A 121,896-nucleotide genomic window follows, 5' to 3' on the forward strand; every position below is an offset into this window, starting at 1 on the left:
GACGATTAATCTGGATTCAAAAACTGGCTCTGTCGCTTATTGGCTATAGACCTGGGTTCACTGTGCCTCGGTTTCTCCACCTGCAAAATGGGGATAATAAAAGTGCTTACATCATGGAGTTGTTTCTAAACATTAAATGCTAAGTATGAAATGGGTTAAAATATAACTTTGCTCGGAACGAGCTCTCAGTCGCTGCCGGCTGCTAACGTGTTGATTTTTATTAGGATCTTGGCTGAGTGACTAAGTGGGTGGTCTGTGGTTGTCTGCTGCTGATGCGGGTGAAATATGACACATCTTAACGAATCAAGTTGTACTAGCGGAGTGAGTTCAGTCGCTGTGTTGTGTTCTCTGAGCAGTAAGCCGTGTACACAACCCTCCAGGATGTGGCACCCATGATAAACACAGACGTACAAGTGTGGAAGAGTGAATCCACAGCAAAGCAAAGTGGTACCGATTCACTGGATCGCACAGCCCGGGGCCAGACGAAGGTTATGACAACACGTTTCTCTAAGAGTTTGGAGAAGGAAGCGATGCCGTGCAGGTTGGAGACCTCTGGGAAGTCTTGGAGAGCTGAGGAGGAATTTGACCTGGCGATGTCAGTTTGGGTGGGAATTAGGTATCTGGAGAAGGGGGGTCCGGTGCTTCTGTCCTGTTTCAGGGTGTTGACCCAAGCTGGTCGTGCTTCTCACTCTGCATTCTTTCATATATGCATCGTTTGGTATTTTAAGGTGTTTTCTAAATGTTCTCAAGCTCCACTGTGTGTGTGTCTATGCTTCTCAGGCCTTCATTATCTTTAGGACCTTCCCAATGTAGGGCTCTGTATAATCGGGCTTTCAAGAAGGGATGCTTCGGGCTTCCCTGGTGGTGCAGTGGTTGACAGTCCGCCTGCCGATGCAGGGGACGCGGGTTCACGCCCCGGTCTGGGAGGATCCCACATGCCGCGGAGCGGCTGGGCCCGTGAGCCATGGCCGCTGAGCCTGTGCGTCCGGAGCCTGTGCTCCGCAACGGGAGAGGCCACAACAGTGAGAGGCCCGCGTACCGCAAAAAAAAAAAAAAAAAAAAAAAAAAAGAAGGGATGCTTCTCCGGTTCTACAAATTATAAATATGGCCATCATATTTCTCTCTTAGAGATCTATTAATCTGCACGTACAAATCTTTGCACGTTTTCTAGTTTTGAGAAACATTTTTTCCTTTGACCAAATCCTCTTTTTGTTGTTGTTAATTGGTCAGCGGGCCACTTATGGCATAGAGCAAATCTCCATTCTCTCCACAGCTGTTTTTAAAAAATGCCTGAAGAGCTTTGCAAAAGAAGCTCCATTGACTTGGCCAAAAGAGGGGAGAGGAGCAGAGGAAAAGAGACCAGGAGGGAGGGCTGTTTGTTCAGTTTTCTCAGTAGTAAAAGCACCAAGAAGCCAAACAGAAGAGAAATGGAGCTCGGAGATATGTGAAAAGGGGGACTGTCAAGAAGATGTTCGATTCAGTCTTTGCTGTTTCTTGCTCGTGATTATTCTTTCTTGCATTCACCCTAATTTCCTTTGAAGGAGATAAACACCATGGAGGGAGGGGCCATGGGCGATGTGAGATGGGTGGCCTGAAGTGTGAGTCAACATTTGCTGGGCGCCCAGGCTGGCGGTGAAGGACAGAGGATTATCTGGAGAGTGGCAGATGGTGACGGGAAACACACGCAGAAGATTCCATGACAAGCGTTCTAGGAGAGGATCTTCACTCAGCAGTGACCAAAGGGCCCAGGGCAGAGAAAAAGGATAAGAGAGGTGGGAGGAATAGGAGTTAGTGGCTCAGGAACCAGGGAAATGAGGGGGAGGGTCTCTCTAGTGTGTGATGGTTAATCTTATGTATCAACTTGGCTGGGCTATGGTGCCAAGATATTTCATCAAACCTTATTCTGCGTGTTCCTGCGAGGCTGTTGCTGGGGGTGAGATTTACATTTAAACTGGTGGACTGTGAATACAGCAGATTGCTCTGCATGGTGTGGGTGGGCCTCATCTAATCAGCTGAAGACCTTATGAGAACAAAAGGCTGACATCCCTGGAGAAGACGGATTTCTGCCAGCACACCGCCTTTGGACTTGAACTGTACCTCTTTCCTGAGTCTCTAGCCGGCTGCCCTCCCCCATCAGATTTCAGACTTGCCAAGCCTCCATAAGTGCATCCAATTGCTTCAAATAAATCAGTCTGTCTGTCTGTCTGTCTGTCTGTCTCTCTCTCTCTCTGGAGAACACTGACTAATACAGCGGTGTAATAGGTATTCTGTGCATATCTCATTTTGTTCTTCGGAGCACAATTCCAGGTCTCATAGAGGCTCAGTGGCAGAGACAGTATCCAAGTCTAAGTCTGACTTCCAATCTCCTACTCTGCTCACATTCGCTTCTTAGGGTCCAGGGAAGGGCTTTTGAAAAACTTAAACTGGAATCCCTGGCTTCCTGTCTGTGAAGAGTCTAATAGCGGACCTACTGGAGACCCAAGTAACTGGGCTGGCTGCCTCACTGTGTGGTGCTGTCTGAGAGCAGCTGGTCTTCAAGGCTGAGAAATCATGGCCCGGGGCCCTTCCCTCTGAGCCCTTCCGTTTCAGTGGAAGGGGAGGTGCCGTTTCCATCCCAGGTGCCTGGAAGTGTAGCTGAAGGGTCCATTATCCCATCAACAACCCGCCAAAGGGATGCTCTGCCGTTCTGCTCCTTCTCGACATTTCCTGGCAGCTGCTGCCCCCTTTATTCCGGCCTCTCTCAGTCTAAACGTGGGGCTTGGAAAGCACAGGGAGGAAGGACGTGAATTCAGGGTTCAAGAGATAGGAGAGGAACTCCGACCCAGGTATGACCCACGTCTCCCGTATTCATCTTCCCTGTTTAGAACCGAGAAGCAGAAGGCCTGTGATAAGGAGGGAATTTTCTCATGCTTCCTTTCTGATCTTTGGAAGCTCCAGTTGCAGGATTGCAAAACCAGAGCAGGTGTTTCCAATTGCTTTGGGCAGCAGACTGAGCCCTCAGTGTCACAGGCCTGAGCTCTCCACTTCATATATATATATATATATATTTTTTTTTTTTTTTTAAGTTTATTTTTAGTTGTGTTGGGTCTTGTTGCTGCGTGTGGGCTTTCTCTAGTTGCGGCGAGGGGGGGCTACTCTTCACTGTGGTGAGCGGGCTTCTCACTGCGGTGGCTTCTCTCGCTGCGGAGCACAGGCTCTAGGCACGTGGGCTTCAGTAGTTGTGGCACATGGGCTTCAGTAGTTGTGGCACTCGGGCTCAGTAGTTGTGCCTCGCGGGCTCTAGAGTGCAGGCTCAGTAGTTGCGGCGCACGGGCTTAGTTGCTCTGCAGCATGTGGGATCTTCCCGGACCAGGGCTCAAACCTGTGTCCCCTGCATCGGCAGGCAGATTCTCAACCACTGCGCCACCAGGGAAGCCCCTCCACTTCTTGAAATGAGGGCCAGCTGTTGGACAGCTGGCAGCTGTGGAAGGAGGGGGCTGGGAAGTATAGAACTCCACCAGCCTAACTGGCTTTATGCTCCTTTGACCACTGCAAAGAGAATGCAGAAAGGGAAGCATGCCTTGTTTCCTTCAAAGGTTTTCTCTCAAGGAAATCTTTGTGACTGTGAATAAAATGAGGATGATCTTTTAAGTAGTGAGTATATCAAAAGTTATACATCCCAAGGAGGATTAAACATATGAAGCGCTATCAATGTAGTCATCTGGACCACATGCTTTTCTAAGTCTTTGCTGGAGTGTCTCTTCTGTAGTTGCATCTCTGCCCTCAGAAGGCATGTGTAAAAGCCCAGACGTTCATCACAGAGGAAGCAAATTAAGATTAGTATGTCAGTAACTAAGTGGGCTATAAGCATCATCATTTCCACAATATGACGGGATTACGAAGCAAAGCCCAGCTATAAGCTGAGAAAAGAGACACACTTAAAACACAGTGACTCACAGAGGTTGAACTTAAAGAATGGGAAAGGTCATGGCAGGCAAATGCAAGTTAAAACAAAGTCTGACTCTTCCTCTTGATCAGACAACGTTAAAGTCGTGGCGAAGAGCATGAAATGAAACAAAGAAGGTGCTTTACTATCTTAAAGAGAACCACATTTAAAATAACAAGGGCTTCCCTGGTGGCGCAGTGGTTGAGAGCCCGCCTGCCGATGCAGGGGACGCAGGTTCGTGCCCCGGTCCGGGAAGATCCCACGTGCCGCGGAGCGGCTGGGCCCGTGAGCCATGGCCGCTGAGCCTGCGCGTCCAGAGCCTGTGCTCCGCAACGGGAGAGGCCGCAACAGTGAGAGGCCCACGTACCGCAAAAAAAAAAAAAAAAAAGGCCAGTTGTCCATCCACATATCCTTGTGTTACTGTGCTTTACTCTCCGAGGGGAGAGCTGAGCTTCTCTGGGAGGGACTGATGGCCCGGGACAGCTTGGCCAGTCACCCAGCAGCCCTTCTCCAGGGACATTGCACAGACATCCTGGGAATCACCGTCTATGAAATTCAAGGGCAGATTCTCAGCTATTCCAGGGATGCAGTGAGAGGGCTTTGCTTTCACCGGCTCTGGCTGTCCATGGAATATGCCTGGTGTTCTTCCCGCAGTGAAGAGAGAGTAAGATGTTTTCTTTTGGCTGTTTTCCCTTAACAGAGAAAACCCTGCGACTCCATTTTTTAGGGTGTGTAGTGCCTTAGCACATCACCTGGAGACACACAGCTATTTATACAAACAGCAGCAAACCCTGGGCAGAGCTAGTGCCAGGATTCCCAGGTTCATTGCTCATCACCCTGACTCACCCTCCTAACACCAGTACAGTCAGACAGTTAATTGAAACATGGCTCCAGGGCAGAAGAGATCCTGGTTCCATTTCTTAACCGTGTTCTATACCCAAATGCCCTTAAAGAGAAGTAAAAAGGTCTGAAAATGAAATCAAGCCAATAGGACGTTTTGAAGACAGCGAAGGGTACAGGATCAAAGAATCACAACTAACTGATAAAGATTTTTTTAAAGAAACCTCCATAATCGTTTATCATTGATTGAGTTTTGGCTGGGTTCTAGGCATTGTACTAAGCACCGCACATGGATTTTCTCATCACATCCTCTGGAAAACTCTGAGAGGGTGCAATGATCACCCCCAATTAAAACTGTGACAATGCCAAGGTTTTAGTGGGGTTTAGCAGGTTACACAAGGGCATATAGTAAGTTCTTGGACTCTTTTCATTTCTTAAAAAAAGACACACACACACACAAAACAAAAAACAACAACAAAAACTATATCTGGGTAAAGTCAAGTTTTAGCAACCTTGAAGAGAAGGAAAACACCCCCATAATCTCTACATTTCTTGGATTGCCTTTGTAGTAGAAGGGTGTTACGGGCTGGCTGAAAGAGTATGATCAGACTGATGATTCACTTTGTTACACAGCAGAAACTAACACACCATTGCGAGGCAATCATGCTCCAATAAAGATGTTTTAAAAAACAAACCAAAAAACCCTCCTTCCTTCCTTCCTTCCTTCCTTCCTTCCTTCTGTCCTTCCTCCCCTCCTTCCTGACAAGATGTTGAAGTTAGAAACATTGTCCCTCTGTCCATCCATTTGCCACAAATTATCAACTTTCTTTGGTCACAAACACCTGACACGGTGCCTGGTATGAGTTTGGGTGATGATATATAACTGCAGCTTCAAAATACTTGTTAAAACAGGAATGTACCCTCTTGCAAGGCTTGACTTAAATATGTAAAGGAACAGCATTGCCAGCCACCAATGCAATACTGAGGGAATTAATCTGGTTAATGTAGGTGTCACACTCAGGCAGTTATCCTGAATGTCTCTAGACGTAGAAGTTACTAGTCCTGTAAGTGATATGGCTTTTTTTTTTCTTTCCGTGGGGGTGTGTGTGAGTTTGGGGGATTGGTTTGTTCTTAAAAGAATATATCTGATCCACAGAAAAGGGCTGATTCTATCAGGTTCCCTTGCCCTTCTAAAATTAGCACTTGTAATTGTTTAAAGAAGAACTAAGATGGTTATCCTGATACCAATGTCTGCAAGAGCCACAAAGTGAAGACAAATCTTGTCGTTGGTCCCAAAGCTCAGGAAGAAGATAGAGAGAATGGCCTGGCATGGGGTGATCACAGTAGCCCAGCATTTTAATTCCTTCTGAGTCAGTATATTTTTCTGAGATGATCCAGGACACTTCTACAGAGTTGGAAAACTAACATTACATTCAACAACAAATGGCGGCACATAGGGTCATTGCTATAAGGTCTTTGTTCCCCCAAAGACTTCAGACTAAGTATGTGCTTTTTCTTAGCTCCTCTGACTATGAAAGGCTACCAGGGGTGGTGTAGGAACTTCAGTTATGGGGCAAAGCTACCCACTCTTCTGGACAAATAAAAGGGACGAGAAGTATGTTCATAGAAGAAAGTGGAAGCTTTTATCATTGTAGAAAAAAGAATTACCGCCTCAGGGTTATGGCTTTGTTTTGAAGAGAGAGGAAGCACTGAGTGGTGTTTTAGGACTACCCTGGTAATCAAACTTTCAAGGGACTGAAGGACACACTTCCAAAGGGCTGGAAATGGGAGGTCCCCACTGATGCCAACGGTGGGACAGCAGGAGGGAGCTCAGGGTGGCCTTGAGTGGAGATGTCTGGTGCTTTGGAAGGGATGGGATGGGGCCCGTCAGAAGGAGTAGAGAGTGGCATTGATCTACTTTCTGCTCCATAATCTCAAGCTTGGAGAACTGCCATGGTACTTGGCTTTGGTCAACCATCAGGACGCTGTGGGATGCCACAAAAATCTCACTGTCTCTAAGAAGACTAATTCTGTGAACTCTGGAATTCCCCAGCATAGCAAAGTAGACTATGAGTGGAGGTCATTGCCTACACACCCAACCCTAGGCTACAAAGAGATTATAATTTTATACAGCATTTCCAAAAGGGTATTTCAAGGAATATGATCGCAATGATGTCAACAGAGGGGTACTGTGGGGAAAAATCATCTATGTTTAAGGAAGTTTGGAAAATATGTGGTTAAATGAGTTAAACCATTTCTTTTCTACATGATTTCTCAGGGCTTTTCATCTGCTATCCTGAATTGTGTATCTCTAAGAGGGAGACTGTGTGTATATTTCAAAAGTCAGGTTTCAACGTAAAAGCTAGGTGACACTTCTCCTTACTTTTGGGTGATACCAGTGACAGAATTTCATTGGCACATGACTTAAAGCTGCGGAAACAGGCATGGATTTGTGTACTTGTGTGAATGTGTATACTCTAGAAAAGAACCAAACCAATGCCTTATATACAAGGATAGGATTATTGGCGGGGTATGGGGATGAGGCTGGGGTCGGGGGGAGAAACAGGTTCTTTGTGGCAGAGATCTAGAAAAGTCAGCACCCCTGATTGAAGGTCAAGGGTCCATGATGCTAATTCTGAGTCCCTGGATGACCTTTGCAGAGTCACTCGGCCCATCTGGTCGTTTCCCCATACACAAAGCAGAAATTTGAAAAATAAGGGCTTTAACAGACTTACGAAAAATCGCAAGGATTAAACAAGCCCACGCTGTTAAAATGTTTTGAGCCCTGTGGTCAAGTACACGGGCTGATAACAGGGTGTGGTCCTCGCCGCCAGCAGGATTAACTGAGGGGTTTGCCCAGCAGGCACGGAGTCTGTTCCACCGGAATTGCGGGCAGCTGACGCCCTGGGGTCAGGGTGAGTGAGTCCCACCCTGTGTGCTGGGGCTGTAGTGGCTTACCTCCCCCCAGAGACAGCCCTGAAAACTGGAAAAGAAAGAAAACCTAGAACAATATGCAGGCGGCCTGTCTCCCGTTGCAGCCAGAAACGAGGCAAAATGGCCCAGCCAACCTTCAACCAATATGGCACCGTCCTTTTCTATTAGCCTAGGGCTTTTATGGGAGTGCCCAAGTGGTTATCTGCTTGGAGACCCCTAAATCCTATACCAAAGACATGGGACTCCCAGGACAGGGTACATCCAAAAGTAATTTTTTGTGTTGGTGGTGATAGCAAGCTTGTGTACGTTGGGCGTGTAGCAGTATCCGGTGTCCAACCTGTGTGCTTCCTCTCTCCCAGGGCTGAGTCACTGGGCTGTCGGGCGGTCTGACTTGAAAAGCCCGTGAGGCCTGGCCTGCCACAGGGAAGCGTGGCTCTTTTGAGTAGAACAAGAGCTCCACCCTGAGTGGTACGTGAGTACTGCAGCCCCTACTGGAAAGCAGTTCGGAGATGGAGCCCGGGAGGCTGATTACCCGAGGCCCTTGGAAGTCTCAGCAACCATGGGAAATCTTAAATTCGAAATTGCCATTTTGATTTCCATCAACAGTTCGGGGCTCCTGGTTAATGACGTCCGCTCTCGCGACTTGGATTTACCCTAATACAAAAACTGATCAGATCCCCGAGCCAGTTCTCGACAGCAAAGAACAGGCTGGATCAAGCCAGACCCACATCTGAAGTGCTCTTTCGTGGGGCTTCTAGCAAGCTGGCCTGTCCCGGTGGCTTGTCCCTGTCTGGCCTCTTGCCTTCTCTCCAGCCTCTGACTCTGCTCACGTTACCATGAGGCAAACAAATGTTTGCCTGTTTACATTCTCTACCGAATATACCCTAATACGAGCCAGGTCATCCCGGGCGAGAAATCAGTAAGTTGTGATGTTCTCAGCAAAGATAGTCAGTGGATGGGTGATGGTGGTACCCAGGAATATTAGCTACTGGATATTCATTTTTAGCCTAAGCTTGCGTCAGAGGGGCTGTGTAGCTCTCCTCTGGTGGAAGGGACCGTAGTGCCTTCGTAAGAACTCAGAAGGCCCGGATTGAATCTCAGCTCTACTAGTTGATTCATTCAGTATTAAGTGAGCACCTGCCTCGTGGCAGGTTCTGTTCTTTGTGTTGAGGACTTACCAGCTAATAGAAAAGAAAAAAATCCCTGCCCTCATGGAACTTATGTTATAGCAGGAGGAGGCCAACAGTGAGAGCATTATAAGTAAGAAAATTATTGTATGACAAGGTGATGAGGTCTGTGGGGAAAATAGCACAGGTCAGGGGGGGAGATGAGGCTGCAATGCTCAATAGGGTGGACAGGGCAGGACTCTTTAAGAAGACGGCATTTGGGCAAAGACCTGAGGAGGTGAGACGACAAACCATGAGACATTCGGGGGAAGAGTTTTCCAGGCGCAGAGAACAGTGTGTGCAAAGGCCCTGAGGTAAGACAGTGTCTGATGTGACATCAGGGAGGCTGGAGCGGAGGAACTGAGTGATTAGGGGTGGGGAGAAATTTGTAGGGTTTAAGGCCAAGGAGGTATTAGGCGCTGACTGTATAGGGTCTATAGACCGTTGTAAGGGGAACTTTGCCTTTTACCCTGAGGGAGATGGGGAGCCGTCGAAGGGGAAGCCACCTGTGTCTCTGAAACACTGAATATGGGGGATGAGAGACAAAGCAGAGCTGAGTACGAGGATCTTGAGACAAAGATCCTGAAGGATGGAGCTTCCTTTAGTGGAAATGGACAAGAGTGTGTTTGGAGCAAGTTTGAGGGAGCAAACTCAGAAGTTTAACTTTTTACCTGTGGGTCTGAGAAGGCAGTTCGCTATGTACATCTGGAGTTTGGGAGAAAAGGCCTGATTTGGAGATAAAAATTGGGGAGATGTCAGTATATCGATGACATTTAAAACCATGAGCTTAGAAAAAATTACCAAGGGAATGAGTATAAGGAGAGGCAACATAAGGAAAAGAAGATTCTAGAACAGAGGTTCTCGGGTAAGGGGTCTCACTAGTCGCTAGTGAGTCAGGAGTTCACGGGAGAACTCAAGGATGGCCTGTCAGCGTCAATGGTACTGTTCGTGCCTGTAACCACAAGGGACCTTACGTAGGTGCCTTAATTGTCGGTGATGCTTTTTTGTCTGACTGCGGCCTACTTCCCTGAGACTCAGTGGTCTTATCTATAAAATGGGTATAATAACTCATAGGTTATTGTAGTCATTGAATAAGAAGGTATAAGTAGGGTCTTCAGCACAGTTCCCAGCACGAAATATGTGCTGAGAAATGTCAGCTCAATAAAAGAGTTTATAGGATCATTTGAGTCAAGATGCTGCTGCCCATAGTGGGAGAAACCAAGAAAATGGTTCTCTTAGTAGATTCTGTCTTAGCCTGGCTTATTCTGTTTGAACTTCTGTAGGTTATAGAAAAACAGATACAACATTTGCTATGAGAGATAGGACAAAAACGTAAAATATTTAAAGAAAACCCCACACTATATAAGACATATATTTTCAGCAAATATACTAAAAGATCTAAAGAAATTTTGAGCAAGAAGTGATGATGATACAGATGGCGAAACTTTTTTTTGATGATGATGAAACTTTTGATAACAGTTAACTTTAGAGAGCATTTACTATGTGTCAGATACTGTTTTAAGTATCATATTAACTTAATTCTCACATCAACTCTTTGAGGAAGGTATTAATATTATTCTTATGTTATAGTTGAGGACAATGAAACACAGAGGGGTTAAGTGACTTGTCCAAGGTCACCCAGCTAGGAAGCGGCAGAGCTGGGTGAATGGAGTCTGACTCCAGGATCCTGGGAATCACAAGGGTGGTGGACCCTTGGCATTTGAAGTCATTCTTTTTTTTTAAAGAATTTTATTGAAGCATAGTTGATTTACAATGCTGTGTTACTTTCTGCTGGACAACAAAGTGATTCAGTTATACATATATATACATTCTTTTTCATATTTTTTTCCATTATGGTTTATCACAGGATGTTGAATCTAGTTCCCTGTGCTACACAGTAGGACCTTGTTGTTTATCCATTCTATATATAATAGTTTGCATCTACTAACCCCCAAACTCCCAATCCATCCCTCCCCACTCCCTTCTGCTTGGCAACCACGAGTCTGTTCTCTGTGTCTGTGAGTCTGTTTCTGTTTTGTAAGTAGGTTCATTTGTGTCATATTTTAGACTCCACGTGTAAGTGCTGTCATATGGTGTTTGTCTTTCTCTTTCTGACTTACTTTGCTTTGTATGATCATCTCTAGTTGCATCCATGTTGCTGCAAATGGCATTATTTCGTTCTTTTTTACGGCTGAGTAATATTCCATTGTATATATGTACCACCTCTTCTTTATCCATTCATCTGTCGATGGGCATTTAGGTTGTTTCCATGTCTTGGCTACTGTAAATAGTGCTGCTGTGAACACTGGGAAGAGGGAAAAGAAGAGGCTACTTCTGTCAGTGTAGGGCATTTGCTCAAAGCTGGAAAGGGCATAACCACATGCTTAGGGAATGAGAATTATTCCCATTTGCCTTAGTGGGGGGTTTGCAAAGCAATGCCAGGAACGAAGGTTATGCCAGGTTGTAGAGGGCTTCGTGGTTTGAGGTCAAGTGGTTTGGCCTTAATCTGATGGCTTGCGGGAAGCATGGACTTATGCTGTAGTAAGATTAATTTGAAAGGGGTTATATCAATGGCTTGAAGGAGAGTAGAGGTAAAAAGACTTGTTGTAGAGCTATTTTTATCAACTGCAAATTATATGACCTAATTTAGAAGCAGGACTGCAAAAACACAGCTGCCGCTGTTCGCATTGGGCCTCACACGTGGCTCTATGTAGTGACCTGTTTGGGAGGTGAAGTGAAACTGAGAAAAGCGGGACTTGGAGTCACACGGCATTGTCCTTCGCAGCTGACGGGCCAGGAGGCCCTGGGCAAGTTCCTTAAATGCATAAGTTGGTTTCCTTACAAGCTTGAGGATTGAATGAAATGGTAGAAACAAGAATGCCCACCGGCTATATTAACCTCAATGTCAAAGGAGAAAAGAATGAGCAGTTCCTTTAAAAAAGATGTTCTTTGCTTGTAAATCATCACCTATTAAACTCTGAGATTCATTTGCCCCATTTCCCCTTTGCCTAAAATGTTTTCAACATTTCACACATGTTAATTAGGTAAAGTAGCTACATCTAAGGAGGGCAGAAACTAGGAAAACCTCAGGGCTCTGTATTGACCACAAACGTCTGCTGGAAAGGAGAAACCATCGGTGATACACTTGAGTATTGCTAGAATTGGTTTCTTTAGCTTCCCTGGGCTAGAGTTGAGGGTGGCACATTAAGAAAAGATGGAGACGGTGTGAGAGCAGGGGTGTGGTGAGAAAAGAAAGTAACCTGTAGGAAGCAGCAGGGGGATTTTCATAGTGAGAGTTGGGAATTCAAATTCTCATAAGGCCAAGCGACTACCACAATCTCCATTTCAGGTAAAGAAGTGTGCTGGCCCATTCCTGGATGAGAATTCTCTCACCCTCTGTGAGATGCCTGCCTCATACCTGAAACCAGCAAAGGGTTAGATTTCAAGTCCGAAGGAGAAGACCTTCCTGAGAAGGAACTCTGGTGGTCCCCGTACTTAGAGCCTGGTAGCTGAGACGGACCCTTTTGGAGCTCTTGGAGAGTAGACATTTTAGGGGGAATAAAGTGGAAAATTTACTTGGGGGAACGTTGTTCCAGAGCACCTATTTTTCAGAGCCTGGGTGGTTTTTTTCAGAATCCTAAAGAGAAAAGCAAACAGTACTTCTAAGCACTCCAAACACCCTGGGTCTAAGTCCTCTGAGACTTTTCTTTTCACTGTAGTCATAGCTAGATGAAGAAATAGGCCAGCAAAGTTGTCATCGGTTCAATGAGCGTACCTACCCTGTAAAATATTTGGAGTTGCCCAAGTTCCTGGACACAGGTGGGGATGCGATCAGACTGGCAGCAACATCTTTGGGAAAGTCTAAAAGTACCTTTCCCAAAGGTACAACATGACAAGGCTTACTGAGTTGGAGGTGGCAATGGGTCTTCTTTGTAGGGAGTCCAAGATAAGGTCATTGAATTTCAACTTGGCCTTTTCACTTCCACCCCTCAAATTTCTGACTTTGTCACGCTGCAGGCTAGTAGCAATTTATGACCAGAAATCACCTGCCCTTTTGGTCAGCATGGACAGAAGCAACCATGGACATCTCCTCGATTGCAGATAGATTTTCCCATAGCAGAGTGGAAACGGATTGGCAAGACCAGGTCCAGCATGCTTGCGGAAAACCTGAAGTGAAATTTCTCTCTGACTTGTATTGAAATGGGCACTTGCATCTGGTAGACGACACTTTAATAGTTATTTATTTATTTATTTCTTATTTGGTTGCCCGGGGTCTTAGTTACCACACGCGAACCCTTAGTTGCAGCATGTGGGATCTAGTTCCCTGACCAGGGATCGAACCCAGGCCCCCTGCTTTGGGAGCGTGGAGTCTTACCCACTGGACCACCAGGGAAGTCCCTAGACGACACTTTAGATTGAGCTGCTCAGGAGAGAGGGGATGGTATCTCCGCTCCCAACAGCATATGACAAGTAAGTCTCCGCAAGGGTCTGTGATGACTTTTAGTGGAATTATAAGTGCTTAAAAAACCCAGAAGGAGGAGAGTAGGTTTCTGGGGCATGGTGCTTAATCCCCCCCCCCCATTTTTTTTTTTTTTTGCTTAAAGTAGCAAAATAAAGGGAACCAAATCCTTGCAAAAGAATTCTCTGTGGAAGATGAAGGTCAAGTGGAAAGGGAAATGTAGCTAGTTTATAATTTACTACTCTTGAGGGCAAAGCAAATTGCATTTCTCCAAGATCTGCTTAACCCATCTGCAAATCCCCAGACGATGATTACGGCACGTAATTCTCCCTCTCGCTCTCTTCCAAACCGGGAAACGCAATATCCCACAACAGTGACCGAGAAATATTTAAAGTAGTTACGTTTAGTGTGGAAAACATACAAAGGAGTTCTTTTCAAATTTAAAGGTCTAGGAAGGCATCAAACAGGAGAACATGATGAATTTCTTTTTTACTGTTTGTGCTACGAATTTTTAAGGCTGAAAGAGCCTTTAAAAGCCACCCCAGCCCATGCATTCTCACTGTACAGAGAGGAAATAAAGATCCAATTCTGGGGGGAAGAGTGATCGATACGGCAAGAATTCTACCAGGTTTAGTGGAGACAGAATATTACAATACTCAGGTTAGAATCCAGCTCTTCCGATACCAGTGGGTTGATTCACTTCCTAAACGGTTTACAGGGAAGCTGATTTTGTCATTGTCATAACTACGATTGTGCTCTCATTTCCTGGAACTCATACTGATTATGGGCAAAGCTTAGTAGGATGGTAAAGATGGGTCCTCAGCAGCTCAAGGACCTACTGATTCAGTCTCCCCTCTCTGCTCTCAAGTCATGGAGTTGTTTACGTTGTCACAGAGCAACCATGCGTTGGGTCCGGGTTAAGGCCCATTGCTCCTGCTTCTGGGAAATTATCATCGACAGCAACAAAACCCTCACATACCTACTTCTTTATGAGCAATGCTTTCTGTGTTGTGTTCTTTAGAATGCTAGTTCCTGAGGGTTCCTTGTTAGATGGTTCTCTACGTAAATATTCTTTGGCCCACGAAGTTTGAAACTTTTGATATGAAGCAAACTGAATCTGCTGAAATCTTTATTTACTTCCAAATGTCTCAGCTCCTTCATAAGCTCGTATGCATTTTACCTCTCCTAGAAGGCAAATACAAAACAGAGTATTTCCCCAACTTGTTGGAGTACAGACACCTTTTTTGCCAGGCGTCTTGAAGTACGGGTGTCCCAAGGAACATACTTTGGGAAAGGCTGTATTACTTCAGGCTGTACCTTAAGACCAAGTTCTCCTGGTAGCTATCTATTCCTGAAAAAAACAGCTCAAAATGAGGTGTTCATATAAAATTTTGTTAAACAGCAAATAGACAAAGTTCAAGGATTTACCTTGTGACAAATCAGGTACATATTTAAGCTTATGTATGAATGTGTCTTGATGTCATGCTCCTTTTAAAAACATCTATTTTTTTGTTTCCTTTAAATCTTGTATTTTATTTATTTAATTAATTTATTTATTTTGCGGTACGCGGGCCTCTCACTGCTGTGGCCTCTCCCGTTGCGGAGCACAGGCTCCGGACGCACAGGCTCAGCAGCCATGGCTCACGGGCCCAGCCGCTCCGCGGCCTGTGGGATCTACCTGGACCGGGGCACGAACCCGTGTCCCCTGCATCGGCAGGCAGACTCTCAACCACTGCGCCACCAGGGAAGCCCTTGTATTTTATTTTTTTAAAAAATTTAAAAATATATTTATTTTATTGAAGTATAGCTGATTTACAATGTTGTGCTCATTTATACTGTACAGCAAAGTGATTCAGTTATACACATACACATTCTTTTTCATTTTCTTTTCCATTATGGTTTATCACAGGATATTGAATATAGTTCTCTATGCTACACAGTAGGACCTTGTTGTTTATCCATCCTGTATATAATAGCTTGCATCTGCTAACCCCAAGCTCCCACTCCTTCCCTCCCCCATCCCCCCTCCCCCTTGGCAGCCATAAGTCTGTTCTCTATGTCTGTGAGTCTGTTTGTGTTTTGTAAATAAGTTCATTTGTGTCATATTTTAGATTCCACATATAAGTGATAATCATATATTCGTCTTTCTCTTTCTGACTTACTTCACTTAGTATGATAACCTCTAGGTCCATCCATGTTGCTGTAAATGGTATTATTTCATTCTTTTTTATGGCTGAGTAATATTCCATTGTATATATGTACCACACATTCTTTATCCATTCATTGGTCAATGGACATTTAGGTTGCTTCTATGTCTTGGCTATTGTAAATAGTGCTGCAATAAATATTAGGGTGCATGTATCTTTTCCAATTATAGTTATCTCCAGATATATGCCCAGGAGTGGGATTGCAGGATCATATGGCAACTCTATTTTTAGTTTAAAAACTAAATTGATGTGTTTCATCTAGAATAACTAATTCATACTGCTATTTTCCTGTTGTTATTTGAAATATTGATGTTTTTTCTCAAAAAATCCTAGTCATGTTTGGAAACGTGTCTTTTTTTTATATATATAATTTTTTTTTTTGGCTGTGTTGGGTCTTCGCTGCTGCGTACAGGTTTTCTCTAGCTGTGGCGAGCAGGGGCTACTCTTTGTTGCAGTGCACGGACTTCTCATTGCGGTGACTTCTCATTGCGGTGGCTTCCCTTGTTGTGGAGCACAGGCTCAGTAGTTGCAGTGCACGGGCTTAGTTGCTCCGTGGTGTGTGGGATCTTTCCGGACAAGGGATCGAACCCGTGTCCCCTGCATTGGTAGGTGGATTCTTAACCACTGTGCCACCAGGGAAGTCCCTGGAAGCGTGTCTTTCATATCAGCTTTCTGTGTCTAGAATGGAAACCACCAGATGGGATGTTTCAGCTACCTGAAAGACATCACGTTTCAGCAGCAGCTGTAAGTGTACATGACAAGTCCAACCTATTTCAGATTCCCAAAGTGCTGGTGAATATTGTTCTGGTAAAGGCTGCTGGTCCCTTAAGAATGAAGAATATTCAGGGGTCCTGTTCTCCTTTACTCTTTTATCCAGAGGGATGCTGAACAGGAGTTTTCAGGGCATCCCAGCACCCAGAGCTACACTGAGGCTGCTGCTGAAGGACTGGAGCCCTTCAAACGGCGTCTTAGGACTCAAGAGTCTCAGGCTCAGCTCCTGAAGATTTTGGTCTCCCACGAAGCTTGAGTACCTGGCGGATGTGGGCCTGTCTCCCTCCTGTGTACACCGGCCTTCTTCTGGCCTTCTTCCTGCTCTGTTCCACTCTGGGAAGGCTGGAATGGATGGTTTCATCTAGATTCTTTTGAGCTCCAGGAAGAAAGTTTGTTATTTTGGTGACTTTTGAATCTGGGTTGATTTTTTCTTGCCTCTTTTCACCCAGATTTTGGCTTAGATTAAGATGTGAGGGCTTCCCTGGTGGCACAGTGGCTAAGAATCCGCCTGCCAATGCAGGGGACACGGGTTCGAGCCCTGGTCCGGGAAGATCCCACATGCCGCGGAGCAACTAAGCCCGTGCGTCACAACGTAGCAACTAAGCCCGTGCGCCACAACTACTGAGCCCATGTGCTCTAGAGCCCATGAGCCACAACTACTGAGCCTGCACACCTAAAGCCTGTGCTCTGCAACAAGAGAAGCCACCGCAATGAGAAGCCCACGCACTGCAATGAAGAGTAGCCCCCGCTCGCCGCAACTAGAGAAAGCCCGAGTGTAGCAACGAAGACCCAGCGCAACCAAAACTAAATAAATAAAATAAATAAATTTATTAAAACAAAAGATGTGAGTCAGGGAGATCGTTCCATGTTCTGTCTTTTGGGCTCAGGGCAGAGGCACAAATGGAGTCCTGGGGGCTTATATGTAGAAAGTGGTCCACACAGGCGCTTGGACCCAAAGCCTGTGTTGATAAACAATGAGGTTTCTCTCCAGTGACTCCTTCACATGTAGCCTCGGTGAACCTTCGGTCATAATAAACAGATGGGGGATTTGAAATCCTGGTTCCATCTCTCCCTCTTTCCCTCAATCTCTGTTCATCAGAGTCACAGAAGTAGTTTTAAGTGTGTTCAGACAAGTAAAAACCAAGTGGCTTATACATCTGATAATGCTGGCAACTAAGAGCATTTTAGAAAGGCCCTGATTCGAGCCCCCTTTCCCGAGGGTAAACCTACAGGACAGCATAATGAGTAATTGCTCTTCAGTGGAAAGAGGTGCTTCCAAAGAAATAAACATTGATCTTTTCAAACTGTCCCATGGTTTGATGTGAATGTAGTTCAAGCTGCCCCCTCCCAAGAGGCCCTGTTTAAATTCTGGGGAGATGGACCTTTCCTATCCTGCTACCCTGATGGCACGGACTCGGTGCCACACTAAAAGCAAGTAAGGCATCTGCCAAGTTGGTGTCCACATTTGACCAGATGATGGCACAATCCGAAAGCTTATTTCCTCATTTCAGTGGAAGCAACGCGTTTCTGTTGTTCACATTGAGGTCAAAGATACAAAGCAGAACTGGAAGAAGACCAAATATCGTAAAAGGCCATAATTCATATCCTGAACATTCTTGCTGTCCTTGGATGTTTCTTTGGGAGGGCCTGGGGGAAAAAGCAGACAAAAGAAATCTCATATGTACATTCTGGGAATTTTTTTTTTGCGGTACGCGGGCCTCTCACTGCTGTGGCCTCTCCCGTTGCGGAGCACAGGCTCCGGACGCGCAGGCCCAGCGGCCATAGCTCACGGGCCCAGCCGCTCCGCGCCACGTGGGACCTTCCCGGACCAGGGCACGAACCCGTGTCCCCTGCATCGGCAGGCGGACGCTCAACCACTGCGCCACCAGGGAAGCCCATTCTGGGAATTTTAAAGACAACTTCCCATGTTCTTTTAGAGAAAGGTACAGAAACAAAGCATTTTTATGTTGTAAAGAACAAGTTGGGGTACAGATGGGAAGAAGAAACTTTTCATTCCTCTTTTAGAAAGAGCTTCAGGATTCTAGTTCCATGACCTTTCTTGCTGCCCCCAAGGAATAGAAACTTCCTGGCTTCTACAATCAGACCATTTGACAATTCTTATTCTCACGGAATTTAAGAATTGGAAAGGAGTTTTGAGAACATTTTGTCCAAGCTTTACCCAGCACAGCAATCGCTCTCTTTAGTAGACAGTAGAAACTCCGTCTATATGCAGACCTCACGAAGGTGCCTAGTACACTCACTCATGTTTCCGGTTCACCCTTGGACCCACTGGTGAGGTTGTTGTCTCAGTTGGGCTGTTGCCATGACTACTCCTCCTAGGACTGCTTATTGAGTACTTTTCTCATTCACAGTCCACTGATGAAATGAATGTTCATTTATTTAATTGGTATTTATCCATGGCTTCATGTGCCAGGCACTGAATGAAACAGGTGGTATATACGGCTTACCTTAGTGAACCGTACAGCTAGCACCTGAGACAGATGCCGTTAGCATCTCCCATTGCGGGGAAGGGAGCTGACACCCAGAAAGATTAAATACCTTGTCCAAGGAAACGAAGCTAGTAAGTGGAGATGTTCATGGCAGGGGACTCACTCACAACTGAGTCTGCCTAAACGAGTTCATACCCTGAACTACCATGCTCTTGCATCTCTCAAAGTGCACGTAGCGACCCCTCAGGGCTCCTGTCTTCTCGCTCTGCCATCTGAGCGTCTTCTTTGAACGTCTACAGACACATGTGCCTTCCAGGGCGCCTGGGTCCATCCTGTGCTCTCCATCTCCTCACTCTTCCACATGAGAACTCTTCAAATGTTTGAGTGTTAAGAGCATGTCCTGGGGCTTCCCTGGTGGCGCAGTGGTTGAGAGTCCGCCTGCCGACGCAGGGGACGCGGGTTCGTGCCCCGGTCCGGGAGGATCCCACGTGCCGCGGAGCGGCTGGGTCCGTGAGCCATGGCCGCTGAGCCTGCGCATCCGGAGCCTCTGCTCCGCAACGGGAGAGGCCACAACAGTGAGAGGCCCGCGTACCGCAAAAAAAAAAAAAAAAAAAAAGAGCATGTCCTGGCATCTCTTAAGGCTAAACAGACCCAGTGTTCTAACTGTTCCCTAAAAGACATAGCTTGCGACCTCTGTCCTGTTGAGTCTCTCTTAAGGTCATCTTTTGTCAAAGTTCCTCTTTAAAGAAGGTGCCCACAGTGGTGCGGCCAGGCTAGAGAACAGTGGGTGTGATTGCTTTCCTTGATCGGCCTAGGGTTCTGTCCAGGGTAAGAGGATATGGGTTCTGCGTTACATTCCCACAACCAAACCAGCTATCATTTGACCCATTAAACCGTTTAATCCCTTTGGGATTCGGTTTCCCGATTTGTAGGCCTCTTTTGTACCCGTTGTAACCGTTCGGAGGCGTGTTATTCTTCATTTGCTGGACGTCTGCCGTCCGCATTAGGCAGTGCTCTGTGGGGACAGAGGCCAGGGCTGCTCTGTTCACCACTGAACCCCTAGGGCTTGCTCAGGTCCCAGCACAGGGTAGCTGTTTAATTGGTAAAATAATGAATCAACCACATGGGAATAATTATACCTCCTTGTCCTCCTTTACTGGATGGTTGAGCAAACAAATGAAAAAATGCATGTAACATTTCTCTGTCCCGCTAAAAATGTTGCTGCTACCGTTACCAAGAAGCTCCAACATGGCTGCTTTTTAAAGAAGTCCTATTGCTGACTTGTGTGGGATGCAAGCCACCCCTGCAGTGTATCCCTTAATGTATACAGTTGGTGGTTGAACCAATTTACCTTCCCCCCAGCAGCGTAGGAGGTTCCCTTTTCTCCACACCCTCTCCAGCATTTGTTATTTATAGACTTTTCAATGATGGCTGTTCCACCTGTCCTGAGGTGGTACCTCGTAGTCTTGATTTGCATTTCTCTAATAATTAATGATGTTGAGCAGTTTTTCATGTGCCTGTTGGCCATCTGTATGTCTTCTTTGGAGAAATGTCTATTTAGCTCTTCTGCCCATGTTTTGGTTGGGTTGTTGGCTTTTTGATGTCGAGCTGTTTGTATGTTTTGGAAGTTATTCCCTTGTCGGTGGCATCATTTGCAAATATTGTCTCCCATCATACAGGCTGTCTGTGCATTTTGCTTATGGTCTCTTTGCTGTGCGTACATTGGTTTCCAATCTTGACTTCTTCATTCTTAGACATATGCTGTTTGCAAAATTCTTCAGCAAAAATGAAAGAGGCTAAAAATGTCTCTTTCCTTCTTGTAATCTGTGTCTGAGAGGCAGATATTAAATGAGCCCTCAGGATTCTCTATTACAACAATAATCATAAAGGTCAATATAAGCCTTGCCCACTCTCTGAAGATCTCTAGTGCCTTAGATATCTAAAGCACATTCATGGAGTTCTCGCCCAGCCATGGAGGCTCTATCCTTTAAGTTTGGCCAACTTAGTCAAGGAAGCTACCTCTTTGGGGGAAGCCACCTGAGCTGAGGGAAGTGTTCCTTCCACCCCAGAAACTCTGCTTTGGTCCCTCTGCAGAAGGTGGGGCTGTGACCACCCAAGCTCCAAGCCCCGGGGATCCCACACTCCCCAACACTCATGACATTTTTAACTCACGCACCTGGCCCAGAGTCATGCCAAAGGAAAAGTGGAGTTTCCGTTCCAGTCTGCATCACCTTTGCTACGGCAAACTCTGTTGTTTTACTCTGCGTCTCCCTTGAGGGATCCCACCAGGCAGGATCTTGTAGTCCTGTGATCTGTCTTACAGGAATAAGAGGCAGCTGGAGCAGTGCACTTTGGGAGACTTAGTCTATTTAGGGCAGATCTCTGTTTCCCAGGTCTTCACCCCTGCCTACCGTGTCCTAGTCCCGAGACCACAGACTCAGTCCCTGACCCTTCCAGGACCAGAGGCCAGTTCTGCCCACCTGCTGATATGAAAGGTTTATTTTTTGAGCATTCACACGGTGCTGGCCCCAGGTCTCCCTGCTCCTGAACCACGGTCGGGGGCTCTGTGCCAGGAACCCCACTGAGTTCCTGAGTCTAATCTCAAACTTAACACTCCACTTAATAGAGAGGAGCTTCCAGGTGCCCCCCCTCAAAATTGGGCAGCCTGGTCCCTGAGTCTTTCCTAAACAGCCTCAGTTACTTGACCACGATCTTTCACCCTAGAAGACAGTGGCATGCAGTTGGACCCACGTAGCACACTCAGGACTTTGAGATGGTAAAACATGGAGGTTATTACATGGACCCTGGGACCAGACTGCTTCACTTCCGGTCCCACCTCTGACGCTCTATAGTCAGTGACCTCTGGTAAGTCACCTAGGCTTCCCAAGCTTGGATGTCCTCATTATGAACACAAAACAGCAAACTCATACAATCGGGTGGTCTATAGGGTAGGGTCATTTTGAAGATTAAGTTCAATATTACACTTCAGCACAGTACCTAACGCAAAACAGTTCTCAATAAATAAAAAGAGAGGATGCATCAAAGAAAGAGATAGTGGCACCCTGAATTCTAATGCCTGGGGTCTGAGCTCCCTGCAAACAGGTTTCCTGTCAAGAACATTAAGTGTCATCCTATCATTAGACCAGCGCTCCTCCACAGTGGACGTATTGCTGTTTTGACTTGGCTAATTCTTTGGTGTCGTGGCTATTCTGTTTAGGGGTGTCACTGGCCTCTAGATACTAGATGCCAGCAGTATCGCCCTTCCCCAAGTGGTGATAAGAAAAAATATTTCCGGACATTTCCAAATGTTCCCCAGGGGACAAAAATCCCTCTCAGTTGGGAACCACTTCATTAGAGCAGGAACAGATTGCTAAAACCCAAACAACTCGAAGGCACGATGGTACATCGATCATTTGCTTCTGAGCAACACTGTGGTTTGTCATCGTGTTTTGTTTGTCCTTTAACTGCCACGATGCTAAAAAACACTCGATCGCATATCAGCATAAGAACCTGTGTTACTAAGGAAATGAAATGTTTAATAATAACAATAAAAGTAAATATTGAGTGAGAATTAAAAAAATATGTGCTAGTGTGAATGGATCCTAGAATTACAAAATAGAGGTAAGGACTTCCCTGGCGGTCCAGTGGTTAAGACTCTGCGCTTCCACTGCAGGGGGCGTGGGTTTGATCCCTGGCCAGGGAACTAGGATCCTGCATGCCACGTGGCCAAAAAATGTAAAACTAAATAAATAAAAAATTAAAAACATACCTAAACACAATATTGTTTGTAAAAAAATAAAATAAAATAGAAGTAGTCATTTATGGAATGCTCTATTTTTAAGAAATTTTGTTATTTACATTGAAATCTTTAATGTAACTGATTTTGGTATAAGATATGGGGCGTGAATTAGCCTTATTGTTATTTTTTGCCGGCTGGCTAAACTTTGCCCCAACACTAATTATTGAATAATCTGTATTTTCCTTACTGACCTGAAATGGCATCATATCCTGTAAAAGATTCTCCTCTTTCCCTGGTCTGGTTCTGGACTTTCTAGTGCTTTCTGCTGCTGTCTATTTATGCGCCATTTCAGTTGGTGCCCCCTGGTCTGGAGATGTATTGATCACTACTGTTCTATGTGTTTTAAAAAATTTTTTTGCAATTAAAAGAATTAAGGTATAATTCATGTAACACCACAGTCACCATTTTTAAGTGCACATTTCAGTGGGTTTTAGTAAATTCAAAATGTACCATTATCACTGTGTAATTCCAGAACATTTCCATCACCCCCGAAGGAAACCCTGTACCCGTTAGCCATCACTTTTAAGTCTACCTTCGTCTCTTCGCCCACCTTTCCTCGGCAACCACTGGTCTACTTTCTGCCTGTAGGGTCTTGCCTATTCTGAACACGTCTTAGAAATGGAATCATACAATTTGTAGCCTTCGTATTTGGATTCTTTCACTTAGCATAATGTGTTCAAGAATCATCCATGTTATAGCATGTATCAATACTTCATTCCTTTTTATGGCTACAAAAGATTCCATTTTATAGATATGCCACATTTTGTTTATCCAGTTGATGGACGTTTGCTTTTTCACACATTTTGGCTGTTATAAATAATGCTGTTATGCACATTTGTGTTCGAGGTTTTGTTTGAACATACATTTTCAAATCTCTACTCCTGGGAGTGGAATTACTGGGTCCTATGGTAGCTCTATGTGTAACATTTCTGAGGAAATAACAAACTCCCTCGATGCTAAACCATTTTGCTTTCTGACCAGGAATGTATGAGGGTTCCAGTATCTCCACATCATCACCAACACTTGTTATTTTGTGTTTTTCTTTCCTCTCTTTTTTTTCCTTTTTAATTGCAGACGTCCTAGTGGGTATAAAGTGGTATCTCGTGGTTTTAATTTGCATTTCCCTAATACCTAATAATGTTGAGCATCTTTTTATGTGCTTGTAAGCCATCTGTTTATCTTGTTTAGAGAAATGTCTATTCAAATCTTTTCCTATTTTTAAATTGAGTTATTTATCTTTTTAGTTTGAGTGCAAGATTTTTAAAATATATGTTTTGTGTACTGATCCTGGCCATGTTTGATTTGCAAAAATTTTCTCCTACTCTGTGGGTTATCGTTTTCCTTTCTTGATAGTGTCTTTTGACACACAAATATTTTTAATTTTGAAGTCCAATTTATCCATTTTTCCTTGTTTGCTTGTGTTTTGGTGTAATATCTAAGAAACTGTTGCCTAATTCAAGGTCACTAAGAAGTGCGTCTATGTTCCTTTTAAAGAGTTTTATAGTTTTCACTCTTACATTTACTTTTTGGATCCATTTTGAGTTAATTTTTGTATGTGGCATGAGGTAGGGATTCAGTTTCATTCTTTTGCATGTGAATATCATAGAATGTACTCTTGTCTTATACTTTCATGTTGGAAAAGGCCCAGTAAAGTCTTGGCAATTATACAGTTTCCAAATCAGGGAACTGACTACTTAATTCCAGTTGCGATTATGTGTAGCTGGAGCCGTGATTCGAATGCCAGCTGTTAGGGAGAGAATCGCATTCTAACAAACCCCGAGAGACTCTTAAATGACCATATAACTCTTCTATAAAAAGTTCTGAGGCTTCAGGTCATGTCCCTTTGGTGGGGAGCATTGACTAAGGTGGAGACATCTTTTAGGCAGAAGGAGATTTTGGCTGTAACAGCACTTGGTTAATGGAATTTTGCTTCCAGGGATCTTGCAACATTGAGTTCTGGGTCTGAAAATGGATCATGTGATGACAGGGTCAGTTCAGGGCCCGTTTCAGGGAGGTTCAATTTCCTTTAGAGAGTGTCTTTCTTTTTTTTCCTGTATGCCATAGACTCAAAAATATGAGACAAACCAGACCCCCTGATATGCTAAAAATTCCATGCTTTCCACAAAGGTGATTCAAAGATTAAAATGAGAAGCATGGAGAGTTTTTATTCCTACTTGGCAATGGATACACTTTTTTTTTTTTTTTTTTTACCCCCTAATGAAAAGCCAGGTTCTGTAGCGCTTTCACGAGGTGCCTCCTTTTTGGAACCATCTCTCCGCTTTTAGATTTGATGAATATTAAGTGTCCAAAGGTTGAATTAGGATCAATAATTGTGACAGGCTCCCTTCATCTCTCTTGGCAAAAGAATTGCCATTGGAGAACATTTAAAACGTGAAACCCCCTTGACCCTGAGTTTTGGGCCAAAAAGTCCCACACAGACAGATCCTTTGAATTAGGTTAAGGGGTTATTTGTTGCTTGGAGTCACTGTGTTTCGTATGAAACAAGTGTGGATTGTCCTGGCCCATGTCGACAGTCTGGAATGGAATGTTGTGTCACCCATCGGGGTGACAGGAGTTGGGTTTCCATGTAATGCAGACTGCCCGTCTGTCACCAAATGCCCATCCTAAGGATGTAACCTCCTCCGAGAAGGGACTGTTTGTTCCCTTGGTGTGGAGAAAGCCGAGGCTGTGTTTGTGTGGCCTTGTGTGCCAGTGTCCAGTGGCACTCGAGCAAACGTATCACTGTAGGACAGTGTCCAGGACACCTGCGGCCAGCCTCTTGTGAGCAGCCCGTGAGCACACTGGCTTGAAACACTGGATGGAAAGGATGCAATAGAATGAGGGGCCAGAGATGTTTTTCAGATAAAGCGAAGGAAGCCCCTGTCACTCAGAACTTTTCCATTTGGCGCGGAGACTTTTTTCCACCCTATTTATCCCACTCACTTGTTTGTTCACTGCAAGGGGTTGAAAGACAACAAACATCGGAGTGGGATTTATTCTGATTACAATTCTGGGTTCCTGGTAGAAAACTCAGAATTGCAGCTTCAGGAAAGCACCGCTGTGGAATAAGTGTTCGTTATCTCTTTTAATAATTTTAAAATTTTATATTGGACTGTAGTTGAGTTACAGTGTCGTGTAAGTTTCAGGTGTACAGCAAAGTGATTCAGTTATACATATACACGTATCTTTTCTTTCTCAAGTTATTCATTATCTTTATTCGAGGTACTGTAAGACAGCCTCTGGTCCTGGATGCCAACATGGAGGCGAGAGGTCGCCCCTGCCATTTGGGGCGTAAAGCAGCAGGAATAACAGTTCCGGTCTTCTCCAGTGGGGGATAAACACAGTAGCACTTTGGGCTAAAATACACATTCACCCCCTAACCCTCTTCCAACAAGTGAGGTTACTGAAGAAGACGCATGCTCTGAGCATGGAGCACATTATTTAGAAATAGGATACTCATAGATAAAAATGTAAACAGAGACCCGTACTATCACGGAGAGGAAGCGAATCTGAATTTCCGTTTCACCAACCAGCATTTCGTTCCCCCTGGAGCACTTGGAGTACCAAAATCCCCTTTCCAGCCTGTTTGAAAAACAAAGCCCAAGATCTATGCTACGCAGATCAGATTAGATCTTTGACCCCAGCTATCATTTTTTTAAAAATACATCGGTCGCAGGTAGTCAGGTTATCTTCGTATAAGTTTCTTTTATGCTTTGGAATTTTAGACCTGGTGCTACAAGTCACTGCTCTCAAGCCACGTGCAGCCAACTTTAATGTTTATAATTTGTCCACCTGATTAAATACAGCCTGAAATGCTTTCCTCCCTTTTTCGGACTCTATTTTCCTCCATTTAACGCTAATAGATTTATTCGATGACATCAAAACGAATTAAAAGCACCTGACAACGAAAAAAATCCATCCGAGGCAGTCGGTGAGCGTGACGTCTTCGCGGCATGTCCGTGATAATGGCGTCTCCAGTGAATTCTTCTTGCAGTGGGTAGTGAAGGTGGCTTCTGGAGACGTCTACTGAGTGCTCACTGGGGGCCACATGCACGCTTAACAACAGGCTTTCCGGCCCTTATCTCATGAATCACTGTGACTGAGTTAGAAGGCAGGGCCTCATCATCTGTGACTCACAAGGAAACTGAGGCTGGGCCGCCACGGGAACTTGACCCAATTGCCCAGGGAGGAAATGAGCGGGCCAGGGAGTCTGAAGTGAGGGCCTGACCTCTTAAGCACTAATTCCTTAGGTGTTCAACTTACTCTCTCGTTTATAAAGTGCTCTCTTCTTTTATTCTGCCCTTGACAAAGGACCATGTTTGGCCTTGTGTAAGCAAATACTGGTGACCAGAAACCCCATTAAGTATTTACCAATCAAACAACTACAGAAAAGGAATTGTTCCAATAAGCCACGAACGGTCTACCAGCGGAGCTTCATCTGTGCAGGACTCGGGTGATGACCCAGCCCCGCGTCTGCTCCCCTGCAGCACCCTGGAAAAGCGCAGAGGTCCCTGCCAACATTCAGTAGCTGCCTGTGCCCGGATGGCAGGAGACCAAGCCGGACGGAAGCTGGAGGAGGTGAAGGCCACCTCGGCTTGTGAGCGCGGTCCTGTGGAACTTAAAAGTCGTCTGAAGGACTGAGCGGGCAGGCTAGGCTGGGTTAAGCTTCGTCTCCGTGTATGGAAGTATGTCCAGGTGTCTAGAGGGGACACTGGTACCCATCTCATGGCTCTCATGCATCCCGGGCCATGAATGTCAGTGCGTGAGGCGGAGACCTCTACAGCCCTGCCCGGGGATGGAGATCTACCACCACCTCCTGCAGAGTGTGTGTGGCCAGCGGGTGACGGTCCTTGCCCAGTCCACGTTCTTTTGGGATTCTTATATCAGCCAAGCCAGGGCAAAATACACAGGCATACAGACTTTGCTTTTTCTTTTCTTTTCTTTCTTTTCCTTTCCTTCCCTCCCTCCTTCCTTCCCTCCTTTCCTTCCTTCCTTCCTTCCTTCCTTCCATCCTTCCTTCCTTCCTTCCTTCCCTCCTTTCCTTCCTTCCTTCCCTCCTTCCTTCCTTCCTTCCTTCTCCCCTCCTTCCCTCCCCTTTATTTTTTCAAAACACATAGTCGAAGGATCCCAGACTTTGGAGCCAGCCAGCCGTCTCTTCATCTCAAGCTCACGCACTCATGAGCTAACGACTTTCCCTCTTTGACCTTTAGTTTTCTTATTTGCAAAACGTACAACGACTCACCCTCCTCAGTAAGGCTTCAAAGAACAGAACAGGGGGCTTCCCTGGTGGCGCAGTGGTTGAGAGTCCGCCTGCCGATGCAGGGGACGCGGGTTCGTGCCCCGGTCCGGGAGGATCCCACATGCCGCGGAGCGGCTGGGTCCGTGAGCCATGGCCGCTGAGCCTGCGCGTCCGGAGCCTGTGCTCCGCAACGGGAGTGGCCACAGCAGTGGCCCGCGTACCGCAAAAAAAAAAAAAAAAAGTGAACCCATAAATACCCTAAACTGCCCCCAAGAGTCCAAACAGACAGCAGAACCAGCCCTACCACTGAACCCCCTCTCTCAAGAAGAGGAAGAAGGATGCAGTCATCGGCCAGGTGAGCAATGTAGGGTTTGTGGAGAGGAGCTTCTCTTGTCCCCTCCCCTCATTAAAGCCGAGAATGAAAGAGGGTCCTCAAGAGAGAACCTTTAGTAAAGACGAGCGATGGGGGGCAGCTGCACTCCCATCCCTTTTGTGTCAAATATGCTGTTTCTGTGGGTCATGTGCTGGGGCACCAAGGAAGGAAGCTGGGCTGGCGCCCAAAAGCTTGCCTTCAGGATGAGGGCTTACCGGCAGCTTGAGGCTGCAGGCTGCACTGCTCATGGCAGAATTGAGATGGAAAGTTATGCCTCTTATGTCAGGGAACTGAACAATGGCGTCGGCCCTCTGGAACGCAGGTCGACAGCCAGCTTTTCAAAACCTGCCTCTCAGACAGCAACGAGGGCCAACAACGTTGGCAAGAGATGCTTCGTCCACAGTTGACGGAATGAGGTCTACACAGCAGCTGGTTAAGTAGAGACACTCATCCCCACCCATCTCAGTCAGAATCCTAGTTCAGTCCTGTGTTGGGGTCGGAGGATTTTAACGCTTGTGGAAGGAAAGGATAAATGACTAGCAGAATTCATATTCAAAGATGGAAATATGTCTGACAAGGATGAGAGAATGACCGGAAATGGGACCCTGGGACACTCCCCGTTGACTGAGTTAGGACAGATTTGTCCTGTGTGCCTGGGACTTTTCCACTTTCAAAACGTGAAGTCCTAAGTCCTGGGAACATCTGGTTTGGGGCAGTCCTGGCTGGTTGATCACCCACCCTGTCAGCTTCCCTGGAGTGACCCCCGCCAGAGGTAGGTTTCCCACTACTCCCCGTGTGACATTTTCTAGGGCTCGAAATGTGCCAGGGACGTCAGCTTATGCAATAATAGCACAGGGGTGCCTGGACTCTGCACTGCAAAATGGGTAATTTAGAGGTGAGAGGAAGTCCTACCTTTTGGCGATTTATCTCTAAAGTCTAAAAATGTATCAACAGCCGCAGGAAATCAGCAAATAATACCAACCATCTACCTAAAATGTCCAGGCTGGAAGAAATGTGCAAAATGACCAGGTACAAAGAAAGTGGACTCGTGTGCCATTGCTGGGGTCCTCATACGATAAGTAAGGAATTTCGTTTGTTACCCGTGATTGCTATTTTTGAGACTCAGATGAGGCATCGAAGAAAATACTAAATGTTTTATGGAAACGTTTATAGGAAAGTCAACAGCTTTTCCCTTTTTTTTTTCTATCCTTTCTCCCTCATTTCAAAACAAATATGTTAATATCACTCCAAGAGTCATGTGAGGGGGGTGGGCATCGAATAATATTAGGAAAGAATGGATCAGGAATGGCCAGACAATGAGGGGCAGAGGGAGTGAGAGAACAGATAAGGAAGCCTAGCCATCTGGCGTGTTTTATAATTTACAAACATGGCTTATCTTTTTCTCACACAGAGTTCGAAGAAGAAAGGGTAGAAAAGTGGGTGAAGAAAAGGTAAGAGCAGAGAGAAAGAGACTTAATAAAACATCTAGAGTTTCATCTATGTAGAACTTAAATATATGGCTGTTGAAACACTCAAAATGCAAATGAAAATAAGAAGCAAGTAAAAATGTTTTTACCTTATGCCACGGTGTTATAAATAATAGTAAGTGGCTAATTTTGTTGTTATTTCCATAAGTGTTGGCAACAAAAGGCTTTCATTTGTAATTAGAAACACAGCAGAGGCTTGTGTATTTCTCTTTTGTTTTGTGGCTCATAGACCACTGGACAAATTTATCCCTGTGATAAATCTTGAAGGAAAACCGCCTTTTTTTTTTTTTTTTTTTTGCATTACGCGGGACTCTCAGTGTTGTGGCCTCTCCGGTTGCGGAGCACAGGCTCCGGACGCGCAGGCTCAGCGGCCATGGCTCACGGGACCAGCCGCTCTGCGGCACGTGGGATCTTCCCGGACCGGGGCACGAACCCGCGTCCCCTGCATTGGCAGGCGGACTCTCAACCGCTGCGCCACCAGGGAAGCCCAACCCCAAATTTTTAACCATACTCTTTGCCATCGTCTTTCCTCTCATAAAATAGAGTTGACAAAAAAAATTAACACATCTTGTTAATTTTTCTGCATTCTTGGGCTTGGGGCACATTGTATGATGAAACCCGGGACTGTTCATTCTTCCTTTTTAATTTAAATTTTTATTTATTTTTTTCTTTTCCATTACGGTTTATTACAGGATATTGAATATAGTTCCCTGTGGTACACGGTAGGACCTTGTTGTTTATCTCTTCTATACATAATAGTTTGCACCTGCTAACCCCAAACTCCCACTCCATCCCTCCCCCAACCCCCTCCCCCTTGGCAACCCCCAGTCTGTTCTCTACGTCTGTGAGTCCGCTTCTGTTTTGTGGGTAGGTTCATTTGTGACCTGGGCTGTTCACCCTATTTCATATTTCCTCCTCCATCAGATTTTACTTAAACCAGGCAGCTATTCCATGGACCTAGTGCCATTGCTGGGCAGATCATGCTCTCTGGGGAAGCCATGTTCAGCATCTTTACCACTATTCACCAAAACCATAAACATCAGGGAACACCCTCAGATTCCCCAAGCTTTTCATCAGTAATCTTGACTTATCTCAGGGCTTCTCACAGTGACGGCTGGAGTAAAAAGGACATCCAACTGGTATTACTAAATTTAAGAATAAATGATAGATCAAAAGTTTTTTTTTTTCTAAAATTTTAAAAAAAGGAAGGCGAATGAGTAACCTCCACAATTGCCTTTTCACAGCAAGACATTAAAATACTGCCATTAAAATACAAAACAAATTTTCCCTCCTTTGAGCATAACATTTAAGCACATGCAATGTTGGTTTATTTTTTAGAAGACAGCAAATGTCCATGCACCAGAGCTGCTTTCTCCCTCACGTGGAAATTCTTTCTCCTGAGTATTTCTCCAGTGCAGTGTGGGTCATTATGGATTCTGGCTGCCAAAGGGTACCGAGCATCCCAGTAAGAATATGTTTAAAACATGTACCAACCACCCTAATCGTTCCGTGTTCCTTGTTCCTGAGTCTCTCAGATGGACCTGAAGGCGGGAGCCTGGACCTTCACCTGACAGGTTATCTGATTCCCGTGTGACAGCCTAACGTTGTAAGTCTGCAGTGTGGAGCTCCAAAGTGAAGACGCCAGCTATGTGCTTGGAGATGTCTTGCGAGTAAAAATGCTCCTTGGCCTTTAAAAAAAGAAAAAGAAGGGGGAAATGCAACAAAAAAGCAGAAACGTGAATAAGCCCATTCTAAGCCACTCGTCTTTGGGTGAATTTGGATCAGGGTCATGGAGTTGTGGGCCCATCCTGCTGTGTTGGAAGAGAAGTTTCAGGGCTTTGCAAACAAGTCGTCACAGAGCTAGGACTCCGTGCACAGTGAATTATTTGAAGCCTTTACAATTAGAGACTCACTCCAGGAAACGGGCCACGTTGCGACAGACTGGCCTGGCCATCCAAACAGCACAGGACTACAGCAGTCACCAGCACTGTGAAACATTCCATTTTAATACGGGGGTCACTACCCCTGGGCTGTCCTGGATTCTTTCCTAGGGCTCACATCACGCAAACTTCTATGAGTGACGAGCTTCATTCTGCAGCGTTGTTTCGTTCAAATTGAGGACTTTTTCCTCGGATGTACAGAGCAGCCAGGAGAGCACATGCTACACGCTGACAGGAGAGGGAGTGCTTGTAACTCCGTAACGACAAAAACCATGGTTTTCCCTTTATATAACAGGGCTTTGTCTATTCTTTGAAAGCAGCTCTTTCTACAGCTGCACGTAGCACTAGATGTTCTCGTTGTGAGGTTTGGGCACGGAAAGCTTTCTGAGGCCCAAGCACATGTTGTTTCCAGAATCCCCACCTACGCTCTGTTTTTCCATATTATTTACCCAGAACAATCCAGTATTCTTACCACCATGCAACCTGGAAGCCCGTGCAATCCCTTAAATGTAGAAAAAATAAACACACGCAAACTAGAAAGAAGAGGAAGGAAAAGAGTAAATCTCAAAGTAGAGCCCCTCTTTTTTAGATTCTTTTCCCATATAGGTCATTACAGAGTACTGAGTAGAATTCTCTGTGCTATACAGTAGGTCGTTATTAGTTATCTGTTTTATATATAGTAGTGTGTATACGTCAGTCCCAATCTCCCAATTTACCCCTCCCCCCTTCCCCCCCGGGAACCATAAGATTGTTTTCCTCTTAATATTTATTTAGTTGCGGCATGCGGGATCTAGTTCCCTGACCAGGGATCGAGCCCAGGCCACCTGCATTGGGAGCGCGGAGCCTTAACCACCGCACCACGAGGGAAATCCCCGTAAGTTTGTTTTCTACATCTGTGACTCTATTTCTGTTTTGTAAATAAGTTCATTTGTACAATTTATTTTTTGGTTTCCGCATATAAGTGATATCATATGATATTTGTCTTTCTCTGACTTACTTCACTCAGTATGACAATCTCTAGGTCCAGCCATGTTGCTTCAAATGGCGTTATTGCATTCTTTTTTATGGCTGAGTAATATTCCATTACATATACACCACATCTTCTTTACCCATTCCTCTTGCTTGTCTATTCTTTCTTTTCTTTTTCAGTTCAGGGTGGACATTAAGGTCCTCATCTGCCAACTTCAGTTATCTGAAACTCTTGAGGTTCCAGTTCTCTTGTTGGCTATCTCTCTTAGCTGATAGCCAACTGACTCCCTTTTTACCATTGGCTGAATGATAAGTTATAGGGGCTCTGGTTTTCCTTCCAGATGGGTTAAGTTTTCTTTTGGCAGCAGACAGAGACCCAGCAGTGCCCCCTTGACCATGAGCTGTGTAAGGGCTTGTCTACTTAAGTTTTGCCTTTCTGTTTTTCAACAGAAAACCCCTCTAACTGGGCAGACTTTGCAAGTATAAGGCAGCTTCTGAAATCTCTGTGAGCAATTTCACCCCCTTCTGCTCCCTTCCACTAGATTTCTTGGAGTTCCAGTCTACACTGAAGCTGTTCAGGTATACACCAACTATTAATATTCCAGGGAAATTTGTGTGTAGAACTTGGGGCTCACATTTTGTGGTTCCCTCCTTTCTAGGATTAATTTCCAGCCGCTATGAAAGCCATGAACTCTGGGCTCTGTCTCCTGAATTCAGTATGACTGCTACCTTCCACTTAGGCTCTATTCCCAGAATTGGTAAGTATTGGAAATTTCCCTTAGGAGAAAAGCTGGATACATATGGAGCTTGCCTAGCATGTGTCCCCTTTTTTCAAGGATTATATTCTATCCAGTTTTTGCATGCTTGGGTTGTTCTCCATTGCTTTTGAATAAGTTCCCTCAAGTTTTGTAACGGTTATGTCATCGGGAGGGTTACTCTGACATAAAACTATTTTGTCATGGTAGATCTGGCACACTCTTGTGTGGATTTAAGTGTACATTGCCCTCAGAAGAGTAAGACAGGACTTTAAAACTTGACGTGATACGGAGGAGGGGTTAGGGGAGGGATGGAGTGGAAGGCTGGGTTAGCAGATGTGAGCTATTATACACGGAATGGATAAACACCAAGGTCCTACTGTAGAGCACAGAGAACTATATTCAGTATCCTGTGATAAACCGTAATGGAAAAAAATATTTTAAAAAGGATGTATAAATATATGTACAACTGAGTCACTTTGCTGTACAGCAGAAATTAACACAACATCGTGAACCAAACGTACTTCCATAAAAAAAAGCTGCAAAAGAAAATGTGACATGATAAATGATTTAGCGACTCAAATAAGTATGAGAAATTACAGTATATTGTGTTGGAATAAGCTTCAGATTCCAGGGTTGATGCCATTTTGAATATGTATGAGAGCTGGAAAATACACGGTGTGTGGACTCTTCGTTCCTTTGGCAGGAAAGAGCACTACAGGGCAAAGTGTCCCTGGTGTGGAGACGAGCTGTATTTGTAGGACATAATGTTGACACTTAAAAGCGCCTTCAAATCTGCAAGCATTACACTTTTGCATGCTCATCCTGTAGGAATGCATTTCCCGCACGCGCTTGTCAAGAAGCTTGGGTCAGATTCTCGGAAGATTTGAGACATTTGATGCCACCCAGGTGGCGGGAAGTAGAAAGCAAATATTTCTCTATTAGTGCAGGGACAATGCATAGTAAACTTCTAGAAGCATCCCAAAGTGGAAGTCCATGGATATTTAAAAACTCAAACCAGAAGATGGCACCCTTTGAAAATTTAGCTTGGCAAATAAAAGGAAAAAATACAGAAAGGTGTTCCATCAATTCCAAAATGTAATGCAAGCTGGGAAAAGAGCAGCATTTTATTAATGACCTGAAATGACATCTTAATGTTGCTTTGAGGGATTTTTCTTGTTAAATTGTTTTCGGTTTTGAAAAAATTGGTAGCAGAATCTCATGTGCTTTCTGGGAAAGTTGCAGACATTTCACAGTGTTCTAAAGAAAGTTTCAAAGGAAACTTTTTTTGTTGGTGTAAATAACAGGATGGAGTCAGAGGCACCTTTCTTTTCATTCTCTCTTTACTAGGGAAGAATAGCTACTAGCTACAGAGGCAAGAAGTGAAATAAAGCTGTCAGCCCTGAGACTTCTTGTACTAATGTTACATGTAGGGGTAATGGACTTTGTAGCATCAATACCTAGCATTAAGGTTAATTACTTCTTAGAATCAGGAACCAAGACTGGCCAGTATAAGAACTCAGTTAAAATCCTGCCATGTTTAGAAGCTGTAACACGTAGAAATTTCTTTTGCTCTGACTCAGAGGGTATTCATATTTTGCATCCATATCTTGAAAATACGATGAGTCCCAAACACAGGCACACAGAATTTAACATTTACTTGGGTTGTTGCTATAGAACATTGGAAGATGTTTTCTCTCTTCCACATTTCCATATTCTTAGCCTTAACGGTGCTCTCCGTTGACTTGATTTCTGATGATGGAGTTTCATCTCTTAGGGCACTCCACCTCACCCACCATTTTTCCGGGACCCAGGAGAAAATTTTAAAAAGTAATATGTGGTTCCCAAATTTTGGGAACCCACCCTCTCAGTTTATAGTCTTCGGATATCCTTCTCTGCTCCAGGAATCTCTCTGGCTTTGTTTGGTCTACTACCAGCACATTGGGAAAGAGAATCTTAGTTTTGTTATTATTCCTTCTCCAAATAAATCCATGTCCCTTTCACCCAAATACCTACCTTTGTTTGTTGCCAGGGAGCAAAGCGCTATTTGCTGATGGCTCGCAGTATGTGTGTTGAAAGGGAAGGGAACAGGATATCTTATGAAGAAACCAAAATAGAAAGCGGGGCAGGTAGTCCAACTTGGTCATTGATCCCAAAGGACAAGGATGAGAAGGGAAATGCAGCTGAGAAATAAAAGACAGAGTCCAAAGTCAAGAGTGGAAGGCAGAGCTTGGAGAGGTTGTCTGGATGTAGGAACACTTCATGGATTTTATAAGTTGCCTGGACCCTGGCATACAGGCAAGAAGTTCTCAAGGGCGCTCATCTGGCTCAAGGTGGGAAGGTCAAAGTAGGATGATGAGGTCAGTTCATGTCCATATGTTGCCACAGGTTGGCTATAAAGATAGAATTTGCCGGGGAATAGGGTGGGGAATACTTTTCTTCTCTCCCATCGGTATCAGGCAATTTTCCGAGTCTCTGGTTACTGTCTGTTTCAAACTATTTTTGCTTGGATATCAAAGGAGTCCAGTTTTCCACCCTTGAGACTTACAGTTTACTGCTCACACCACAGTGAGAGGGTCCCTTTCAAAACATGTGCTAGCTTGAGTTAGGGCTCAGACTCTCCTGTGACTCTCCACCCCTCCCCTCTCCAAGCCCAAGTCGAAGCCCTTACAGCCGCCCCTCCTCCTGCGTCGTCCCTGACGGTGGCTCCTGCTTCTCTCCATTGCGCCACCATTGCAGCCCCCCAGCTGTGTCTTTTGTTCCTTGCATATGCCCGGCATGGTCCCATGACAACATCCTCCCCCCACTCCTGCTTCTCCTGCCTGGAAGAGTCCTGCTGGCGGTTAATTTCCTCACCATCTTCAAGTCTTGGCCCAGATCTCACTTGGTGCTCTAACCACTCTATTTGAAAGGGCAATTCCTTCTCTCTCCGCTCTTCATTCTCAACCCCCTTTCTCTGCCTCCTGTTTTCTCTTCATACTTATCACCTCCTAAGGTACCCTTTCCTTATGATGCTAATTTAATTGATTGCCTGAAATAATTTAAAAATGATGGCAGTCAAGACATGGAAGCAACCCAAATGTCCACTGACAGAGGACTGGATAAAGGAGGTGTGGTACATACATACAATGGAATATTACTCAGCCGTAACAAGAATGAAATGATGCCATCTGCAGCAACATGAATGGACCTAGAGATTGTCATCCTAAGTGAAGTAACTCAGAGAAAGACAAATACCATTCGATATCACTTATATGTGGAATCTAAAATATGACACAGGGACTTCCCTGGTGGTCCAGTGGTAGAGAATCCGCCTTCCAATGCAGGGAACACAGGTTCGAACCCTGGTCTGGGAACTAAGATCCCATATGCCACGGAGCAACTAAGCCCGTGCACCGCACCTACTGAGCCTGCACGCCACAACTAGAGAGAAGCCCGTGCGCTGCAATGAAGAGCCCGCGTGTCACAACTAAGACCTGACACGGCTAAAAATAAAAAGAAAGAAATAAAATTTAAAAATAATAAAAAATAAATAAAATAAGATATGCTTTAAAATATGACACAAATGAACTTATCTATGAAACAGAAACAGACCCACAGACATAGAGAACAGACTTGTAGTTGCCAAGGGAGAGGGGGCAGGGAGAGGGATGGACTGGGAGTTTGGGGTTGGTAGATGCAAACTATTACATTTAGAATGGAGAACAAGGTCCTACTATATAACACAGGGAACTACAACCAATCTCCTGGGATAAACCATAATGGGAAAGAACATTTAAAAATAATGTACATATGTGTGTAACTGAGTCACTTTGCTATACAGCAGAAATGAGCACAACATTGTAAATCAACTATACTTCAATAAAAATAATTTAGAAAATGGTGGCAATAATTATTGTTCCATTGGAAGGAATACTTTTAGGTGATGGGATAACTTTTCTTGAAGTTTATGTACATTCTGGGAGGTTTTTTTTTTTGCGGTACGCGGGCCTCTTACTGCTGTGGCCTCTCCCGTTGCGGAGCAGAGGCTCCGGACGCGCAGGCTCAGCGGCCATGGCTCACGGGCCCAGCCGCTCCGCGGCACGTGGGATCTTCCCGGACCAGGGGACGAACCCGCGTCCCCTGCATCGGCAGGCGGACTCTCAACCACTGCGCCACCAGGGAAGCCCCAATATCGCTTATTTTTAAAATCTCTATTTCCTGCCTTTGAAGAGAAAGAGGGATAAAGAGCATATTTATGCAAACACCCTCCCCAGTAACTAATGCAATATTAACTGAATTTTAAAAATCTCTAGCCAGTGCAAACCCTGCTACCTTGGACAGTTCTGTACCAGGAAAACTTTATGCCGCTGATACATGCATCACATTTCTTTTTCTTCAACTCAGGGAAGCATAAGCACAAACCTCACTTATTTTCTACTGCTGCTAAAATCTAACACAGGGGGCAGTCCGGTGGTTGCGACTCCACGCCTCCACCGCAGGGGGCACGGGTTCGATCCCTGGTCAGGGAACTAAGATCCCACATGCCACGCAGTGCAGCCAAAATAAACTAATAAATAACTAAATTAATTAAAAAAATAAAATCGTAAACAAGTGAGGTCATTAAATTGAACACATGCAAAAACAACTCGTGAATGCATCTCATTTCTTTATAGCCTAATGAGTTTCCCCATGTATTAATGTGTCATACACAGGTAACTTACCAGAAGGCCGACTCTGGGAGACCCGTCACGGTCATCTTAAATTTTTTTCATTCCTTTGTAATGTTTAATGATGTATACAAAAGGGGAGAAATAAACTACACAAATAAAAATAAACCATTCATTTGTAGTTTCTTCCTTAGAAATGAAAGGGGGTGTCCTCATATTTATTCCAATAACTGATGTCAACTCTTCCATCACAGAACGATTTGTTGTGACCTAAATTGGGTTGTTAACAAACAAATGCATTATGTTAATTGTAGAAGAAATACACAAGAAAACCATATTTTGTTTCTTTCCATTTTCATATAGAAGCATTTACATATTTCTATCAGCTTTTTAAAAATATGGTGAGATTCATAAAAAGGAATGAAATGGTGACATTTGCAGAGATGTGGATGGACCTAGAGATAGTCATACACAGTGAAGTAAGTCAGAAAGAGAAAAACAAATATCATATAATATTGCTTACATGTGGAATCTAGAAAAATGGTACAGATGAACTTATTTGCAAAGCAGAAATAGAGTCACAGATGTAGAGGACAAACTTATGGTTACCAAGGGGGGAGGGAGAGGTGGGACAAATTGGGAGCTTGGGATTGACATATATCCACTACTATATATAAAATAGATAACGAACGAGAACCTACTGTATATAGCACAGGGAACTCTACTCAGTGCTCAGTGCTTCCCTAAATGGGAAGGAAATCCACAAAAGAGGGAATATATGTATACATATAACCGATTCACTTTGCTGTATAGCAGAAAGTAACACAACATTGTAAAGTAACTATACTCCAATAAAAAATTAATTTTAAATGTTTAAAAAAATTTTTTAAATATGATGTGTTAGATAGATAGATGAGGCTGGAGGAATAAACCACTCTCACAGTTCAGGCAAGAGACGCTAATGTCTTGGACAAGTGCTGGTGGCAGAGCTGAAGAGAAGTATGGAGCTTTGAGCTTAGAATTAACAGGGCTGGATGAGAGACGGGATGTGGTGGGTGAAGCAGAGGAAGTGATCTCTGATAATTCCCCAGTTGAGTGCATGGCTTTGGCATTCACTGAGATAGAGAAAAAAAATTTAAAGACTCAGTCACATTTAGAGAAAAGCACCCACATTCAGTTTGGAACATACTAGTTTGAATTGCTCATAGGGCATCAAAGTAAACAGTCAGCTACTTGGGACTACAGTAGAACAAACCTCGTCCGCCACCCGTGTTTGCAAATAAAGTTTTATTGGAACCAGGCACGCACATTGGTTTATGGCTGCTTTCACATTACAACAGCAGAGCTGAGTATTTGCAACAGAGACTGTCTGGCCCCCAGAGCCTAGAATATTTGCTATCTGGTCCTTTACAGGAAAATTCTGCTGGTCAGCAAGTTGAAGCAGGGTTCTTGGAGTTACCAGCATGTAAACTGTAATTAAATTTATGTAAATGGATGACATTGTGTAGAGAAAGTATATAGGGTGGAGAAATATGCGTTGGATAGAACCTTGTGGAACTACAGATTGAAAGAGGCGGGGGTGTAATGATGGATAAGATTGCGAGAAGACTGAGAAGGAATGGCTAGAAAAGTGAAAGAAAGCCAGGTGAATGCTGATGTTTAGTTAAAAGATCAAGTAAGACAAGGAAGGAAAATTGTTGATTGACGTGAGGGTTGTTACTGGCCTCAGAAAAATTCATTTTGGTGGTGTGGTGGGAACAGAAATTATAATGAGTTGAGTCGAGCCTTAAGTGAAGGCAATCCTTCCAAGAAGTGGAGACGTTACAGGAAAGGAGAGTATTTGCTTGAGGAGGAAACATGGATGAGAGAAGGTTTTGGTAATAAGGGAAGAAACTGATCATTTTAAATACTGAAGAGAAGTATCTAGTTGAAAGGGGGAAGTTGAAGAAAGATGACACAGAAGGGAAAATCCGTTGTGCAACTTTCCTGATAGTGTTGAAGGGATAATGTTTCCAGCCTTTGAACTGAGGAAAAGGGTGGGTGTAGAGAGGAGTACGGCCATAGTTTGTCAGGGTTTGTGTTGGGAAGTTGGGGAGTGTTCCCATCCTACAGGTTCTATTTCCTCTGAGAATGAGAGGCAAAGCATCATCTCCTAAGAGTGTAGGGGTAGAGGGTGGAAGAGGAGGGAGAGACGACAAGTGAGGGAAAGGATACAGAAGATTTAAAATAGGCAGTTACTTCTATAATTGCAGCATTAATTGTGGTCTGAAAAGCCACAAACCCTCTTTGCCAGTGTGTTGTCAAGGAACGAAAAGTTTCATCACGCATAAGCCCACCAATGTTCTTTAAAGACGAAGAAAGACATCCCCATCATTATGCACTGGAATCAATGAATGGAATTAAAACACTAACTTTGGCTCTGAAGTGAAACATCTAAATGTCTGCTCCAAATCCATGGTTACACAATCTAGAGCATTTCTAAAGCACTCTGCAAACCTGGAAGAAAGAAGAATATTATTAAATGGTTGCCACAGTAGTGAGACTCATTCTGTGACAAAAACTTACCAGTAAGTTCAGGAGCAAAACGTATATTACTTCCTTTCTTGATTTTATTAATTTTTCTATCAGTCATTCCCAATAGGGGATTCGATGAAGTAGCAAAAAAGATTGGAATCAATTCTCACGTAGTTACCTGAGTATTCAAAGTGTTCTCTCATAACTGGGATTCTATGTCCCCAGCTAAACTTCAGCCAATATGAGCGAGTATCATTAAACACGATTCCCACCATTTCAGAGTAGTTTTTTGCGAGTACTATGTCCATGGTTTCTTCATCAGGAGTCCCAACGATTGTTCTTCCTGCCATGTGTAAAAAAATATAATTAATCATATAAACTTATTACTAGAGGACACAAAACCAAGTTGCAATCGCTTAGGGTTCCCATAAAATTATTGGTGTTATATACTATCCCAGAGAGGTGCCTCTAAGTTAAGGGCTGAAAGTCTTTCCTGTTGCTTTAAGTTCAGTGTGAATACGTGAGAAGATGTGAATGATACACCACTGACCCTCAACAGTGGAGGTTTCAGCTGCATGGGTCCCCTTATATGTGCATTTTTTTCAAAAGTAACTGCATTACTACACTACCCAGGAATCGGTTGAATCTGAGGAGGCAGAACGGTGGGTGGAGGAACCTCAGATGCTCAGGAAACACAGATACAGGGGGCCGACTATAAATTGCTTGGATTTTCGACTTCCTGGAGGGTGGGCTCCCCTAAACCCCCTGTGGTTCAAGGGTCAACTGTATTGTTTTTTTTTGTTTTTTTTTTTATAAATTTATTCATTTTATTTATTTATTTTTGGCTGCGTTGGGTTTTCGTTGCTAAGCGCGGGCTTTCTCTAGTTGCGGCGAGCGGGGGCCGCTCCTCCTTGCGGTGCGTGGGCTTCTCATTGAGGTGGCCTCCCCTGTGGCAGAGCACGGGCTCTAGGTGCGTGTGCTTCAGTAGTTGTGGCACACGGGCTTAGTTGCTCCGCGGCATGTGGGAATCTTCCCGGACCAGGGCTCGAACCGGTGTCCCCTGCATTGGCAGGCGGACTCTCAACCACTGTGCCACCCGGGAAGCCCCAACTGTATTGTTTTTAAAAAACCAACTGGCAACATATTTTTTAGCGTAATCGTAATCCCCATTTAAGTAAATAAAAACTGAGTTAGTGTGCCTATGTGTATAGAGTAATATATGTCTATATATGTGACCGTGTGTATGCTTGTGTGCATACTGTCCAGAAGAGATACAACACAAATTTATAGGGAGGGAAATGGTGGCTAGGATGAGGGCAAAAGCTCTCATTGTTTGCTTCATACAAGTTTATATCGCTTAACTTTTTTAGGCTGGCTATTACTTTGGTAATTAAAATAATTTTAAAATTAGAAAGAAAAAGTATTTTAAATAACCAATAAAAATACTTGAGAATTTGGTGGGGTTTTTCCCTGCCAAGATTAGAAACGGATTTCTCTCATGTGAAAATAGCATGCCAGTAGAAATAAACTGCATGCAAAGAACCAGAGTACAAAAATCAGAAGTAAAGTTAGAGCCCACAGAGAGTTTTTGGAGTCAAGGACACTAACTTAAGAATTAAGCTCACACAACATTTATAATGAATGAGTTTACAATCTGCAGAAGCAATCCGCCCAACAGGTGGTTAATAAGTCCGCTAATAATTTACGAAGTCCAATTTATGGCCTCCTTTTTAATACTTTTTTATTTTTGCATGTTTTATGTCCTAACACTTTTATTCCTTTTAGCACAGTGTTTAAGTCCCAGGCAGGATGATGTCTACGTGAAGAAGAAACAGATACTCATTTTCATAGGGCGGCTGCATCTTTCAAAACTACTCAGCCTTCCCAACATAGAGTAAAAGGCCGTGAAACTTTTATGAGGCCAATGCAAATTTCACTGATTTTTCTCTAGAGGTTGTACAAATCCTGTCAAGGTCAGAAGAGCAAGAGTTAGAAGGATACAGACCGAGACAGTGAAAGAGGCGCTGTGACCAGGCCGGGCTGGCCTGGTAGCTGGCATTGGGTGTTTCTATAAGAAAAGGAGAGAGTCCGATGAGCCCTGAGACTCGGGGCTGGAAGCACAGATGGCTTGCTGCGTGCAGCAAGGACTAGTCTCCGAGGCTCGTGTAAATGCTTCCGGAGTTAAAAAGAGATGAGGTCAGGGACCACACGGAGGATGCACGGAGCGCCAGGTCTGGGCAGAATCCACACTGGGCAGGAGAGCCCGTGCCCAGCGTGGGTAAGCGAGGCGTGCGTAAGTCAGGGTTCCAGAAGCTGCCATGAAGAAAAAAAGAACGGGGCAAAGTGGCCAGGGTGCAGTCATCTAGCATAGGGTCCAACCTTGTTTTCCTGCTCCAACCTTACTTCTTGGAGCCTGCAACATACGCACAATGATAATGACTCATGACACCACAGATTTCCAGGACGAGAGGGTGGGAGGTGTGGATGCTCTTTAAAAAGCCCCCCGTTAAATCTATTTCCCTTGGAGAGGCGCCCTTACTTGCAGGTCCACAGCAACCCCTCCACCGCATATGAAATGAGGATCCTGCAGCCAGTCGAAAACCACTAACCCACAGGCTGGGTAAATAAACTCAATTTGCAAAACAAACTTCAATTTAAACACGAAGACGTTGCATGATAGTGAAACTGCGGGTCACTGAACAACTCGCCTTTCATAAAGGAAGCCAAAGCCATCTCATCCATTAGCTTCCGTGTAGGCCACCACCGCCAGATCAAAGTCATTAAACGTATCCACGCGTCCCAGGACTTGAAGAGGCTGTTCATGAAAATGAGTAGCTTTGAAGAGCGCCGAAAAGAAGCACAAAGAGAGCCCCAGAAGCAGCACTGTGGTCCGCTCCTCCAGCACATGAAAGAAGAAAAATGAGCTAAGTTACCGTGTGGTCCAGAGCAGTGAGAAACAGGCAAACACATTTTAAGACAGAAAGTATTGTCACCGAGCATGGTGTCATTTCACCCTCCAACTTCCTTCCTTTCCCAGTTACTATCTATCCTTTAAAGAAAACACCATTTCAAAAAACATACAACTTTGAGATAATATCAAAAATGTCTATTGATCTTAATCTAGAAATACAGCTCCCCTAATAGTAGAACCACTGCTGATTGTATGCCCTCATATTGATGGAATATAATTACATAGCATCCCATAGGAGATATTCTTGTCCAAAGGGTTTAACCTGAAGTCAAAATCCAGTTTTTTGATCTAAATTCTGTTTGCAAGAAATGTAGGTGGTTGTAAATCAACTATACCTCAATTAAAAAAAATTGCTTTAATAAAAAATAAATAAAAAAGAAACGTAGATGGGAAAGGAGTGACTTCAATCACAGAATGCAGAAGCGATCAGGTAAATACAGAACGTGGGTATTCAACAAGAGAACAGTTTTGGTCTGGTTGGTGCCTCGCTTGAACAAACCAACTTTAAGAGACGTTTGGGGGCAATTTTAGGAAACTGAATTTGGACACGGAATTCGATGATGCTATGCAATTATTGCTAACTTTATAAAGTGTACTAGCGGTCACGAAGGAGAATATGCCCTTAATTTTCGTAGATGCCAGCTGAAGGCTTTAGCAGTCCAGTGTCATATATTTTAAGAGGGGAGTTGAGGGGAGATGGGGAGAGGAAGCCAACACGGCAGGATGTTAGCAGGTGGGTGAAGGATAGGATGTGAGTTCATTGGACTAGCATTTCTGCATTTTGAGATTTTAAACATTATTAATAAGTTTTTTTAAAGGTTACGTTGGGTGATCCCTGTAAGTGTACCCTTTATCAACACAGCCACTAAAATATTAGAAGTGAATTGCTTTAGGAGCTAAGGATGGCGTGAACTCTGCTAGCTCCCATCCAAATGTTACTGGCAACCTAAATGGGAAAAGAATTTGAAAAAGAATAAATATATGTCTACGTATAACTGAATCACTTTGCTGTACACCTGAAACTGACACAACATTGTAAGTCAACTATACTTCAGTATAAAATTTAAAAAAATATTTTTAAAAATAAAAAAAATTTTCTAATAGAAAAAAGAAATGTTATTGGCTCTTTTTCAACAGAACACAGCCTCTTTGTGGCCAAGGTGGCCCCAGATAGACCTCATGGGAACATACAGCAAACCTCTTTGTGCTGATGTGCACGTCCTTATACTAGAAACTAAAGAGCGCGCAAAGATGCTGACAATCAGTGATCTGGATCCTGAAACCACTCTTATGTTTGTAAAAGTATAGTCTTCACAACAAATCCCCCCAAAGTTCTCTACTGTTGCTCGTAATTTTTTTCCCCCCAGCCCTACCAATTAACAGAATCTTATCAAAATGTCCCCAGTAGAGTGCTATGATTCAACCATTAAAATCTATTTCATTTTGCCTGGCTTTTTAAAATTTCTTTTTTTTCCTACTACTGAAGTTTGCCCGGGGTAAGTCTGAATCACTCCACAGATTCAAGTGGATGACTTATTTGGAGAACGGCTAGCTCTATTCAATAAAATGTTACTTCCTTTGTTTTTCAGGAACTGACATATGAGCCCATTAGTTAATTTTACCTTTTGACATAAATATTACCCTACTCTGCAACATTTGCAAAATATTATGTTTACAGCCCCAAATCAACTAGCCCATAGAACGCGTGAACGTCAAAAAGCAATAAAAATGGCATACTATGAAATGATGGATTCTCATTCACTAAATATGGTAAAATATATATCGTGAACCGTACCAATAAGCTCTCTTTTTTCATTCTCCATTTTTTAAGAAAATTCTTAGACAGAAGGGCCTGAGTTTGTTGACACACGTGCCTCTCTTTGTTAATCATTTTGTCCTGTTCATCAAGAGAAGAGACAGTAACTATCACACAGCAACAACCAGGCAAGAAAAAGAGCAAAAAAATAAAAATAAATCCAGTTACCAAAAATAGCTTCTGAACAGTTTGAAAACATGCTCCCGGATGCCCTCGTTGAATGCCTTATTTGACATTATAGTAACACACATTCACTAGTTTTTAAAGAGTAAAATATTAATGAATGTAAAATATCCTGCCTGTGGGCCTTTCTCTCCAGGCTTTGGTTATGAGCTAGATGAGGGCTATGGTGTGTCTTGTCTCAAAAGTAAAGTTTTCTGCCACATCTTGACATTACAACAACCTAGAGTAAATAACTAACACAACATCGTAAAGCAGCTATACTCCAGTAAAAATTTTTAAATAAATAAATAAAGTAAATCGGAGAATAAGATGTTAGTAATGTTTAGAATCCAAAACAGACTTTGCCCTTGACTTCGTTTTTTTTTAAAAAAAGTTATAACAGAAGTAAAACCGTCTCCAGTTTTCTGTCCGTCAGAGATTTGCCCACAAGCAGCAGTCTGCACTTCGAAAGGGTCGCTCTTGTGTGCTTATTTGATGACATCTAGGAAACCACTGAGTGAAGGAAAGCTGAATCATTTTACAGTCATTCCTAGAATCCCAAAGAACTCATTTCTCCTCTTTAAACTCATGGGTCTCCCTTTAAGAAGTAAGTATGTCAGATACATACAGATGAAAACCAGAAACACTGGTTAGCTAGTATGATTGGAGTATATGATACATGTAGAATCATGATGGGTAACAGGGAATCCTTCTGTGTTTTCAGTTTAAAATTCCGGAGATGATCATTTGGTATCACAGCTCTGGTGACTTAAACGCATTCGAATAAATGTTGATGTTATAAGCAAATTACAACGTTTAGAGAACTTGCTGGATTTCCTTTTTTTTTTTTTTTTTTTTTGATAAAAAGCTAAAGCCACCAAATACCAAATCATCTCTAAATTCTAACGTGAGAACGTGTCTAAGGAAAAACCCCATCTTCATGAAAAAGAACCCCCAGGGAGAAGCAACTTGTCCTAACGCACACACATTCCCAAGAAGTTGAACTCTGCAAATTCTCAGACGGTCAACCTGAGAAGTGTCAATCTGACACTCAACAATATTAATTATATTTACACACACTTCTGAGTCTATCTTCCATTTTACTATCATGCTAAAATACGATTTTACTGAGTTTAAAAAATTAAATCACTCCTTAGGTCTACAATATAAAATACAGAATAATTTAGAAGTATCAGAACAATATAATAATTTAACAATGTCAGTCAAGATGCTTGGCTCTGGCTGTGTCCTTTGTGCCTTAATTACCTTATACAGAGTAAAAGGTGAAAACAACAAGTTTGACTTACTGTCAGGAAAATAGGAGTGAGGACCTGAGAAGCACCTTTGATTCACTGGTTTCTTTTTGTCCAGAAGAACAGTTAAGAATCCTTCAAGGACTTTTTCACAAATGCTTGCCTCTTTTAAAGCTGTTTTCATTCAGTTTGGCTTCTGAAAACAGGCCATGGTCTGCGTGTAACAAGCCTGCCAAATACATTCTTTACTTGGTGAGTTGTTTTCTTCCCAGGTCTTTCTTCTAGTCCAATTGTGCCACAGGAAGGATGCAGCTGTGGATTGGTCCCTAAGTGTGTGTCACGTGGTATTTGTTTATTACTCTACCTTTCTGGCATATGCAAAAAAGTGATCAGATTCAAAAAGGGAGAAACAAAACCCCCAGTTCTGAGTAAGTCTATGTTAACTTTGAATGATTAAAAATTCAACAGCCACAACAAGAAAGAGCAGATTCAAAGGAAAGGACGTTGAACAGAGAAAGAAAGTGAGGATCGCAGAAATCACAGTCATTTACACGAGAAAACTTTACCGAAGACTTCACTGCACTTCAGTGAAGTGGTTCTTTGTACTGGCTGATTCCTATGTGCTAGAAGGTATGCTAAGGGTTTAAAATGAATTATTTTATTTACCCTCAAAGCAAAGCTGTGAAGTTGGTACTATATTTGTACACAGTTCACAGATTCGAAATGCAAGACTGAAAGTCGAAGTAATTTGCAGATGCTCAAATAGAGGCAGAGCCAATATGTGAGTCCAGAGCAGTGTCTGGACTCCAAACCCACTCACGCTTAACTACCACTGTGAAAATTATGCTAAAAAAAACGGTATCTAACATTCATTTAAATAGCTTAAGAGTTTAGACTAGATGGGCAGAATATTTTTTTTTTTAGCTACAAATGCTGGACGTTCTCAGAATTTAAATAACCCCTGTTTATCAACCCTGAAAATCTGCTTACACGATTTTAACTGTAATCCATACATTTCTTGGGATGTGTACACAAGTTAATAACCACTCATGAAAGTGAAGGAGAGAGGGTGAAGCACTCAGAGACTCTTCAGGTGATCACCATTTTCATTAAGAATATGGAGATAGGGCTTCCCTGGTGGCTCAGTGGTTGAGAGTCCGCCTGCCAATGCAGGGGACGCGAGTTCGTGCCCTGGTCCGGGGAGATCCCTACATGCCGCGGAGCGGCTGGGCCCGTGAGCCATGGCCGCCGAGCCTGCGCGTCCGGAGCCTGTGCTCCGCAACGGGAGAGGCCGCGGCGGTGAGAGGCCCGCGTACCGCAAAAAAAAAAAAAAAAGAATATGGAAATAAATGTTTTCTTTGACTTTAATTGCACTGCCTCCCTGCTGTGAGTCACATTTCTCTTCTTGTTTTCCCACTCGTTGCTTGAAGTAAAAGTCCACGAACAGGAAAACACCAAATATTTAACCTAGCTCCAACCCCAGACATTATTGACAACATTTATTTTACCGGGTGGAAAAAAACAACTAAAATGATATCATAATACACACACACTTTCTTAGTAACTAAACTGAAAGGATAATTTTTCTACTTCTGTAACTTTAAGGATTGTAATCTCCAACATGGTGCAGTGAAGCGGTTACAGGGTCAGGAGTCTGAGGCCTACATTCCAAGCTGTCGCTCGCCGGCTATGTACCTTGGACAGGTGACAAAAAGGCCACAGGCCTCTGTTCCACGTTTATAACAGGAGCCAACCTTTCCTGTTCCAGGCCTCTGTGCATTGATGACGGTGAAGCACTGCTACAGGTCACAATGCTTACATCCTCCACACTTGGATTTACGCGTGACCATGCTACGTGACGTTAACCCAGCCCCCCTCAGTACACGTCTCAGATATCTAATTTTTTTATATTTCTTTTTTTAGTTGAAGTATAGTTGATTTACAATATTGTGTCAGTTTCAGATGTACAGCAAAGTGATTCCATTTTATATATATATATTTTTTCTGATTCTTTTCCATTATAGGTTATTACAAGATATTGAATATAGTTCCCTGTGCTCTACAGTAAATTCTTGTTGCTTATCTAGTTTACAAATAGCAATGTGTATCTGTTAAACCCGTACTGCTGGGAGTTCCCTGGCAGCCCAGTGGCTGGGACTTGGCACTTTCACTGCCGAGGGCCTGGGTTCCATCCTGGATGGGGAACTAAGAGCCCACAAACCACTCATCCAAACAAACCAACCAACAGCTCATACTCCTAATTTATCCCTCTCCCCCCGCCTTCTCCCTTCGGTAATCATAAGTTTGTTTTCTACACCTGTGAGTCTGTTTCTGTTTTGTATATAGATTCATTTGTGTTAATTTTTAGATTCCACATGTAGGTGACATCAGATAACATTTGTCTTTCTCTGACTTGCTGCACTAAGTATATATTCTCTAGGTCCACCCATGTTGCTGCCAATGGCAATATTTCATTTTTCTTTATGGCTGAGCACTATTCCGCCGCATGTATGCACACCTTCTTGATCCAGTCCTCTGTCCGTGGACACTTAGGCGGCTCCCACGTCTTGGCTACTGTGAACAGGACCGCTCGCCATGAACACTGGGGTGCGCGCATCTTTTCGAATTAGAGTCTTCTCCAGAGGTACGCCCGGGAGTGGCACTGCACGATCACGTGGCGGCTCCGTCTTGAGGTTCTAAGGGCCTCCACGCTGGTGTCCACAGCGGCTGCGCCCGTCTGCAGCCCCACCAACCGTGCAGGAGGCCCCCTTTCCCAGCTCTCTTTTCTCAATCGTCTCCTTAGCCTTCTTCCTCCCTCTGGGTCCCGGGCCCGAGGTCTGACGCTTTGCTCCCGGCAGGGGCACCTACCGTCTCCCCTGCAAACCCAAGCCCCCGGGGGAGAGGCAGCTCAGCACCCTCCGTCTTGGCTTCGCGGAAACGCCCAGAGACGATCGGCCCATCCGTCCTCCCCCGAGTCAGAGGCCCAATCTCAGCCGAAAGCACTTGACTGCTGAAACGTGCCAGCCAGCCGCTGAGCCTCTGGGGGGGAGTCGTAACCTTTTGCTGGTCGAGGGTCTGGAATATTCGAGAATCACCAGAGCGCGGGGCAGGCACGCACGGGGCGGGGAAGGGGGAAGGGGCAAGGGGCGGGGCCTCTGCCGCCAGAGTCTTCCAGGCCTGGGCAGGGGTCTCAGTCGCGTCCTCACGGCCTCACCACGCGTTCTGTTCGCTCGCAGGGCCGCACCCTTGGGAGTCCCGCCGGGTGGGGCCCGCGGACAGAAGGCACCCTCTAGGGTGGGGGAGGGGCGGGGCGGCTCGCGGGTCAACCAGAGGTCACGTCCTCCCCGTGACCTTACCCCCCCACACACACCCTAGCGGCTGTTGGCCCTCACAGCTGACGTTTAAGAGAATTCACTTCTGTTTCACCGTGAATCCCGCCCTCCCCGCAACGTGATGAAACTCGTGTATTTGGGTCACTTTTACGTCTTTCAAGAAAAGTCACATGTTTTGCCCTCAAAGTCTTCCGTGCCTTTTGCAAGGTGCGTTTCTGCGTAGCACAGAGTTTCCGTTACAAACGTGATAGGATCTATTTTTTAACATTTTCTAATTAATTGTTGCTGGCCTGGAGGAGCAGGGTTCATTTTGCACGTTAGTTTTGAGCTCTGCGGAGCTCTCTTGTTTATTCTGATTGGAAAACTTCGGAATTTTCTAAACCAAACGTTAATCTGCGTCGATTGACAGTTTTGCGATTTCTGTTTTCTAGCAATTCTCACGATTCTCTGAAGTTGAATTCCTGGGATAAAGCCGATTGTTCCTGATGTAGTCTCACCCTCTGACTCTTTTATAATATCCTGTTTCTTTTCACGGTGCTGTATTAATTGTATCTTTCGTAGTTGGTATTTCCTTCTATAGTCTCCGCTTCCTCCAAATTGCCCTTTTTTTCTCCGTTTGCTCATTAATTTTAAAAGCACACAGCTAAGCTATGCTCAGATTTCTGACCTAGAGAAACTGTGAGTTGATTAATGTACATTGTTTTAAGATGCTACATTTGGGGATGATTTGTTATGCAAAAATGGATAAGGAATACACCAGTTACTTCTGTGTAACTCCCCCCAAACACTCTAAGCCCTGTAAAGTCAAGACTCTGTATCGTTAGCCTCCGTTTCCCCAGCTCCTAAGCTAGTGTCTGGCCCAATGTAGGAATTTAAGAACAAAAGAAAATGAATTTAATCATCGACAGACTGACCCACTACAAAGCTTGTGCCTGAACTTCAGTCCAGCCTGGGGGCTGTTCACTATACCCCAGTCACTCAAACACCTCAGGGTGATGTAAGACTTCTTTACCACGGTAAAAGAATCTTCCAATTATGGATTCTTCACAAATGTGGCTTATTGAAGTGAGCGAACGGCATCTAAGTCAGGTAGAATTAATTTTCAGGAGCCTCCCGGGGGAAGTTGCTAAAAACTCCAGAGAACGGTTTCCTTCTCCAGGCCTTTCACAACTTTTGTCCAGACCCCTCTGGTTTAGCTTGAACCAGGATCTTCTGGAAGCAGGCAATTTGGATACATTCAAGCCTGAAAATCACCGCTGTAGCTAATACTGATTCTCGTTTTACTGTTCATTTCACAACCGGCCACTGCTGGCTGATTACCTTCAGCTGACTTGGCAGGAAGACAAGACAAATGGTGGGACTTCAGCCACCACCGGCCACCTTCGGCAACGTGCACCCCCCCCCGTGTGTGGGAGTGCGTGAACACCCCTGAGAGGTCTGCCTGCCACGCGTGGGGCTCCCACTAGCGAAGTCAGTATTCTGCAAGTATCGCAAGACAGACGCCAGATGCCGTGACAGGGCCAAGTGTCACTTTATGGCGGGAAGGGATGGAGAAAATAAGCCCTGATGTCACACTGCCTGGGTTCAAATCCCAGCTCAGCCACTTAGGAACTCAGGGTCACTGGGTAAATCACTTAACTTCTCTGGCCTCAGAGTTTCCAGCAGTAAAGTGGAAGGCGAAAATAAACATCCTTCTTTCTCGGGGTTGATGTAAGGATTAAATGCGATAGTCAACACCCGTGGTTCTCAGACTTGAGAATCCAATAAAATGACGCTTTTGACTCGTCTTGATGCTTTCTCCCGCCTGAACGTTATCATGGACATTCTTAAGTCCTCATTTATACGGGAAGAAGATAAACTGAGTTTTCTCACATGTGTGGGTATCACTAGTTTTACTATTAGGGGGAGCAGTAAAACTCAGACTGTGATTATATCTTTATGGCCAGTGGCCCCCGGAGAACCTGTTTCCTAGAGGTTCTGTGTTCCCGTCTCTGCCCATCCATCTCCCCATCATCCCGGTTGCCAATAACATCGACTTTCGGGATGAGAGATAACAGAGGATTCCTTGCCTGTCTTTTCGAGAGTCCCTGAAAGGTTTACTTTTTGTGGCTCCTTAAAGGGACCAAAGGAGAGATTTAACACTGATGGTTTAAAACCCAGTCTCAAGCTCTTGCTGCATACAGCTCCGGTCCTTTCTAACCTCTGGCTGTCCTGCGGGGACTTCTCTGGCTCGCTCATCACGTTCTTTGTTCTGACATTCTGAACCTTGCTGTCTCCTATTTCCCAAATGAACTAGCACAAGGATGACCCTTCTGCTCCGTGGAGTTTAGGCTCCGGCTTCCCAGGCTGACTTGCTGGCTCCAGCTTGGGCTCTTCTTGGGCCACGGCTTGCGCTGCCTCCATCCAGCCCTTTCTGGATGGGGACGGGGCCCCTGCAGCACAGCCCTCTGCTGCCATCTGGTGGCCAGAGGCTTCCCATTTTGCCGTTTCTTCACGAGGCACTTGCAGCCTGTACTGTGTTGCTTTCACACCTGGCAGGATTGGAAACTGGGCGTCTAACCATCTCTACGGTGGTGGTCGCGGGGAGACTGGACCTTAATTATGAAGTCTGAGATAAAACGTTTTTGAATAAAAAAACTCCCTGGCATTGCCACATTTCCAGTGTGAGATTCATTCTCCTCCAGCTTTGAATTTAAACTGTAAGCTGTTATTCTAATTTCTTTTGACTTTCAATTACACTAAAATGACCGAGAAACTTGCAGTGGCTTTTTAATACAATTCAGTCCTCAATTTTATTTGCTCAGTAGTTTGCTGGATAGGCCTTGTATCTCCTGCTGCACGAGAATATCCAGGAAGCCCAAGACAAGATCCTGGGGTTTGCATCTTGCAGTAACAGTATATGTGTTGATTTAAATGATCGTAAGTCAAATAGAGCCAGTAGGACTTTTTTAAGGTTCTTACCTTGAACTTCAAGATGTAAGCAAAGATACACAGACGCGTGTCTCTGTATAGACAGTTATGTTTATCTCGGACACACATTTCTAATATTCATAATGAAGGCCTGTAGATAGTGATCCCCGCCCCCAAACGAACAGTCCCCAGTTGGGAACCTCATTAAGAAATGGCTTAAGGGGAGCAGAAAAATAACCTGACGTGTTAAGAAGAAGATAGGTCACAAAATAACCAAAAGATAATCCAAGATGAACTCAAAACAGCACTAAGAGAAGCCTTCCAATATGTACACAAAGACCTTCAGAATAAGTTTGCAGACGGATTCTATCGAACTCTGATACAACATCTGTATTTTAAAAATCGGAATTTAAAAGATGTGTCTTCTACCTCAATCCGAGTGGACCAGAACCAGGAACCCACCGCCCTCGAGCAGAATGTGGAACATTACCTGTGTGTGCAAAACCCACAGAAATGTGTTAAAGATAACTTTTCCACGGAAACCTTTGGGTAAATGAATCTATTTTCAACTCAAATCTAGGCATTATATCGGTGTTCTCAAAGAGGGATATTTTCTCCTGAGGGGACATCTGACAAAGCAGGTTATGCCAACTCCCAAGTGTGTCTATTCTGATCATAAATTCAGGGACTGCAGACAGAAAGCCCAGAACATTGCAGACATGAGAACACTGGGTCTCAAACGTGTTCTCAGAATTGCCTTTGTCTGGATGGGATCCTTGACTTCCGGCGTCGTACCTGAACGTTATCCATTTTACTACTGCTAAGACATTCTGCACTTTTTACGCCACTGTGATTATCAGCTTAGGAGCCGCTGCCGAAACCAACACTGCTTCAGATGTTCATTTCCTTTACCTACTGGACCTCTCCACTCAGACGTCTAACGAGCATCTCAAACTTTAAAACCTATTCCCAATCTTTCCCCCACATCCTTAAACCTGAACTTTCATGCTCTTCATCCCATCTGACGTTAATAGAAGATGAGGTCAAAGAGATAATAACTGAGGACCATTCCACCCTTCCAGAAGAAAACTTGGGGCCAGTGAATCTCTTTCCCACCGCGCCATCCTAGCTCTACCTTCAAAACGTTGAGAATCCAACCATTTCTCACCACTTCCTGATTCAACTCATCTTAACCTCTTGCCTAATCAGATGCAGTTGCCTCCTACCAGGTCTTTCTTTCTCCCCCTTCCCCTCCCCACCACGGCATCCCTTTTACGTTCAACACAGCAGCTAAGTTGCTCCTGTTCAAATATATCAGACGACGTCCCTCCTCTACTCGAAACCCTCCCATGGCTTCTGGTCACACACGAAGTCCACACAATGTCCCTCACAGCCCCTGGGGTCTCTCTCTGAGCCCCCCTTTTACTAGTGCCCCCGGCTTGACCGGTCCACTCAAGGGTCTCTCTCTGAGCCCCCCTTTTACTAGTGCCCCCGGCTTGACCGGTCCACTCAAGGGTCTCTCTCTGAGCCCCCCTTTTACTAGTGCCCCCGGCTTGACCGGTCCACTCAAGCCTCACAGGTCCTGTTGCTCTCAAACAAGCCACACTGTGCCTCGGAGCCCTGGCACTTGCCGTCCCTCTGTCTACACTGCTCACTCCCCAGCTTGCCGGCTCAGTGTGGTGTGACCGTCACTCACCTGCAACATCCACTCCATTCCAACATTCCTTATCTTCTTTTCTCAGCATCTAATGCATTATATACATACGTAGTTTTTGGTAGTTTGTCTCATTCTGTTATATTGGAAGTTCAGCGAGGGCAGAGATTTTTTATTTCAGCTACGTATCCCCAGTGTTTGTAAGTGCTGATTCAAAAGAGGCAGGCAATACAATATTTGTGAACACACGAATGATACACGAAAAGCAATCTTCGTTTAAACCTTAAAGATTTTGGACACCGTCGCAGTTCTCAAGGACTACCTAATGCCTTGGTTTGGGGAAGGTAAATTCTGAAGCATGCATACTTAGTGGTTACAACCACCCTTTTAAAGTTGTATTTCTCTAACCAGCCAAATAGAAGCTAGACTTGCATATATTTGAAGATCAGAACTTCCATTTTTTAGATTGTAGGAAGATTTATTCTTCCCTTAAAGAGCAGAAGAGCAAGGATGACTTACTTTTTTAGTTTTTAATCTTTACTTTAAAATTTTGAATCATGTTGTGTATATTGTCTATTCATTAAAAATTAAAGCAGGGACTTCCGTGGTGGCGCAGTGGTTAAGAATCTGCCTGCCAATGCAGGGGACACAGGTTTGAGCCCTGGTCTGGGAAGATCCCACATGCCGCGGAGCAACTAAGCCCGTGCGCCACAACTACTGAGCCTGCGCTCTAGAGCCTGGGAGCCACAACTACTGAGCCCACGTGCCACGACTACTGAAGCCCGCACACCTAGAACCCGTGCTCTGCAACAAGAGAAGCCACCGCAATGAGAAGCCCGCGCACGAAGAGTAGCCCCTGCTCGCCGCAACTACAGAAAGCCTGTGCACAGCAACGGAGACCCAACACAGCCCAAAATAAGTAAATTTATAAACAAAAAAAAATTAAAGCAGAAGTGCCTTTAAAAATTAAGGAATATAGTTGACATTAGAATTAAGGGTTTATCAATTTATAAAGCTGGACCGAGAACACTTCTGATCTCATTCAGTCACAGACTCGATTTCACATACTTTTGACGTGTTTGGATGCAGTCAACGGAAAACAAGTATCAATTACATAATAATTACTTAATAATGTCAACAGTATAATGTGGCCAAAGAAATTACGAGCCAATGCATAAACAAGAGAATTAGCATTCAATATCTTTTCCTACAATAAGAGTTAGATAATGTGGTGTAGAACGGTAGTGATATCACACTGTTAATAAATGACTACGGTATTGTGGTTAATGAGACACAGAAGCCTTACAAATAAAAGGGAAATAAAATTGCAACCCAAGTGAGGGATTCATTTAGCCAGTCTTCAACTAAGAAGGTTACACTATAGTTACAACGCAGAACTTGGAAAATCCTATTACCACGAATTTAGATGCAACCTGACAATAAAACTTAAGTGATACCGTGTCTTAGGAAAAAGCACTGGGCTGCAAAAACCTGAAACTGTTAAGTCACAGCTAGAAGCTCATAAAAAAGCAGTCGCCTGAACAGTTGCCAGCTTACTCTTTGAGGGTAGATGCGGGTTTTATGCTTATGTTAGCATTTACTGTAATTACGCCCTTGAGCAGTTCCAGTCTTTACCTGGGCAACCTCACCAGCATCACCCACCTCTTAGTCTCAAGTTATCAAGAGGTGAACTTCGGTGACCTGAGATGGCCCTTTTATTGGCAATGGTTGTGACCCTGGGAAGGTCTGTGTGTAGACATGGGATGAATTGGGAGATGGGGATTGACATATATACACTACCATGTGTAAAACAGATAGCTAGTGGGAACCTGCTGTAGAGCACAGGGGGCTCAGCTCGGTGCTCTGTGATGACCTAGATGGGTGGGAAGGGGGGAGGGGGGAGGGAGGTCCCAGAGGGAGGGGATATATGTATACATATAGCTGATTCATATGGTTGTACAGCAGAAACAAACACAACATTGTAAAGCAATTATATTCCAATTAAAAAAAATTACTTTAAATTACTGATTTTTTTTGGAATTCTGTATTTATGCAAGTGTATAAGTTCTGTATTTATGCAAGCAAGCTTTATTTATAAATTCTGTATTTATGCAAGCAAGCTGTATTTATGCAAGCAAGCTTTCTAATCATGTAGTTTTGAGTATGCTATTTTTAAGGTGCTTAAAATTATTAATTTGCTTTATCTGATGAATTAGATTTGCAAGAGCTGCTTTAGGTACTTGAGAAAAATTGGTTCATTAAATTTAAAATCGTACCTAAGTGTTAAGAGAATCAATTTATTCAAACATTCTAAGGAAAATGATAAATATGTATTAAATATTTGGGAATAATTTAATTTGTTAAATGTAATAAAATGTAAGTAAAAATGATTGCTTTATATTTTCACAAAATAGATTTGAGATAAAAAGATCTAAAGAATATCTAGTTTAAGATTAAAATATGAATATGAATTAAAACACAAGTAACTGTCAATGTTCCCCCTTGAACATTCTTGTAAAAACCCCACAGATACTAAAAATAAATTACTAACAATTCTAGTGCCAGGTTTTTTCTTCATTTTTAATATGAGACACTCATTATTTGTTTATCGACACTAAATAACAAAGAATCCATTTCATACAAAATGAAGGGTTGTCTTGTTTTCAGTTCTTAAAGCTTATTACTAATAACATAATCATATTTATTTTTCTTAAATGGCAGCATAATTACTTACATATAACACATTATGAATGAAAAATAAGTAAACTTTTACCTTATAAGAATAGCTGATATAAAAATTATTCACCTGAGAATAGATTCTTTCATTTTATGTAACATGTTCTTTCAGGAAAGAAAATGAAAAATCAATGTTAGGAATATTAAAAATACACGAGGGGTAAGCATTTCTATTAAAAAAAAATTAATGTGTATTTATGTTACATAAAAATACAGCATGATTTTTCCTCAAATTCAGAGCACATTTAGAAGAAAATGTTGTGTGACCAACAGAATAAAAGCATGACAACACTTACCCTAAATAGAATTGTGCTCCAATAAAATAGTGTTACTACCACTAGCAAAGCATCTGTCATATTATATTAAAGTACATAAGTATCTAACCTCTTCCCACTAGACTGTAAGATCTTACATGGCCAAAGTGGATAGTTATTGTTCTCTCCAAAGACCCATTGCTTGAAACTTGATCACTAAGATGTCTGTTGAATAAAATTACTCTAAAAACATCTTAATGATAAAAATATTGGTTTTAGATAGTTTGGGCCAATTTAAAGGAAAAAAAAGGCTTTAAAGAAAACCCACGGCCTTTTACTGAGAACAAGCTGGAAGAAAGATTAAGAGCTCACAAAGAGAAATGTAAAGGACGCTCATCATTGTGTTTTTCAGGCCTCGTTCCTAACGCTGCAGACAGATGTTTGCACTATTAGTCACGAACCACGGTCACTCTGTGAAGTCCGGGTGTTCTCTTTTAAGATTTGATTGTGGGTGGAAAATATAAGGCAGGTGATGTGGCTTTTTCTAATTTTTCCCAATATATGTATTTATATTTATTTGTATTGGTACAGAAAAAACGTTTTGAGATTATAATTTAAGACATTTTGAACTGTACACTGTCAATAAATTTCCTATTTGACCTGCTGTGTCCTTTTCTTCCCACCCCACTTACCCTTGTTTTCCTAAGTAGTAGTTAAATTATACTTCTGAATAGAAAAAATTCTCTTACTGTGAAAAAATGGGAACAGAACACTCCTACATTTTAATTTTAATTAAATTAAAATAATTTAATTCATGACCAAAATATATTCACTCTAAGTATGTAAAAACTTTTTAAAAAGCCCTTTTTAAAAAAAAATGCTTACAAGAGCACAATAATAGTGAAGTCACTGAATGAACTTAATAGATAGGAAACGTGATTATGACTGGTCAGCAGAGCTACAAACACCACCCCCCCAAAAAAAAGAAACCCTGGGTATTTACATGAATATTAGACACTAAAAGATATCTCTTTACGGCACCGGTTAGCAATGACTTGCTTAGAAAATACAATGTGCTATTTACTAATTTATCTACAAAGGTAAAGATTTTCTTTCCAAGGCTTCCTACTTGTCTTCATCGTGTAGTACTGTAGTTTAAAAGTTACAACTTTTACTAAAGATGGAAAAGCGAGATTCTCAGGTGAAGAACCAAAAGGTAGGTATCCTGAAGCAAGTGCCCTGATAACAGAAGATTGAACGCACTCGGCCACTGGATCCTAGAGGGGAGGCAACTCCGCTGCAGGCTGTGGAATCCGACCAGAGGCTGTGTAAAACAGCTCATTTAGATTAGTTAGAAGACAGACCTCTGAGACGGCACGTAACGTACCTGCACTGTTAGCAGTGTGGCCAAAGCAACAGAGGAAGGTATCGGTCATGTACCTCGTACCGAGGCTGAGAGAGGTACACTATTGTACTTCAGCTGCTAGAGCCTAAAAGCACAGCTGTCTTATTACACGGGACGGCGAAAACTTGAGCTTCACCTACGTTAGTTAATAGCTTCATTAAAGGGTTTGGATCTTTAGAGGAGCTCAGCACCAAATCCTTCTGCTGTGGCTGCTGTGCGTTAAGGCTCTTCGGAAAGCAATAAACACACCCTTAATATATTTGTTTTCACAAAGTTAATAACTTTCACTCATCTGGTTGAAATATAATGTCCACTAGTAGGATTTATATTATATTATATCTATAGTCCACACGTGGGCTCTACAAGGAAATATTTCTAAGACTGTCTTAACCATAATCTTACTTCAACTCTGTCAGGGAGTGAAATTCTGGCTTCTTATTAAAGAGAATTATGTATAGTTTACTTATCCTTAATTTAAGGCCCAAAAGCTTATTTACATTCCACCACATTCCAAAGTGAATCTGAGATGAGTAACTAAATAAATCTACACGGTGATGTAGTTAAAACTCTATAAAGGAGAGAGATATTCAAATAATACAGTTTATTTCTAGAATAAAAGAAAATGTGCCCTTTGGAAGGAAGATGACAAAAAAATTTCTATCTTCCACGAGGGGTGGAGGTATGGCTTAATTCTTGTAGCTCTATAGATGTCTGTCATTCTAGCCACGAACAGTCAAAAGAATCAGGCTATTACATAGTAAGATTCTACACACAGTCTCCACAATAATGGAGACGCCTCTGAGTTTTACCGTAAGCAACGGAACTGTAGCGAGAGCACTGCGCCTGAGTTACTTACGTCTAAAATCACCTAACAGAACGAGGTCTCGGTTCAGTTATTCCGGCTGATGAGTGCCACCCAGTGAATGTCACTTCTGCAGACCTCTACGTGCACTGAGACTGTCCAGTGTTCAGGTTTTTAGGACGCCAGCTTCCATTCAGTTTCGTTTAGAAATTAAAAAGGAGAAGCAAACTTTTGCTTTATGTCTCTGTTCTATGCGTTATTTATGTATTCGTTTTTTATTTAGATTGGGGTATTACATACTTATGTAACAAGATGGTATAAACTTAAAAGATAACTGCTCAAAATAAGATGATTCTATCACTGTTTCTTCAAATCATAAAATCACAAGCACTGTTTCTGAAAAGTGAAAAAGCACATATTCAACCTCACATACAGACTACAGTGCCGTATACGTCAGATACAAACGTGCAGTTTCAATGCATTATACACAAGTTTTATTTGAAGAAAAGCAAAACACACAACCAACAGCATTTCAATTAACGAAGTCAGGAAAATCCCACGTGCTTTCATGGTTCTCCAATTACCGTTCAAGCAATAAACGTTTAAACCAAAGTTAAAATAAAGTGAAGAAGAAATGCAGTAAACAGACTGAGCAACACAAATTCAAAATACTACTCTGTCTTCCTGTGTTCTTTCCCACCAAAGTGTGCTGTTCGAAGTGCCACAAGTGTTGTCTTCTTCCTCTTGTTCTTTAGTGAGTTCTATAAAAACCTAAATGAAAATAAATTAATGAATACAATATTCTGCTGTGCAATTATCTTACAAAAACTTTAACTAAATCAGCAATAGCATAAGGCAATACCTAGTTACATTAACCACTCAAGTATCAAGAGATGTACTGCCGTTAATATTACTTAAACAGAATAATCTCCACTAATCCCACAAAAAGATGAATGCTACTTTAGAGGATTAATAGATTATTTATTTTTTGATTAATATATTAAAGTAGCATCACAAAAATATTTATAAATATTTAAGCAATGTAATTTCAGATGTGCTAATATGAAACACCACCCATCATGACTCATTTTCTTCACACTGAAGAAACAATACTGAGCTATTCAAAATAAGCAGATGGAGGAGCTCAAGTTGTTATTTACAAAGTTTAGGAATATTCTATAGCGATTGGTCTCTGGCTCACAATCTCCTTCCCTGTCCAATATATACCTAAAACGATTAGATACGGGTCCTTCCCTGTCCAATATATACCTAAAACGATTAGATGCGGGACACTTTCTTCTACAGAAGAACTTTTGAAATTTAACTTTATAGTACCTGTTCCAATGTCGCTTGAGAAAAGCTGTATTCTTCAATGGCAAAAGTACGTTTAGCTGTTAAAATACAAAAATAATATTTCACTTATTAATATTTTCAAGTAATAAAATGGCAATAACTACTGAGTGGCTAACAATCTGGTTTTTGTTGTTGTTGTTGCTTTAACCTCTATAATCAACCCATTTCGATTTAAAGCTGCCAGTACAGGTCACTGTCCTCTATCTGCTTCCTTCCTCTCCCAGCCGCTCAATTCTCTACGGCCCTAAGCGCTACGTATTTCGCGGACGGACTTGCCTTACTCTCCTTTTCCAAGCAGCCCCTCTTTCCCCTCCTTTCCTCTTCTCCCTCATTCCTCCTGTTTTCACATTTCTTCTGCTCCTGCTCTGTCTCTCCCATCCCCCAGTCCCAGTACAGTCCACTCTGGACTTCTTACACTAGGTTCTGGATATCATGGGTCACGTGTCCACATGCTTTTCTGTACTTATTTTAGGTCCGTTTGCATTCTGGCCCAATATCAAATTTCTGGTTTTCTATTCATTCCTTTAATTCTCCCTAATTACTTCAAATGTTCTCTTTAATCATAAAGAAAACACTAGGAGGGACTTCCCTGGTGGTCCAGTGGTTAGGACTCTGTGCTCTCACTGTGGAGGGCACAGGTTCAATCCCTGGTCAGGGAACTAAGATCCCACACGCCGTGAGGCGCAGCCAATAAACCAAAAAAAGTATATTTAATGAAGTAACACTTTTTTTTTCTTTTAAAAAGAAAGCACCAGGAAGTTTCGTAGCTTACAAATGCCATAAAATAACCTGTACATGAATACGTGCCCCACCCAGGAGACTGCCTCTCTCTGCTGGTGAGGTATCTTTATCCCAACTAACATTTATTTTTTAAATGCCAAGATCCAATAAACTTCTTTAAAGTTTAGATTTAGGAATGCCTACCCTCTATGAATTTTCCTCTCCCTTAGATTTAGGAATGCCTACCACTATGAATTTTCCTCTCCCTTCTCTGCCTGCCACTGGTGTCTTGCTACCATTGCTACCTCTCTGGTCTAATACGAAGTAAGGATTCACGAAATTCAGTGCTCCCACTTCTGGACTGAACTGGTGAGGGCTAATTAAGATGAACTTTCTCAGAGATGCAACGTGAAAAACCGCGGTGATGTCCAGAGTGAAAGGTTTACACTACAATACAGTTAATCTACAAAATCCCTAGCGTGTGACTATTTACCTACAGCTTAGATTAAATTAGTAAAAGGTCATCTTCTTACTTACCATAGTTTCTACAGTAAACTTGAGTCCCGACTCCTAAACTTCTTAATAGAATTCTTTAATAATTCGAACGCTACCTCACAATGTTTTTCAAATATTACTTACCTTCTTCCAGCTTAGAAAAAGATTGTGAAAGGGACTGAACATCTTCCTTAGGAATTTTATAAGCCAAAATAGAAGAAAAACTGAAAGCAAAGATAAAATACAGGTAAATTCAAAATAACTACTATGCATTCTGAAGCTCTGAAAGTTCAAAATAAAACTCCAATAACTTATTTTGATACTTATTTAGACAAAAATTATTTGAAATCTTAAAAATATTTCCATGCACAATAAAATAACTCTCTCATTACTCCTGGATAAGAACTTTAAAAACTTTAAATACTATTACATGTTGAAAGATCTAACATTAAAAATGAGTCAGCTTCATAAAACTCCATTCATCAAACTACATTAGTCCAATATTGGTTATACTACATTTTTTCATTAATCCATAATACAATAACCAATTTTTATGATTACTGCTGTACAAAGAAATGTAACTAAATTTTTTAAATCTTTACCTTTCCTGACGGCTTGCATTTGGGAAAATATGCTGAATTTCTCTTTGAAGACGGTCTACTTCTAGGTTTTCTATCCAGTCCTTTAATTTGATTTCCAAAAAGTATCCTTTTCCAAATTTACTCTTTAGATGTTGGACTGTCCCAATACATCTGTAGTAATTTTTAAAAGGAAGTACAGATATAAGATAACCTGACAGTTTTAAAGATAATTTCTCACTTAAGAATGATTTAAATAAAATTCCCACACTGGAATACTTGTCAATTCATATAAAAGGTGAAAATATAAGAGATAATACAGAGTTTTCATATACCCCTCCCCCAACTTCAGTTTCCCTAATACTGTCATCTTGTATTACCGTGACACATTTGTCAAAATTAAGAAACCAACGCTGGTATATTATTACTGAGTTTACTGCCTTTACTTGGACTTCACCGGTTTCTCCACTCATGTCCTCCTTCTGCCCCAGAGTCCACCCAGGATCCCACTGTGCTGTGTGGCCACACCTCTTCAGTCTCCACTGCTCGGGGACACTTTCTTATTCTATCCTTCTTGGTCTTGGTCGTGACTTGGACAGTTTTGAGAACTGTTTTTGTAGGATGTCCCTCAATTTGGGGTAGTCTGATGTTTTTCTCATGATTAGACTGGGGTGTGGGTTTTTGGAGCAAAGAACACAGAGCTGAAGTACTTTCTCATCACGTCCCAGGGGGCATGTGATGACCACATGGCCCTGCCTGCTTAGGGTGGTATTTGTCCCATTTCTCTGCCGTAAAGTTACTATCCACCCCTTCCCATACTTTAGAATACAGACTGGCTTTAAGTCCAGGCGATACTTGGGAGGTACTACACAATCTGGCATCTTTCTGTAAAGAGATGTGTCTCTACTCCCACATTTATTTACTTACTCCATCGCTTACCTATATGAGTATGAACTCGTATATTTATTTTATACGCTGAGTTACAATCCCATACAGTGCCTACCAATTTTTAAAAACAGCAAATATCCTGCCTGAAAATAACACTCTCAGTTGTTGAATAATTAAGCCAATTCCAAACGCAGAGTGGCTGGCCAATTTTTGGAAAAAAGTAACATATTTCCAAGTGATTCTACAGAAAGCTGATAAAACAAGGGAGCGTTTTTTAACATTTAAGCTAATGTGTATTATTATAAGTTTCTGAAATGACAGCGTTCCAAATCCAGACACGTGCTCCGCCCTGCACCCCTCTCCCCACTCCGCGGCAAACAGCCACCTTAGCTGCCCAGACACCAGGATAGCCACTCGGTCACAGACAGCCTCCACCTCCTCCATGCAATGAGTGGCCAGGATAGCTGCCCGCGTTTTGTTCTTAAACGCAGCTCTAATTGCTCTCCTACAAAATACAAATAAAACGAAAAGAAGGGAAGGTGGCACCTGAACGTCCATGAAAATACCTGAGTTTTAAAAATCCAACTATTTGGTTAATTTAAATTTATCAAACATCATTGCTATAATTAGTATATTCTGCCCAACTGTGATTCTTCTATCCCAACTCATTTTACCTTATTTTTGAAAGCTTGTCAAATGGAAAGAAAGTTCACGATTTCAAGCGTTTCTATGGGTTAAAAGTATGCTAACCAACCGATTACAGAAACCGATGGCTTTTCACGTTATAACAAAAACAGCCACAGAATCATAGGGAAAACTTAACATGCGTCTGAACCAAACCTCACATTTTATAGACATGGAAACCTAGGCTCAAAGAGTTGCTCAAACAATGATGAGTGCCTAGAAAGAGAGTTCCAATGGACATTTAGGACAACACTGTTATGAGATGTTTACTTACATATGTTACTTTATACAGGAAAAAAAACCTTTAAAAAACGATTCAGAAAACAGTACTCTCATTTTTGTCCTGGCACACATAATATACTGTTAACAGCTGATGAAAAATATGATCAGGTTTAAAAAGTTTAAGGGGATCTCGAGAAATTTTTAATTACGATTTCTCCTTTTGTGCAGGATTTTTAATCGATACATGTATGTAACTAACACAAAACCACCCGTGATGATGCTACAGCACAATGGGTCTCAAGCGTCCCTGACGTCATACTTACCACATGTGCTGTTTGGCTTTAGGGTCCATACCTGTGGATGGCTCGTCTAGCAGAGTAACAGGAGGGTTCCCCAGCATACTCAGAGCAAAACACAGCTGGACGGAAAGAAAACGGAGCGCGGGGAGGCTATAAGAAACTCTATCAGGTGGACCTAGAGTCTGTCATACAGAGTGAAGTAAGTCAGAAAGAGAAAAACAAATACCGTATGCTAACACATATATATGGAATCTAAAAAAAAAAAAAAATGTTCTGAAGGACGTAGGGGCAGGACAGGAATAAAGATGCAGACGTAGAGAATGGACTTGAGGACAAGGGGAGGGGGAAGGGTAAGCTGGGACAAAGTGTGAGAGTGGCATGGACATATATACACTACCAAATGTAAAATAGATAGCTAGTGGGAAGCAGCTGTATATAGCACAGGGCGATCAGCTCGGTGCTTTGTGACCACCTAGAGGGGTGGGATAAGGAAGGTGGGAGGGAGACGCAAGAGGGAGGGGATATGGGGCTATTTGTATACGAACAGCTGATTCACTTTGTTATACAGCCGCAACTAACACAACAATGTAAAGCAATTATACTCCAATACAGATGTTAAAAAAAAAAAAGAATGTGAAAGAAGAAAAGAAAAAAAAAAAAGAAACTCTACCAGGCACCAGACTGCACACACACTTGTCGTTAAATAAAAGTACCTTTCGCTTGATTCCTGCAGGTAGTTTCTTTACCGTTTTCTGGAGATGTTCTTTTAAATCAAGTGCATTTGTTATTCTGCAAAATACACAATACAAAATGAGTGTACCATGATGCACATAAATACAAGTATAAAGTGATCACTGACACTGTTTTTTTCCTAGAACAATTACTCTGTCGAAGCTCACTTTAAATAAATTAATATCTTGATTAAAAGGTTCACTTTAAAATAGGTTTCATGACATTTATAGGTACATTCATTCTGTACTTATAAATAAAAATGTTTCATTTTCATGGCTGTCATAATTTGGTAAAGAATATATGAAAAATGAATGATCTTCTTCTATGAAAATTATGATCCACGGAAATGCCTGCTATGAAATTTTAAAGCCGTGGCATGTGAACCTTTCTCCAGGTAACAAAAGGGCTCTAAAGACAATTATTTTACCGAATTATGACCTCCTTCATGTCACTGGCACTCATTCCTTTCACAGCTCCATAAATTTCAAAATGTTCCTGTAATGTAATCTCTGGCCACAGTGGGTTTATCTGAGGACAGTAGCCCATACACTTTACGGCATCATCATCTCCAGCTGGGTCTGAAGAATAGTCTCTTAGAAATACCTGCAGAAATATAAACCAAGTGTAATGACTATTTTTGCTTAACTTCCATCGTAAAGGAAGTGGCAAGTGGGTTAATTCAAACTCCTTCCAAACTCCTGACTTCCTAAAGTCAGGGTCACAGCAGGTCAGATTCTCACCCTTTTCTGATGAAGAAACGACACACATGGCTGCGTCAGAGATGAGAGACATGGCTAGAAAAGGTGGCCAGGGATGCAGGGTTGGGTGGGAAGGCAAGGCCCGTTTTAACCAGGAGGATCAGGGGGCCCCACGGAAAGGTGATTTCTGAGCCAAGGGAACATGTGAATTTGCTCATCTGGTTTTCTGTGGGGTAAGGAATAGCCAACATAAGGAAAACCTAAGGTAAAAGGAAAAGAGTGAAGTGTGCCCGGCATTTTCCAGCAAAGAATGAGCCAGCGTGGCTGGTGTGATCGAAGGCTAGCTGACGGCAAGGTCAAGGTTAGCTCCTCTATTTCCTGAAGTTAATACAACGGGCTTCTATTAAGTCGGTGGACAAATCACCCATGCTTGTAATCAGCATAAAAGCAGAAATACTGTACATGTGTGCGTTCTGCATGTGTGCATGCAAATGTGACTATGTACGTTATTCTCACAGATAACCAAAAAGATCGTAACTTGATCAAGCTATCCTAAAAAATTAATATTAAAACATGAAATTTGAGCATAAAAATCCCATTTGTCACTAAGAAGTTTATTTTAATTAAAAATATAAATCGTATTCAATATATCCCACACCGTTATACCATACCTGGCCTGAAGTTGGTTCTATATCACCAACCACAATATTAATAATCGTACTTTTGCCTGCACCATTTGGACCCAATAGTCCCAAGATCTCTCCTAAAGGAATTAAAAGAAAAATTGTCATATGTAAATCAAACTAAAGAATGAAAATTACTCTTCCAGAAAAGTTATTCAAGAAAAAATAATTAAATACCAGCCTTTTTTCACACAGAAGGAGACATATTTATTTGCCACTTTCTTTATTTTTCTTGTAGGAAGAAAATCTTTCTTGTCTTCATATTCTTTATGCAAATTGTTGACCATAATGGCTGGCTTCTAATAAGGGAAACAGGATTTAAAAAAGAGTGATAACTCAGATATCCATCGTTCAATGACAGGCCGTACACAGCTCCTGGCCGTATCGTAAGAACTATATTTGCTAATAAGGGGTACTGCATAGATAACTATCCATCTATGACGGGAATAACGGCTTGTTCAAAAGAAAGTGGACAAACATTTTTTCAAAGACAAACTTCTTGGCAATCGATTCATATAAGGGGACAATTTTCGAGGCTAACCCTGTGCAGAGGGGCTGCTCACTGCTCACCGCACGCGGCTCAGCAAGAGAGACTGAGTTACCTCCTCGTGGCGCTGGCAGCTCAGCAATTCTTTGACCTTCACCCTTTCAGCTCTGACATCTTCATCTTCATCCTCATTGTTTGGTGGTTCTGGAGACTTCCTACTTTTGGACTTTGTTGTAAGGGTCCTGAAAGTATAAATAGATTTTCAAATAATTAAAATGGTAAGAAATTGAAGCACTACATAGAGAAAAGACTGAAAAAAATAGAGCAACATGAGATCTGTTGTCGGAGATCAGTTATCTCTTAAAGGTAGAAATTACAGAGCTATTTTTCACTCACTGACATCATTTGGATGATATTATCTAAATTCATTCATTTATTCAACAATTATTTACAACCAGTATGTGTCAAGCACTAGTTCACAGAAAGATAAAAAAGATTTTTAAAAAACCAACACAGACCCCGCTCTCAAAGAATTTACGTCTTGGGTGTACGTGAGATGACCCAGGCAGCGTGGACAGAGAGGCTGAAGTCAGCATCCGTAGCAACACCATAAAGGTGGGCAGAGGAAAGAGCGCTTCCAAAGGAAATTCTGAAGTACTATTAAGAGAGGTAAAGAGGCAAATAGAAGTTGACATTATGGGGAAAAAAAAAAGAAAGAAAGAGGAGAAAAGTTTAAGGGAAGAAGTCAGTCACATTTAAGGCTGTAGATCAGTTAAAGAGGGTAAGCCTACTTTACCAGACAGAGAGGAGCCATTAGTTTACCTTACCACAAACAGGAGCAGCCAAGAGGTGAGGGCAGGAGCCAGATGGCAGGAGTTAGGGAGTGAATGGGACATGGGAAAGGAGGTGACAAACTGGAGGTGGAAGCCTTCTGGCTATAAAAGGAAAGAGACTGTCTTTTCTCCATTGTATATTCTTGCCTCCTTTGTCAAAGATAAGGTGACCATATGTACGTGGGTTTACCTCTGGGCTTTCTATCCTGTTCCATTGATCTATATTTCTGTTTTTGTGCCAGTACCATACTGTCTTGATTACTGTAGCTTTGTAGTATAGTCTGAGGTCTGGGAGACTGATTCCTCCAGCTCTGTTTTTCTTTCTCAAGATTGCTTTGGCTATTCGGGGTCTTTTGTGTGTCCATACAAATTGTGAAATTTTTTGTTCTAGCTCTGTGAAAGATGCCAGTGGTAGTTTGATAGGGATTGCACTGAATCTGTAGATTGCTTTGGGTAGTATAGTCATTGTCACAATGTTGATTCTTCCAATCCAAGAACATGGTATATCTCTCCATCTGTCTGTATCATCTTTAATTTCTTTCATCAGTGTCTTATAATTTTCTGCATACAGGTCTTTTGTCTCCTTAGGTAGGTTTATTCCTAGGTACTTTATTCTTTTTGTTGCAGTGGTAAACGGGAGTGTTTTCTTAATTTCATTTTCAGATTTTTCATCATTAGTGTATAGGAATGCAAGAGATTTCTGTGCATTAATTTTGCATCCTGCTACTTTACCAAATTCATTGATTAGCTCTAGTAGTTTTCTGGTAGCGTCTTTAGGATTCTCTATGTATAGTATCATGTCATCTGCAAAGAGTGACAGCTTAACTTCTTCTTTTCTGGTTTGGATTCCTTTTATTTCTTTTTCTTCTCTGATGGCTGTGGCTAAAACTTCCAAAACTATGTTGAATAATAGTGGTGAAAGTGGGCAGCCTTGTCTGGTTCCTGATCTTAGTGGAAGCGGTTTCAGTTTTTCACCATTGAGGACAATGTTGGCTGTGGGTTTGTCATATATGGCCTTTATTATGTTGAGGAAAGTTCCCTCTATGCCTACTTTCTGGAGGGTTTTTATCATAAATGGGTGTTGAATTTTGTCAAAAGCTTTCTCTGTATCTATTGAGATGATCATATGGTTTTTCTCCTTCAATTTGTTAATATGGTGTATCACATTGATCGATATGCATATATTGAAGAATCCTTGCATTCCTGGGATAAATCCCACTTGATCATGGTGTATGATCCTTTTAATGTGCTGTCAGATTCTGTTTGCTGGTATTTTGTTGAGGATTTTGCATCTGTGTTCATCAATGATATTGGCCTATAGTTTTCTTTTTTTGTGACATCTTTGTCTGGTTTTGGTATTAGGGTGATGGTGGCCTCGTAGAACGAGTTTGGGAGTGTTCTGCCCATATACAATGGAGAAAAGACAGCCTCTTCAATAAGTGGTGCTGGGAAAACCGGACAGCTACATGTAAAAGAATGAAATTAGAACACTCCCTAACATCATACACAAAAATAAACTCAAAATGGATTAAAGACCTAAATGTAAGGCCAGACACTATCAAAGTCTTAGAGGAAAATATAGGCAGAACACTCCATGACATAAATCACAGCAAGATCCTTTTTGACCCGCCTCCTAGAGAAAGGGAAATAAAAACAAAAATAAACAAATGGGACCTAATGAAACTTCCAAGCATTTGCACAGCAAAGGAAACCATAAACAAGACGAAAAGACAACCCTCAGAATGGGAGAAATTATTTGCAAATGAAGCAACTGACAAGGGATTAATCTCCAAAATTTACAAGCAGCTCATGCAGCTCAATATCAAAATAACAGACAACCCAATCCAAAAATGGGCAGAAGACCTAAACAGACATTTCTCCAAAAAAGATATACAGATTGCCCACAAACACATAAAAGAATGTTCAACATCACTAATCATCAGAGAAATGTGCAAATCAAAACTACAATGGGATATCATCTCATACCGGTCAGAATGGCCATCATCAAAAAATCTGCAAACAACAAATGCTGGAGAGGGTGTGGAGAAAAGGGAACCCTCATACACTGTTGGTGGGAATGTAAATTGATACAGCCACTATGGAGAACAGTATGGAGGTTCCTTAAAAAACTAAAAATAGAACTACCATATGACCCAGCAATCCCACTGCTGGGCATATACCCTGAGAAAACCATAATTCAAAGAGAGTCATGTACCACAATGTTCATTGCAGCTCTATTTACAATAGCCAGGACATGGAAGCAACCTAAGTGTCCATCGACAGATGAATGGATAAAGAAGATGTGGCATGTATATACAATGGAATATTACTCAGCCATATAAAGAAACGAAATTGAGTTATTTGTAGAGAGGTGGATGGATCTATAGTCTGTCATACAGAGTGAAGTAAGTCAGAAGAGAAAAACAAATACCGTATGCTAACACATATATATGGAATCTAAAAAAAAAAAAAATGTCATGAAGAACCTAGGGGCAAGACTGGAATAAAGATGCAGACCTACTAGAGAATGGACCTGAGGACACGGGGAGGGGGAAGGGTAAGCTGGGACGAAGTGAGAGAGTGGCACAGACACATACACACTACCAAATGTAAAACAGATAGCTAGTGGGAAGCAGTCACATAGCACAGGGAGATCAGCTCAGCGCTTTGTGACCAGTTAGAAGGGTGGGATAGGGAGGGTGGGAGGGAGGGAGATGCAAGAGGGAAGAGTTATGGGGATATATGTATATGTATAACTGATTCACTCTGTTATACAGCAGAAACTAACACACCACTGTAAAGCAATTATACTCCAATAAAAACGCTAAAAAAATAAAAAATATACATATGATCAAAAAGAAAAAAGGAAAGAGAGGGGGTAAGAGCTAGAGAGGGACTCAGGTTTCAATGCGATTGATGAGTACTTTGTTTTATATGGGAGGAAGGCGACCCCCTCCCAAAGGGAAATATACCCTAATAAGATCCAAAAGGGAAAGACACAGAAAGAGAGAGCTGACTGAGCAACATCCTTAAGCAGACAGAACACAGGAAGACTTGGATAACAAGGGGGACACCTTCCTCTGGGGCTGGGAAAAAGCAAAAGTGACGAAAGATGTGGACAAGTGTGTACACATTTTATAATTTATAATCAGGTGCTTCTGTTTCCTGAGACAGATGGCACGATCATCCACTGAGGAGTAAGAAGTGAGGTGAGCTGAGGTGACTCTGAGAATCTGAGGGATACAAAGAAGGCCTGCGAGAACTACAGAAAAGAAAAAGATAGGAGGGGACTTCCCTGGTGGCGCAGTGGTTAAGAATCCGCCTGCCAATGCAGGAGACACGGGTTCGAGCCCTGGTCCGGGAAGATCCCACATGCCGCGGAGCAACTAAGCCTGTGTGCCACAATTACTGAGCCTGCACTCTAGAGCCCACGTGCCACAACTACTGCAGCCCGTGTGCCTAGAGTCTATGCTCCGCAACAAAGAGAAGCCACCGCAATAAGAAGCCCGCGCACCACAACAAAGAGTAGCCCCTGCTCGCCACAACTAGGGAAAACCCACACACAGCAACGAAGACCCAACTCAGCCAAAAAATAAATAAGTAAATAAAAAAAAAAAAAAAGAAAAAGATAGGAAGCTGCTGAGTAGGTAAAGGCGTAGGGCTGCCAAACAGCGTTAAAACAGAGCTGAGTTTCTATGGGATGAGTATGTAGCATCATCAATGGCTCTGATGCAAACAGAGGGTGAAGTGGAACAGAGACAAAAGTCACTGGCTTGGAGAAAATCAGAAACTGAGGGGTTACGATGTTGGAAGGGTTACCTGTGTGGATGCTGAAATCTCCCCCAAAACGAGAGCAGGAATAAAGGCAAAGACACAGAAGGAGAGCCAGACACTCTGCCTCAGTGGATGAGGGGCGGGTCCAGCGGCTAGTGAATAACCCCTATACGTTTTCCAATACTTTGCAGTTTTCTCCAGAATGTGAATATTCAGCAAATAAACAAATACGTGGGAAATATAAAAACGAAATTCAGAACCAGTTTGGTACCAACGGCCATATTTCAAGAAATAACTCTTCTTCAAATTTAAAACGTCCTTTGAAAAAAAATGCACAGACTTGGAGAAAATATTTTAAAATATATCTGATAAGAGATTGTAACCAGAATATATTAAAAAAACCTCAAAATTCAGTAATATAAAGACAACCCAATTTTTTAAATGGGCAAAGGATTCAGACTGACACGTCTCCGAAGTAGATATAAAAATGAGCAATAAGCACATGAAAAGACACTCCACATCATGAATCATCAGGGAAGTGCAAATGAAAACCACGAGACACTAACGTGCACCCACGAGAACAGCTAAAGTCGAAACGACAATAACACGTATGGGCAACAACGTGAAGAAAACAGAACGCTCGTCCATTCCTAGGAGTAAAATGGTGCAGTCACTGTGGAAAACAGTCTGGCAGTTCTTGAAGAGGTTAAACATAAAGCCACCACAATGACCCATCAATTCCACTCCCAGGTATCCTCCCCAGAGAAATGAAAACATACGTCCACATAAATACGTGCACCCAGATGTGCATCGTAGCATGACTCACAGTAGCCAGAAAGTGGCTACAGCTCAAATGCCAACCAACCGATGAATAGATCAAGTGTGGTATATCCTTACAATGTAATATTACTCAGCAAAAACAAACAAAAAGGTAATGAGGTACTGCTACATGCTACAACGTGGATGAACTTCCAGAACGTTATGCCCAAGTAAAAGAAGCCAGACAAGAAAAGACCCCACCTTGCATAATTCCATTTAAAGGAATGTGTAAGATACGCAGCTCTATGGAGACAGAAGGTAGATCAGTGGTTACACAGGGCTGGGGGCCAGCTGAGCGGGGGAAGGACGTGACCAGCGGACACAAGGTTTCTTTTTGGGGGTGATGGAAATGACCTGCAATCAGATTATGGTGATGGCTGCACAACTCTGTCAATATAGTAAAAAAAAATATATATTAAAATTAAAAAAAATTAAACCTGAAATTTAAAAAACTGACCTGAAAAAGGGATCCTTTCTTAATGATCTGCCTCCATATTTTTTCTCGTAGTACTGTAAGAGGAAAATCCACAGCACACACTGCAGGTAAGGCTAAAAGAAAAGCAGGTTACAGCTCGTGACTGAATCATTTTGGGTTTTTTTCTTTCCCCCCGTGTACCAACAGAACCAAAACCACATACATCAGGCTCCTTTCCATCACTGAAAAACTTCGTCACAATTTTTTTTTGCATGTCATACAATGAGTTAAGAATAAATGTTAATGGATGGACATATATACACTACCAAATGTAAAATAGCTAGTGGGAAGCAGCCGCATGGCACAGGGAGATCAGCTCGGTGCTTTGTGACCACCTAGAGGGGTGGGATAGGGAGGGTGGGAGGGAGACGCAAGAGGGAGGAGATATGGGGATATACGTGTACATATAGCTGATTCATTCTGTTATACAGCAGACACTAACTCGACATTGTAAAGCAATTATACTCCAATAAAGATGTTAAAAAAAAAAGAATAAATGTTAATACAAACCAAGGTTGATTTTTAGTAAAATGACCCTTCACATACTTTTCTACCTCTGTAAAGTTCATCTGTTGTCAGCTTCATAAATTATAATTTTAAAAAAGCTTTGTTTTTGCTTCTATGGAAGCCAGAATTATCATTAAATAGAATTAACGACGTGAAAAAAACAAGTACATTAAAGTGGATGTATTCAGTAAGTGAAATGCGTATTAGCTAGCATTAACTAACACACTGACTTCTTATGCACCTTCATTTTTATGCAATGGAATAAAAACTAAAAAGAGAGTTAAAACCATATGACCAAACCACTCATAAGGTAACATGCTAACACAGTTATTTCTTACCGATATAACAGCCACCAAAAGACGATCCCATGGGTTGTAGGTGCCCTCTTTTTTTTGCATATTCTTCCAAGAAATCTAAGACAAAACGTTTTGAAAATTTGTATGTGGCTGTGATACTGTGATATAATGAAATGTGGTCTTTGACCACAGTTCCTGGCACAGAACTTCTAAAACCCTTGGAATTTCCTGAGTGACAGAGGGGACAGGAGTGTCTCTCATCGTATAAAACAAGCCCCTCTCAACCTCAGCTGAGTCTATGCTAATGAGGGGACTCTCAGAGGAGGATGGAGGCTGACTGACAGAGGACCAGCCAGACTAGAGGGCTGGAACTTCCGGCCCCAGGTGCCACCACCAGGGAGGGGAGAAGAGCGTGGAGACTGATTAGCTCATCCTGCCCAGGTCATGGGACCTCCACAAAGCCTCTAACACGCTGGGAGGACGACTCTCTCCAAACTGCAAAGGGACAGGAGCTCTGCCCTTCGGACCATTCTGGGCCCTGCCAGCCAGTTCTAGAGCAAAGTACTGATCCCCGGCAAGGGGTCCAAGTCAGACAGAACGTGGGTGGCCTGGGGACCCACGACCCGTGACTGGAATCTGAAGCGGGGGGCTGCCTGCAGGACTGAGCCCTGAACCCGTGGGGTCTGCGCTAACTCTGGTCAGTGTCAGAACTGCTGAATGTCAGGGAAAACCCACACGCTTGGTGTCGGAAGCGCTGTGTGCAGAGGAACCAATTTTCTTTTACGTGTAGAAACGTTCGATTCAAACGAAAAACATGTATTTAACAGCAAACACGTCTTCTCTATAAATTAGCTACCTGTTAATATTTATAGCCATGTTTTGTAGTTAGATTAAGATCTTCCTCACCCCAAAATATGCCTATCAGAGCAGGTATAAATTAAATTATAAACTTAAGCCAAAAAAAGGGAGGGGAGAGAGGTAAGGAGGTGTGTCAGTAGAATTAATCAGCAATCGTCCTAAATTAATTCATCACTTAAGTTTTTTTCTAACCACAGAAATTGTTTTCAATTAACCAGGCTTAATAAAATTAATTTGTTCCTCTATTTTTTTCTTGAAAAAAAATCGCTCAAACTTTATTTTTCCTCATCCCTGTACAGTACAATACACTTGAAAAACTCCCCCGAAACACTCCCCCAAAACTCCCCAGTCCAACACATATGGACTGCAGTCAGATCATACTTCTAACTTATGTACATTGTTTTGGGCATGAAAGACCACGTAATGAACACAGTCCTTCTCCTTTGAGAATCTGCAGTTTAGAAACATGCTTGAAAGGATTCCACAGTAATTTTACGTTTACTGCTACATTAATAGTATTTAAATCAAGTACTAGCAGTCAACCTTTTATTTTATTTTTTTTACTACTTCAGTACAAGAGCTAAGATTCCAAAGATTAGGCAGTAATTATTTACCCTTTTTAAAAAATACTAGAACACCTAACAGACCTACCTTTATGAAACAGATCAGGCAACCTAGAAGCGGATAGATTGGGATGGTTATGCACAAGGCATAATGAAGAACAACTGTAACTGTATATCCCATGAAATAAGTTATTTCGGTGACTACAATGCAAACCAATGCTGTCTAAAGAAGAAAACGAGAAAACAAGGGAAAAGATGTTTAGCAATTTCCAACAAACTTACTGGGTGCCTCAGCATTAACTATGTCTTTAATCTTCTAATAAAACCTGGAACCACAGCAGATACTTAGCCAGAAAGTGTCAGAGCGCTGATACCAGTTTTTTGTGGCTGGCATCCTTGTCATGCTAGTTGTTAAATGCAACAAAATATCATCCCTTCATGGAGTGGATGGGGCTGAAGACGAATATACACACTAACAGACGCTGCTAGCTAGCTAAGTTCTGCACTTAGAAAAGACACAGTAACCCTTTCAGTATAACCATGAAAAGAGTTCATGACTTTCAGATAACGCGCTAGGGAAAGCTGAGACAAAATAATATAAAATGTGACTTACCACAGAATAGATAAATGACCAAAATTCTTTGGTATTTACAATGTTTTTAAAAGTGAAAGAAGTAATATAGGTAAACAGAATAACTGATGGAACATAACCAATAAGGCAAAAAACCTGGAAGACAGAAATGTGTATTTTTATTTAAAAATATGAGTAGCTAACCGTGCCTATGACGTAAAGTACCAGTCACATTAAATCGTTAGGGAATAATTACTCTTCAAGTTTTATTGCTCAGCAAATCGCTCCGAAAAAACGGAACCTGTAGTTCCTTGAGGAGTTTCTCCTAAATCAATAAAGCTCATGTTTTTAACTGCTAACACAATCTTGAATAAGCCATTTAAACTAAATACTATTTGTAGCTATTTTTTTATGCCAAGTAAAATACTGTCTCTTACCATGTTATTATGAAAAACAAGCATAGCTGGTTACGGCTTTATCCTCTCCATCAACTATTAGCTTTCTTTTACTGTACAGCATTTAATGCACTTTGTAAATTTTTAAGAAAGACATTTATTAAGTTATAAGGTGGAGATTAATATGTAAGATCAGGATGGCCTCTGGCAAAGCTCCTAAGTTGACTTTCAGCAACCCCAACCTACCAAGCTCTGTTTTCGCTTTTTTCTAATATAATTCATAGGAAAGGATCTAGTGTCAGTCATTGACATACGAATATGAATATGAATACAAATCACACTCTTCCTTAGTATTTTAAGCCATACTTTAAATTATGGAATAAAAGAGCTTCTTCTTTGTGAAATTATTTTTGGGCACAGAGACAAAGAAGACATTTAAAGGAAGGACTGTTTAAGTATTCCTGATTACATACAAGTAGGCCGTCTACAGGAAAGACCACCTCAGTTTCAAGGAATTATTTCATAATGGTAAAGTTATTGTTTTTAAAAATCACTTAGGGCAATATAAACTGCATTGATTATAGGTATCGTACACAAAAATTAAATAGATGTCGGTTCTGTTTTCTGGAACGTCACCATTACTCAGTCAGACAATTATCACATTTATAAAGATCTAGCTTTTCAAAATAACATTTTATTTATAAATAGCACGAATACAACTGATGTTAACTTACCACAGAAAGGAACTTGACAGCATAAAAATATAATCCATGATGAAATGAAAACAGACTGCCTAACATCAAAGTAAGAACCACAGTGAATAAGGGGACGTCAACAAGAGCCTGTCCAATCCAGTACGCAGAAGGCAGAAGACCCGAAAGTTTAAGTTGAGTGTAAGCTTTGATCTAAAAAAAGAAAAAGGCAAACACTGATTGTAATTTTAAACATCTTGCAAACGAAAAACTCTAGCAAATGATTGTAGAACTTTTAATTTTACATCAACACAAAAGGTCACATTCTGTCTACAGGTAATAAAAGCCCTCCTACAGCTAAATATAAATGCCATCTAGCCTGTAATCTGGCTCATTATTTCTGAGGTGTAAACATTTCAACAAAATTTTTCAGCATCAGGATACAGCAGTGCTGCTAAGAAACGCAAAACTAAAATAAAGTTAAAGGTGTCATGGGGGTTATAGCTGTGCAAACAGTAAGCGGCCAAAACATAACTGCTTTGGAAATTCTGTGGAAATCGAGAGAAAAACAGGTTTCTCACTTTTAAATATTGACCTTTCATGAAAACACTAATAAATGGCCAAGTACCTACTGATTTACACAGGGCTTTCAGCTTAAGTACTGGTGATGCATTTGAAGGCCTTTTACACACTCCTGTGTATAAAAAATGTTAGCTGTTTCTTATCACCACAAGGGAATAGCATTTGCAAGTGTACAAACAGTAAACTTAAATGATCATTGCTTTCCTAGCCCTCTCGTTATTTAATTTGAAATTTTAAGAATCTTTCATAAATCCAAACACCTAACAATCTTATTCAGTTGATTTTTTTTTTTTAATTTTATTTATTTATTTTTGGCTGTGTTGGGTCTTCGTTTCTGTGCGAGGGCTTTCTCTAGTTGTGGCAAGCGGAGGCCACTCTTCATCGCGGTGCGCAGGTCTCTCACTATCGCGGCCTCTCTTGTTGCGGAGTACAGGCTCCAGACGCGCAGGCTCAGTAGTTGTGGCTCACGGGCCTAGTTGCTCCGCGGCATGTGGGATCTTCCCAGACCAGGGCTCGAACCCGTGTCCCCTGCATTGGCAGGCGGACTCTCAACCACTGCGCCACCAGGGAAGCCCTTATTCAGTTGATTTCTGTCATCTATGAAACATCTGTTCATAATAATTAAATGTGTTATAAGAAAGAGCTAGCCATAGAGGAGGTAAGAGAAGAGTGGGCTATAAATATTAGTTAAGACAAAGAAGAGAAATGATTTAAAAAATGGACAACTTTCGTGTTCAATGGATTAGAAGAGGGAAAATATAAATTTCAATATAAGTATAAAAACATAGACCACGTCAAACGCGATGATTTTGGATAATCCATGCTTTTGTCATTCACACATTGCTGGTAGGAATGCAAAATGGTTCATCCACCCTGAAAAGCAGCTCAACAATTTCTTATAAAACTAAACATGCAATCACCATACGACACAGCAAGTATACTCTCGGGCATTTATCCCGGAGAAATGAAAACGTACATTCACACAAAAAGCTAGAGCGAATGTCCGTAGGATCTTTTTTTTTTTTTTTTTTTTTTGATTTTTGGCGGTACGCGGGCCTCTCACTTGCTGTGGCCTCTCCCATCGCGGAGCACAGGCTCCGGACGCGCAGGCTCAGCAGCCGTGGCTCACGGGCCCAGCCGCTCCGCGGCATGTGGGATCTTCCCAGACTGGGGTGTGATCCCGCGTCCCCTGCATCGGCAGCCGGACTCTCAACCACTGCGCCACCAGGGAAGCCCATGTCCGTAGGATCTTAATTCATAATAGTTAAAACTGGAAACAATCCAGATCCACACCATGGAATACGACGAGCAATAAAACTTTTAAAGCACATGACGGGTCCTCAAATAATAAGTGAGAGTTACTACTATTACCGTAATAAATGTATTTATGCTCCATTTACTTCTTGAAATAATAACTGCACAGAAGTCTTGCGCTCACACAAGGTAGGCTAACTTTTTGTCTAAGATTTCTTATTAGTCAGCTGCACCTGTAATTTTTTAACTGAGTCATTACCTTATGATTCTCTGCATTCTCCATGGCAAAGTAAGGTGGCATCGCGGTAACAATGACCCCAAGTAAAGCTGCTTGAAAATACAGCTCGATTTTAAAAACTATGTCTGTAATTCCCTGAAAGACAACCACAGAATAAGAAATAGAACTGGGAATCACTTTATGTCATGTTACTACTTTCTAAAAGACTATCAAAACCTCCAAAGAAACATGTTAGGATACCCACCCTAGACAGCAGTCGACATGTAGCAACGGGTGGCAGAGTCAGCGGGCTATAGTACCAGTTTGACACACTAAGTAGCTATAGGATCCTGAGCAAATTACTGTCCTTCCCTTTTCTTACAGAAGTACACAGAATAATACAGCATATTAATTAAGGTTCACCATTTCGTTAAAAATTATACTGTCCGTGAAGCACAGTTAACCTGTCTCCCAGTGGTTCTACGCAGGCAACAAACGTGGCTCTCTCAGAATGACCTTGATGCCTTCACCGGTACCTGGACTGGACTACAAGCCAGCTGGGATCTAGGAACCCCCCTTTTCTCCACTGGGAAAAGTCATACCCGAGCTCAGCTTCCTATGGAGCCAGGAGCTTCTTATTCCCAGCAGAGGGGGACCGTAACTCCGATAGGCCTGTGGATCCAGGTGCGGACAGCAAACGTTCCCAGACGACCTAGTTAACAGCTGGTGCCCCAAATGCAAACTACCCAGAACCACTCTCAATGCCACGGATGATGTGGAAAGAGGCTGCATTCTGTCGGCCCCGGCCTCCCGAGTTTCTAGCAATAAAGCCAGTTCCTTAATTCGTGCCATATGACGTTGTCGAATTCGTCCCAAACTCTGGTACCTTACGGTGGAAGACCCAGACAGAACCCACAAATGTGTAAGCTGAGTAGCACAAGAAGTGGAGATTAATGAGATGACAGCTGGACTCAATTACACAGAATCTCATCATTGAAGGGGAAAAAATGTGGAACGTGACCAAGATTATATCTGTGAATAGGGCACTTTACAAAGTCCCACTCTTTCCCTCTGGTTTTCAACAACGGTATGGTCGTATGTCAGAGTTTGATGGAGAATGCTAACAAGGAAGATCTTCTGTAACAGTTACAGACACACACAAATGTGGCAACATCATAAAGATGTGCGCGGGAATTAAACACTTTGAACCGTGGAGGAAAGAAGACTGGGGAGGGACGCACTGGAGGTTTCACCTGCGTCTTTAACGTTTTAATAAATAAGAAAAAACAAGATACTAACATTTGAAATATGTGGGTACTATATACACAGTTGTTTACTTTCTGTAGGATTGAAACACAACAACAGCAACAAAAATCGCAAGGGATGATCTACAACTTCGATGATGATTTCTATATCACCTATGCAATGCTGACACAATATTTATTTATCACAACAAATATTTATCACAAATATTTATTTCCTGCCCGGAAATCTCTCCAGATTCATACCTTCAAATGCCACCAGGATAACCAATCCCTCCACAGGCTCAAAGCTGAAATCAATATCTCCATTCCACCAGAACGAAGCCACAATCTCTCTTCTGCCTATATTCTCAAAATTGGTGACTGATACTACTACTATGTACCGCTTTACCCCCCAAACGTAAGAAATACGATGCCTCACAAAAGCAAGAGTGATAGAGTATGTCACGTCTTTTAACACAGAGTTGCAAAACTCTATGAACATAATAAAAACCACTGAATTGTACATTCATATGGGTGAATCAGATGGTGGCTGAAGTACATCTCAGTAAAGCTTTTGAAAAACAGTATGGCAACAGAAAGCAGAAAATGCTATTACCGAAAGATGTTTGTCCATTTATTTTCCAACATATGAAAAACAATACTAGTATTCAGAGAAAAAGGTTGACTGTTTTCCTGGAGACTTAAGTGGCTTTTCGTATCTATAATCCCACTGTCTGTCCTAGAGGAAAAATGACTGGGTGACTTCTCAAGGTTCAATACCCAGCATCTAGATTTCCAATGAACAATATTCATTTTTAATTATCTAAATTTTTCTTCTCTAGTATAAAAACTACTCATGCTTTACAAACATATCAGTACCAAGACAGAACCTCCTTGAGCATGAAGCGAACTCATACTGTCGACTCCTAAACCCAGGATGTGAACCATCCCCAGCTCAAGTTTTAAGACTAGCAGATGTCACAAGATGAACTGCTACAGATTTCATCGGTTATTATCACTTGGCTCTTAACAGTTATTTGATGCACACACGCACACACGCACACCCATTTTTAAGTCTGCTTACTTGAACGAATGGGGTATTCCAGATCTGGATCCTTTCGGTCACATTTGAATGATAAAGATAGTAGTTGCTAATGATATTCATCAATACAGGTAAAGAATAAACCATAGTACCGTTGAAAACAGCAGTAAAAACATAGTCCTACAATTCAAAAAAACAGAGTTATTATACAGTATACAGAAATATAGATGACTATATGATGGCTACGTACCAAGCTTTTCTCACCAGCTAAGTTAACTCTCACTAACTGTGCTGCAAACCGGTTCAACAAATCATAGAAATAATACTCAATGATAGAGAAAAATAACCTGGTTTGGAATCTAGATATTTTGATGTTTTAAACAAAAAGATGACATAAAAATAATTAAATTCTTCAGAGCTTTATTTACTGGTCCTCCATCGGGGCATAAAATATATCCTAAGTAAACACAGCCAGCTATTTCCAAAAGTAAATTTTAATTTCCAACTAATAAGGTCAAATCAGCAAACAACTGATTTTAGAGGAAATGTCTTAATCCCACACACTACTCTTACCTTTTCTGACTGCATCACATTTAAAGCTGCGCTGTGCGGAGCGGCAGACACGTAGTCACTGTCATTAAACATTGTCACCATTATGTTCTGGGTGGTGAAAAACCTAAGAAGATCACTGATATCTGAGTCTGGTATTAGAAGATAAGCAAATAACAAAGAATCAGTTTAAATGAGAAACAGACACAGGCTTTTAGTAACATGTAGAGCTCTCTTTTTTTTTTTTTTTTTTTGCGGTACACGGGCCTCTCACTGTTGCGGCCTCTCCCGTTGCGGAGCACAGGCTCCGGACGCGCAGGCTCAGCGGCCGTGGCTCACGGGCCCGGCCGCTCCGCGGCACGTGGGATCTTCCCGGACCGGGGCACGGACCCGTGTTCCCTGCATCGGCAGGCGGGCTCTCAACCACTGCGCCACCAGGGAAGCCCAGAGCTCTCTTTTTGAAGAAGTATTTTCTCTCCATTAGCTAAGACATGATTAAGAACATTGGCTCTGGGACCAGTCAGCATGAATTCAAATCCAGGTCCAGACACGCAGACCTCAGAACAGAGCCTGACACACAGCTACTGCGCCAATTTCAGCTGCTGCCGCTGCTACTGATGTTACTCGCATTCAGAGTGTACCTATAATATGTGAGATCTGGTCAAACAGTAAGAGTACAAATCTATCTGGCAATGTTATGCGACAAGGTAACGTGCCACGCTCAGAGAGGTGGGAGCCAGGGTGTGGAGTTAGGTGGCGTCACTCCCTGGAGGACTGCTGCGTGATTTGAACAGACAAGCAGTATAAATGTCAACTGCGTTACTACTTTAAAATAGTAAAACGCATAACCAGGTCTCCATCTATATTCCCTAAATAGCCTGGAGCTAAGGGGGAGAGTCTGAATCCTGTCCGAGGTCTAAATCTATACCAACAGGCCTGATGAGTGGAAACAGTTCTCTGTCCATCACAAAAGCCAGGATTCAAGGACGGACAAGTGTGGCTTTGAGAGAAATCAAAACCAAACAAAGGAAAACACTAGCAGTAACTGAGCAGCACGGCCGGTGGCTCAGACTCAGCAACAAACCTGAGTGTCAGAGAGAAGGGTGCTTCTAGTGATAGGACATCTCCTCCCAACCTAGTGCCTTAACTGATCTCTCATTTCCAGATGCCAGAGAGGCTCTGTCCTCTCGAGAGGAGGGCTCTACTATAACTGAAGGAACTGTATCACCTGTGATGACAGAAAGCTTTGCCAGGAGGATAAGAGACCACCCAATACATACACACAGAGACCACTGAACACTAAAGGAAATGTGCCTTTAGGACCAACAACAAGGTCTAGGAAAATGTGAGATAGACAGATAGAAAGACAGACGGATGTAAGCAACTCTAGAAATACTTAAAATTAACAGATGGGACAAAACTTTGAAAATACTATAATTTCTGCAGATCAGTGAGAGTGAACGCCAAGCAGAAATACTTGAGATAATGTACAATTCCCCAAACACACAAAAAAAGTCACAATATCAGAGTGTAAGGCTCCATGCAGTACTATCTTTCAGCAATGTGAAATGTACATTAAAACCAAAATAAGAATTCTAATGGGAGCAATAAATTGAGAAACATAACGTTTTCTATTCAAGAGTGTTTTCTATCACTAAATACCTTCTTCCTCCAAAAGAATAAAAACAGAGAGCTAGAATTGAAGAGTGATGATTGTAACGGCCATCTGTAACTGTCCCTAACTACCACTATTATTTTAACACCGGGCAAAGCTTTTCAGTTAATAGTGAATCAAAATGGAAAGATACTAGAATACAGGTGAAGTGTCGGGAAATGTTGAACTCCAAAGAATTTGTGCGTGTAGAAAGGGTGTACGAAATGCAACTTTCCAACATAGTTCAGCAAGATAAGCAAAGGAAGCTGCGTCTGCTTTACTGTAAACTACAGAGCTAGCTCACTTTCCTCTTCAAGAACCTCGGGACTATAAACTATCCACACAGATGGGAGATGGTGTAGGAACATCTAATTCACGTCAAATTCTGAATTAGGTTTTAATATTTTGAAAATCGAAGTCCTATATCAGGTTTTTAAAAATTTATTCTGAGGTTTGCGCAAAGCCGTATGTTTTAAAATTTCTTTCATATTTGATTTAATTATGTAATAAAAAGAATCAATAGCAAGTCCAAAAATATCCATTACAGATTTAATGTATTTGATCATAGAGATTTCTAAGACAACTGTCCTTAGTTCTAGCTTTTCAGACAGTCCTTAAAAATTGTTTAAACACTTCTATTTAGATATGTAACTGCATAAACATTACATGCCGTCACTCTTTCTAAAGAGGGTTTTTCAACTTCTGAAGTTTATTTTGTGCATCATAAACTTTGAGATGAAACGTGCTGCTCTGAGAATAATGTCGCTACTCTTAAAAATGGAAATTTTATGATTATATACAGTATAAATCAGAATATTTTAAAAACCGTCATCTACACTTAAACCAAAATTTCATTTCTGTAATGTATTACTCAGCATCAGTGAGGAGTTTTGCTTAATTTAGGTTCACGCACACAGACCACGCCTTTAACATATATATATTTCTAAAATCCAAATCTCTGGCCTATGTCTACCTCTCACCCCAGGCCCCACCAACACACATTCACAAACCTGCACATACTCTCACCGGTAGAATTTTGAAGAAGCAGACTTGTTCTGTATTTATGAGGTTTATCTCCAGGTTTTAGGAAGTATAAGTCTGGAACAAGTTTGATGGGAACAACAGCATTTTTAAAAGAGTGATGCACCAAAAACATAAAAATCTGAACTGCGAAAAAAATTAAAAGCAGAAGCAACCTGAAAGGAAAAAAAATACACAGTTCAAGGCACGTTAACATATAAATCTACAAAACAAACTTCCTTCACATGACAGTTAAAAGGTACTCATTTAAAAAAGAAAAAAAAAAAGAAAGACAAGAAAAGGAAAAAAAAAAAAACTTGAAAAATTCCCACTTGGGAGTAGAAATTCGACTCTCCAAAATGGTCTCATGACAATATTGGAAAGAAAGCCAATATTCAATAACAAAGTTAAAAGTTATAAAAGTATATTTTAGATCGGAGCCACCCTGAAATTTTTATAGGGCATGTAAACCTGTAGTTATAACTTAAAAAAAAATACACGTTATGTCACATTTATAGCTCTACTCTCCTGAAGGAACTATTTCCTGCCCTACCTCTATCCTATGTACTCTCCAAATATTTTAGAAAACATATGATACAAAAATATTTTAGATACAGTGAAGAAAATAAAAATACAGTGAAAACTTCAGATGACTGGTATCTTTGAGATATCATCCTAACCACATCAATTTCCATTTCTCCTCTACAGTGAGTTATAAGGACCATAATGTGCAGCGGGCCCAGCACATAATTCTACTATAACCACTCAAAATGCCCTTCCACCTGAGAGACAGGTAACTTTTTTTTTTTTGCGGTACGCGGGCCTCTCACTGTTGTGGCCTCTCCCGTTGCGGAGCACAGGCTCCGGACGCGCAGGCTCAGCGGCCATGGCTCACGGGCCCGGCCGCTCCGCGGCACGTGGGATCTTCCCGGACCGGGGCACGAACCCGCGTCCCCTGCATCGGCAGGCGGACTCTCAACCACTGCGCCACCAGGGAAGACCCGAGACAGGTAACTTTTCATCTCAGCCTGCAAAAAATCTCTACAGTGTGTGTGACAGGTGTCACAACAGTGGGTAGAGAGAGCTTAGGTTATCACACATCAGCATTTTATAATTTTCAGAAACCCTATAATTTTAAGTCATTCTTAAATTGTTGTAAGTAGACCTATATCAGCACGGCCAGAAGCATACTGCGTTGAACTCTAGTTCCATAATAAGTTAGTGGGTGTTTTAGGTTAAAAACAAAATTCGTGATTAAAATATATTTGGAAACTCCAAGTTAAACAAAGTTGAAATAATTTCTTTAGCATAGAATGGCTCATGTGTTTTTATATGCTAATGGACAAATCTTTAAGAGAGGAAATGTAAGTTATAATATTTTCTACATGTATGGTCAATACAGATTTGACCATGGAACACTTCTTGTAGCAGGCTGAATGTCTGTCACCCTCCTCCCAAATTTATACACAGAAGCCCTACGCCCCAAAGCGATGGCATCTGAAGATGAGTCCTCCGGGAGGTCATCAGGGTCAGATGGGGTCACGAGGGCACGGCCTCATAACGGGATTGGTGCCCTGAGAAGAAGAGGCACCAGAGAGCTTGCTCTCTGGTGGCTCTTTCTCTGTGTGCACACACAGCGAGGGGGCGGGGTGGTGGTGGTGCCCAGCTGCAAGCCAGGAAAAGTCCTCAACAGGACCCGACCATGTGGACCCTGACCTCACTCCCAGTCTCGGGAACTGTGGGAAAATAAATTTCTGCTGTTCAAGCCAGAAGATAAACTTCTGCTGTTGTTATGGCAGCCGGAGCCGAGATTCTTTTATTGTTTTTCAGGGAGTATTTTATGAGAGTAGTATTCAATTAAATAAACGGACACATGCTGATTTAAACAAAGGTTTTTCTCTCACTAATGCTGACACAGGAATAAATCAGATACGTGATTGACATTTCTTTGATATTGAATAAGTCTAGGCAAAAAGCAAATGAATTCAGCATATTTCAAACATATAACAAAACTCTTATTCTTTATATATATATATATATATTTTTTTTTTTTTTTTTTTTTTTTTTTTTTTGCGGTACGCGGGCCTCTCACCGCTCTGGCCTCTCCCGCTGCGGAGCACAGGCTCCGGACGCGCAGGCCCAGCAGCCATGGCTCACGGGCCCAGCCGCTCCGTGGCATGTGGGATCTTCCCGGACCGGGGCACGAACCCGTGTCCCCTGCATCGGCAGGCGGACTCTCAACCACTGAGCCACCAGGGAAGCCCCTCTTATTCTTGATTATTAAGTTTTATTTCTACCGCCATTCAGGATCTAACAAGTCAGCGTGGTATATAAAAGTACTGAACGTTACTTCTAAATAATTCAGCGTCTAGCAGCCCATGGGAACCTAACTGACAGAGACACGGCTAAGTGGAAAAGACGTCATTTTGATCCCAGTTCTACCCGCTATAAGCCCTTCTTTATATTTCCGTTTCTTCACCTGATAAATAAGGATAAAACTTATTCTTCCTGCTGTTTACCAAAAAATGGTCATAAATATTAGTAATAGAGGCAAAACAATTGTGAAAAATGTAAATGCAAAATAAAATTTAAATGCAATGACAGTAATTCAAAAATTACACAATTAGAGAAAATTGTCACTCCCTCATTTTATAGATGAGACCAAAAAAATGCTAGTTTTAAAAAAGAGTTAAGGCGCTAATGATATCCAGTGAAATCACCAGAGGTATAATTTTTTTCTCTGACATTGTGAAATTACCATTTTAATCTCTCAAAACTACACAGATTATTTACATATGTCTACATTTTAAAGACTAAGATGGTAAATCTAGTTTGTATCCTTAAGAAAACAACTCATCAGACGGAAGAGCGGTTATACTTACACTGATCTCACTGATTTGCTCTCACGTTTCAAGGTAAGGAAGTGAAACTTTGCAATTTTAAACACCTGCTGTTTCCAAACACTCATGGTGCTCACCAGAGAAGCCTTGGTTTCAGAAAGAATAAGCAAGCTCTGCTCCATTTCATCAAAGGGTTTTGAATGCACTTCCTCCTCTGGTGGCCGCTGAGCAAATACACTATAATCTATTTGCCAAAACAAAATGATAGAAACTTAGGTTATCTTCCTTAAAAAGATGAAAACCTTTCTGAAGCATGTAAATTTCAAAGCAGCACACACCTGGCAGTGATACAGGACAAAGGGGACAGTCATATACTTTGGCAATGTTATCAAAAGTGAACATGTGCACAGCTTATGACCCAGGACATTCTCTCTCAGGTATAAATCCAACAGAATTATGTACAGAGGCTCACTGAAACACATGTACAAGCATATCCTTAGCTAGTACCCTATGCAATAGCCGCATGCTGGAAAGAACCCAAATCTCTGTCAACAGGTGAAAGAATAAGTCATGAAATATTCCTGTAATAGAATAGTGTAAAACAATGAACGTGAACAAACTATTGTATAACCATAGTAGCTTGATCTTACAAACATTACATTAAGTCAAAGAAACCAGAATAAATATGAGCAAAAGAGACATGCTATATGATTGATTCCATTAGACCAAAACCTGACAAAACTACTGGACGGGGATAGAAATCAAGATACGTTATTTTCACAACAGTGATCTGACTCGAAAGAGATGAAAAATAATAAAAAGAGACGAAAACTGGTTTCGGTATGAAGAAGGACTTAGGCTAAGTTTAAGAAATGAGTAAACATTAAAAATTTTAAGAGTGGAGCAGAATAATGTATAAAATAATATGTAGGTACAACCTGGCTGTCTTGGCATCTTGCCAACTCAACAGTCTGAACGGATGACTCAGTAGGTGGACAAGTCCAGTCCCTGTCTTCCCCTGACACAGCAACTAATCAAACTAAAAGCAGGTCCTGAAATACTGCATATCGCAATCATAGTACTCAGTGAGCTCCAACTGGCCTTCTACAGAATTTGATATATACTAATCTTTAAAAAATAAAACAATTAAAATCGACCAAATTGAAAGCAAGCTGATGTTAGAGGTAAATTTATTTCGCATAATGGGCTTAAAGGTACTATAGAGAAAAGTGAATAATACCTGAACAGAGCTCACCCTTCTCATTTTCATTCCCACTTCCCAGATGTTTCTAGAAACTACTTCGTATGCCTCAAAGTACTGAGCAACACACACACAAGCACCTTCTCCATCTAGCTCTCTCCGCCATCCTCAGTATTACAGACATATGCACTGTTACCGCATTCTACATCCTGACCTCTAGCTCCCTTCATTCCTTCCATTCCCATACCTTTATCTCTACTCAGTTTCATCAAACTGACGGATGCCCAAATTTAAGATCTTGCTATCGCTCCAACTGATCCAACATTTCCACGTGAACTTTCCTTCTCTAGCTGCAATCCGCCCCTACGTCCTCATCGTAAGCTCACCTTTCTTCCTCCACGTTTGAGAGAAACATCCTTTTTCCTTCACTCTCAGGACCCAGCACCACACCAGTCTTGCTACCCTTCAACCCATTCTCAGCTTAAACCTCACGGATCTCGACCGCACCACTGAAATCACTCGCGTCAAGGTCACGACCGGCTCCCACCCTTCCACATTCCCCGTCTTCTAAGCTACCAAACCCCCCTTTTGTGTCGCCATCTTCCTCTTCACAGCAGTCGGCAGAGAACTGCCCACTCGCTCTTGCCTCAAACACCATGCTGCCCCAGCTCCTGCATCTTCTTTCGTGAAGACAGAAAGGGCGCTACTGGTGCCTTCCTGGTCAGCCCTCCCTGGCCCTTCACTGCTCACCCTCGGGGCTTCCCTCCACTGCGTCCGCGCTCGCCACCGAAGCACCTCATCCAGTCCCACAGGGCCACCGGTACACAGGCGGACCCAGCGTTTTATCTTGAGCCCCACGCCCTCCTTTAGCTCCAAGCGTGTGAATCAAACAGCCCACAGGCATCATCTCCACTGGGATGTCTACTAAACCTCTCAACAGTATAACCAAAATTCACACCTGGAGTCCTTCTTTCCACAAACCTGCTGCTCCCCCTTTCTCAGGAAAGGGCAATTCCATTTCCAGTTCTCAAGCCAAAAACTTAGACACTGTTCTTGACCTCCCGTTCCTCAGCCCCTAACGCTAAGCCATCATCTGCAAGTCACCAGCGGCGCCTCTGGGAGAAGCCCGCGCTGTGCATGTTTCCCTATTGTCACAACCATCCTAGTTCAAACTAAGACGGACTGCCATAGCTTCCTAGCTGCTCTTCTGCTTCCACACTTCCCTTAAATCCACTCATCATTCAACAACCGGAACGCAGTTTTAAAAATGCAAATCAGATCATGCTACCCCTTTGCTTTCAAACTCTCTGGTAGCTTCATATCACACTAAGAAAACAAACAAAATGTTTTTCCAGACTAAACATGTTCAAAGACTAAATATGATGTGGCCCCTGGCCTCCAGCTCTGAGCCCACTACATGCTACCCTCTCCTTGGCTCTCCACGGCGGCCTTTCTTGGTCATCAGAAACATCCAACCCATCCCTCAACCAACACCTGTGCAGTAGCGAGTCCCTTTACCTGGAAGGCTCTGCGATGAAATCTCACTTTTCTTGCCGTTCAGGCCTCACTTTAAATATCATCCCAAGCCAGTCCCCCCTGAGATGCCATCTAAGCTATCTGCCTCCTGAGACCGCCCCAGTAATCCCTTCATAACTCCTATCACTCTCTGTAAATATCTATTTACGTGTTTATTTCTACCCTTTCTTCCCCCAAATACAAATTCCACATGCTTCTACAATTATTTGTCTTGATCACTACCTGTCTGGCTCATTGCCTAAAATGTGCCGTTAGCTTTGTTTTTACCTGCTTGGTCAATTTCTGCTTCAACTTCTAGCTTTAAGAATACATCTGCCAAAGTCGTCATGGAAACACCATAAGAAATAACACCCAAATCTGAATGAGTGTCCAGAGCAGCAAATAAACCTAAAGGAGAAACATGGAAGAGCGCTGTGTCACTAGGCACGCTACCATGAATTCTAAGATGTCGTTTTAAAATAGCATACGACTGAATTTACTGGGCTGGTACAGTGTTCTCAAACTGTTTGGTCTCGGGACCCCGTCAACATTCTTAGAAATTGCTAAGGACCCCAAGGAATGTTTGTTTAGGGAGATATATATCTATTAGACATGCATCATAATATAAATTAAAACTAAGAAATATTTTATAGACAGAATGATGGGCAGAGTACATTATGCTGACACATGTACTTCAATTCAGTTAATTAATGATTCCTTATTCTCAAAAGGAAACCATAGAAAACCGCATAGAAAATTTCTATCTAATTATAGGAATGCTATGGGAATTCTGCATAACGTATCTTCAACAGTAAGAAATATCCTTTTGTTTATTAAGTCATCTGTCAACAGATAAAGGACACTGAGTTTGAGTTCTTCATCAAAAAGCAGGAAACTAAACGTCACAAATAAAATAATTCAAGGGTTTACCGTATAATAATGTAATTCATTATGAAATCATGAAACTGGAAAAGAGGTTAGGACTTATACAAACAACTGTGTGTGTGTATACACATTTGTGTGTGTACGTATGTATATATGTATATTTATATTCTTATTCCCAGAACAAAAAAAGGGAACAATTTCTTTCTTTCTTGACAATTATTTGTCAAGAAACAATTATTTACGTAAGTTAACACACTAGTTGGAGCTTCTTGCATGCCGTTTATAAAAAAAAGAAATGTTAGCTTACAGCATTTCTGATTTTCAAAAGCAACATAAAGCAGAAACGGAATATTAACTCTGGCGACCTGTGAGCGCGTAAATATTATATAGAAAAATAAACCAAGTAAATTAAGAGAACTCATCCCCAATGCAAGAACCTGGTTCGGCAGTCAAGAAACTGAAAGTAAGGAATACCCGAAAATTTGTCCATGTCCTTGAAAGGCAAGCTATACACAAGCTGCTGGTCACTCTGTTGTAATAAAGTAGCCGCAGGTATACGTTGTTTAACCAGAGAAGAAAGAGATTCCGTGGCACAGCATCTGTCAATATACATGCTAGAGAAAACCAAAAACCATCATTTTTTGATTACTCAGTCAACAGCCAAAAGTAAATTCTGAATGCTTTAAGCTAAAGTTAGTGCCATACAAAAATGGCCGAAGCACATCATGGCAAAGCTTAAACACAGTAACAATAGCTCAAGAATATAATAAGGAACAAGGCAATAAAGAATGAATGATACCTCAGGCGGTAGCCAATCCCCCATTTACTTTTCAGAAAAATTGAAGAACCAACACATTTTAACATTCCTTGTGATATGACAGCTTTCCTATCTGCAAAAAGAGATTTGCGTTTCAATTTCAGAGTTTGTAACAGCATTAATAATTGGCATTTATATTTTCTGGATTAACCTATGAGACACCAGTGTATGAGCTCATTAAATAATCACAACAGCCTTATGAGGAAGGTATAGATTATCATCACCTGCTTTTTCGATGAGAACAGGAAGGCAATGAGAACATGTACAGTCTGCCCACGTTTCACGTGGCTATTAAGTGACAAAGCCAGGGGTTCCGCCCAGGCAGTGTAAGTCTACAGTCTACTTTCCTAACTAACATGCTCCAAATGTCTCAGACTCTTCCTATAAGGTTACTAACAGAAGTGCTTTCACAACTTCCTTGATAGCCAAATGTAAAAACGACAAGAAAGCAACAGAAACAAAACGCTAGGTTTTTATTAAACAAAGATACCACTGAGAAAATGAATGACATGCCCAATTTATTAGATTGTATCATGAACAGAAAGAGGTTGCCTGGGAACCTCAGAGCCTTGGACCTTGTCGCGGCTACTAAAGTCACGTGCTGGTTTCAACCTGGATTCTTCGGTGTGTGAATGTGTTTAGCACTGGCCTGAGGCCCTTAAGCTTAGGAAGGCCTCTTACGAGGCTGGCTCCTGACCCGTGTCTGGAGACCCGGCTTTGAGCAGGTAAGGCTGGCCCCCCGGCACCTGCACTGCACAGGCAACGCAGGTCATGGCTGACACCTGCTTCCTGCTGGGCGGCCGGCAGGTGGCCCGCGTGAGGCAGAGGGTGCCACACGGCCAGCCCCAAGAGCAAAAAACAACAACCCTGGGCGAGAGAACAACACGCTGCCGCACAGACGGAGCGCAGCCTGGCTGACCCCGTGCAGACGGGACTCTTGGAAGCTTGCCTGTTTCTCCCAGGCTTTGTCCCATGTGCCTTTGCCCTTTGCTGACTCTGCCCTGTACCCCTTCCATTTCAGTGTAATAACTCACACCCAGGGGTGTGGCTGTGCTGAGTCCTGTGAGCTTTCGTGGCAGATTATTGGACCTCGGGTGGTCAGGGGGACCCCCCAACACAACACAAAAACATGTAAGTTTAAAAAACTGTAATACCTTTTTTTGTGAAGAACGCACAGCTTCTTTATTTATTCCTCAGAATTTAGCATTTCTATGTCTAATCTCCCATTCGGCCCCATGACCTGAACCTTTAAAAATAAAGTAAAAACCTCACCAGCGAGAATGTCAGCTTCATCCATGAAATGAGTACTAAACACTGTCACCCGATTAGCTTTTCTGTATTTAAGAAGATTCCAAACAATATGACGCGAACAAGGGTCCATCCCAGCTGTCGGTTCATCCAGCAACAGTACCTGTGTGCAAACGGGTGGGCAAGGCAGGGAATCCTCAGGAAAACTAAAATATATAAAATTCATGCAGACCCTGCAAACCTTCCCCACTTAAAGTTACTCTATCCAATCAGAAATGTATTAGGTCTGAGTTTTCCACTCATATATGAGTTAGCATAAATTTAAAAAACTATCGGTTTGGCATATGAATACCTTCTTTGGTTTAATTTTAAAATACAAGTGTCTGTAACGTATAAGACATAAGTATAACAATAATCAGATAGACAAACTAAAAAACAAAACACCGACTATTTCGCTTTTACCTGAACAATTAAATTTTGTAGATGTAACAACTGCTCGTTAGAGGGTTATGCTCTGTATTAGTTCGGGGAAAGAAATTTATTTTAAGACTATTTTTCATTTTGAAAATATGGTGGCGGGGATTGGGAGGAAGATAAATTGACTCAAAGCCTGAACCACAGTCCTCCCTAAGCTACAGCAGCAGGGCGTGTGGCAGGATGGTGGGCACCCAGGGGGCTCCCGGCCACAGGCCTGGCAGCTTTCTAACACTGCGCAAAGCAGTGACCAGCTGGTTCTCTGTTTCTGCCAGACAGAGGAGAGCACAAAGCAGACCCAATAATCAAATCAACAGAACAGTGAAAAACGGAACTGTTCGTTTGATTTCGTTCTTATTTTTAAATTTTTATTATAAGCATTACAAATGTATAGAAAACTGAAGAGAATAATAAATATAACAATCCTTTCATAGCCACCACTGAACTTTAACGAATGTTATTTTACTTCAGATCCTCTCTCAGAGAAATAAATCTCTGCAGGTATAAAGAAAGTCAGTCCTATCCGTTCCCCTTCCGAGAGATGGCCACTAAATTAAAGATGCTGTATATCTTTCTGACTTCAGTTTTAAAACCTTATTACTATAATTACATCCATAATAACGTATAGTATTTTATGTATGTTTAACATTTATACAATGTGTGTATGTGTATCTTTCTACAACCACTTTTTTTTTTTTTTTTTTTTTTTTTTTTTGTGGTACGCGGGCCTCTCACTGTTGTGCCTCTTCCCGGACTGGGGCACGAACCCGTGTCCCCTGCATCGGCAGGCAGACTCTCAACCACTGCGCCACCAGGGAAGCCCTACAACCACTTTTTAATTCAACATAATTTAAAATTATCTCATCAATGACACTATATCCGCTTACCTTTGGATCCCCAAGAACAGCGATTCCTACAGACAGTTTTCTTTTCTGGCCACCACTTAACTTTCTGGCCTGATTATCTTTGATAGCCTGCATGTCTAAATCCAGTAAAACCTTCTGCACCTATGAAAGGAAAGTGTCAATAAACGTTTTTTAAATCACATCATTTACATAATTACCAATATTAGTTTTTAAGTGTTCTAATTTTAATGTCAACTTTTTAAATGTTCTTTTAGTCCAGAACTTAATTTTGACATATATCCATGTATAATTTTGAAATAACAGCTAAAAGGATTCCTGATGGGAAGGTCTGCTGTACTTTTGTGACCCCTGGGTGGTGGGAGGGGATCAGTGCAAAGGCTCCGTGTGTGTCTGTGTGGCAGGGGAAGGGGGTGGAGGCAAAAAGAAAAGAAAAGAAACATCTATATTGAGAGATTAGAATCCTCCAGATGAAACAAGGACTATTTTCTATGTGCTAAAACTTTTGCTCCAAGTTCTAATTCTTTATAATGACTTTTTGTTTACTGGCTCAGAACAAGTTTTATATTTAGATTTTCAAGCATATTTTTATTACAGAAGTTATTGCACAAGGTTACTAATTTACAGCAAATAAAAGTAAAGATTTCTATATAAATAACGTACTTCTTGTATTATATTATTGGCTGGAACTCCTTTGATTGAAGCCAAAATGGATAAATTTTCTTCTACTGTCAAAACATCAAAGTGTATATCTAACTGTGGACAAATGCCAATCATTTTTCTTGCTTCAAACATTTCATCTATTTCTGAGACTCTGTGTCCATATACAGATGCAAACCCTAAAAGCAAAATATATGTATTTACATTAAATATATTAAGAATCAAAAAGTATATATGTTTTAGTATATACTAATAATTTAGTTATTTGTATGTAATAGACATAAAATAAGAGTCAATATAAATTTGGAGGACACAACGCACCCTCATTTCCATACTGGTGGAAATCACCATCATACTGGTGATTTGCTGCCACGTATATTCCAATCTCATTTTCCTTCAATTTCAGGGCATATTACAGAGTGGAAAGAGCAAAGAACCATAACTTTAATACTAAACAAAATTATCTATTGGTGCATTAACTAATATTCCAGGAACAATTTCCCCTCATTTCCAGGCATTATGCAACAGTAAAGAGAACAAAGAACTTAAAATTTACCCCTAACCAGCTGTGTGGCCTTGAGAAAATCACTTAATCTAAATCCAAGCTTTTTTCTTCTATAAACTGAATACGAATATATCCCCCTTTACTTAAGAACTATTAAACCAATGTGCTAATGTATGGAGAATTGTAACAAAAATAATAAATCCTTATATGAATGAAAGGTATTATAATTACCCTCAAAGAGTGACACAGAGATAATCAACGAAATCAAACTAATTTTAGAAGTGAAACTACATCTGAAAAGATGCAGGATCAGGGCTTCCCTGGTGGCGCAGTGGTTGAGAGTCCGCCTGCCGATGCAGGAGACACGGGTTCGTGCTCCGGTCCGGGAAGATCCCACATGCTGCAGAGCGGCTGGGCCCGTGAGCCATGGCCGCTGAGCCTGCGCGTCCGGAGCCTGTGCTCCGCAACGGGAAAGGCCACAGCAGTGAGAGGCCCGCGTACCGCAAAAAAAGATGCAGGATCAATACACGGAAGTCTGGCCCTTTCTTAAATTACAATATTTATTGTTCTGCCACTCTATTTGGTTGCTGTGGAAAAATGGAGCTGCTGTACTGAATTCTCACCTACAGGGCAGTCACATGTAACAATTATACGTTTGAGGCATTGCTCTTACAAATCTATTTTAGGAGATTGTACTGACACTCGACATTCTTTCCTTTTGAACTACTGTTGGATACTTAGAAGTCTTTATTTTCTCAACCAAAATTTCTATGGGCCTCATTTAATTTCCAATTAATTACTGATTTATCCTTCCTTGAAAATGAACAGTAAACAAAAACACAAGTAAAATGCCTGATAAAACAGGCACAAAAGCAGATCCTCCTTATTAAATATGACGGAATCACTTTTATTTTCTATTGAAGAGAAAACAAGTGTGTGTGATCAAAAAAAAAAAAATATCTTTACAGACACAGAAGTTGATCCCAAATCAGTGACAAAAATCAATGGGTACATATCACAAGGATAAATAATTACCATGGTACCTTAGTTAATAACCCTAATAAAACAAAGTAAGGGATTTTTCTCTTTAAGTCAAAAAACTCACCATCCGAAGGTGGGCACAGTCCACAAAGAATATTCATCAATGTACTCTTTCCTGTTCCACTGTGGCCAAGTAACGCAGTAATCTGACCCTCATATATGTCAAAGGATAAACCTAGTTCAGGGAAAAAGGAGAAGTCTCACATGTGATTCTTATTTCTGTTGAGCCATGTAAGACAATACACAATACTTGCGCAACCTTGAAAGAAGTCAATAAATTTAAAGACAGATTTAAAGTTACCGGCATATTTAATAACATAATATTTAATATTATAACACAATAATAATTCTTTGTTATAGTCAATGGTATGAACAATAAGAAAAATGATATAAAATAAGCTTTTTCTTTTTTTATTACGCTAACCGATTTAGAGGGGGCACAAAACACGGCGGGGGGGATTTCTGTGTACCCCCTTTGGGGAACTTCCAAGGGAATTAAAACAAAAGGACAGACAAAAATTTGTTCCCAAGGGTACTTAGAGGCAAGTTAAATCTACTGGCAAAATACCAGAAATTAACCAATAGCTTGGAAAAGGCTAAGTAAATGCTTTAGAAGTTCAATTTAAACAGGAGTAAAGTAGAATGAATATCACCAGATGGATGTGTCAGTGTTTGAAAGGAGACAGCAGAAAGGGGGCTGAAAACCCAGCTTCAAATAACTGTAACCCCTGATCTGATGAAGGTGATCTCACGCTGATAGCATCGCAAGACCTGCAGGCCAGACGCAGCTTCAACTCCTGCCTGAGTGCCCAGCCTGCCAGCCCCGCCCTACAGATTTCAGACTTGTCAAGCCCCACAGTCGTGTGAACCGATTCCTCAAAAATCATCTTCCCCGCTTCCTGCCCGCCCCTCCCCACAGTGCTCTCACTCTCTGTGTATATGTGTGTATATATATTCTAACGATTCTGAAGAGCCCTGACGGACACACTGCTAAACACGCCACAACTGTCAGGACAGCTCCCCGTGACAAAGAACTATGAGATCCAAAAGGTCAATAGTGCCAAGGCTGAGAAACCCTGTGTTAGGACAAAAGGAAAAAAAAAAAAAAGGAACTACCATGTATACACATGCTAATAATAAAATGAAAAAGGACACAGATTTGTTCAAAGAGTTGACTATTTTTCATCTCGATAGATATTACTTTTTTCTTTTACTACTTTGATGCTAAGTTTTAGTACGACCATTAGTCACATAAATAAATGGAAGTATCCCTAAAGGAAAGAGAGAAAATTGTGGTAAAGAATTTAAATTTCCCACAAACTACGTACGTTGTTTTTCCATTTGTACTTTAATGCTATGGACTGAACACTAGGAAAGCTACTTACTTCTCAAAGCCTCCACATTTTCACCTTTCTTTCTGTATGTCTTCTGAATACCACTGATTCTGAAAAACACCATTTTCTACTTTATAAGTATTTAAAGCAATCTATAAGTACGTGTTTCCATGTATAATATTTTTAATCAAAGCTGTCATATTTAACGGGAATAATAATAAAGTATCTTCCTACTGCAACAATAAACCAAGGAAATCTAACAATAATAATAAAAGTATTTTAAAGAAACTACAAGAGAAAAGTATAGTATTTCTCTCCATTTTAAGTGTTATTCATTTATTTTTCAATGATAAGCCAACTTCTAAAAAGAAACTGAAACATTTGACTCAAGCAATTTATAGATTTCTTATTTCACACTGGATTCTTTTCTGTTTGTAATTAATCAATACTCGTTTATCAGTTAAGGGAGATTAAAAACCGAGCGCTATTTCACATCAGCACTTGTCTATAAATGTGAAGTGATTCTCTCCTTCCACTTTAAATGTTTTACATAATTTTTGAAGGAATGAATGGTCTTGTTCACCAGTTTAAATTTTACTCTTAAGAAGGCAGACCGCCAGCCCACTGACTGCATCTTAAGTATCTAACTCTCCCTTGCTTTTATACATTTTTCTTAAATTTAAAAAACACAAATTATACTCCACTTTTTCTTGCACTTTTATTTCTTTTCTCGGTCTCATTATTTTTTTAATTTGGTTTTGACTGAACTAGAAGGAACAGTAATGAATTTCCTTCATTCTCAGAAATTAAGTTGATGTGACAAGTTAATTATGTCACGATTTCTAAGGGCCTATGAAATCAACAGAGCACAATTTAGTGTGGTGTATATCTCAGACAATGTAGCCTGAATAAAAATAGAAAGTTAATGTTTATTCTGTTTTAATCTACATAATGAGGAAACTTTAAAATAGCTTAATTTTATAAATACTAGGTTTTATTACTTTTAAAAATTTCTATTCAAACATAAAATTTCAAACCTAGCAGCAACCTTATTCTAAATGGCCGCAAAGAAAATAAAAACTTAAAAGAGAATTAGCCCTTAATACTGATTTTTAAAAAAGCATGAAATGTGCACCAAATCTCCAAAGATACCATACTTACATGCATTATTTAAAAGATAGGATTTAAATGTGGCATGTTCCATGAGCAGTTCTTAGACCTAAACTGCCAAAGATTAAATCATACCTTATGGCTTCTTTTCCTATAAATTCTGAAGAAACAGGCTCAACAATTTCACTAAAACTAATACTCCCACTAACATTGCCCTCCGATAACTCCTTATAATTTCTTCTGCTCTTTGACCAATATGATGGCTTCAAAAAATAAAACGATGATCTCCGTAAACCAAATTCTCCTGGAAAAAAAAAACAAACCTGAGTTATCCTAACAAATTATTTCTGAAAATTAGTTATTAAATCATAAAGGCAGTCTGTGAAACCTAAGACAACCTAGATCTAAAGTTTAGACATAAAATACTAAATCGATAGTGTGTGAAAAATAAAAGTTTTACTGACAAATAACTCTTGTCCATAAATAGTTTCAGAGTTGCTGAGAGTCTAGGGAACGTAAATGTAAGCAAAGTACATTTTCTGCCCTACAGAAACTTACATCGTTAGGACTACATGTACGTACTAAACGGCTAAAACACAACGTACAGCATGAGGCGTGCCACGCACAGTGCTAATAAGAGTTCAGAAGAGGAAAAGTTTACATCTGGATAGCCTGAAGGCTTGAATGAGTATCAGCTTAGTGTTTGAAAACAGACAGTATTCAGAAAAGGTGATATTGTTCATAAAGAAGACTTTTTAGAACTAGGAGAAAAACACAGCCAGCCACCAGGACCGACACAGGAGACTTAGCTCTGCCTGCCCACACAAGCATGTACGTATTTTCTCCCTTTCTCCCCAAGGAAGCGACCCTTGCCGTCCTTTCTAACATCCACCCCTCCTCTAGACGAGCGTATGTTTCAAAGGGCTCTGATCCCAACGACAGAGAGATGCCAGTGGACCTAATGAGCCCCTGGCAGGCTCTGGTGGCTGCTACCACTGCAGCCACAAGCAGGTGCCAACCAGACAGGAGCGAAGGGTTTACTGGGGGAAAGGCAACCTCTCCCTCTCCCTCTGTACGGGAACAAAGAAGCACAACCCCGTGCAGCCAGGAGGAGAGCAAACCTGCCAGACTGAGACCAAGAGGCAAGAACACGGAGAAAGTGGGTCCCTGATGACACAGCTGAGCAAGTCCAACTGACCTGGGGTCCATCCTATCTTTGGACTTTAAATAGAACGCTTGATTTCCTTCTTGTTTAAGATAACTAAAGAGGTTCTCTGTTATGGGTAGCTAAAAATAATGTAACGGATACACTGCAGATGTGTTTAAATAGATGAATAGGACCGTGTGGATGGATGTAAAATACAATACGGAGGGGCACAGTGGCTAAGAAGTGACTAAATACATAAAAGCAGTGTGGAGGAAATTAACATGTAACAAGTTTCTACTTGATTCACCAGGCTGTGCCCACCCAGCAAGGTGTCTGAGCAGGAGATTAGCTTGATCAGAGGGAACGGTGAGGTTCTTAGACAGACGTGAGGTAGGCAGTTAGATGGAAGCTGCCACGGCGGTCTAGACTAGCAGAGCCCACCATGCCTTCCTGCAACTACAGAAACGTCCTCACCTGAGCTCTGCAGTGTGGTGACTAACAGCCAGGCGTGGCTGCCGAGCACCTGGCCTGTGGCCTGCGCTACCGAGAAGGAACTGTTAGCTTATTCGATTCGAAGTAACTCAAGTTTTAAAAGCCACACCTGTCTTTCCATATAAGACTGCAGGTCTGGCACACAGACAAAATGAATGAGGAACTCAGGGGGAAAAGGAAAGGGGGTGTTGGGTATTTAGTAATATTTTGAATCCGCACAAGTTTGCTGTCGGTGCAGGATGAGGGATGTGGGGAATGGGAGGGGTCACCAGGTTGCTCGTGGTGTCGGAGCTTATCGGGTGAAATAACAAAACACCGTAGCCGAAACGATGGACGTGGGGAAGGACTGAGTTAAGGAGTTCAATGAGGGACTGAAGGCTTTCAAAACAAACTGATCTCTTTTCACCCACAATCTCCTTATACATTCACTAGCAGTTAATGAATAAGGTACGAAATATACTTATTTAAAATTAAATTAAAAGCTGTAACAGTGAATACGACTTAGAAGAAAATTTTTTTAATTAAGTTAACCTTAAGTGGGCAAAGAAACCTAAATATCTTTACTGTAAAATCCAATAACTACCTGCATACCTGGAATGACTTGATCAAGATAGACAGCCAGAAGGACATAGAATATGCTGTTAAGGGCCAGCATGATAATAGTAATAATCAGAGGATACGGCCCTTCAGTCAAATTAGAAAATAGAGCACCTTCATTAGAATCTTCTAAATGCATGACCTGAAAAACAGAAACACCAACTTTATTATATAAAAATGATAACGTATTTTATCATTTTATAAAATAGCTAACACTATTTAGAGCTTCTCATAATATCCAGAGTCAGTAAACTGGGCCTTTGAACAGATTAAACAGTCTCCACCAAACTGGTAACGTGAGTTTATAAAGAAAACAGTAAACTTGACCAAACCGTGAGTTTACTACAGCAACCCCTTTCAACCATGTTTTCAATGCTGTGCTTCTAAAACCAGTATACATCTATTCTTGGGGCATGTGCAATAATTCTAGTGCTATGATTATCAAGTGAAATAAAAACTAATGCAAACAAAAGGGTTATGGTCCACAGAGAAGTCAGACAAATTAAGTATTAGAGGATAAACTTATGGTCAGCACCTTTCAACACTGAAAAGGGAGAAGGTACTATAATTAATTAACACAGCTATTAAATTATTCATAGTAGATACAGGTGATAGAGCAGAAGGAAAGCAATAGAGACTGAGGCCTCGTTTAGGTCTCAGCCCTGCCATTAAGTAAATAAACTTTAATTATGCTGTTCTGGAATTCAGTCTCCTCATCTGTGAAATGAAGGTGAATTAAAAACGACATTCAAAGTCCCTCCCACTCAACAAAAACCTATGAATCTATAATTCTCCCTTCCTAAGGGGACTCAGTGGACTCTCAAAACATGTAATAACAGCTCTTAGGTCTCAAATAATTAAAATTCGTTTAACTCAATATTCATAAACACGCAAAGTCTCACGAATAAGAAGTCTATCCAGCCAACATGAATAATCTCTTGTATTAAGTAATTACATTTTTTCTTTACACATTAACCAAATTTGTGTTCTGATACATAAAGCAGTTTCTTATAAGAATTTTCCCCTTAGAACCTGAGTGCCCTGTAAAGACAAATAAAAATCAAATTTATAAATCTAAATACTATTTAGGTAAAGATAATCTCATGAATGTTGGACCTATAAAATCCACAAGGTACTACTTTCACTACTACAGTCAAGAAAAATTTGTTCTGCTTCACACACAATTTTCTCCCAGGTGCACATGTGAGCTAAATTTACAACAGGGAGCAATGAATCCAGGCCACAGAGCAATCTAGATTGCCTGACGCATAAACCCATGACTTCTAACAAACTGAGTTACTGCAGTGAAACAGATTATTGAGATACACTAAAGGGAAAAGTGGAGAACTTGTTTATAAACAGGTCATATAAATAAAAAACTTTAAAAATGGAGAAAATATAAACGAAACCAGTATAAAATGTACTCCAACCTTCAAATATCATTCCTTTTTCACGTTGAAAATTTTAAATAATGTTTTTTGCAAACTAAGGGCAGTATGCATGGTAGTATAATATGCTGCATGGAAGTGGAGAGAAAAGAAAATACTTAGTGAAAGCAAGATATGTATATTACCTACCTGTGCGATACCAATCATAAAAGTACACTGACAGAAGGGACTTAGAAGCCACACTAAAGATTTGGGAAAACCTTCCACGAGGACTATCAAAAGGCCAACAAATCCAAGAGACACAGTGACTAAAAATTCAACTATTCCCACATGTTTTGATTTTTTAAAAAGAGGCGTCAGCATTAAAGCAAAAAATACCTGTAAGATATAAATATTAAGGTTAAAGCATTGTTCATATACACTGGTATGAAAACAAAATGAAATTTTCCTTGTGAAAGAACAAGTTCTTTTCATTAGAAAATACATTCATTGAAATACAATTAATTTCTAAAGGCCATGGTGAGATATTTAATTTTCATACAAATAGTGCTCTACATTAAAAATTTAAACCGACAAATATTAAAAACTGCAGTTTATCTATGTAATAGGCAAACACGATCATCTCAGCACTGTAGAAACCATAAACCACCGTGTGTTTCTGCAGTTAGATACGGACAAATATGAACAAAACGGTATGTCAACAAGCTTTTACACAGAGCCCCTCTTTTCAACTTCACGTGTTGACAAGAAACAGAGCCAGTTAAAAACCAGGCAATTATATAGAGGAGCATATCAGCTATTTGTAAATTATCACGTTAAACAGCAGGAATGGGACTTCCCTGGTGGCGCAACGGTTAGGAGTCCCCCTGCCAATGCAAGGGACACGGGGTCGAGCCCTGGTCCGGGAAGATCTCACATGCCGCGGAGCAGCTAAGCCCACGCGCCACAACTACTGAGCCTGCGCTCCAGAGCCCACACACCACAGCTACTGAGGCCTGCGCACCTAGAGCCCGTGCTCCGCGACAAGAGAAGCCACCGCAATGAGAAGCCCGCGCACCGCAACGAAGAGTAGCCCCCCGCTCGCCACAACTAGAGAAAGCCCGTGCGCAGCAACGAAGACCCAACGCAGCCAAAAATAAATAAATAAATAAATGTTTAAAAAAAAGAGCAGGGGTGATAGTCAAAATATTTAACAACGGATACAGCATGGGCACATAAGCCAATCAGAATGGAAACTGGGACCACTTAAAACAAAAGCTTGTCATGAACGTCCAACGTTTAACCAAACTACCCAATGGAAATCAACACTGTCAAAGAGCTACATTTACAAAGATATATCTTTACACGACATCATCCTGTGACATAAATTAACTTGAAACAGTCAGGATCTCATCAAAACAAAGGAATAAAATGTCCAGTACCAGACAATCTTAGTGGTGTATAATAAGCACAATTAAATGAAGATAGTGAAAGACAGACACAGAGGAACTGTATGTGGAATACATCATATGAAAACAAGTTAAACTCAGACTTGAGAATATTCTGTAACTTTTCTAAAAATATGGAGGCACAATGATACAACTCATGTATCAGTAGCCTAGTAACAATCTTGTCTTTCATGGGAAATCGACTGTAAGTAAACCAAACAGTAAGACTTTATTAATCAAATATTTTGACAGTTCTTTATTCCCATTTCAAATGAAAGTACTTACAGATGATAAGCCATACAGGAAAAAAAGTAGAAATATCACAAAGCAGCTACTTTGAGGAAATAAAGAAGAAGCTGTTGCAATGACTGCCATGAGAAGGGACATGAGAAAAATCAAACTTGTATACAGAAGGACCCAGGAGAGCCTGCAATGGGAACACAGATATATTTACGGCTAAAGATATAGGCTTTAACAATTAAAAAAAAAAAAAACAGAAACATTTTAAACAAAACTTCAGCTTTATTTTAGCCATTTTATTCTTAAAATTAAGCCAATCTCTTCATTTCTTTGTATGCTCATCTATTGAAAATTAAAGCTCTCATACGTAATTAAAAATACAGCAGCATTGGTTAAGTTGTCAGTAAAAGTATCATCTGACACAGAGATAAAATGGTGACTATCTTTCCAAGAGTCCAAAAAAAACTGTACAGATTTATAGCAATTCATGATTAATTTAAATCTAAAACCCTCAAAAGTTCAACAATGCACAATACTTCTGATTTTCTTAAAATACGAAAGAGTTTAATGACTGACAATTTTCTTTATGGTACATGCAACAAACTGATGGCTTCTGGTACTTTAGACAGTAGAGGTTACCTTGCTAATCGACAACATAATTACTACAGGAACACAATGTGAGATCAGGAAGATCAACAATGGATTCACTACAGGACTCAACATTTCTCCTCAAAATCAGTGCTCAGTGAAATCACCACAGTATTTAGTTTCATTTTATTTTCATTTTTCAAGTGAGCAGATAATTTAATGTATGCTATCATAAAATCACCAAAATGGGGCTAAAAGATATCTGAACTACCAAAACTAAAACCATTATTTTACAGAGGCAAAACTGAGGCACTGAGAAACTGATTTGCCTACATTCTTCCAGCTACTGTTTCCTCACAGAATACTTTAATAACCAGTGCATCTCAAAAACCAATCACCAGCAGAACGACAGGAGAAAAGAAATGCGCAAAGATGCTAAGTCATACAGAATGACCCCATTACTTAAAGTGCTTTAATTAACTGTTGCATTGAGCTAAATGGAATAAAATGGTCTACAATAGTAACTCACATGCAACAGTATTAACTTTCCCCCCCAAAAAAGAGGTCAAAATAATGTTGTTATTACATAGTGGAAAAAGTACGAAAAATACACCTAGAATTATCTATAAAAATGCATGCCTCTATAAAATTATCATTGTATAAAAATGCTAACGTGCTCACTTGGGGACTTTTTTCATTTGTTTCTCCAGAAATTACTTGCATATTATAATCTTAAAAAGTTCACAAAAATAACCACCTCCAGGGGAAAGAAAGCCCATATACTACATACACAAACTTCTGTCATTTTGATTACATTTTAATAACATGTATATGCTATGATACCTGAGGAGGACTGTAACAGGCAATTCATTTCTAACTTCCCCAAATCTCCTATTTTCTATACACTAAAATATACACTGAAATACATGGAGCACGCCTCATCAACTCAAACAAACTATGAAATAAAATTTAAATATATAATATCCACATGAGCTTTCCAAAGCTCACCTCCCTTATGTTAAAACAAGCCAATCAACTGCTGAAGCATTTTGATGGGTCTCAAAAAACTCCAAGACAAAGGCAATAACTATGAGAAAACAGCGTCAGCACCTCATCAAGTCAGGCGAACAACAAAGTTACAGTTCTGAAGATTTGTATACTTATACGATTATTAATCACACTGAATAACAAAGTTTTAATAACATACCAAAAGGCAGTGTCATGCAGTCCCATTATCTTTAAAAACTCTTTTAACTTCTTCTCTTTTTCTGCTACGATATGAATTGCCAAGAAGTATCCGAAAGGTGAAAATGCTATAACTAGGTATATTAAAATTACTCCTCGGGGAAAGGTATCTATTTCCACAACAGCAGTTTCTCCCATAAGGACAGCCTTAGTTGGCTCCAGCTCCTTCCAAAAAGAAACATTGGTCTTCAGCTGTAATTAGAAAATGTACATACATTCAATTAATTTAGTTCCGATAGTAGCCCCTAAAATAATGTGACAGTTATACCCCCAAATTTAATCAATAACCTCGTTCAAATACCATCCTCAAAAAGCTACACACCAGAAATAAAGTGATTGACCCCAGCGTCGTGACACCTATAGAAAACTGCTTTTACTCATTCCGGAGGCATGTCATAAAGTTTAAAGTCTGAAGTTGGGAAGTATATACATTTTTATTAAATCATTTGTCAAAGAAAATAAAACTGCACATCATCTTTAGCTGACAATTATATGTATCTTAATAAAAACATGCATTTATAAAATTGAGGAATTAAGGAATGATTACTAGCACTATGAAAGAATGACTCCTTTAAAAATGTTCTTTTAGATAGTAAGTCCTTCTAGTGTTTTAAAATCTATATATGCAGCACGCATATAGACAGAACAATAAAACTAGTTATGCCATACGATACACTTCTACTTAACATTCAAATGAATGGCTAAAATGAGATCTGCTCTACCTGTTCACCTAGTATGGTCTGGGTTGTGGACAGCTAAGGCCTTTGGCCAAAACACAAATAAGTACTTTTAACACTGTCAGTGTGATATGCCCTATATTTCACTGTCATTACCTTAATCTTCTGTGTTACTGAATACTGTATCTACAGTACATTTACACCACGTTGTGAGAGTTTATAAGACAATTCTATATACATCACCTCATATGGTTCTAACAACAACGCAGTCAGGTAAAGCATTATTTTTGTAGTCATTTTACTACATAGCAGTCTAACAACTAACAGAGACAGGTCTCCTGTTCAAGGTCTCCTGTTCATTTCTGCTAAAATGTGAAACACTGGATCAGGCCTAAGCATGTCTTTAGAACGTAAATGCAACATTTATACACAATCTTAGTGGCAGTACAGTATTAAAATACAGAACTGGGAGCCCAAAAGCGATAGTCTGAATTAGCTTTGCCACTAATTAACTGAGTTTTGGAAAGTCACTTATAACCTTCCTGTGCTTCAGGTGCACATATAAAATGCAGACAATAACAGCACCCTTTAACATAGGGGTGTTAAAGATTAAATGGGTTGATCTTAGTACATAACTTCTTAGAAATAATGTTTGGCAAACAAGTGATAAATGTTTGTTAAATAAGAAATAAAATCTACCACTGTGATTAAGATAAAGATACCTTCTTTAAACTAAGTTATTCTTATTCAAGGGAAAAGGTCTGCAAGTGTAGACCTTTCATAAATATTATCTACAGTCAACACAGATATGAAAATACTGGTGTACAGAATGCTGAATCACCTGCTTAGAAACCATCAAATACGGTGGGTTTCAAAAAAAATTAAGTCAGAGAATATGACTTCTCCCTTATCTCTTTCCATAAAGGAGTTGTATTAAGTTATGTATTTTGTACATCTGACAGCAGTCAAATGAAATCCCGTGGTAAAGACTTCGGGGGTGATTGGTAAAACACAGCTTGACTCTATTTTCTTCCTTTTTCATAGTTACCTGTATAATGGCAGTATCTATCGAGGCCTGTAAAACTGTGAACCCTGAGGACCAGTACTGAACAGCCTCACATGATTTTGAACAGCCAGCTATGGAGAAAAAAAGGTGAGACGTAAGATTCTGCAATATACAAGTGTTTTCTTTAAAGGCAGCACACATGGGGTTACCAAAGTAATATAATTAATCAATCTCTACAGGACCAAAGAAAATAAGCAATGGCCCTGCAAAGGCAAACGAAATCTATCACGTTCCTTATTGTTTACTTCAAAGTTTTGAAATTAAAGAGTTACATGTGTTAGGATACTGAATCGTAAATGAATACACATGGAAAGAAAGAAATTAATGGTAAACACAGTTATTTAAAATAAATCAGTTTTCTGTTTTAAGGCAAGCCATTCTGCAATGACTTATCGGCTTTAAAGATCTTCCAGATGCAACGGCAAGTCCAGGTGAACAGCACAGAAAAAAAGAAAAATTCTGTAAGGGCTTTGCAGAGTCAAGTCACAAATACAGTACTTAACAGTGACTTTAACATTAGTCAAGAAATGTTTGTGGTTGATAATTATCTTCTCAGAGGTTTAGGCATTGAAGGCTGTTTTCCATGTTTCCAACATAAAACTAATAAGGTTTATTGGTGGAAGACCTTGAGATTTTAAAGGTACGTGCCATACCACATATGAAAACAATTACATGGAGAAAAGAACAGACTTAGAATGTCATACAATTCAAGATAAAATTTTGTTTTGTTACTGTAAACAATATAAATGTATTAAAATTAAGGTGGATGCTCCATAAATTATACTTCATATTATATATATAGATGTAGACAGATAAGTACACATATATCTTTATGCTATAGTTGACAGTCTTCTTACCTGAATAACTATTATTTAAAATGCCAATGGTGGACACCATCAAATTTTGTATATGAACTACAGGAGCAGCAAAAATGGGAAGTTAATTCATTTTCATTGATTGTTTAGGGCCATTTACCTCTTGAATCCATATAAACAGAAGACACTGGAATCATATCAGGAAAAAAACGGAGTTCATAGGACATGAAGTCTTTGAAAACCACACCTACAAAGTTGCTGGGCTTAGAAAGACTGGATGCTAGCAATTCTTTTTCACTTGTATATTCTTCGGTAATTATGACTATAAAATATTAAAACAATTTAGTTAGCTCACAAATTCGAATAGTTTATTGTAATACAATACACCAAGTTTAACATTATATTTGATGAATGTAATATTTCATAAGCACTTGTTTGATGCTCTAACTTCTTAGAAAATGAATACAGCTCTTCTAAAAAGAAACTAAAAAATGAATATTAAAATAGTGCAATTTTACAGACACTATTTCTTAGCTGTCATTTGATGACATAAATTATGTATGTGTCATGTAACACATAAGTTATTAACGTAATAAAATAGATCATATGCTTTATATGCAATATATGTAGTCCACTTATCTACGTCAAAGTAAAACCATACAAACGACTCCTTGATAAATGAGTGGATATTTGATTTTCAAATACCCCTTCTTATGAAGAAAATTCCATAATCCTTCCTCAGAAACTAAATGTGTATTTCAGTAGCTACGACACACTCTTCTTTCAATAAAAATTGCCATTTAAACCCAATACTGCTTGTTCCTTTCTTAGAAGATACATGAAAAAGTACTGTAATCATCGTTCAGCTCTTTTCACATCAATAATCTTAATTTTTTAACATTTTCTTGAAGTTTTATTTACAAGCAAGCAGTCTTCACTATAGGAGGCTCAGAACATGTCATGAAGTGGGAAGAAAACCACGTAGGATCAGTACTTAACTTTACTACTTATTAGCTGTGTGAGACTAGGTAAGCAATTTCATTCCCTGAACTTTAGTGTCCTCACCCGCAATACCTAGCTGATCACAAGGGGTTGTTAATATCAAGTGTAGTTACAGACATGAAAATGCTTTGTAAATCATAAAGTATTACTTAAGTGTTAATTCTCATGATCTTCCAGACCTTGAAGGTATACATGGAACTCCAGGATTGATCTGAAGAAAGAGGGTGTTAAGCCAACATCCTACCAGTTAAGTTACCATGTACGTATGTACAATCTCACGTTCAGAGTTCTGCCATTAAAAAGACAGAACTTAAAAAAAAAAGTCTACATACATTTCTACTATTCTGGCATCTAAGTTAATACACGCTGACTTGGATTTCTTTAGCATATATACTTTTGTCCTGCTCAGAATTACCAATGAATTTCACTCTCAACGTTTCTGAGGAGTTCTTCTCAGCTGACCGGCTGAATTCTTACGGCTGTCATGCTGCTTCTGCGTAACATGATAAACCAACAAATGCATTCTATACAGTAAGATACAAATATTAAACAGTAACACACCAGAAGGAAACCACCGGGGAGAAAGCTATTTGGCTCGTGGTTGTATCAACATCTTCTGTTTAGTGACACATTATCCAATAATGCGTGACACACACTAAAGTCAGTTACAACTAACAATCCTATATGATGGAGGATAACAGGTTATTTTCTTATTTTCTACAATTCAGCATTTCATTAAATGAATCATCCTGGCATCAGCATTACTGTCTTTATGTATTTCTAGTTTCTTGATAGTTACGTGAGTCAGAATCAAAACGAAATATTCCTTCCAATCTTTTATACTATACAAATAGGCTATTTTATAAATGGTCTATGAATTAAATATAAAATAGTAAAACATAAAATATGCTTCCTATTACCAAGACTACAAATTAAAGTTTCACAAGAATCATAAGGCAGCAGAATTAAATGATGTTAGTGTTTCTACGAAACTACGTTTTGGTGAAAGGACATATATCTAAATGTTAAGAATGGTATTTACTCAATAAAGCAAACAGCAAAATACTGAAGAGGCTTTCTGCGAGAGACAGAATACATATGTAAACTCACAATACCCTTAGGAAGGTGATCAGTAGAAACCTTCCGCATGATGTCTCTTGTAATATTAGTCACTGGTGTAAATCCAAGAATTACGTTAGAGAGGATAGATTTGTCCATGGGGTTAAGTTCCATGTCAGGCACTTCTTCATATATCTTATTTGGATGCATCATGCTTATTAATATTAACCAAAATAAAAAAAAAAGTGGAAAAAGAATTTCCTATAATAAAGGAAACAAACAAAATGATTACAAAGTATAACAATGGCAGCAAAAATCATCAAGATTTCTATGAATATAACTAACAAAAAACATGAGGAACTTGGGTCTCCTCTCTTAAGTACAAAAAATAAAAGCAATTCCATCCTAAAAGAAATGCTGTGCTGAACCTAAGCCAACAGCATATGAATTTTTCCTTTACATTCAATTTTACTAAAATATTTTAAAATTCAAGTCACCATAATACATTTAAATGACATAAAAGCTAACACTTAAACATCTTAGATTACTAATATAAACTATAATAGTAAATTTACTCATACATGACTTTATTCAAAGTAACTCACCAAACATCTGTAATAGGGATCACCATAAAAATGTCTTTATTCAAGTCTGAATTAAAACTCATGCTTCAATTACAGCTAAGTTTCTACTACTAAAACTATACTCAGTTATATTCAGTAGTCAACTTTAATAGGGGTGAACTCATTATTGTTTCATGTCGCTGTTTAATTGTTCTGCTGGCTTCAGGAGAAGATCAACAATGCCATTCCATCCTTTAAAATCACTAGTAACTGGTCAGCCAGAGTTCTTACTTTCTTTCACCTTTTAAAGTAATGTATGCTAAATAATTAAATAATAAAGTAATGCACGCTTGTGGGAACAAACACGTGACATAATTTTAGTAATTATGGGCAATTCAATCCAGAGTCCAAAAGATGGCCGGCGATAAGGAATAACCTATGGAATAATGTTCCGTGAAGTTTTCTGCAGAATCTATTTTTCATTCCATGAAACGGGAAATGCATGCCTCAAGGTTCAAAATCAAGCACTGATATTAGAAATTAACTAAATTTAGACATCATTATTAAAATTTTTGACATTCAGAAAACATGGGATAATTTAGGTATTTTTCTGAGGCCAACACAACAAGTTTTTACAAGCAAATTAAAGGGACCTAAGAATATAAAAATATAATAAAAATGTATCCAGCAAAACAAATCATCTTTTAAAGATGGAACATACTAATGCAAAATAAACCGCAATAAGACATAATGGTCACTTAACTTACCTGAACGCTACTTTTTTTAGTCCTGCATTTAATGAGGTAATTCTTCAGTAGGAGTGTTCTGGTCTGTCTCCAAACTCCAACTTCCCGAACTGCAGTAGCCATGTTTTCTGGATTAGTTTACTAAAGAAAGGAGATTGGAAAAAAAGAAATTGGAACCACACAGTCAAGTATAATGCCATTTCTAATGTCAAAGACAGACAGATGTTTCAGCCTCAGGCTAGACAGTTAAGCATACTCCACACTGTCTCTGCTACCCGGACAGAATGCATGGAACAGCAATGTGAAGATCCTGAAAAGTAAATAGTAGCACGTGAAACAAGGGGGAGCCGGAATTCCACTTTTTCTCTTCCAGTGTCCTCTAAACTGAACGCACTGGAAGTGGGCACTGGGACACAGAGAAAGCTCCGGAGGAAGCTCTCTAGTTCTGGCTCGGTAGGAAACGGAAGTCTTCTGCTCACGGAGAACGGGGAAACACCCAGTCTTTTATTCTTTTCTACATTCTCCTGTGCCCTTGTCCCCAAGCAACCCCGTTTACAGCAGTGTCAGACTGCAGTGATGAAAGCTGAGCCCAGCTAAACTCTCTCTTCTGAGTGGAGCTTCTTCCACAAGGGTCGGGAGACAAAGCCCGCCGCTTTATGCTCTGCCGCCTTCCGCTCTGCCGCCTTCCGGACACGGGGCCCTGAATGCGGCACATGCAGTCGCCGAAGTGCGTGGCCCAGTGGGGCAGGAAAACCCTAGCTTGGCGGCTGGAAGATGGAAAAGTGAAGCCACAGGGAATCAAAAAGTAGCAGGGAGAGCAAATGAAAAGAGGAGTTCAGGGAAGCAACGCAATGAAGTTGTTCATTAGCTCCTGGACTAACACACCCAATCTGGGTAAACATGCATCTAATCCTACTCTGTGCACCAAACACTTGAGGAACTGAATTCACAGACAGACCCACCGCCCAGATCCGGATGGGTCACTGGGCGGCACACACGGACAGATTCAAACTGCACTGCAAAGGCTTCTGAAAACTAAACCGAAATTAGAACCACAGTTCAGAGAACGTGGGCAGAAACTGAAGACCTGAACCTAACCAGGTGGACAGCACGCTAAAGGAAGACATCAATGCTCTCTACGGGATGAAAACAAAACCCGCAGTCTCACGCAACCCAAAATGACTCCGGTAATGAAGCATGTGAAAAATGTCAACTCTACCCACAGGTGCCACTGCCAAGATGACACAGATTTTGAAATTATCTGACGAAAACTTTAAGGCAGCTATTTAAAAAGTGCTCCAGCAAACAGTGGCAAGAAAACATTCATTCTTGAAAACAATGAAAGTGTCAGCAAAGAAACAAGATATCAAGCAGCACCAAATAGTCATTCTAGAACAGAAAAACACAGCAACAAATACACAAGATCCAAAGAATGGGCTCAAAAGCAGAATGGAGACAACAGAAAAACAGTCAGTCAACTTGATAGATCAAGAGAAGCTACTCAATCTGAACAAAAGAGAGAAAAGAGGTTCTGTTGTTGTTGCTGTTGTTTTAACAATTAACAGTACCTCAGAGAACTGTGAGACAATAACAAACGGTCTAACATTCAAACAATCAGAGACCCAGAAAGAGAGAAGTGTGTTAATGCTGCAAAACATATTTACAGAATTACTGGCTGAAAACTTCCCAGATTTGGCCAGAGATGAAACACCTAAGAGTTTCAAGAAGCTTGATGAAATCCAAACAGGATAAATCGAAGGAAATCCACATTCAAACACATCGCGATTAAACGGCTAAAAATGAAAGACAGCGAAAAATCTTGAAAGCAAGCCAGAGAATAACCACTGCATCACCTGCAGGAATACTGCTTTGAATGAGAGCAAATTTCTCATAAGAAACTCCGTGGCTACACTGGGTACTCATACACTGCTGGCCGGACCGCAAAGTGGTTTAGCTGCTGAGGAAAAGTTTGGCAGCTCCCCAAAAGTTAAACAGGGTTCCTACATGATCCCACTACTCCATGGGGACTCAAACAAGTGCACGTTCACGCAGGGTCATAACTGCCAAGACGCAGAAACAGCCCAAATGTCTACCAACAGACGAAGGGAAAAACAAATTGTGGTGTATACACGCAATGATTTACTATTTACCATAAAGAAGAATGCAGTACTGATACATGCTACAACGTGGATGAACCTCCAAAACATTACGTTAAGTGAAAGAAGCCAGACACAAAAGGTCAAATCGGATTCCATTTATGTGAAATGTCCAGAATACATAAATCCACAGAAATGGAATGCAGACTGGTAGTTGCCAGAGGAGAAGGGGAGAAAGTGCTCAATGAGTACAGGGTTTCACTCTGGAGTGACGGAAGACAGAAGCAAATTTCACCTCAGTCTACTTTTTGAGCTGTTTGACCTAAGTCACTGCATCACAGGCCCAGTAGCCCTCGTCCAGGCTAAGCTGACCCTCTGGAGGCCCCTGGGGCCCCTTCTGCGAGTGGACCTCTGTTGGAACCACATCTCAGGTCTTCAGAGAGGTTATATGCAAGCAGAAGCCAGCCTGGCCGGGCTCCCGAGTGCACACTCCGTGGTCCCTACTCCAATTGGCTCGGCCCCGTCACCTAGCAAGGTATCGAGAGGGCGGCTTGGAGGAGACACCAAAAACGTCCCGCTAAGCCTTCTTCAGAGAGATATTTGTTCCTTGTTTTATATAAACCTATTTGATGGCAGCCACTGGTGTGACCCCCTCTACCACAAGAACAGTCTGCACCAAGCTGGCTGACCGTCTCCACCTGGATAAAAAAGCAGGCAACTTTTTAGAGGCAGCTTGTCTTACCCCCCAAAAGGCAATATACATAATTAAAGTTTGGATCAAATAAACATCCTCTTTATATGTACAGAAGAGAGCTTTTTCTTAAATTTAACGATGAGATTTAGACAACTTTCATTCCCTCTGTGCTTTTTTCTATTTTCTCAATTTTCCCATCAATATGTGTTCCTTATATGGTGGAGGAAAAAGTAATTACACAATTAGATATACTGTACAAATATTAAATGAGTAAATTAAAAAGAGCAAAATTGCAGCAGCCAAGAAAGGAGGATACACTCAAACTAAATTCTCCCAACAGCCTCATTCCTGTTATATCAGATCCTGCAGTGAGCTGGTGATCACCTCTAGGCCGATGAAAGGAAGGAGGGAAGGAGGGAGGGGGGAAGGTAGAGAAAGGCAGGCGGATCACACTCATTCGAGGATGATTTACTACGAAACACAGAAACACTAACCAACTTAACAGCAAGAACATTCTCAAGCTATCTGCCAAAACACATTTAGTGGGAGCCACTGAATTATTCATTCCAATTGAACGCTGCATGCTTGATGCTTCGTTTTTAGAAAACAGGCCCCTCCTGAAGCAGCTGATGGACTCACAGTATTCTTCCTTCCTTTGAGAACTGCTCCCGGAACTCAGGGTTGAGTCTTTAACAGCCTTGCCTGAAGCCCATGAACCTGTGCACACACCCCGCCATCCCACCAGACACACCACGACTACCATCACCACGGCCACCTCTGAGCGGCAGCATTTAAGTTTTCTCCAGGCAGAGTGGAATTTTTAACTAACAGACCCAGAGACTGGGACTCATGGAAACAGTTAGATTAATAGAAGCATTTAAGAAAGTTCATACATTCTCGGAACTAAGCTTTCCCCTAAGGTTTGATACCTACTGTGCCCAAGACCTGATTCTTCTTCCTTGGACTATGTGAAATGCCCTATCATCTACCCAGTATATTTTATTTTCACTTAAGCTGGCCAGATCAGTTTCTATTTCTCACATCAAAGGACTCAGCCAGTGTTACAGTATAATGTGTTCTTAACTCCATGGTTAGAAAACTCCGAAAACAGCGGTTTTCAAAGTGAAGTGTGTCAGGAACAAAGGGAAATGTTAAAGACCCACGTGCCTCCCTGCCTACTAAGTGTACGGTTCCACTGACGCTAACGGGAGTGAGCGTGCAGGGCCCGATAAAAAGTGGAGAACCACTGATGTAGTTTTTAAAGTAGCTTTAACGTAATATTAACAGGGAGATAAAGGTCTCTGCAGAAGATGACGTACAATGACTAATCAAAGGAGTCACTTCAGTGTCTATTCAGCCTCAGTTTTGTCCTTTCTTCCAAAGCACAAAATCCCTTCTGAAGCAAAAGGTGTTTTCATGCTGTTTTCCTTTTGCCCCTGAGCTCTAATTTTTCTTCCTCATCGTTTTTCCTCAGCCAGAATGTCTTCTGTCTCAGCGCAGAAAGAATTCCGGGAGAGGCAGAGTGAGAGGGAAGGAAGAGTTTGTTAGTACAGGACGCTTGTGAGAGATACAAGCCCACAGGCAAGGGAGTGCCATCCTGAGAACTCGGTGGGCTACATTTTTATAAGCAAAGGAAAAGTGGGGAGGGGGGAAAAGACCACCTTCTTTTTCATTCTTCAAGTCTTCCACTATTAACTCCTCCTACATGGTGGGCGGGGGAGTTCTTGACCCCATATGGCCCAACCGGGATTGTCATGGCGCTATGGAAATGAGCAAAACAGCGGTCCTGTTACACATACTATGATATTGTAAATTATTTCAGGTTTTGGTATAATGTCACCTTTCCCTGATATCTCTGCTCTTAGTGCATGCAGACATGTAAGCCCCTTCTCAAGGATCATCAACTTGCCGACTTCCCTGGGCAGGATGTGGGTCTCATGCCACCATCGTTTCATTGTTTGGGGGCATGTCTCGTGCTTCTGCTGCTTGGTTCTGTTGTTAAGCCAACCTGCTTTCCTGAGTGATCGTTAACTTACAGGGTCTCCCATACTTTTTCATTTATGATCCCCTAGTGGGATTAACTAATTACCCACTTTGTCTCCCTACTCTGTCCCTGTCAGAATGACCAAAAGAATAAATACACATAAAGCTGAAAATGGTGCCTGGAACATGGCAAAGTAATGACACACGTTGATCACTACTGTCTATAAACGTAGTACAACTAACATCCTCAAGGGCTATCATACTCACGAAACAAGGACAAAGCAATTCAGAGAAAGCTGCTAGAGAATTTGGAAATGGAACAGACAGGCAGAAATAAAATTCTTGCTAGCTGGGGTGAGTGCCAAATCGGTGAGTTAGAATGGACTGAGTCAAGGCAATTCCCCCAGAATCGATGGCCAGAGGACAGAGGGAAGAAAATGCTGACCAGAAAGCATGAACTCTGTTATGAAGTATACAGACGAATCAGTGCTATGACTCACCTGAACAAACCGATGTTTTTTATATTCATAAGCTCCAGTCTCATCATGTGAAAAACGTTAAATTTCAATAACCTTGAACTTCCGTCTACTCAAATTATTAAAACATCTTCAAGAAGAAAAATCAACTGACTTACTGTTTTCTTCAAGAAAGTAAACACCTGGTTTGGGTGTTTGAAAACTAAAATGAAACATTCTTAACATCGATTCTTCATTAACTTTTAGTTTAATGTTCACCTAACCAGTAACTTCAAAGCTGCAGACAGGTTTTTCTAAACTGACAACGATGAACCTATTTGCCCACCTGGGCACCCACAACCCGCGGAGTCTGAGCAGGTGCAATCTGAAAAGGGCCGTGGGGAATCCATCAGGCGAGGATGGCTCTGCATCCTGAGAAGCACGAGCTACTGTAAAGGCTCCTTGCACACCACAGGTGCTGAGGGAAATACTATGCTGCTTCTCCAAGTGCTGAGACCACAGCGTCTCTGCGGATTAATGTCTGTCCTTTGGGAGAAGACGGAAGGAAAATGAAAAGAGGGAAGCCTGCACCTCCCACTGGTGGGGTGATCATAAAGTCCCCTCTGCTCCCCCCGCCCGACACTGCTTTGCAGGGTAGGGAGGGGGGATTTGGGATGGAGGAAGGATATGGGAAGGCAGTGCTTTCTATACTGAAGACCTCTGCCGAAGATAAAGAGATGGTGTCTGAGCTGAAACCAAGCCCTATGGGCGGGGCACTGAGGTTTCCTGAAAGAAAGGTGGAAGTCTACCCCGCAGAGGTGACAATGAAAGTGGCTCTTCTGACTCCAGTGCACAGCTGAAAGCGGGGCTGCAAAGTTAGGAACGAGGCACGGCCAGCAAGGGGACATCTGTAAAAAGTTTACCTCGTCCTGTGCCTTTTCCTGCACCAAAAGAAAACCCGTATTTAGCATAAAGCTCTAAATTTCCTCTTTCTACACTGTAATTCCCCTGAATTATCCCAAACGTTATAGCCTTATGTGGAGAGATTCAAAAGGACAAAAGCAAAAGGCAGTGAAGGATGCTTGGCCTGCCCCGCATTTAACATTGGCTGTAAGTGGGAAGAGAATCATACAGTCAACATCCAGGAGGAGTTTACTCACAAGTAACAGAGTTCACACAAGCCAGGGCATTGTAAATAGAGACGACCAGACAACCGTAAAAAAGCAGCTTTTTGAGTAGACAACACATGTAAGACCTCTTTTGCAACATATATTAGAAGATGACCCTTGAAAGCACAAGTTCACAACTTAAGAGCAATAAAACTTCTAATGGCATAGTTTTAACAAATTGTACTTTTTGGAAAACTTACAATACTTGACACAGTTCCAAAGTCTTACCAAGGCAGTACCTTTAACTCTGAAACAAAGTCAATTTTTAACTGCTCGAGAACTATGACAAAGACATAGAAATATGGGTACAAAATTATTTTTAAGAATATTTAAAGTGTCTTTCCATTGCTCCACAGCATATGTGGGGAATGTGTTAAGTTTGTTATAGAGCTTTAAATAATAATTAGTTTTATGCACCTAGTATCACTAAAGGTTTAATTAAATATTTAACTTTCTGCTGGAGGAAGGAGGGAACGAAAAGTGCTCACTGAACTGAGAAAGCACCTTGAGACCGAAAAACAAAACGAGGCAGGCAGCTGCACGTAATCAATGGATCCGTTTATTACAGGGTAACTTACTCACAGGGTGGGCTCCGGGGAAAAACGACCTGCTGCTGCACTCCCCTCCCCACCGGCGGGGGCCCCTGGGACGACTTTATAGTTAAGCCAGCGTATGGAGGCAGGTGCTTGGAAACGGGACGTGTACTCCTAAGTCAAAATTCATGACTGGGTACCTAGTCTCGTGGGCACCGGGAATATACATCGTCGTTGTTTGGGGACTAACAGAGCATGGAGGCCACCTGATCCTAACGATTATTAAAACAGTTTCTAGTAACTGCAAAGCTTTGACAACAGAGAAGTGACTTACTGCACAGTTCAGTCCTGGGTAGGGTGGGTGAAAGGACAGGATAAAGAGCCCAGGATGGCGTCAGTAATGCTAACAGCCATATATCCATACTTTTCCTAGATAAAAATAATCCACATTAAATCTAATAAATTGCAAGAAAACGGAAAGCCCACTAAAGCCCATCTTCCTTTTCTAATGCATTAATAGTTGACTTAAAGACTGAATTTACGTAACCCAAAATTCAGTATCAGAAATTCACTGCTGTATTAAAGAAACACTGATTACTATATGTGCTATGAAATATATTTCACCTTTCTCAAAGCAGTAAAATGTGCATGACCTTTAGAAATAACTGTCAGAAAAAATTATCTAGAATGTATTAATTTTAGTTCTGAGAGGAACGAATTAAGATTATATCCTGTACAACAAAGGAACTGAGCCATCGGAATGTTCACAGCCCTCCTGGCAAAAGATGTGGTCAGTTACCTTAGCGAGTTTGAAAAGATTCCTGGAAAGGATCTAAGCTGAAAGTATCCCCAACAGACGGCTATTAGAGGTGACTTCTCACCCACCCAAGCAGAGCTGATTAACACTCCTTTGTTCCAATAAATAAACTGTAATTGCGGTTACCATACTGTGTCATCATGATTTGTTTACATCTTAATCTTGAACTTGACCATGAAATCCGTTACAAAAAAAGACTGCCTTCTTTGCTTCTCTACCACCCATGGTAATACTAAAACCAGTATCATCTTACCGCAAGTTCCTTTATCCAGATTTGCTGAGAGTCTTTATAGATCAAAGGTCTGTAACGGAGCCCGAGGGGGTTAAATCCAGCCCACAGACTGTTTTGTACAGCCCAGTAGTTAGGAATGTTTTTCACATTTTTAAATGGGGGGAAAAAAATCAAAGAATAACAGTATTTTGTGACATGTAAAAATTATAGGAAACTCAAATCTCGAGTCTAGAAATAAAGTGTTATTGGAGCAGAGCCATGCTCAGCTGTTTCTGTGCCGCCTGTGACTGCTTTGTGCTACAACGGCAGAGTTCAGTAATCAAGACAGAGACCATGTGGTCCACAAAATCTAAAACATTTACCGTGTGGCTCTTCACAGAAAAAGCTTGCTGACCACCGTTACAGACAAAAGGAGGAAGAAAGGAGAAAAGCGGCATAGTCATCAAACATTTACTGAGGGATTTAGCACCAAACTTTTTTTAAAAAATACAAAACGGAGTTAGACACTGTCACTGACTTTGCAGATAGATAAAATTTAATATAATGTGGTAAGTGCAACTGGGGGAAAGAGTCTGCGAAAGAGTGGAATGCAAATTCCAGGCAGGGAAAAAGAATGGAAGAACTAGACTCCCCAAAGGGGCTTGACTCATGTAAAGAACAGGGAAACCTGCAATGAGGCAGAGGCTCGGGCAAAGTGAATTGGGGCAAAAAGGGCAGGTGTACCCTCTAGATGACACTATTAGGACAGGCCCTGGAAGCAGGTTGTCAAATACCTTATGTACAAAATTAGACTAGACATCTTTATTTTGTGTACCCATACTTCCTTGACTGGACTTTTCATACCTAAGAATAATTGTTTAATTGCCTGGCAATCCCATATTTCACTAGTCCTTTCACTTTCCTAATCCCCAAAGCTTCCACCCACAGCATCGCCCTCAAATGATGACCTTGATCCCCACTTCACTGAGAAACTGAAGCCATCAGGAGAAATTTCCGAAACGTTCCACTACCCCTTCTATCCACCTACCTACAGCCGCATCAGAGGTAACGTTATACATTTCAACAAGGTGCCATTTTGGCCTAAACTGAAGATTTTGTTTCCACTAGAACTCTGAGAGATAAAAGCTAAATGGAATCTGGTATCAATGAGACCTTTAATTTAAGATTTATTTTTCAGAAGAAGAGGTTAAGAACATCTTTGGCAGATGACTTGAAAGAAGTTCCTGCCCAGCTACACACATCACTGGCTTCTCAACTAATAAAACAAAAGCACTATCGGGACTTCCCTGGCGGCGCAGTGGTTAAGAATCCACCTCCCAATGCAGGGGATGCGGGTTTAATCCCTGGTCAGGGAACTAGATCCCACGTGCATGCCACAACTAAGAGTTCGCATGTCACAACTAAGGAGCATGTGTG

The 121,896-nt window shown here is 41.4% G+C and overlaps 2 protein-coding genes across 2 annotated transcripts; both read right to left on the reverse strand.

The window, feature by feature from the left end:
* Positions 1 to 38,064: 38,064 nt before the first annotated feature.
* LOC136138370 (ATP-binding cassette sub-family A member 10-like) lies at positions 38,065 to 59,001 on the reverse strand. Its single transcript, XM_065897019.1, is given in 6 exon segments — positions 38,065 to 38,089; positions 38,091 to 38,233; positions 40,202 to 40,306; positions 40,648 to 40,820; positions 52,363 to 52,542; positions 58,953 to 59,001. Coding segments are annotated over 6 exon segments (675 nt in total).
* Positions 59,002 to 60,435: 1,434 nt separating this feature from the next.
* ABCA5 (ATP binding cassette subfamily A member 5) lies at positions 60,436 to 112,624 on the reverse strand. The gene is made up of 38 exons (XM_065898118.1): positions 112,523 to 112,624; positions 111,249 to 111,453; positions 109,292 to 109,453; positions 108,299 to 108,387; positions 106,536 to 106,765; positions 104,786 to 104,927; positions 103,263 to 103,451; positions 101,680 to 101,827; positions 99,585 to 99,753; positions 98,391 to 98,449; positions 97,070 to 97,180; positions 95,463 to 95,638; positions 94,824 to 94,943; positions 93,487 to 93,625; positions 92,197 to 92,287; positions 91,872 to 92,011; positions 90,801 to 90,920; positions 87,839 to 88,040; positions 84,963 to 85,132; positions 82,307 to 82,434; positions 81,776 to 81,913; positions 79,490 to 79,603; positions 77,437 to 77,607; positions 76,350 to 76,463; positions 75,825 to 75,959; positions 74,358 to 74,432; positions 73,495 to 73,586; positions 67,727 to 67,853; positions 67,306 to 67,423; positions 67,113 to 67,204; positions 66,171 to 66,346; positions 65,725 to 65,800; positions 65,036 to 65,130; positions 64,192 to 64,311; positions 62,943 to 63,092; positions 62,485 to 62,564; positions 61,108 to 61,163; positions 60,436 to 60,543 (listed from the first exon to the last, which is right to left on the reverse strand). Exons 1-38 carry the CDS (start codon positions 112,622 to 112,624, stop codon positions 60,436 to 60,438), a joined length of 4,929 nt encoding a protein of 1,642 aa, XP_065754190.1.
* Positions 112,625 to 121,896: the final 9,272 nt, after the last annotated feature.

The sequence above is a fragment of the Phocoena phocoena genome, chromosome 19 (genome assembly GCF_963924675.1).
Source record: "Phocoena phocoena chromosome 19, mPhoPho1.1, whole genome shotgun sequence".
In the NCBI taxonomy this organism is placed as follows: domain Eukaryota; kingdom Metazoa; phylum Chordata; class Mammalia; order Artiodactyla; family Phocoenidae; genus Phocoena; species Phocoena phocoena.

Bases quoted from the DNA above. Each gene is read 5' to 3' on its own strand.
- ABCA5 (XM_065898118.1), bottom strand. From the start codon at position 112,624: ATGGCTACTGCAGTTCGGGAAGTTGGAGTTTGGAGACAGACCAGAACA. The intron at 85,133-87,838 runs GTAAGTATAACC...TTTTCCTTTCAG, and splicing joins AGCAAATCAGTGAGATCAGT to GTTGCTTCTGCTTTTAATTT. The intron at 63,093-64,191 runs GTGGCTGTTTGC...AAATTACTACAG, and splicing joins CTGGTGTCTGGGCAGCTAAG to ATGTATTGGGACAGTCCAAC.